The sequence below is a fragment of the Salmo salar genome, chromosome 11 (assembly GCF_965601325.2).
Source record: "Salmo salar chromosome 11, fSalSal1, whole genome shotgun sequence".
Lineage (NCBI taxonomy): Eukaryota > Metazoa > Chordata > Actinopteri > Salmoniformes > Salmonidae > Salmo > Salmo salar.
The window spans coordinates 32993460-33137052 of record NC_138301.1 but is presented as its reverse complement, the minus strand read 5'-3'; the positions used below and the strand labels follow the sequence as shown (position 1 = coordinate 33137052).

The window sequence follows — 143593 nt, the reverse complement described above, 5'->3', positions numbered from 1 at the left end:
TGCACAGGATCGGTACAGCCGAACATCACACCTCATGTGGTTGACATGACCCTCCAGCATGACAATGCCACCAGCCATACTGCTCGTTCTGTGCAGGATTTCCTGCAAGACAGGAATGTCAGTGTTCTGCCATGGTCAGCGAAGAGCCCGGATCTCAATCCCATTGAGCAAGTCTGGGACCTGTTGGATCGGAGGGTGAGGGCTAGGGCCATTCCCCCCAGAAATGTCTGGGAACTTGCAGGTGCCTTGGTGGAAGAGTGGGGTAACATCTCACAGCAAGAACTGGCAAATCTGATGCAGTCCATGAGGAGGAGATGCACTGCAGTCCTTAATGCAGCTGGTGGCCACAGAAGATACTGACTGTTACTTTTGATTTTGACCCCCCCCCCCCCCCCCCTCTTTGTTCAGGGAAACATTATTCATTATAACATTGTTTCTATTTTTGCTGAGTTTATATGATTAGTACACAGTATGCAGTTTAAGTAAGTAGTAGGCAAACCAGATTTCAGACAAAGCCATTGGCAGAGCATACTAATCTGAATCACTAACATATGACACTAGTAGAGGACTGTTGGCTTGTAGTGAAAACACTGAATAAGGGTCTTCATAGACAGCAGAGCATGTTTTACTGGATCTGGTTTTAAGGAAATCATTTGTAACTGTATTCCAGGAGTCTGCAAGAGCCAGTTTAAACCATTTCTTTTGGCCCACCCAAAGTTTTTAGTACATTTTAAATTTGTTTAATTTAGGAAATCTGTTCCCAACTATTCCCACAAATGTAAAAAAGAGATGTATGTGATCTTGTCTCAATGTATTCAACGTATGAAAGTATTATTATTTTCAAATACAATCTCTTTTTGGACTTAATTGTGGTCAATTTGTAGTGTACAAATTATTAAAGTTATGTTCTGGCCCACTGACCATCCGCTCCGATAAAAATCGGCCTGCGGCTGAATGTAGTTGCCTAACCCTGCTGTAGGCTATTCAAAAACATATGGGAACACTCTTAAACCCGCCAGACAGTTTGCTGGTGAGTGTATTGTGTCTGTTGCCCCAGTACAACAGATAGACTATATAATAGCATTGTTTCCCTGTTATAATCCAGTACAACAGATAGACTATATAATAGCATTGTTTCCCTGTTTTAATCCAGTACAACAGATATACTACATAATAGTATTGTTACCCTGTTATAATCCAGTACAACAGATATACTACATAATAGTATTGTTACCCTGGTAAAATCAAGTACAACAGATATACTACATAATAGTATTGTTACCCTGTTATAATCCAGTACAACAGATATACTACATAATAGTATTGTTACCCTGGTAAAATCAAGTACAACAGATATACTACATAATAGTATTGTTACCCTGTTATAATCCAGTACAACAGATATACTACATAATAGTATTGTTTCCCTGTTATAATCCAGTACAACAGATATACTACATAATAGTATTGTTTCCCTGTTATAATCCAGTACAACAGATATACTACATAATAGTATTGTTACCCTGGTATAATCAAGTACAACAGATATACTACATAATAGTATTGTTACCCTGTTATAATCCAGTACAACAGATATACTACATAATAGTATTGTTACCCTGGTAAAATCAAGTACAACAGATATACTACATAATAGTATTGTTACCCTGTTATAATCCAGTACAACAGATATACTACATAATAGTATTGTTACCCTGGTAAAATCAAGTACAACAGATATACTACATAATAGTATTGTTACCCTGTTATAATCCAGTACAACAGATATACTACATAATAGTATTGTTTCCCTGTTATAATCCAGTACAACAGATATACTACATAATAGTATTGTTTCCCTGTTATAATCCAGTACAACAGATATACTACATAATAGTATTGTTACCCTGGTATAATCAAGTACAACAGATATACTACATAATAGTATTGTTACCCTGTTATAATCCAGTACAACAGATATACTACATAATAGTATTGTTACCCTGGTAAAATCAAGTACAACAGATATACTACATAATAGTATTGTTACCCTGTTATAATCCAGTACAACAGATATACTACATAATAGTATTGTTTCCCTGTTATAATCCAGTACAACAGATATACTACATAATAGTATTGTTTCCCTGTTATAATCCAGTACAACAGATATACTACATAATAGTATTGTTACCCTGGTATAATCAAGTACAACAGATATACTACATAATAGTATTGTTACCCTGTTATAATACAGTACAACAGACTATATAATAGTACCGTTACCCTGTTCTAATCCAGTACAACAGATAGACTATATAATAGTATTGTTACCCTGGTATAATCAAGTACAACAGATATACTACATAATAGTATTGTTACCCTGTTATAATACAGTACAACAGACTGTATAATAGTACCGTTACCCTGTTCTAATCCAGTACAACAGATAGACTATATAATAGTATTGTTACCCTGTTATAATCAAGTACAACAGATAGACTATATAATAGTATTGTTATCCTGTTATAATACAGTACAACAGACTATATACTAGTATCGTTACCCAGTTATAACACAGTATAACCAATATACAACAATATCATTGATTTGTTACCATGTTATAACACAGTATAACCAATATACAACAGTATCGTTGATTTGTTACCATGTTATAACACAGTATAACCAATATACAACAGTATCGTTGATTTGTTACCATGTTATAACACAGTATAACCAATATACAACAGTATCGTTGATTTGTTACCATGTTATAACACAGTATAACCAATATACAACAATATCGTTGATTTGTTACCATGTTATAACACAGTATAACCAATATACAACAGTATTATTGATTTGTTACCCTGTTATAACACAGTATAACCAATATACAACAGTATTATTGATTTGTTACCATGTTATAACACAGTATAACCAATATACAACAGTATCATTGATTTGTTACCATGTTATATCACAGTATAACCAATATACAACAGTATCGTTGATTTGTTACCATGTTATAACACAGTATAACCAATATACAACAGTATCATTGATTTGTTACCATGTTATAACACAGTATAACCAATATACAACAGTATCATTGATTTGTTACCATGTTATAACACAGTATAACCAATATACAACAGTATCATTGATTTGTTACCATGTTATAACACATAACCAACATACAACAGTATTATTGATTTGTTGCCATGTTATATCACAGTATAACCAATATACAACAGTATCGTTGATTTGTTACCATGTTATAACACAGTATAACCAATATACAACAGAATCGTTGATTTGTTACCCAGTTATAACACAGTATAACCAATATACAACAGTATCATTGATTTGTTACCATGTTATAACACAGTATAACCAATATACAACAGTATCATTGATTTGTTACCATGTTATAACACAGTATAACCAATATACAACAGTATCATTGATTTGTTACCATGTTATAACACAGTATAACCAATATACAACAGTATCGTTGATTTGTTACCCTGTTATAACGCAGTATAACCAATATACAACAGTATCGTTGATTTGTTACCATGTTATAACACAGTATTACAGATATACAACAGTATCGTTGATTTGTTACCCTGTTATATCAATATACCAGATAATACTATTGTTACCCTGTTATTACAATAGAATATACTGTACGGTATATGGTATTGCGACGCTGTTAGTATTACAAATATATTGTGACCCTATTATAACAGTATAACAGTATAAGAGATATGGCCCTGTTCTATCAGTCAGTGTCAGCCTCCGTGTGTCTCCCTGAATAACCTCAGCAGTCAGCTCTGACCTGAGACGCATCCTCAGCGTTACGCACCATAAACCATCAGATGCCTGTGACTGTAACAAGACACACATCGACTTACAAACCCTTAGAAAAGATTAGAAACACCAGAGTAGAGAAGAGATCCAGGTTCCTAATAAACATCCACACACTCAGCTGTGATGCAGGTAATAAATATCCACACACTCAGCTGTGATGCAGGTTCCTAATAAACATCCACACACTCAGCTGTGATGCAGGTTCCTAATAAACATCCACACACTCAGCTGTGATGCAGGTAATAAATATCCACACACTCAGCTGTGATGCAGGTAATAAACATCCACACACTCAGCTGTGATGCAGGTTCCTAATAAACATCCACACACTCAGCTGTGATGCAGGTAATAAATATCCACACACTCAGCTGTGATGCAGGTTCCTAATAAACATCCACACACTCAGCTGTGATGCAGGTTCCTAATAAACATCCACACACTCAGCTGTGATGCAGGTAATAAATATCCACACACTCAGCTGTGATGCAGGTTCCTAATAAACATCCACACACTCAGTTGTGATGCAGGTTCCTAATAAACATCCACACACTCAGCTGTGATGCAGGTAATAAATATCCACACACTCAGCTGTGATGCAGGTTCCTAATAAACATCCACACACTCAGCTGTGATGCAGGTTCCTAATAAACATCCACACACTCAGCTGTGATGCAGGTAATAAATATCCACACACTCAGCTGTGATGCAGGTTCCTAATAAACATCCACACACTCAGCTGTGATGCAGGTTCCTAATAAACATCCACACACTCAGTTGTGATGCAGGTTCCTAATAAACATCCACACACTCAGCTGTGATGCAGGTAATAAATATCCACACACTCAGCTGTGATGCAGGTTCCTAATAAACATCCACACACTCAGTTGTGATGCAGGTTCCTAATAAACATCCACACACTCAGCTGTGATGCAGGTAATAAATATCCACACACTCAGCTGTGATGCAGGTTCCTAATAAACATCCACACACTCAGCTGTGATGCAGGTTCCTAATAAACATCCACACACTCAGCTGTGATGCAGGTTCCTAATAAACATCCATACACTCAGCTGTGATGCAGGTTCCTAATAAACATCCACACACTCAGCTGTGATGCAGGTTCCTAATAAACATCCACACACTCAGCTGTGATGCAGGTAATAAATATCCACACACTCAGCTGTGATGCAGGTTCCTAATAAACATCCATACACTCAGCTGTGATGCAGGTTCCTAATAAACATCCATACACTCAAGAGTGGTACAGCCTTTATCCTACAGGCTTCTTATTCAGTGAGATGAGCTTTCAGATTTACAACCCTTAAACAGAGCAATAGGATGAAAGTTGTTCGACCAACATCTGAGCTAAATACTGTACAACCCATGTAGAAGAAATTCCTTCTTTATTTCAGGATGATACAAGTTCACAATTTTGTTGACAAATTACTAAAAAGATATGTCCCTTCCTTACATTTTTACATTTTAGTCATTTAGCAGACGCTCTTATCCAGAGCGACTACAGTAGTGAATGCATACATTTCACTTCATACACTTTTTTTTAATGTGCTGGCCCCCCGTGGGATTCGAACCCACAACCCTGGCGTTGCAAACACCATGCTCTACCAACTGAGCTACAGGGAAGGCTGTGTTTTTATTTGATTAATGTCAAACTGTGGTAGAGCTGACAATGCAACAACAGTCTGTCTCTGCTGGTTTGTCATGATGTGTATTCCTGTTGGACCAGACTCTGTTGTTCCTCAGTCAGAGCTTCATTACATCCTTAATAAGCAACGCAGTGTGGATCCAGCCTGGATCCAGGGAAGACAGAATTAGAATAGGGATCACACACAATGAGTTGACTTAGCTGGGGGCTGGCTGGGTTGAGCCAGGGAGGGAAGGAGGGAAATCTGTTCAAGTGTATGTGTGTGAGTGTGTGCACCACTTCGGTCTCGCTGCGTCCACTAAACACTGTCTGAGACAGAGCAGTAATAGAGTGGTGTATCAACTCTGTTCTGTCTCTTTGTGACCAGAGCTCTCAGCTGCTTTATAGCTCTCAGCTGCTTTATAGCTCTCAGCTGCTTTATAGCTCTCAGCTGCTTAATAGCTCTCAGCTCAGCTGCTTTATAGCTCTCAGCTCAGCTGCTTTATAGCTCTCAGCTCAGCTGCTTCATAGCTCTCAGCTCAGCTGCTTTATAGCTCTCAGCTCAGCTGCTTTATAGCTCTCAACTGCTTTATAGCTCTCAGCTGCTTTATAGCTCTCAGCTCAGCTGCTTTATAGCTCTCACCTGTTTTTATAGCTCTCAGCTGCTTTATAGCTCTCAGCTGCTTTATAGCTCTCAGCTCAGCTGCTTTATAGCTCTCAGCTCAGTTGCTTTTTAGCTCTCAGCTGCTTTATAGCTCTCAGATGCTTTATAGCTCTCAGCTCAGCTGCTTTATAGCGCTCAGCTGCTTTATAGCGCTCAGCTGCTTTATAGCTCTCAGCTGCTTTATAGCTCTCAGCTGCTTTATAGCTCTCAGCTGCTTTATAGCTCTCAGCTCAGCTGCTTTATAGCTCTCACCTGTTTTTACAGCTCTCAGCTGCTTTATAGCTCTCACCTGTTTTTATAGCTCTCAGCTGCTTTATAGCTTTCAGCTGCTTTATAGCTCTCAGCTGCTTTACAGCTTTCAGCTGCTTTATAGCTCTCAGCTGCTTTATAGCTCTCAGCTGTTTTATAGCTCTCAGCTCAGCTGCTTTATAGCTCTCAGCTGCTTTATAGCTCTCAGCTGCTTTATAGCTCCCAGCTGCTTTATAGCTCTCAGCTCAGCTGCTTTATAGCTCTCAGCTGCTTTATAGCTCTCAGCTCAGCTGTTTTATAGCTCTCAGCTCAGCTGTTTTATAGCTCTCAGCTCAGCTGCTTTATAGCTCTCAGCTGCTTTATAGCTCTCAGCTGCTTTATTGCTCTCAGCTCAGCTGCTTTATAGCTCTCAGCTGTTTTATAGCTCTCGGCTGAATCATCTCCTGCTTCCCATGGGAGATATTAACCATTGAGGGCTGAATCATCTCCTGCTTCCCATGGGAGATATTAACCAGTGAGGGCTGAATCATCTCCTGCTTCCCATGGGAGATATTAACCAGTGAGGGTTGGATCATCTACTGCTTCCCATGGGAGATATTAACCAGTGAGGGCTGAATCATCTACTGCTTCCCATGGGAGATATTAACCATTGAGGGCTGAATCATCTCCTGCTTCCCATGGGAGATATTAACCAGTGAGGGCTGAATCATCTACTGCTTCCCATGGGAGATATTAACCAGTGAGGGCTGAATCATCTCCTGCTTCCCATGGGAGATATTAACCAGTGAGGGTTGGATCATCTCCTGCTTCCCATGGGAGATATTAACCAGTGAGGGCTGAATCACTCCTGCTTCCCATGGGAGTTATTAACCAGTGAGGGCTGAATCATCTCCTGCTTCCCATGGGAGTTATTAACCAGTGAGGGCTGAATCATCTCCTGCTTCCCATGGGAGATATTAACCAGTGAGGGTTGAATCATCTACTGCTTCCCATGGGAGATATTAACCAGTGAGGGCTGAATCATCTACTGCTTCCCATGGGAGATATTAACCAGTGAGGGCTGAATCATCTACTGCTTCCCATGGGAGATATTAACCAGTGAGGGTTGGATCATCTCCTGCTTCCCATGGGAGATATTAACCAGTGAGGGTTGGATCATCTCCTGCTTCCCATGGGAGATATTAACCAGTGAGGGCTGAATCTTCTCCTGCTTCCCATGGGAGATATTAACCAGTGAGGGCTGAATCTTCTCCTGCTTCCCATGGGAGATATTAACCAGTGAGGGCTGAATCATCTCCTGCTTCCCATGGGAGTTATTAACCAGTGAGGGCTGAATCATCTACTGCTTCCCATGGGAGATATTAACCAGTGAGGGCTGAATCATCTACGGCTTCCCATGGGAGATATTAACCAGTGAGGGTTGGATCATCTACTGCTTCCCATGGGAGATATTAACCAGTGAGGGCTGAATCTTCTACTGCTTCCCATGGGAGATATTAACTAGTGAGGGCTGAATCATCTACTGCTTCCCATGGGAGATATTAACCAGTGAGGGCTGACGCATCTACTGCTTCCCATGGGAGATATTAACCAGTGAGGGTTGCATTGAGAAGAAGGGATTGAGAAACTACAACCTTCCCACAACTGTACCATTGGCTTCAATACATGATTCATCATTTACCCAAAATGTTTAGTAAAGTTTCTCACGTTAGGGTTTGGCAGTGGTCTAGCTCTCTGAGTCTGACTGTTACAGCGGTTCTCTCTCTCCCACTCCCTCCCCCTCTCCGCTCCACTGCAGTTCTATCTCCCTGACATTGAGATATTGGCATTAATTTTGATCTGACAAATAGCTGTGGCTCAAAGAGCTCAGCACTTAATCTGAGTGTCTATGTCCATGAAGCTGCTACACACACATCAAAGCATGACAACTGCCTGTCTGTTACTCTCTGTCTGTCTGTCTGTCTGTTACTCTCTGTCTGTCTGTCTGTCTGTCTGTCTGTCTGTCTGTTACTCTCTGTCTGTCTGTCTGTTACTCTCTGTCTGTCTGTTACTCTCTGTCTGTCTGTCTGTCTGTTACTCTCTGTCTGTCTGTCTGTCTGTTACTCTCTCTCTGTCTGTTACTCTCTGTCTGTCTGTTACTCTCTGTCTGTTACTCTCTGTCTGTTACTCTCTGTCTGTCTGTCACTCTCTCTGTCTGTCTGTTACTCTCTGTCTGTCTGTCTGTTACTCTCTGTCTGTCTGTCTGTTACTCTCTGTCTGTCTGTCTGTTACTCTCTGTCTGTCTGTCTGTTACTCTCTGTCTGTCTGTCTGTCTGTCTGTCTGTCTGTTACTCTCTGTCTGTCTGTTACTCTCTGTCTGTCTGTTACTCTCTGTCTGTCTGTTACTCTCTCTCTGTCTGTCTGTCACTCTCTGTCTGTCTGTCTGTCTGTCACTCTCTGTCTGTCTGTCTGTCTGTTACTCTCTGTCTGTCTGTTACTCTCTGTCTGTCTGTTACTCTCTGTCTGTCTGTTACTCTCTGTCTGTCTGTCTGTTACTCTCTGTCTGTCTGTCTGTTACTCTCTGTCTGTCTGTCTGTTACTCTCTGTCTGTCTGTCTGTCTGTCTGTCTGTCTGTCTGTCTGTCTGTCTGTTACTCTCTCTCTGTCTGTTACTCTCTGTCTGTCTATTACTCTCTGTCTGTCTGTTACTCTCTGTCTGTCTGTTTCTGTCTGTCTGTCTGTCTGTTACTCTCTGTTACTCTCTGTCTGTCTGTCTGTCACTCTCTCTGTCTGTTACTCTCTGTCTGTCTGTTACTCTCTGTCTGTCTGTTACTCTCTGTCTGTCTGTTTCTGTCTGTCTGTCTGTCTGTCTGTTACTCTCTCTCTGTCTGTTACTCTCTGTCTGTCTATTACTCTGTCTCTGTCTGTCTATTACTCTGTCTGTCTCTGTCTGTCTGTTACTCTCTCTGTCTATTACTCTGTCTGTCTCTGTCTGTCTGTTACTCTCTCTCTGTCTGTTACTCTCTGTCTGTCTGTTACTCTCTGTCTGTCTATTACTCTCTCTCTGTCTGTCTCTATCTGTTACTCTCTCTCTGTCTGTCTGTCACTCTCTGTCTGTCTGTCTGTCTGTCTGTCTGTCACTCTCGCTCTGTCTGTCACTCTCTGTCTGTCTGTCTGTCACTCTCGCTCTGTCTGTCACTCTCTGTCTGTCTGTCACTCTGTCTGTCTGTCTGTCTGTCTGTCTGTTACTCTCTGTCTGTCTGTTACTCTCTCTCTGTCTGTCTGTTACTCTCTGTCTGTCTGTCTGTTACTCTCTGTCTGTCTGTCTGTCTGTCTGTCTGTCTGTCTGTCTGTTACTCTCTCTCTGTCTGTTACTCTCTCTCTGTCTGTTACTCTCTCTCTGTCTGTTACTCTGTCTGTCTGTTACTCTCTCTCTGTCTGTTACTCTCTGTCTGTCTATTACTCTCTCTCTGTCTGTCTCTGTCTGTCTGTTACTCTCTCTCTGTCTGTTACTCTCTGTCTGTCTGTTACTCTCTGTCTGTCTGTTACTCTCTGTCTGTCTGTCACTCTCTCTCTGTCTGTCACTCTCGGTCGTCTGTCACTCTCGGTCGTCTGTCTGTCACTCTCGCTCTGTCTGTCACTCTCGCTCTGTCTGTCACTCTCTGTCTGTCTGTCTGTCTGTCTGTCACTCTCGCTCTGTCTGTCTGTCACCCTGTCTGTCTGTCTGTCTGTCACTCTCGCTCTGTCTGTCTGTCTGTCTGTCTGTCACCCTGTCTGTCTGTCTGTCACTCTCTCTCTGTCTGTCTGTCTGTTACTCTGTCTGTCTGTCTGTTACTCTCTCTCTGTCTGTCTGTCTGTTACTCTCTCTCTCTCTGTCTGTCTGTTACTCTGTCTGTCTGTCTGTCTGTCTGTCACTCTCTCTCTGTCTGTCTGTTACTCTCTCTCTGTCTGTCTGTTACTCTCTCTCTGTCTGTCACTCTGTCACTCTCTCTCTGTCTGTCACTCTGTCTGTCTGTCTGTCTGTCTGTGTCTGTCTGTCTGTCTGTCTGTCACTGTCTGTCTGTCTGTCTGTCTGTCTGTCTGTCACTCTCGCTCTGTCTGTCTGTCTGTCTGTTACTCTCTGTCTGTCTGTCTGTCTGTCTGTCTGTCTGTCTGTCTGTCTGTTACTCTCTCTCTGTCTGTTACTCTCTCTCTGTCTGTTACTCTCTCTCTGTCTGTTACTCTCTCTCTGTCTGTTACTCTGTCTGTCTGTTACTCTCTCTCTGTCTGTTACTCTCTGTCTGTCTATTACTCTCTCTCTGTCTGTCTCTGTCTGTCTGTTACTCTCTCTCTGTCTGTTACTCTCTGTCTGTCTGTTACTCTCTGTCTGTCTGTTACTCTCTGTCTGTCTGTCACTCTCTCTCTGTCTGTCACTCTCGGTCGTCTGTCACTCTCGGTCGTCTGTCTGTCACTCTCGCTCTGTCTGTCACTCTCGCTCTGTCTGTCACTCTCTGTCTGTCTGTCTGTCTGTCTGTCACTCTCGCTCTGTCTGTCTGTCACCCTGTCTGTCTGTCTGTCTGTCACTCTCGCTCTGTCTGTCTGTCTGTCTGTCTGTCACCCTGTCTGTCTGTCTGTCACTCTCTCTCTGTCTGTCTGTCTGTTACTCTGTCTGTCTGTCTGTCTGTCTGTCTGTCTGTCTGTTACTCTCTCTCTGTCTGTCTGTCTGTTACTCTCTCTCTCTCTGTCTGTCTGTTACTCTGTCTGTCTGTCTGTCTGTCTGTCACTCTCTCTCTGTCTGTCTGTTACTCTCTCTCTGTCTGTCTGTTACTCTCTCTCTGTCTGTCACTCTGTCACTCTCTCTCTGTCTGTCACTCTGTCTGTCTGTCTGTCTGTCTGTCTGTCTGTGTCTGTCTGTCTGTCTGTCTGTCACTGTCTGTCTGTCTGTCTGTCTGTCTGTCACTCTCGCTCTGTCTGTCTGTCTGTCTGTTACTCTCTCTCTGTCTGTCACTCTCTGTCTGTCTGTCACTCTCTCTCTGTCTGTCACTCTCTCTCTGTCTGTCACTCTCTCTCTGTCTGTCACTCTCTCTTTGTCTGTCTGTCTGTTACTCTCTCTCAGATGGTTATTTGGGGTCAAGTTTCAGGAGCTCCTTTAGCACCTTGGACTCAGTAACTGCCTGCAGGGAGAAACTTTGTTGTGGGGCAGGGGAAAAAAGAGGGAGAAGAATCTGGGATACTCACATTAGAAGGGGTGGGAGATTAGGAAATGTTGGACGGGCAAGGAAGCATGGCTGAGTCAAATAGGAGTGGTGATTAAAGAGCTCACCCATGTGCTTCTTGTCAGTAACAACCACATCATTAACTTTAAGGGACATGGGCAGCTGTGAGGAGGAGTGTTTATTCTCCAGGTCTTTAACCGTTTCCAAAACGTCTTGGGGTTAGACCCACAGAGAGAGAACTGCTCCTTAAAGTAACTAACTTTGGCCTTCCGGATAGCCTGAGTGCATTTATTTCTCATTTGCCTGAACGAGAGACAGTCAGTATAAGGGCACAAGGAGAGACCCAGATGCAGACAAGGGAGGCAGATGGTTTGTGTCTTTGATATTTATTAGTAATCCAAAACGGTAGGCAAGAGAATGGTAGTGGACAGGCAAAAGGTCCAAACCAGTTCAGAGTCCAGGAGGTACAGTGTGGCAGGCAGGCTCGAGGTCAGGGCAGGCAGAATGGTCAGGCATGCGGGTACAGAGTCCAGAAAATAGGCAAGGGTCAAAACCGGGAGGACTAGCAAAAGAGAATAGAAAAGGCAGGTGCACGGGAAAAACACTCTGGTTGACTTGGAACATAAGATAAACTGGCACAGACAGACAGAAAACAGGTTTATATACCTAGGGTATAATCGGGAAGATGGGTGACACCTGGAGGGGGTGGAGACAAGTACAAGGACAGGTGAAACAGATCAGAGTGTGACAGCCAGCCTGAGTATGCGTGTGCCGAGCCTTTCGCCAAATGCAATTCTTGAGATGGAGTAACTGCAAAATCACGGTCGAACCAGGGGCTGAACCTGTTTTTAATTCTCATTTTCTTTATGGAGGTGTGTTTGTTGACAATACCACTGAAAATATCAAAAAAGAAGGTCCAAGCGTCTTCGACAGAAGGGATCAAGCTGATTCTATACCATTTTACAAAGGCCAGTTCATGAAGGAAAGCTTGCTCATTAAAGTTTTTCAGCAAGTGTCTTTGACAAATCAGGACAGGTCGTTTCACTGAGCAGCCATTACGAACACAGGCTGTAAAACAGTGATCACTAAGGTCATTACAGAAAACACCAGGCAGATATTTATCAGGATTATTTGTGAGGATAACATCAAGAAGAGTAGCCTTTTCTGGGTGTTTGGAGTCATACCTTGTGGGATTGGTAATAATCTGAGAAAGATTTAGGGAGTCCCATTGCTTTAGGACTTGGTCAGGTGGTTTAAGCATGTCCCAGTTTAGGTCACCTAGCAGGACAAATTCAGGCTTAGTGTAAGGGGCCAGGAGAGAGCTTAGGGCAGGTAGGGTACAGTGTTGATTGAGGACGATAGCACCCAGCAACAGTCAACAAAGAGCTATTTGAAAGTTTAATACTTAAAACCAGCAAATCAAATTGTTTGGGGACAGACTTGGTACAGACAACCAAGCACTGAAGGTGATCCTTGGTAAAGATTGCCACTCCCCCACCTTTGGAAGATCTGTCTTGCCCAAAAAGATTACAACCAGAAAGGTTGACATCAGTATTCAAAACACTCTTCCTTAACCACATCTCAGTAATGACCAACAGATCTGGATTGGAGCTGTGAACCCACACTTTCAATTGATCCATTTTAGGTAATAAGCTTCTAGTGTTAACGTGCAGAAAACCCAGGCTTTTACGAGAGCAGAAATCAGTGAAGAAGATATCAGAGCACAAGTCAGAATTGGGGCTAGCAACTGTAGATGGGCCAGGGTGTACATGCACATTTCCAGATAACATCAACAGTAATACAATCAAGGCACGGCATAGGACAGGGAGAGCTCTGCAGTGCTGATTTATGACATCAGATGGCAACAAGATCATATTGTACAGCAATTTCATCAGCTAACATGAATACAAAGCCAGCGAGAGGTGGTTAGAATGGGATGGGAGGCCAACAGTCTGTGTAACCAATAGAGAGTCAGAGTCCCGAGTGTGGGAACAAACAGTCTGTCCCACGGTTGGGTAAAGAAAGTTTGTAGTCAACAAAGCATGCAGGAGTCATGAGGCAAATAGCGAAATAGCAAAATGCACAATAATTTTTTTAAATGTATAACAACGGGATCACGTGACCCTTGAACGAGATGGCCGCATGAACTAAGAGCTCCGCACAAGTAGTTTCCAATTCCTAATCTTACCTCCACTTCAAGTTTAAACTCCTTTAGCTTTAGTCAAAAAGTAATGGCGGCTACAAAATGCGACATTACAGGTGACATTTTTACCCGGACTCGAGCATTAGCGACGGAAAAAGCCTCCAAGAAGCAGCTATATTCAGAAAAGGCTAGTGCCATTAGCCAGGAGCAAGAGGACCCGATTTTGTACATTTGCCCACTGACAAAGAAATGATCAGTCTATAATTTTAATGGTAGGTTTATTTGAACAGTGAGAGACACAATAACAACAACAAAAATCCAGAAAAACGCATGTCAAAAATGTTATAAATTGATTTGCATTTTAATGAGGGAAATAAGTATTTGACCCCCTCTCAATCAGAAAGATTTCTGGCTCCCAGGTGTCTTTTATACAGGTAACGAGCTGAGATTAGGAGCACACTCTTAAAGGGAGTGTTCCTAATCTCAGCTTGTTACCTGTATAAAAGACACCTGTCCACAGAAGCAATCAATCAATCAGATTCCAAACTCTCCACCATGTCCAAGACCAAAGACCGCTCCAAGGATGTCAGGGACATGATTGTAGACCTAGACAAGGCTGGAATGGGCTACAAGACCATCGCCAAGCAGCTTGGTGAGAAGGTGACAACATTTGGTGCGATTATTCGCAAATGGAAAAAACACAAAAGAACTGTCAATCTCCCTCGGCCTGGGGCTCCATGCAAGATTTCACCTCGTGGAGTTGCAATGATCATGAGAATGGTGAGGAATCAATCCAGAACTACATGGGAGGATCTTGTCAATGATCTCAAGGCAGTCGGGACCATAGTCACCAAGAAAACAATTGGTAACACATTACGCCGTGAAGGACTGAAATCCTGCAGCGCCCGCAAGGTCCCCCTGCTCAAGAATACATGCCCGTCTGAAGTTTGCCAATGAACATCCGAATGACTCAGAGGACAACTGGTGAAAGTGTTGTGGACAGATGAGACCAAAATGGAGCTCTTTGACATCAACTCTACTCGCCGTGTTTGGAGGAGGAGGAATGTTGCCTATGACCCCAAGAACACCGTCTCCGCCGTCAAACATGGAGGTGGAAACATTATGCTTTCGGGGTGTTTTTCTGCTCAGGGGACAGGACAACTTCACCGCATCAAAGGGACGATGGGCGGGGCCATGTACCGTCAAATGAGTTGCCAAACGTCAGCCTCGAAACCTTAATGACTTGGAGAAGATCTGCAAAGAGGAGTGGGACAAAATCCCTCCTGAGATGTGTGCAAACCTGGTGGCCAACTACAAGAAACGTCTGACCTCTGTGATTGCCAACAAGGGTTTTGCCACCAAGTACTAAGTCATGTTTTGCAGAGGGGACAAATACTTATTTCCCTCATTAAAATGCAAATCATTTTAAACATTTTTGACATGCGTTTTTCTGGATTTTTTGTTGTTGTTCTGTCTCTCACTGTTCAAATAAACCTACTATTAAAATGATAGACTGATCATTTCTTTGTAAGTGGGCAAACGTACAAAATCAGCAGGGGATCAAATACTTTTTTCCCCCACTGTGTGTGTGTATATATATATATATATATATTTTTTTTTCATTATTATAATATATTTTTTATATATAAATATTATTATTATTATCTATTTTTTCAAGTCTGTCACATCTGTGAATGTGGAATGTGTTTTGTTGGTTGATTGAAAAACAAGAAAACTTAATAAAACTTTAAATTGAAAAAAAAAATAACAACTTTTGGCTAGCCATTGTAAGTTCAGAGTCACTCGCCCCAACAGTGCCTGTGTGCTGGGTCGAGTGAAAGCTCGGGAGAGAGGGTACCTGTACCAGACAGGGGGAGACAACATGGCAGACGGTGAACAAATCGCCAGGTGGAATCCAAGCAGCAGTTCAGCAGGCAACGGGTGTAGGTGTCACACCCACTTGGGAGAAGCTTTTATTTCTGCAGGCAGATTTATTTTCAAGGCCTCTGGGTTTGGGTGGGGTAGCCTTTCGAAGCCTTTGAACCATTTGTTTGGCTCAAAGGCTTCGACTGTCACGACTTCCGCCGAAGTCGGTTCCTCTCCTTGTTCGGGCGGCGCTCGACGGTCAACGTCGCCGGTCTTCTAGCCATCGTCGATACACTTTTAATTTTCCATTGGTTTTGAGTGGAAGACGGCGTTCAGTACCACCTCAGGGCACTATGAGTACCTCGTCATGCCGTACGGGTTGATGAATGCTCCATCAGTTTTCCAAGCCTTTGTAGACGAGATTTTCAGGGACCTGCACGGACAGGGTGTAGTGGTGTATATTGATGACATTCTGATATACTCCGCTACACGCGCCAAGCATGTGTCCCTGGTGCACAGGGTGCTTGGACGATTGTTGGAGCATGACCTGTATGTCAAGGCTGAGAAATGCCTGTTCTTCCAGCCTGTTCTTCCAGTCTCCTTCCTAGGGTACCGCATTTCCACCTCAGGGGTGACCGAGAGTGACCGCATTTCAGCCGTGCGTAATTGGCCGACTCCCACCACGGTAAAGGAGGTGCAGCAGTTTTTAGGGTTTGCCAATTACTACCGGAGGTTTATCTGGGGTTTTGGCCAGGTGGCGGCTCCCATTACCTCATTGCTGAAGGGGGGTCCTGTACTTTTGCAGTGGTCAGCTGAGGCAGACAGGGCTTTTTGTCACCTAAGGGCTCTGTTAACCTCGGCTCCCGTGCTGGCCCATCCGGATCCTTCTTTGGCGTTCATAGTGGAAGTGGAGGCGTCCGAGGCTGGGATAGGAGCCGTGCTCTCTCAGCGCTCGGGCACACAACCGAAGCTCCGCCCCTGTGCCTTCTTCTCGAAGAAGCTCAGCCCAGCGGAGCGGAACTATGATGTGGGGGACCGGGAGTTGTTGGCTGTGGTGAAAGCCTTGAAGGCGTGGAGACATTGGCTTGAGGGGGCTAAACACCCTTTTCTCATCTGGACTGACCACCGCAACCTGGAGTACATCCGGGCAGCAAGGAGACTGAACCCTCGTCAGGCAAGGTGGGCCATGTTCTTTACCCATTTTGTGTTTACCCTGTCCTACAGACCAGGTTCCCAAAATGTGAAGGCAGACGCACTGTCCTGGCTGTATGACACAGAGGAGCGGCTCATGGATCATACTCGCATACTCCCGGCCTCCTGCCTGGTAGCGCCGGTCGTGTGGGAGCTGGACGCGGACATTGAGCAGGTGTTACGTACAGAGCCCGCTCCCCTCCAGTGTCCAGCTGGGCGTCTGTACGTCTGCTGTCCGTGACCGGCTGATCTATTGGACCCACACGTCACCCTCCTCTGGTCATCCTGGTATCGGTCGGACGGTGCGCTGTCTTAGTGGGAAGTACTGGTAGCCCACTTTGGCTAAAGATGTGAGGGTTTATGTTTCCTCCTGCTCGGTGTGCGCCCAGTGCAAGGCTCCTATGCACCTGCCCAGAGGTAAGTTACAACCCTTACCCGTTCCACAACGGCCGTGGTCGCACCTGTCGGTGGATTTCCTGACCGATCTTCCTCCCTCACAGCGTAACACCACGATCCTGGTCGTTGGGGATCGTTTTTCTAAGTCCTCCCTACGGCCCTACAGACTACAGGCCTTGTTTACACACGTCTTCCGGCACTACGGGGTGCCTGAGGATATAGTGTCTGATCGGGGTCCCCAGTTCACGTCGAGGGTCTGGAGGGTGTTCATGGAATGTCTGGGGGTCTCGGTCAGCGAGAGTAACGGGCAGGTGGAGAGAGTGAACCAGGATGTGGGTAGGTTTCTGAGGTCTTATTGCCAGGACCGGCCGGGGGAGTCGGCGGCGTTCGTGCCCTGGGCAGAGATGGCCCAGAACTCACTGCGCCACTCCTCCACTAACCTCTCCCCCTTTCAGTGTGTACTGGGCTACCAGCCGGTTCTGGCGCCTTGGCATCAGAGCCAGATCGAGGCTCCTGCGGTGGACGACTGGTTCAGGTGCGCACAGGAGACATGGGACGCCGCTCATGTTCACCTTCAGTTGGCCGTGCTGCGCCAGAAATCCAGCGCAGACCGTCACCGCAGTGAGGCCCCAGTGTTCGCATCGGGGGACCTGGTCTGGCACTCGACCCAAAACCTGCCCCTCCGCCTGCCCTGCCGGAAGCTGGGTCCACAGTTTGTGGGGCCATTTAAAGTCCTGAGGAGACTGAACGAGGTATGTTACAGGTTACAGCTTCCCCCCGATTACCGTATTAACCCCTCGTTCCATGCGTCTCTCCTCAGGCCGGTGGTAGCTGGTCCGCTCCAGGAGTCTGTGAGGGAGGTTCCTCCGCCCCCTCTGGACATCGAGGGGGCCCCGGCGTATTCAGTCCGATCTATACTGCACTCCCGGCGTCGGGCAAGGGGCCTTCAGTACCTTGTGGATTGGGAGGGGTACGGTCCAGAGGAGAGATGCTGGGTTCCGGTGGAGGTCGTGTTGGACCCTTTAATGCTGTGGGAGTTCCACCATCTCTGTCCGGATCGCCCTGCGCCTCGGCCTCCGGGTCGTCCCCGAGGCCGGCGTCGGCGCGCGGCTGTCAAGGGGGGGGGGGGGTACTGTCACGACTTCCGCCGAAGTCGGTTCCTCTCCTTGTTCGGGCGGCGCTCGACGGTCAACGTCGCCGGTCTTCTAGCCATCGTCGATCCACTTTTCATTTTCCATTGGTTTTGTCTTTGTTTCCCACACACCTGGTTTTCATTTCCCAATTACTGGTCATGTATTTAACCCTCTGTTTCCCCCATGTCTTTGTGTGTGTGTAACGGTCGTCGTACGTAGTGGACCCAGGTGCAGCGGGTTGAGTGCTCATAATGACTTTTATTTAACACAAACAAAACAAGAAAACGATCGAACGAACAGGATTGCAGGCTAAAACACACAGCTATGCAAACACAACTTCCCACAAAGGGACAGGTGAAACAGGGCTACCTAAGTATGACTCTCAATCAGCAACAACGATGTACAGCTGTTCCTGATTGAGAGCCATACCAGGCCAACACAAAGAAATACACAACATAGAAAACCATACAAATACAAAACAAGAACATTACCCAAAAACCCCGGAACACATAAATCAAACACCCCTCTTACATAAATACACACCCATTAAACCCCAAACCACATAAAATAAATACCCCCTGCCACGTCCTGACCAAACTACAATAACCAATAACCCTTTATACTGGTCAGGACGTGACAGTGTGATTGTTTATTGTTAAGCTCGGTACGTTTCCGGCTGGTTTTCTCCGAGTGCTGTTATCACCCGTGTTTTGTGACAACCGTTATTGTTCGCACATTTGTATTGTTACCTTGTGCTATTAGCTTAAGTAAAGTGCGTTGTTCACTCATCTCTGCTCTCCTGCGCCTGACTTCATGCACCAGCTACACCCACCACCTGACATCGACACCTCTCGCTTCACATGTCACTGCTAATTGAAGTTGTATCTCTTTGTCCTAGCAAGCTTGGTAGCTTTCAGTCCTTATAAAGTAAAATATATCATTGTAATGTATTTGTCTTCTTGGCTTTTGAAAGTAAAAAATAGCTTCAGACTAAGAATTACTCACTCAGTTCCAGGTTGGATAGTGTTTTCAGGTTTCTGTTTGTTTCCCAGAGTATTTGCTGTATAGTTTGGGAATAATAATCCTTGGGTGTAGGAAGCATTCCAGGTCATTCCGTCCAAAATCAGGTTGTAGGGTTGGGGTTTTGATTTGCAGTGAAGGTTATGTTGTTTAGGGTAGGATCCTGTGTATGTCCCTGCCAAAAAATCTAACTTTGCCTAACTCTAAATCTATATTTTAAAAACATGCTGAAAAACGTGGGAGCTCATCTGCTCATAACCTCTCTCTCGCCCTCTCTCTCTGTGTGCTCCATAAAATAATCTAAAATGCCTTTAGCATTGAGGATGTACTTAACAACTGCAGTAAAGTCTGTTACTTTCATAAAATGTTTCTGCCTAACATGATTGATCTGAGCTGCTCACTGAACTGGTGTTAAAGAGTCTAGTTGTCCGGTTTCTCTGACACATCTCACACAGTGTGCAGCGCTGTTAGAAACACTGCCAGTTACAGACGCACGGGCTAAAACCACAGTACTGGTGTTTCTCAGCCACACACACACACACACAGCCGAATATATTGATAAAAGTCACCTTGTCCGAGAGAGATTTACATGGTTATCAAAATGTCACGCCTGGGTAAGCCTCCACGAAACACAGCCCTTATGTTAAGTGTTTCTAAAATTTCCTATGAGAAAAATGAATGGAGGAAAAATGATTGGAACCATTTCCCTGTTTGACAGCTAGGTTTTATGGGTATTATGACACCTCCACTGTGGGGCTCTATTGGTTCCTTAATGATGCTTGGTCATCTGTGATCATTAACTCTGAGGGAGGTGAACCAGAAGAGAGAGAGTTTTTGATAAACACAATGTCACTTTGAGAGTTATATTACTGTTGTCTGGGCCTGGCTGACACACACACACACACACACACACACGTTGCTCTGGAACCGCTCACTCGCTATCACAACTGTGTTTTATTAACATATTAGTCCTGGGTTGGACCTGACAGTTGTTTTGCTACGACATATACAAGACACCATCTGATGTTCTTCATGTTTAATGAACCAGTAAATTGGAAAATGAATTGTTATGTCCCCTTTTCAAAAGAAAAACACTATATTATTGTAGATTTTTACTCCTGTAATAAAACATCAAACATATGCATGTATAAAAAAATGAAGTATTGTTAAAGCTAGGCATCGATCTAGTATCTCAGGGAAATGAGCTGATTGCTGTAGCATCCAGACGAGTTCTTTGTGTAAATCCAGGCATAAAAAAAAATGATGAAGGTTTAGAAACGCGTAATTTTATGAGATTTGACAGATTGATAAATCTAGTCTACGATCCTAGTCAGTTGTTCGGTTTCACAGAGAGTGTTTTGTTTATCATATACTGTCTATAATATATTTAAATGCATATAAATGATTGTGATGTGTAAAGTTGACTTTAATAACTTATTTGAATAGTTGTAAATAAATCACATCAACTAAATCACATCAATATCTGAGTATCCCGTGAGATATCTAAATGATGTTGTTAACCTCTCAGCGGTGCTCCATGGACGTAAAGCAAACCAACAAGCTCAAGATGTTTTTTTTTGTCCTCTCCCACAGAGAGTAAGAGAGAGAGTTGAGACATAGGTCTGAAGACTGAGGCTGGGGTTGGGGCTGGGGCAGAGGTTGGGGCTGAGGATGGGGCTGGGGTGTAGCGTGCAAAGCGCAGGAGAGTAGATTGTTTTCTCAGTCCCGGGGGAGCATGCCTAATCTGCCTCCCATATGTGGCGTGGCATGAAGCTGTAATGTAATGGCCACCCAGAGAAGAGACAGGAGGGCCTGCCTGGATACATCCAGTACATCCAGAGACCAACCTAACCGCAGACTGATTAACCACTAAGACCTCCTTCCTGTTAGATTAATGAAAATGAATACTAAGAAGAGGAGAGGAACGCTTGACTGGGATTGGCTATTAGTAGGTATGAGACCATAGCGACCTATCTGTCCTGACTGGGACTCTCTGATAGGTCCACTGTGATGGTCCTCATCATGTGATTATTACATCATTATATATATTTAGATACTGTGGTAGTCTCTTATATCAGTACTGTGATTGATAGGTATATATTGTGGGTATTGATATATTTGACAGTCTTCTGTAGTATTTAGATATTTGTCCTGTGATTGTTAGGTTTATAGGTACAGTATGTCCTCTGTGATTGTTGCTCAACGGGTATATACAGTCCCTAGGGAAAGTCTACACACCATAAATCCCTTTTTAGATTTCATTTTAAGGCAGCAAAATGTGAAAACTGTGCAAGGAGTGTGTAGACTTTCACTCGGCACTGTATACTATATACAGTATCTCACAAAAGTGAGTACACCCCTAAGTGAAAATATCCAAATTGGGCCCAAAGTGTCAATATTTTGTGTGGCCACCATCATTTTCCAGCACTGCCTTAACCCTATTGGGCATGGAGTTCACCAGAGCTTCACAGGTTGTCACTGGAGTCCTCTTCCACTCCTCCATGACGACATCACGGAGCTGGTGGATGTTAGAGACCTTGCACTCCTCCACCTTCCGTTTGAGGATGCCCCACAGATGCTCAATAGGGTTTAGGTCTGGAGACATGCTTGGCCAGTCCATCACCTTTACCCTCAGCTTCTTTAGCAAGGCAGTGGTCGTCTTGGAGGTGTGTTTGGGGTCGTTATCATGTTGGAATACTGCCCTGCAGCCCAGTCTCCGAAGGGAGGGGATCATGCTCTGCTTCAGTATGTCACAGTACATGTTGGCATTCATGGTTCCCTCAATGAACTGTAGCTCCCCAGTGCCGGCAGCACTCATGCAGCCCCAGACCATGACACTCCCACCACCATGCTTGACTGTAGGCAAGACACACTTGTCTTTGTACTCCTCACCTGATTGCCGCCACACACGCTTGACACCATCTGAACCAAATAAGATTATCTTGGTCTCATCAGACCACAGTTTCTCTTCAGCAAACTGTTTGCGGGCTTTCTTGTGCATCATCTTTAGAAGAGGCTTCCTTCTGGGACGACAGCCATGCAGACCAATTTGATGCAGTGTGCGGCGTATGGTCTGAGCACTGACCCTCCACCCCTTCAACCTCTGCAGCAATGCTGGCAGCACTCATACGCCTATTTCCCAAAGTCAACCTCTGGATATGACGCTGAGCACGTGCACTCAACTTCTTTGGTCGACCATGGCGAGGCCTGTTCTGAGTGGAACCTGTCCTGTTAAACCGCTGTATGGTCTTGGCCACCGTGCTGCAGCTCAGTTTCAGGGTCTTGGCAATCTTCTTACAGCCCAGGCCATCTTTATGTAGAGCAACAATTCTTTTTTTCAGATCCTCAGAGAGTTCTTTGCCATGAGGTGCCATGTTGAACTTCCAGTGACCAGTCAGTATGAGGGAGTGTGAGAGCGATGACACCAAATTTAACACACCTGCTCCCCATTCACACCTGAGACCTTGTAACACTAACGAGTCACATGACACCGGGGAGGGAAAATGGCTAATTGGGCCCAATTTGGATATTTTCACTTAGGGGTGTATGCACTTTTGTTGCCAGCAGTTTAGACATTAATGGCTGTGTGTTGAGTTAGGGGACAGCAAATTTACACGGTTATACAAGCTGTACACTCACTATTTTACATTGTAGTAAAGTGTAATTTCTTCAGTGTTGTCACATGAAAAGATATACTCAAATATTTACAGAAATGTGAGGGGTGTACTCACTTTTGTGAGATACTGTGTGTGTGTGTGTGTGTGTGTGTGTGTGTGTGTGTGTGTGTGTGTGTGTGTGTGTGTATATATATATATATCTGCCCTCTGTCTCCTGTAGGTATCCTGGAGGTCCGTACGGTGTCTGAGGGAGGAGTGTTAGCTATCAAAGGAGTGAAGAGTCAGTACTATATCTCCATGAACAGGACTGGCCTGCTGCAAGGCAAGGTAATTAACTAAACTACCTTCTCTCTGCTGGACAGGGTTGCAATGTACTGTACAGTGCATTGTGTTTTAGGTTATTGTCCTGCTGAAAGATTAATTAATCTCCCAGTGTCTGGTGGAAAGCAGACTGAGTCAGGTTTTCTTTTAGGATTTTGCCCATTCTTAGCTCCATTCCATTTCTTTTTTATCTTGAAAAACTCCCCAGCCCTTAACAATTACAAGCATACCCATAACATGATGCATATATAAATAGGAGAAACATAAGCAAGCAAAAAAAGCATAAAATGTTTATAACCCTCCTCACGCCTAATATCGTCCCATTTTGTGTCCTTATTTACAGAAAATCTACAATGAGAACTGCAACTTCAAGGAGATTTTCCTAGAAAACTACTTCAACGCTTACTCGTCTGTTAAGTGGAGTACAAACGGCAAAGAGATGTTCATTGCTCTGTCTCAAAAGGGAAGACCGCTGAGAGGGAAGAAGACCAGGAGGGAACACGTCGCCTCCCACTTCATTCCCATGAAATGCAGAGAGGAGGAGAGGACTGGCGTCTGAGAGAAGGAGACTGAAAAAGGAAGAGGTGACTGGAGCCTGAGAGGAGGAGAGGACTGAAAGAGGAGAGGAGGAGAGGACTGAAAGAGGAGAGTAGGAGAGGACTGAAAGAGGAAATGACTGAAAGAGGAGAGGATAGAAAAAGGAGGAGAGGACTGAAAGAGGAGAGGAGGAGATGACTGAAAGAGGAGGAGAGGAGAATAGGACTGAATGAGGAGGAGAGCAGGAGAGGACAGAAAGAGGAGGTAAGAAGGATAGAAGAGAGGACTGAGAGAGCAGAGAGGACAGAAGGAGGAGGAAAGAAGGATAGAAGAGAGGACAGAGAGCAGAAAAGACTGAGAACAGAAAGGACTGAAGCTGTGACGTCTGGATGAAGAGACCCATGTTGGGATTCTTGGACGTTGTGATGGCTGAGCTGCAGATCTTTGTTGTATAATTTAATATAATCTAACTCCAGTCAGTACAGTATACCACTTCAGTCACGCCATATTAGCTGTGAAACACAGAAAATACAACTACTCATCATTATCAACAACACCACTCTCCTGGCTGGTACAATGTAAATAAGTTCTGTAGTTACTTATCCTTTCATGTGCCAAGGTTTTTAGTGTAAAACTGATGCACGGTCCTCCTCAGGAGTGCAAATGTTAAAGGTCCAATGCAGCTGTTCTGAGTAACAATTAAGTACCTTACTGTGATTGATTTCAATAAAAATTGTGAAAAAGAAACATTTGCTTCTTAGCAAAGAGCAATTTCTCAAGCAAGAATTTAGCTAGGACAGTATGTGAGTGGTCTGTGTGGGGAGGGGAAAACTGAAAACTAGCTGCTATTGGCAGAGAGATTTGAAACTCTCTTTCTTATTGGCGATGTCAACAGGCAGGCCAAAACTCCATGCCACCAAAACAGGCTGAACTGTCATGCAGTCTTCTCAAACAGCTCTTACACTAATAGGGAATTATCATGATTTTCAAAAGTTCACAGTATTATTCCAACCTCTCTGTGTGTGTAAATATATATAAAAAAAAACAGGTAGTGGTCAATAATACTAACAATATCGTTGATATGGATGAAGTCAAGCACTCTGTTTCAGCATACATAATGGTTGTTTTGGGATAAACGCAATACAGGGAAAGGAATTAGAAAAGGGATGTTTGAGAACATTTATAATAAAACTGTTCCTACTGACTGAATTCTCCAGGCAATGTCAAAACATAATGTCAAAACATAATGTCAAAACATAATGTCAAAGTAAGCTGATCAGTCACTTACTTTACTCAAGTATTATTATTGATAATAGTTTTACTATTATACTAGTTTTAGTTCCCTTATTATAATGGGTAATAGTGTAATGAATATAGGAGAAGTAATAAAATACAGTTGGTATTTACCTGGAATTTGCAAAAAAACCCAGCTTGTTATCATTTGTATTATTATGGGTGGTTAGAGCCCTGAATGCTGATTGTCTGAGAAACGTAGTATATCAGACCGTATACCACCGGTATGACAAAACATGTATTTTACTGCTCTAATTCCAATGGTAACCAGTTTATAATAACAATAAGGCACCTCAGGGGTTTGTGGTATATGGCCAATATAGTTCGGCTGAGGGCTGTATCCAGGCACTCGAATATAGTTCGACTGAGGGCTGTATCCAGGCACTTCACGTTGTGTCGTGCTTAACAGCCCTTATCCGTGGCCATATACACCACACTCCCTCGGGCCTTATTGCTTCATTATAGACTACTTAATCAATCAAGAAAATTGGAAATGATGTGATATCAAATAGCACCTATTGTAGTGCTCCATGTTTCATTTCATCCCAAACATTCTAAGAGCTAGTTACTGAGTAATAATTCTTTGTTTCCATGTTATGTTTAAGAGCTAGTAACTGAGTAATAATGATTTGTTTCCATGTTATGTTTAAGAGCTAGTAACTGAGTAATAATTATTTGTTTCCAGGTTATGTTTAAGAGCTAGTAACTGAGTAATAATTATTTGTTTCCATGTTATGTTTAAGAGCTAGTAACTGAGTAATGAATTTGTTTCCATGTAATGTAAGTAAATAGCAGGTAGAAAGCAGACTGTAAAATAAAGTGTAACTAAACGTAGTATAATAAGAAAACAATACAATATACATATTAACAGGTATGAACTGTCAGCAGAGAACAACCAAAGCAAAAACTCAGTTGGCTTGAGGTTGGATCAATGTAAAGACAGACAGCAAGCTGGACTTGTCTTTTCACTGTACAAGTGTTCAAAGCATATATATATATATATATATATATATATACACACACACACACACACATACATACATACATACAGTATATTGATAAATATATATGTACGAACTAAAATACATATGTAATTAGATGTGACAGCTGCTCATTGACTCCCAATTAATTTACTAAGGTTTGATAATGACTGTGTACCAAATGGCACTGTATTTCCTACATATATAAAATAATGTACTTTGTGGGATAAATAAAGTATTTTTAATGTAATAAAAAGTAGTGCACTATGTAGGGAATAGGGTACCATGTGGGACGCAAATTTAACAATGCAAGAATGTAACGCTGCTGATGCTGATGAAGTTAGGAATGATATCTGGATTAAAGTACAGAGAGACCAGAACACACAGCGTGTTAAATGTGTATGTTATACTGTATGCCTTGATCTTCCTCCACTATAATTAATGATTATATCAATTGTTAGCGTTGATCTCTGTTATGCACCTGACGTGTTAAATGGTATTTCTTTTAAACTTTGAGATGAGTGTTATATCCCAACTAGCACCCTGTTCTATATATATGGGCCCTGGTTAAAAGTAGTGCACTACTCAGACAATAGGGTGCCATTTGGGACATATACAGGCTTTTTTTCTGTTGAGACATTCCATGTTGTGCCAGATACCATAATGCTTTACTAAGGTATTGTTGGTCTCACTAAGGAATTGAAGTTAACTGCAGCAGCATACCAGAGGCTTCATTTAACCACTTCATTCCTTTAATCTCTTCTGTTTTGGGATGTTCCTGAAGCACATCACACATACCGTACTCGTCATCTCACTACCTACAGGAAGACCTTTTAAATAATGTTTTAACAACCTTTAAGACATTCACTCTGTCTGCATAGTTACAACTAAACTGCAAAATCTCCATACTGGCCTATAACGTTTGTGTTATTATCCATTGTTGTAAGTTATTATTTGTGTTATTTATATAAAAACCAAAGATGAGTTATTATGGGTTGTTTGGAGTGTAAATTATTTATTTTTTAAGATGTTTTGCTGCGGCATCTTTGGGGACATAAACCATGCCCTCATTCTGCCACTACCCATAATCCTCGCTGGCCAGGAGTGTGAGCAGAGGGTTCGGTTTGAACCAGAGAAACAACAACCTATCACCTGCCAACAACACATTCGAGGAACAGCAAAATACAAGACATTCAGAGAATATCTGAACGGCAAAATACAAGACATTCTAGGAATAACTCGGCAGGAATATCAAAAGGCTCCGCTGTGCTGCTGTCATATGGATAATAAACCAGCAAATATCTGACAACTTAAGTGTTATATTATTTTAAACACAGACACTGATATACAGAATGGCATAGGGTTCCACCATCATACTGTGTTCTATAACCACGATGCTAATGACACTGTTAAAATCCGGCATATGGTTCTCGGTAAAGATGGAACAGATCATGACGAGAGGTGGGGAGTGTGTTATGTACCGCCAGTGAAATTGATTTGCAAAGTTGGATCAAAATTGGTGTCATATTGCCTTAGATGTGATGGTAGGAAGATTTGATTTTAAAATTGAGCAATAATCAATGCCTCATGTACCATAAATGTTTTATACCATATATATATATAAAATATAACAGCATTATTGGATTGTGGGTTTACCGGTTAAACCCTGACAAGAGACAAGTATCCCTGCCTGGTGATCCTCTAAGATATTGTAGGATCTTACAGCATCTTCTAGGATCTCGAAAGATATTTTCAGGATGTGAGCTTGGCTGGGAGATGGTGAGTCAAGCCCCGTGGAGATCCATATATCATTCTAACAACACCTTCCATTAGTCTCTTAATACTGACGGCCTAAAATAACATCCTGCAGTTCATCACAGTTTAAAGGTCTGCTGCAGGTCTGGGTCCTTCAGACTGCTGACGTTAATAAAAACGCTTTGTCTCACTGCGGTGGAGTTCTCTCCAGAGATGTTAACCAGACTAGTTCCCATCTTATATGACTAAAGGACTAGATAATCAAATGTGCTGTCCTTTCTCCCAACAATATTAAATACACATTGGGAAGATACAAATGGGAAAAGTTTAATTTAGATAAGGGTCCAGCAGGGAGATGCACGAGACACATGAATGACATTATTCCTTGTCTGATAAGGTACATTTGAATAACAGTCCTGGATACATCTCTTAATTTGATGCAGCGGCAGATAAAAATATGTCAACACACGGACCACATGTTGTAATAACTCCCTCATAAATGTATATTGTATTGAGTGAAATCTGAGATCTGTCAGATTGAGGGGAAAGTGTATTGGCAGGCGGCCATACACACACACACCATACCCACACACCCTACACACATATACGCTGATAGATGAGAGCTTTACCTTCTGTTGGGGTTCACATCTGGCTCTGAGCAGCTCTGACAGATAAAGAGTCAAGTTGAGAGAGCAAACCCCAGAATAAGGTTGACCCAAACAAAGTCTGAGCAAGGTGAAGGCTTCTGCCAAGTCACGCAAAGTTAGTCTTAGCAGATAATTTGTAACATGTTCAAAATGTAAACACATTTCTAACTCAAGGCTGTGGATTCCCAACAGGCTGTGGAGGAGACTACAGCCAACAGGAGCTAACTGGGTTGTAGAGAAGAGAGCTGGGTCTGCTAAGAACATAGAGGAAAGAGGAGAGAGCTGGCTAGGCCTGCTAGGAACATAGAGGAGAGAGAAATAGCAAGGCTTGCTACAAACAGAGGAGAGAGATAACTGGAGGTTAGGCTTGCTGGTTAGGAAAATAGAGAGCGGAGACTATATTGTCCCTCTAATCACTCTGCCATCAATGCAAATGTATTTGAAAATCTAATCAAACATTTAATGAGAGGCCATGTGCTTATGAGAGGCTGTGTGTTTGGCCCTGTCCGGGGGTTTCATCGGATGAGGCCACAGTGTCTCCTGATCCCTCCTGTCTCAGCCTCCAGTATTTATGCTGCAGTAGTTTATGTGTCGGGGGGCTAGGGTCAGTCTGTTACATCTGGAGTATTTCTCTTGTCTTATCCGGTGTCCTGTGTGAATTTAAATATGCTCTCTCTAATTCTCTTTCTTTCTTTCGGAGGACCTGAGCCCTAGGACCATGCCTCAGGACTACCTGGCATGATGACTCCTTGCTGTCCCCAGTCCACCTGGCCGTGCTGCTGCTCCAGTTTCAACTGTTCTGCCTGCGGCTATGGAACCCTGACCTGTTCACCGGACGTGCTTGTTGCACCCTCGACAACTACTATGATTATTATTATTTGACCATGCTGGTCATTTATGAACATTTTAACATCTTGACCATGTTCTGTTATAATATCCACCCGGCACAGCCAGAAGAGGACTGGCCACCCCTCATAGCCTGGTTCCTCTCTAGGTTTCTTCCTAGATTTTTGGTCTTTTCTAGGGAGTTTTTTCCTAGCCACCGTGCTTCTTTCACATGCATTGCTTGCCGTTTGGGGTTCTAGGCTGGGTTTCTGTACAGCACTTTGAGATATCAGCTGATATACGAAGGGCTATATAAATACATTTGATTTGATTTATGTTGAGCAACATTTCTGTAGGCTATGCAATTGCATGAGAAAACAGAGTTTTGATGGCCTCTATTAGAAATCTGATCCCATCAGCTTTCTAAAGGCTAGGCCTACTATATTTATTTCTCAGCTTTCCTAATATTAAGCATATTGCTTCTCTTTACAACAGGAGTATAGCCTACCTGGCTGGCATGAAAATGACCCACAGGAACTATTTATGCACTACTATTTAAGTGCAGTGAGACTGGACCATTATCATGCACCTTTCTAAATGGAAACAAATATATTATTTAGTAAATGTAAAAACAATATTAAATTAAGAAGTGTAATGGGTGACAATGTCACTTGTGAATGATATATTATCAATAGTAAATGATGCCCAGCTTGTGCGCAGTAAGGCAAGAAACACGTCATACCTTTTTTTGTGACTTTATTAAATCATGGTTGCACACCTCATGTAGCCTAGCCCATAGGCCTATATGTTTTGATAAGGTTTGTACCACAACTAAAGTGGTCAAATAACTTCTTACAATTAAGCACATTAATCCGCTTTACAACCAGTGTAGCGCCTAACTGGCATACATAGGTGGCGCGTGAGTTTCAAGTTTGGGGAAGATGCATTTTTATGGTAAAATGTACCTTTATAATGAAGAATTACACGCATAATCGCATTTGCGGTCACTTTTGAGAATGGTGCTTTCCCGCTAATTGATTGCATTTTGGAACATTCACGCTTTTATCCTACTGCCGTGTTCGCATTGCTGCGCTTATAATGTGAAGAAATAGCCTAATAGTTTATCAACATTTTAAGCTAAATGTTACGATCTGCTGCATCATTGCAAGGTTTTTTGATGCTAGTGGTTGTATTAATTTGGGATCTATCACATCCCACAACTGTCCCAGACCATGTTTGCAATATTTATTTCTCACAAGTTGAAAAATTGAATAGGTCAACTTTTGTACTATGGGAGATAGTAGATTGACATAGGCTAGTGCTTGTTCTCTTCGTTAGGCCTATTCATCTTGTTGGCAGATGAAAAGTAAATGTGGACAGTTCTTCCAACATCTTCAATATGCGCTTAGGAATTTGATTAGGACGCGCAATTGTACCCCAGATGTGTCTGTCTTCACTTGTAGCCTATGAAAAGGACCCGATCACGTGACGTGCATTGGCTAATAAGAATTTAGTTATCTGAGAGAGCCATGTGAGTGAGAGGTGCTTCGGAGCACGCAGTTGGGAGAAGGGAATTATAATATTCAGTCCAAGGGCACAACATCCACTGGCCGCAAAAGGCATGATTTTTTTTAGGGGGCTTTACAACCACACAAATGGGATGCCACTGGGAAATTCGAGGCATGATCAAGTACTTGTCAAATTGTGAATGAGACTGATGAAGTGTGTTCAGCCTGCACAAAAAAACAAGCAGAGCTCATGCCTTTCATGCAACTTTTTTCATATCATCATTAGAGTCACATCATACAGCCTTAGAATGTATTAAAAATCTAAACATACAGCCCAACGTTTGTATCACAACTAAAGTTGCATAAATAACTCTAAATTAAGCATATAGGAGGACCTGTTTCTTTGTTAACTGGTCAACACAGAATAGCCGGATGTGCGCACTCCCTCCAATCGTTAGGAGAAAATATCATTTATATTTTATTCAGTTATGTTCAATTGCATTCTTCATACTATAAAATAATTCCACGGAATTCTAAGCAAACATGTCTGCTTAATATTTTTTTATTATAAATATATATATTTTTACCTTTATTTAAATAGGCAAGACAGTTAAGAACAAATTCTTATTTACAATGACGGCCTACACCGGCCAAACCCGGACGACGCTGGGCCAATTGTGTGCCGCCCTATGGGACTCCCAATCACGGCCGGTTGTTATACAGCCTGGATTCGAACCAGGATGTCTGTAGTGACGCCTCTAGCACTGAGATGCAGTGCCTTAGACCGCTGCGCCACTCGGGAGCCCAATGAAGTAGGGTAGCCCACAACCATATGGCGTAGACAGATCAGGGCCTAACATAAGGACTCAGATTATGCTATTCTGTTCTTCTGAAATAGACTACATTTTCATAAAATAAATAATGGAAGACAGACACATAGTGGAAATTACAAACTTCAGAAGCCTTTTCAAACCTAAAATACACTACAAGTTTTAAATGTCCTGCATTGCAGGAAAGTTCTCCTTCAACAGGGTGATCAAATTAAGATCCTACATCTGTAAGGAGTCAAACATGCATCCCAAACATTCCAAGACGATCACCTCTCCTGCCCTTTTGCTTGGCTGTATAAATAGAAACCATACAAATATTAGGGGTAGTCCAGTCTCTTTTATTCCAGTTTGTTGTATATTATGTTTGTCCTGTGGTCTGCAACCAAAAGGCCTAAAGAACATCACCAAAACAAGTTGGAACCTGAGACAGGCAGAACAGTAGCCTGACTGGTCTCAACACTATGTATGGTCCTCTATTATTCAACAATACTGTGTATGTGGATAATGAAAAGGATAACCCTCAGTCAAGCTGAAACAACAGGTCAGTAGGCTTAGCCTAAACCCTCAGTCAGTCTGAAACAACAGATCAGTAGGTTTAGTCTAAAACCAAATGGCACCAAATTCCCTATATAGTGCACTACTTTTGACCAGGGAGAATAGGATGCCATTTGGGATGCAGACCGAGTCAGAGTGGCATGAACGCTGGTCATGAGTGGAATCAGCTACAATAACATCAGCAACATCAGTGTTGCACAGCAGCAAACTCTCCACTTGTTAAAGTAATGTGAGGAACGATCTACTACGATCCAGAGACACTTTAAGCACAGCGGACGGCAGTAGGCCCTGCATGCATTTGTGGTGAAGCAGGAACAAATGAGACAACATGTGTGGTTAATGCCAACAGCATGTGTGGAGGGAAGGGTAGGGGTGAGAGGGGAAACGAGGAGGGTGTAGGGGGTTCCAGGGGGAGGTAGAGGAGGGGGAGACCCAAGAAGGCCCTAGCAGCAGCTGAACTTGATACATTTGAACCTTGTTTCCCCCGGAGAGTCTGGAAGCTTAGCACGGAACCCCCAGAACACCACAACACTTTCAAACAGCACACACTCCTGTCTAGTGACAAATCTAAACCACAGAGAGAGATAATCAGTCACACACACACAATAAATCCATGGCTGAGAGTTATGAGCAAGAGCTACAAACCAAAATCAACAGAATATAGTGAGAATATAAGTGAATGAATTTCATATCCTACTTCTGGTAAGTATTCAGTTATGCCCCTCTAAAGCCATCCACAGTGCAGTGATGGTTTGTTGTGTGTCAACACTCAGCAAGGCCACGGCACCACAGTCAGGATGACTGGACAGTTTAACATCTAACTAATCAAGTCATGCCTTCAATATATCACAGCGTTATGTGACAGAATAGATTTAGCCTAAACCCTCAGTCAGTCTGAAACAGCTCAGTAAGCTTAGCCTAAACCCTCAGTCACTCTAAAACAACAGCTCAGTAGGCTTAGCCTAAACCCTGAGGTCACTCTAAAACAACAGGTCAGTAGATGTAAACCCTCAGTAAATCTAAAACAACAGGTCAGTAGATGTAAACCCTCAGGTCACTCTAAAACAGGTCAGTAGATGTAAACCCTCAGTCAATCTGAAACAGGTCAGTAGATGTAAACCCTCAGTCAATCTGAAACAGGTCAGTAGATGTAAACCCTCAGTCAATCTGAAACAGGTCAGTAGATGTAAACCCTCAGTCAATCTGAAACAGGTCAGTAGATGTAAACCCTCAGTCAATCTGAAACAAGTCAGTAAATGTAAACCCTCAGTGAATCTGAAACAGGTCAGTAGATGTTAACCCTCAGTGAATCTGAAACAGGTCAGTAGATGTTAACCCTCAGTGAATCTGAAACAGGTCAGTAGATGTTAACCCTCAGTGAATCTGAAACAGGTCAGTAGATGTTAACCCTCAGTGAATCTGAAACAGGTCAGTAGATGTTAACCATCAGTAAACCTAAAACAACAGGTCAGTAGGCTTAGCCTAAACACTCAGTCAATCTAAAAAAAACAGTCAGTAGATGTGAATCTGAAACAGGTCAGTAGATGGTAAACCCTCAGTGAATCTGAAACAGCAGGTCAGTAGGCTTAGCCTAAACCCTGAGCAAATCTGAAACAGCAGGTCAGTAGGCTTAGCCTAAACCCTGAGCAAATCTGAAACAGCAGGTCAGTAGGCTTAGCCTAAACCCTGAGCAAATCTGAAACAACAGGTCAGTAGATGTTAACCCTCAGTAAACCTAAAACGACAGGTCAGTAGATGTAACCCCTCAGTGAACCTGAAACGACAGGTCAGTAGATGTAACCCCTCAGTGAACCTGAAACGACAGGTCAGTAGATGTAACCCCTCAGTGAACCTGAAACGACAGGTCAGTAGATGTAACCCCTCAGTGAACCTGAAACGACAGGTCAGTAGATGTAACCCCTCAGTGAACCTGAAACGACAGGTCAGTAGATGTAACCCCTCAGTGAACCTGAAACGACAGGTCAGTAGATGTAACCCCTCAGTGAACCTAAAACGACAGGTCAGTAGATGTAACCCCTCAGTGAACCTGAAACGACAGGTCAGTAGATGTAACCCCTCAGTGAACCTGAAACGACAGGTCAGTAGATGTAACCCCCTCAGTGAACCTGAAACGACAGGTCAGTAGATGTAAACTCTCAGTCAATCTGAAACAACAGGTCAGTAGATGTAACCCCTCAGTGAATCTGAAACAACGGGTCAGTAGGCTTAGCCTAAACACTCAGTCAATCTAAAACAACAGGTTAGTAGATGTAAACCCTCAGTAAATCTAAAACAACAGGTCAGTAGATCAGGTCTTACCACATGCTGACTCTCCATGGCTCTTCCTGGACGTGTCTACAGGATCCAGCCAGCCCAGGTTCCAGCTCTGCCATGACAACAGGGTGGGCTTCACACCTAACAGAGACACACAGGAGACAGACAAACTATTTTTAAACACTAGCTGTATGTTGTTCTTATCAAAGGACGACCCAAAATCTGTCAGACTCCAGCCACCGAATGGCAAGCGATACCAGTGTTGTTGGTCTGGAAACAACAACACCCTGAACAGCTTCTACCCCCAAGCCATTAGACTGCTAAATAGTTAATGTAACGGCTGTCGTCGCAAGAAAACCAAGATGCAGCGGAGGTTGTGGATTCATTATGACTATTTAATAAAATGAACCACTGTAAACAAACCAGCAACGATAACAAACAGTCCTGTCACCCACAAAACCCAAAGGAAAAATAGGCTACTTATGTGTGACTCCCAATCAGCAACAACGAACTTCAGCTGTGCCTGATTGGGAGCCCCACACGGCCCAAAACAAAGAAATACAAAAACATAGAAAAATGAACATAGAACGCCCACCCAATGTAACACCCTGGCCTAACCAAAAATAAAGAACAAGAACCCCTCTCTATGGCCAGGGCGTTACAGTTAACAACATAGCTACCCGGACTATCTGCATTGACCCTTTTTGCACTAACTCTTTTGACTCATCACATACGCTGCTGCTACTGTTTATTATCTATCCTGTTGCGTAGTCACTTTACCACTACCTGTATGTACATATCTACCTAAATTATATCATACCCCTGCACACCGACTCAGTACTGGTACCCCGTGTATATAGCCAAGTTATCATTACTCATTGTGTATTTATTCCTCGTGTTACAATTTTTTCTAAAATGTTTCTATTGTTCCCTCTGCATTGTTGAGAAGGGCCCGTAAGTAAGAATTTCACTGTTAGTCTACACCTGTTGTTTACCAAGCATGTGACAAATACATTTTGATTTGATCTTTGTCATTTACAGTGTCATTTTGTTGTTTAGAAAGTCTGTAATGCATTGAGATGTTAAACCGCTCTCTAAACACAGCGTGATGTGGTTGCACGCCATGATCACCAGACCCAAACAATAACACTAACCTGACACCCAGAGGGAGATGAGGTCAGTCAGGTCTGTCTTGAAGTCATGGCCTAGACGTTCCATGGACTCAGGGAACGCTCCGTAGAACGCTGCGTAGACCGCCTGGGCCAGGCAGTCTGCATACACCTGGAACACACACACAGTCTTTACTGTAACTGGTGCACCTTTCTTGTCTTGCACAAACACTCACACTTGTCTTTTCTTCAAGTAAGTTACAAGCAGTGATTTTTGCAGACAGCAGCTGTTTTTGAAGAAGGTTCTACTTGCAATGACTGTGATAGCAGAATGCTCTGAATGTAAGTTTCTCTGGATAACAGTGTTTGTTAAATATACATAAGTACCTTAAAGAGCTTGTCCTTCAGGTCCATCTGAACGGTCATCAGCAGAGAGACAAAGGCTCCAGAGATCCGATCAAACAACTGGCTCTCCTCCTCCACATTAGGCTGGGAGGATGTTGACACACAATTCCACACTGTAAGGTACTGCAGGCTACCTAACCTGACAGCATCCAACAACTGTCAGAACATATTCTAAAATAAATGTAGGCACAGAGCCATGCATTTCATCATTTACTCAACTCTATCAGGAACTATTACGTACAATATTTTGATATTTCAATAGTTCTATTGCGCATACGCTTTCTATCGTGCATACGCTTTCTATTGTGCATACGCTTTCTATTGTGCATACGCTTTCAATTGTGCATACGCTTTCTATTGTGCATACGCTTTCTATTGTGCATACGCTTTCTATTGTGCATAAGTGTAAGACTGCCTCTGCTTAATACTTAGTATATCATAATTGAGGTTGTGAAATCTGGCAGAAACCTTCAGATAAGATCATTTTCACTGTACGCATTTCCTCTAAATCACATTCATCTATAAATACTATATTACCAGTGATGGATGTACTGTACAGGCTGGAGTAAAAGACTAGTCTACCCCATCATCTGCCTCATATTAATATATGTATCAAAGTTACATGTCTTGGTTGCATTGTGCGTTGATACAGCGCATCACAAAGGTTGGAGTGAAGTCACCTTAAATCTGTGGAGGAAGAACCACCAGAATGTGTCTTTGAGAACAGCCAAGGACAGATCACACAGAAAGAACGGCCTCCAGATCTTCAGGAAGCCCGGCTGCAGTAAAGAATCATACACACACACAGCAGGATTAATGATGATTAGCCTAACCCCAATGAGACGGAATTGTCCTGTTATGTACACAGCAATTAAATGGTAACTGCAAAGTGGTAATTACATAATAATTGCTCAATAATTATTCTTTAGTATTTTGATAACTCAGTGAAACAGCCACCATGACCTTACTGTTGGTAGGTAGTTACCAATTGTGTCGGTAAATACCAGCTGACACAGGAGTGTTAAATAAAGCATTACAGATAACTAGCTAATCTCTAATCTACTTTTCAATGAATACCAATCCACCCTGCCATTAAAGACTGCCACACAGCAGCATAGCTACAGTACATATGTGAGAGATTAATCATGTGTGTTTGGAATGCAGTCGAATCCGATCGCATGCACCGAGAGCGGGAGAGGGCCACATTCAATACACATGTGCTTGACGTGCATGCGAAGTTTGCATGCGATCCCTTTCTCTTATTCCTAAAAGCTGTGACAGCTCAGGTATCTGTGAGACCTGACATAACAAGTCTGCTCTCCATCACCCGGACCGGCCACATCTGGCTTTCAGCGCGATGGATATTAGTGTTTGTGGTCATAAATAAGCCCTAGCTCAGCGCTGGTTTACTCTGCCTTTCATTTGTCTCTCCGTTTCTGTATTCTGTATAGTGCACTACTTTTGACCATGGGAAACTCTACGGGCCCTGGTTAAAAGTAGTGCACTATATAGGGAATAGGGTACCACTTAGGATGCAGCCTGGGACTGTTAATACTACAGGACTTTAATAGGAGCCTGGCTGCTCCTTAGATTCACATGAGTGGTTGCAGAGCTGCCACAGTATTCCCCTGTGATGAGGGAGAGCAGAACTCTGGTCTGGCACACACGCGCACACACACACACACACACACACACACACACACACACACACACACACACACACACACACACACACACACACACACACACACACACACACACACACACACACACACACTAGATATGAGATTGCAGGTACGCACATTAAAGCCTTGGGCCTCTGAGACGCTGTCCAAATGCTGTAAGGCATCAGGATGTCCTGGGATGTCAGTGTCCTCGACTGCATCAAACCCTGGGTAGTCATAGTCCTGGAGAAACACAACTCATTAGTTTTACTAAGTAAACACCAGAGAGATTTGTCCCTCATGGTGTAAAGAGCCGTAAACAGACAAGACAACAGACTCACCTTGATGTCCAAGCTCCGTGACACTGCCTCACTCTGGAATTAAACAGTCAACGTTGTTGTAAATCAGAATCATCCTATATAAATGATCAAATCTAATACAAATAATTATAACTGCAACTCTGCAATTTCACTGTCTGAAAATCATTACCTGCTCTTTCATGATTCGATGTGCTCTTTGCACATACATTTTATCTGAGAAAGAAACATTGAGATAATGGCAACGGTATCACCACTTCACAGCAGCCCTATGTTTCAATGACCTGGGTTAGAAATACACAATTTGGTCTGATGGTGAATTTGAGAGCTGTGGGTAGTGTAGCTACTTACATTTATTCATGTCATCAAACACTGACTCCGCATTCTTGTTTTTGCTCTGTTCTTGTGACATTATGGATGCATGTAGTTTTATCTTGGAATATAGCTCCTCTATGCTCTTGGAGAAGGACATGGTGACCTCCACTGGGAACGGCACGTTTACTTTAAAGTAGTCATATATCTGTCTGGGATGACTGTAATGTTTGAAGTGGGATGATATCTCTATATTCTCCTCAAACGCCACGGGCCAGTCAACCTACAGAAAATATTGAGAGACCGTTTCAGTATCATGATGTAGGACTATTTGTTACATGTGAGTATTTATGTTGATTATTATCATGTTGTTATCCATCTCAAAAACCTACACTACCAGTCAAAGGTTTTAGAACACCTATACTCATTCAAGGGTTTTTCTTTATTTTTACTATTTTCTACATGTTAGAATATTAGTGAAGACATACAAACTATGAAATAACACATATGGAATCATGTAGTAACCCAAAAAGTGTAAAACAAATCAAAATATATTTTATATTTGAGATTCTTCAAATAGCCACCCTCTGCCTTGATGCAGCTTTGCACACTCTTGGCATTCTTTAAAACATCTTCATGAGGTACTCACCTGGAATGCATTTCTTAAAAGTTAATTTGTGGAATTTCTTTCCTTCTTAATGTGTTTGAGCCAATCAGTTGTGTTGTGACAAGGTAGGGGTGGTATACAGAAGATAGCCCTATTTTGGTAATTGACCAAACCATATTATGAACTGCTCAAATAAGCAAAGAGAAATGACAGTCCATCATTACTTTAAGACATGAAAGTCAGTCAATACGGAAAATGTCAAGAACTTTGAAAGTTTCTTCAAGCGCAGTCGCAAAAACCATCAAGCGCTATGATGAAACTGGCTCTCATGAGGACCACCACAGGGAATGGAAGACACAGAGTTACCTCTGCTGCAGAGGATAAGTTCATTAGATTTACCAGCCTCAGAAATTGCAGCCCAAATAAATGCTTCACAGAGTTCAAGTAACAGACACATCTCAACATCAACTGTTCAGAGGAGACTGTGTGAATCAGGCCTTCAGGGTCGAATTGCTGCAAAGAAACCACTACTAAAGGACACCAATAAGAAGAAGAGACTTGCTTGGGCCAAGAAACATGAGCAATGGACATTAGACCAGTGGAAATGTGGCCTTTGGTCTGGAGTCCAAATTGGAGATTTTTGGTTCCAACCGCCATATCTTTGTGAGACGTGATGTGGGTGAACGGATGATCTCCGCATGTGTATTTCCCACCGTAAAGCATGGAGGAGGTGTTATGGTGTGGGGGTGCTTTGCTGGTGACACTGTCTGTGATTTATTTAGAATTCAAGGCACACTTAACCAGCATGGCTACCACAGCATTCTGCAGCGGTTTGCCATCCCATTGGTTTGGGCTTAGTGGGACTATCATTTGTTTTTCAACAGGACAATGACCCAACACACCTCCAGGCTGTGTAAGGGCTATTTTACCAAGAAGGCGAGTGATGGAGTGCTGCATCAGATGACCTGGCCTCCACAATCACCCAACCTCAACCCAATTGAGATGGTTTGGGATGAGTCGGACCGCAGAGTGAAGGAAAAGCAGCCAACAAGTGCTCAGCATATGTGGGAACTCCTTCAAATAGGGTGGCTATTTGAAGAATCTCAAATATAAAATATATTTTGATTTGTTTAACACTTTTTGGGTTAGTACATGATTCCATATGTGTTATTTCATAGTGTTGATGTCTTCACTATTATTCTACAATGTAGAAAATAGTAAAAATTAAGAAAAATCCTTGAATGAGTAGGTGTTCTAAAACTTTTGACCGGTAGTGTATACAATTAGCAAGTGAATTCTTACAGCTTAACACATGGTAGAAAACAAAATTGCCTAAACTATGTAATCTTGCCTGGACTGTGCTAGGAACTAACGTACTTCTTAACGTTAGCTAACGTCAAATTAACACATTGGCAACAGTATCTAATAAATAACCATTGTTTATAAGGCTTTTCTTACCAGTCCCTGATTCCGAACAAACTTTTCAAACGTGCTCAGGATTTCTTCATCGTCCTCTGGGTCTTGTTGTTTAGCCATGTTTTGTCTCTGACCCTCCAAAGATGCTCAGCCCTGACTGTCAAAATATTACGCATGTGTTCCGTTGCTAGGTAACAGCTGTCATTAACATTCGCGCCGCTAACTTCTTCCGGTTGACACTTCCGGCGTAGAAAGAGTCCATGCTTGCTCCGCTTCAGAGTACATCGACAATTGCTCTAAATCAATTAGATCAGGTCTCATTTTAAACCGGTAACGTTAATGAATTGTGAAATGGGATTTATGTCTTCCACTGTTAGATAAAAACATTCCTTGTATCGCTATATGAACATGTTTATAGCCTCAAGCTAGTTTAGCTAGCTATCATTATCTGCAACAAGATTCTAGCTAACTAAGTTAGCAAAATGGGTTAGTTATACAACTCTTTCCTTGCACACTGCAGAGCTGACATTGCCGTTCTCCTAGCAACAGGATATTATGCCCGGCATTCCCCCTGCAAAGACATGCTAAACTTTGGTAATATACATTTTTTTTAGCACTCTAGTGCAGTACAACCAAATACTTTTATAACTAAACCAAGATAGACCACAGCCTGTCGTTTCCAATCGGAACAAATTAGTCATAGTGGGCAGAGCCAAGCACTAGCTAGCGAGATTATATTAGTCCGTTCTAGCAATAATATGCATATTTCCGTTAGGAACTCCTACTCTGAAGTGTGCAATAACTCAATTCACCTTTGCGCTCCTTCTAAACTACGCAATTTTTTACAACTTTGATAAAGGTTAAAGTCTACAAAACGCAGTCCACTCTGTTCATAACATATTCTAGTTTTGGGAACAGAAAACTGTACTGAGATCGAATGTTTCGTCAATGAGAACACAGGGGGGTGCCTGTGCCTGTCGATGGCTATATGGATCCACTAATTCAGCACTATTAAAGGCCCAGTGCACTATTTTTGTGGTGATGATTAACATTAAGAATATTTTAATTAACCACGAGACAATGATTGAGAAACAAAAATGTTATTGTTGAAATTAAACTATTCCATAAAAATGTGCATATGAAAATCATAACTGGCACGCAGATCGGTAGAAGAAATGATATGCTCCCCAAACTTGAAACTCGTGTGACGCCTATGAAGTCTTTATAAAATAATTGCCTTCATGTTTCTATGGTTGGATTTTCAAGCAATGTAAGACATGCCTCACAATGTGGTCAAACATTCGGGTTTCAAACAATTAAGTATGTTTTAAAAATGCATTCTGCCTCCAGCTCACATTGTAAAGTGGTGGGTGATGCACTGATAGCCTGTCTACCATTGTTTTTTCTCCTGGTCAATTTGGCCGGCAACAATTTTATCTGCATAAAAAAAAGAACGGCCAAAAGCAGGCCATTACCAGCTAATGGAAACCCTGGTAGAGGCCCTACTGAGTATTTCCCACCCCACTTTAGCTGAGATGGGTAGAAAAGTTCTCTCTATAGACCAATATTCTCAACATACCTGTGTCAACATTGTATATTTTCATTATTGGTATTCATGTATTTAAAACCATATATTTTTTATTAGAAATTATTCATTGCATTTTCTTGTGACAATAGAAGTGACCATTGATTTAAAATGCTATATCTTTTGAGTTATCCACATTGCAATGTTTTGAAATGCAGGCTTTTGACTTATTTGGTGTGACTTGCTTAGTAGCGAGCCAACTACCTAGCTAACTGGTATAACTACGTCCCAGGCTGTGCACCTAATTCTCCAGTTTGATGTTTTGTTTGTTGTCAGCCACCTCCAGTCAGTCAGCAGGATGTCCAGTTTGGACGTGCTAGCCAGTCCCGGCGGCGTGGACGTGTCCTCCTCTCCCAAATCACCACTGGCTAAAACCCAACATCCTGACAAGGACTCCAAACCAGTAACCAAACAGAACCCTGCCTCCCCTCCCCGGTCTGAAGCTGGCTCCCCACAGGGAGCTGGAGCAGGCACAGCAGAGAGGCAGGCTGAAGTGTTCTAGCTGCGGAGGCTCCTGGATGTTCTTCTGCTACACCTGCTGCTCTTTAGTGGGCGTCAGCCAGCAGGAAATCCCCTCCGTCAAGGTCAGGGAAAGATCTGGGGCGCTGTTCTCCTTATTGGCCCTATTAAACATAACACACACAGGCTTGTAGTGGCCAGTCTGATTGGTTTTATTAAAGCACACAGGCTTGTAGTGGCCCGTCTGATTGGTTTTATTAAAGCACACAGGCTTGTAGTGGCCAGTCTGATTGATTTTATTAAAGCACACAGGCTTGTAGTGGCCAGTCTGATTGGTTTTATTAAAGCACACAGGCTTGTAGTGGCCAGTCTGATTGGTTTTATTAAAGCACACAGGCTTGTAGTGGCCAGTCTGATTGGTTTTATTAAAGCACACAGGCTTGTAGTGACCAGTCTGATTGGTTTTATTAAAGCACACAGGCTTGTAGTGGCCAGTCTGATTGGTTTTATTAAAGCACACAGGCTTGTAGTGGCCAGTCTGATTGGTTTTATTAAAGCACACAGGCTTGTAGTGGCCAGTCTGATTGGTTTTATTAAAGCACACAGGCTTGTAGTGGCCAGTCTGATTGGTTTTATTAAAGCACACAGGCTTGTAGTGGCCAGTCTGATTGGTTTTATTAAAGCACACAGGCTTGTAGTGGCCAGTCTGATTGGTTTTATTAAAGCACACAGGCTTGTAGTGGCCAGTCTGATTGGTTTTATTAAAGCACTAGCCTGCAGACATGGGGTGTCAGAGATAATAGTACAACTTGCGGTGCCACACACACTAGATTGAAGTGTACTTCGGTTCTGGTGCAGATGTAGGCTTTTGTTACAGCCCAGCATGAAAGAACACACCTGATTCAACTAATGATCAAGCTTATGGTGTAGGTATAGATACACATTTGAGACAATTCACAGTACATGTGGTGACTGTTTGTATTGGTAATACCTGACCTGTAATTGATGAACATGGTTGGTCACACTGTAAACTTCCTCTAACTTGTGTTTGCAGCTCCCTATAAAGATTGACATCATCAAGCATCCCAGTGAGGTTGATGGGAAGAGCACAGCCATACACGCCAAGATCCTCGCCCCTGATGATGTCACCATCTACACCTACCCCTGCATACCTGAGTATGAAGATGACACAGACAAAGTTAGTCAGCTTTTCCTCATATGAACAAATATTCAGAGAACAATGTGAGCCTGATTAACTAACAGTTTGTCTACCACATCATATACATAAAAATGTGTCATTCTAACATAACCTGATTAGATAATATTAATACCATTTGTATTATGTTGACTTGAAATGACTGTGACAAGTATTGTGTGTGTGTGTGTGTGTGTGTGTGTGTGTGTGTGTGTGTGTGTGTGTGTGTGTGTGTGTGGCGCGCATGTTTAGGTAGTGCTGGTGTTCCCTGGTCCTGGATCAGTCTCAGTGGAGGAGATGACATGGAGATTACAGAACCTGGCTGACATGAAGTCCGCTGCCTCCCCAGATGAGGAACCGTCCCCAAAGAGGCCCAGAGCCGAGGAGACACCAGAGGCCACATAGCAGGCTGAGGGATAGACATCAGAAGCCACACACACAGAAGAGAGGGGAGGGGAAGCAGGGATAGAGGGCCAGACTGAGACACCAGGGGCCTGTCCCCTCCAAAGTGGTGTTTATCGACAGCACATGGAACCAGACCACCAGAATCATCACAGATGAGACTACAGGGTAATTATGGTAGATATAGCATTGATGTAGCTTAAAGTGCTGTACATTACCTAGTTATAGCCTACAACTAGAGCCCAGAGTTTTTCCTGGTCGGGGTCACAATGTGAACAGGAAAAACTCCTGGCCCTGATAATGACTGATGGGCTGTTCTTTTCTCTGTCCCTGCAGCGTTGCTCCGTGTGGAGCTGAAGACCAGGAAGACGTGTTTCTGGCGCCATCAGAAAGGTTCTCCAGACACCTACCTGGCAACCATATAGGCTGTCTACTACTTCCTCAAGGACTACCAGGAGCTGTGTCTGAGACAGGAGTACACAGGACAGTACGACAACCTGATGTACTTCTACTGTTACCTACACACACTGATCAACAAGGCTAAGACAACCGCTGGGAGACGCTGAGGCTGCAGGGAGGAGAGAGAGGCCAAAACTACCGCTGGGAGACGCTGAGGCTGCAGGGAGGAGAGGGGCCAAAACTACCGCTGGGAGACGCTGAGACTGCAGGGAGGAGAGAGGCCAAAAATACCGCTGGGAGACGCTGAGGCTGCAGGGAGGAGAGAGGCCAAAACTACCGCTGGGAGACGCTGAGGCTGCAGGGAGGAGAGAGAGGCCAAAACTACCGCTGGGAGACGCTGAGGCTGCAGGGAGGAGAGAGAGGCCAAAACTACCGCTGGGAGACGCTGAGGCTGCAGGGAGGAGAGGGGCCAAAACTACCGCTGGGAGACGCTGAGGCTGCAGGGAGGAGAGAGAGGCCAAAACTACCGCTGGGAGACGCCGAGACTGCAGGGAGGAGAGAGGCCAAAAATACCGCTGGGAGACGCTGAGGCTGCAGAGAGGAGAGAGAGGCCAAAACTACCACTGGGAGACGCTGAGGCTGCAGGGAGGAGAGAGAGGCCAAAACTACCGCTGGGAGACGCTGAGGCTGCAGGGAGGAGAGAGAGGCCAAAACTACCGCTGGGAGACGCCGAGACTGCAGGGAGGAGAGACAGGCCAAAACTACCGCTGGGAGACGCTGAGACTGCAGGGAGGAGAGAGAGGCCAAAACTACCGCTGGGAGACGCTGAGACTGCAGGGAGGAGAGAGGCCAAAACTACCGCTGGGAGACGCTGAGACTGCAGGGAGGAGAGAGAGGCCAAAACTACCGCTGGGAGACGCTGAGGCTGCAGGGAGGAGAGAGGCCAAAACTACCGCTGGGAGACGCTGAGGCTGCAGGGAGGAGAGAGGCCAAAACTACCGCTGGGAGACGCTGAGACTGCAGGGAGGAGAGAGAGGCCAAAACTACCGCTGGGAGACGCTGAGGCTGCAGGGAGGAGAGAGGCCAAAACTACCGCTGGGAGACGCTGAGGCTGCAGGGAGGAGAGAGAGGCCAAAACTACCGCTGGGAGACGCTGAGACTGCAGGGAGGAGAGAGAGGCCAAAACTACCGCTGGGAGACGCTGAGACTGCAGGGAGGAGAGAGGCCAAAACTACCGCTGGGAGACGCTGAGGCTGCAGGGAGGAGAGAGAGGCCAAAACTACCGCTGGGAAACTACCGCTGGGAAACTACCGCTGGGAGATGCTGAGACTGCAGGGAGGAGAGAGGCCAAAACTACCGCTGGGAGACGCTGAGGCTGCAGAGAGGAGAGAGAGGCCAAAACTACCGCTGGGAAACTACCGCTGGGAGATGCTGAGACACACAATCACCACCAAGGCCTCCAAAAATAGCTGACAAACTGTCTTACTAACCAGTTTTCCATCCAGCCTTTTTATGCAAGTAAAGTACGTCACTCACCTGCCAGTCAGGTAACCTTGTCATCTTAGTTTTGCTCTTGCACTTTGAGATTTTTTGATTTTGGAATTCGTCAAAAGATTTGGCGCGCTCCCCATAGAGATAAAATATAAATGTAACTTTCCAAATGTCGACAAAACAAAATACGCTATACAAGGCAGTGGCGACCCATCATTCAGGGCAGGTGGCTTGCCGGTCTCCCCCCTTATGCCGTAGTTTGTACATCTCAATTGTCAGTAGAAACCACATTTGTTTAAGCAAGTCAGCCATATCAGCTATGTTTTTTTAAAAGGCAGTAAATGAAGCTGAAAGAAGTGTTTCCCTGCCAGACAAGGCTCCGCTGATAGCCAGGTGTAGCTTGTTATGGGACTCTGCTGTTGGGACTCTGCTGTTGGGACTCTGCTGTTGGGACTCTGCTGTTGGGACTCTGCTGTTGGGACTCTGCTGTTGGGACTCTGCTGTTGGGACTCTGCTGTTGGGACTCTGCTGTTGGGACTCTGCTGTTGGGACAGCTTTATGTAGGCCCTAACAGGTTGTGGGCACCGCTTGTCACCGTTCTAGTGCTATTAATGTATTGTTTAGTGTTGTGTCGTGACTTTGCTGGCATGCATCCCACTAGTTTTTTTTATTTATTAAATTTTTTAGCCCCACCAAGATTTACATGCTAAAATCGCCACTGAGACGAGGTAGGATCTTTTTGTGTCTAAAATGTCTAATGCAAGAAATGGCGGTGGAAACGCTTTTATGCACTAATATTGAGATAGACATCATATATTCAAGTCACACGATGACATTTTGCGTGGTCCTCCCACTACGACTTAAATATGTTAACTTTACAGGGTGGTGAAGGTACAAGGTGATGAGCTTGATGTGCCTTTCCAATAGATATCCAGCGTCTTATTCTGGTGACATGATGATCGATGCTTTGTTGCCGTTTTGACAAATAAAGAATCTCGCTCTTTGTCCATAGTAATCTCATGTCGGCTGTAGCTACACTGTATCTGCCAGTCCATAGTAATCTCATGTCGGCTGTAGCTACACTGTATCTGCCAGTCCATAGTAATCTCATGTCGGCTGTAGCTACACTGTATCTGCCAGTCCATAGTAATCTCATGTCGGCTGTAGCTACACTGTATCTGCCAGTCCATAGTAATCTCATGTCGGCTGTAGCTACACTGTATCTGCCAGTCCATAGTAATCTCATGTCGGCTGTAGCTACACTGTATCTGCCAGTCCATAGTAATCTCATGTCGGCTGTAGCTACACTGTATCTGCCAGTCCATAGTAATCTCATGTCGGCTGTAGCTACACTGTATCTGCCAGTCCATAGTAATCTCATGTCGGCTGTAGCTACACTGTATCTGCCAGTCCATAGTAATCTCATGTCGGCTGTAGCTACACTGTATCTGCCAGGCCATAGTAATCTCATGTCGGCTGTAGCTACACTGTATCTGCCAGTCCATAGTAATCTTATGTCGGCTGTAGCTACACTGTATCTGCCAGTCCATAGTAATCTCATGTCGGCTGTAGCTACACTATCTGCCAGTCCATAGTAATCTCATGTCGGCTGTAGCTACACTGTATCTGCCAGTCCATAGTAATCTTACGTCGGCTGTAGCTACACTGTATCTGCCAGTCCATAGTAATCTCATGTCGGCTGTAGCTACACTATCTGCCAGTCCATAGTAATCTCATGTCGGCTGTAGCTACACTGTATCTGCCAGTCCATAGTAATCTTATGTCGGCTGTAGCTACACTGTATCTGCCAGTCCATAGTAATCTCATGTCGGCTGTAGCTACACTGTATCTGCCAGTCCATAGTAATCTCATGTCGGCTGTAGCTACACTATCTGCCAGTCCATAGTAATCTCATGTCGGCTGTAGCTACACTGTATCTGCCAACACCAGAGTGGAACCATGTGCTATATAACGCAACAAAACCATCAGCAGAGTTAAAAATGTGATGGACCCCATTTATTTTTTAAAGTTACTTTTATGTACAATACATCAGCCTTTTATCCACAACAAGTCAATCTGATAAACATCTCTGGTGGGAAAATGCATATTGTTTTTATGCAGATTTTAGAATATTCTAATGAAACCCAGCTACTGTCTAAAACTCTGAGATTTATGTGGAGGACAAAGTACAGCTCTAATTCGATCCAAACTTAGGAGATTGAAACTCTTGGTGCTGTCTTTCAGTGATTCAGGTTCAGATGTGATGTTCTAAGGAATGGTTGTTACTGTGCAACATATGTTGAATTATGAACAGTATATCACCTGGTCTGTGTTCATGTGTTCAGTAGAAAATGTACTGAATTTACATGTGAATACAGAAATGTAAAGATTTTGATAAAGGCTGGGGTTGAATTCATTACGCTGGACATCTGTCAATGCGGTTTGTTCTTAATGTGCATGTAGGTTCCATTAGCTTTAACAGGCTAGGTCAACATGCTGCAGGGTTTTGAGCTGCTGGTATTTACTGGTTGAGAGCCAGTCTACCGTTAGCTACTGGGAGTACGTGGCTTCATCTCCAAGTGGTGCTGCTCAGTGCTTTTCAATGGCAGTGTGTGAAATTATACCTGACAAGCTCTTAAAGATACAATTGAATAGGAAACTCTAGCCGACAGATCACATTTAAAACAGATTTTTATTTACAAATCAGGGCAGGCAGCATGGGTTAATTTAAATAATTACATTTCTCCAATTTAAAAGAAGTAATCTCATAGTCGCTTCCACACCTTTGGTTCAACATCATCACTGCCCAACATCCAATCATCATCAAGCCACTAAGTGTACAAATATTCTACGTTGTTTACTAATCTTAACAGAACCATACACCTGCATCTGGATCAAATACATCCGTGAAGCCGATGGGGAGTGTGGGTGTACTGTCCATCTGTGTTCTAGTAGTAGGCCTCTCTGATCTTGGCCTGTAGTGTGTCGCAGGTCTTCTTGGCATCTCCCAGCAGCATGGATGTGTTGGGCTTGTAGAAGATGGGATTGTCTACTGCAGCATAGCCCACACCCATGGTCCTCTTCATCACAATCACCTACAGTACAGGGAGGGGAACGGGGTGAGACATGGCTCACATCACCTTTATATTCCTGTTCCCACCGGAGACTGGGGTCCACCCTCTGTTTACAACTGTCTAAATCAGGGGTACTTAAGTACCATGAGAATGTCCAGTCACACACATTTCCTAGGTGGCAAAGGTCCAGATGGATAATGTCATTTATCAGCATAGTAACAAACCCCCACCTCACAACCCATGTGACCTCAAACTGTTCACACCCCTCTTGTTGGCGGAGAGAAAACTGTGCAGCTAATTTCCTGCAATTCTACGCATTTTGTCATGTCTTATGTGTGTTCATATGATACCAGGGGTCGAGGCATGACTAACCCTCATTTATCATTTCAGTTCAGGACCCACGGCCCGTCTGCGTATGACTGGTCTAAATAAATAGTGGCAGAAATATCTTTAAAATAACTAGTCAGAGATCTCATCACAACCCCCTACAGAGGAACAGAAGACAGCACACTTCACAATCTCATTTTATGCTCTACCTGTGAGAGCCCTTGTCACCCAAAGAGTAGGAGGACTCAGCCCTCAACACCAGAGAGCAGAACAAGACAATATTGTGCATCCTTCCTTCCTTCCTTTTGTAAACCAGTGAGAGGGCCCTGTACTAATACTCTTATCCTACCTTCTTCATTCCCTACCTGTTTGGACTTCCAGACCTCCAGGACTGGCATGCCAGCAATGATGGAGTTGGGGTCCTCCTGGGCTGCTGAGTTCACTGTGTCGTTAGCACCCACCACCAGCGTCAGGTCAGTCTCTGTGGGACACACACATTCAGTAAAACCAGTACAGAGACCCTGGCCAAACTATGGATGGAACCAGCCAGGCAGCGTTACAAACACAACCAAGTGTGAGGGATGCCTGCTGGTCGTTATGATCAATCTATACTGAACAAAAATATAAAACGCAAGTTACAGTTCATAGAAGGAAATCAGTCAATTTAAATAAATAAATTAGGCCCTAATCTATGGACTTCACATGAATGGGCAGGGGCACAGCCATGGGTGGGCCTGGGAGGGCATAGGCCCAGCCAATCAGAATGAGTTTTTCCCCAAAAGGGCTTCTTTATTGCAGACATAAATACTCCTCAGACAATCTGGCAGGTGAAGAAGCTGGATGTGGAGGTCCTGGGCTGGCGTGGCTACATGAGGTTGTAAGGCTGGTTGGACGTACTGCCAAATTCTCTAAAACGACGTTGGAGGCGGCTTCTGGTAAAGATATAAACATTAAATTCTCTGGCAACAGCTCTGGTGGACAGTCCTGCGGTCAGCATGCCAATTGTCAGGTGGACGGATTATCTTGGCAAAGGATGAAATGCTCACTAACAGGGATGTAAAGACATTTGTGCACAACATTTTAGATGCAAAGCTTTTTGTGCGGGTGGAACATTTCGGGGATCTTTTACTTCAGCTCGTGAAAAATGGGACCAACAATTTATATGTTGCATTATATTTTTGTTCAGTAAATTTATCAGTGTGTGTGTGTTCTGACCTTTGAAGTCCTCATTGATCTCATCCATCTCCAGAACCACGTCGTATGGAACACCTGCCTCAGCCAGGAGCACGTTCAGCTGGCCTGGCATACGACCTGCCACAGGGTGGATACCAAACCTAGAAACACAGAAAAACACACGCACACACAATAATATTGTCTTTATGCAATTCCTCAGTCAGTCAGGGCTTCACAGCTTTGTTCTGAATTTGGAGAATAAAGATGTTTTCCACTCTAAAGCTTTTAGACCCAGATGTGTTTTGTCTTCCTTGAATTTAAGAGGTGACCTGCCAGTGTTCCTGACCAGGAAACTCAAGACGGTCAGTGGGATTGTAAAACTAACTGGAAAGAATGTTATTTTAGAACTCAGACTAATACAGGAAGATATCGTTATCTCACTGTGACAGGAGGACTGATGGTCCCCAACTAAAATAAACAGAGTGAAGAGAGGGATGATTGAGGAGAGAGGGAGAAACAGAGAGGATTGTATTATTGTGAAGACCTACCTGACAGACTTGCCCTGCTCTACCAGCATCTTCACCATGTCAGCGATGGGGTACTGGGCCTTAGCCGCACACAGACCCCAACCTACACACACACACACACACACACACACACACACACACACACACACACACACACACACACACACGTGTTATAAGCAGACCAACCTACACAATCACAGTGTCACTGTAGGTAAAGTTAAAATGTTACTGTTAAAAGGTATGACTCAGCGATGCACGAAGTAAACAGCAGTCGTGTAAAGTACTTAAGTAAAAATACTCAAAAAAGCACTACTTAAGTAGTTTGTGGGATCTGTACTTTACTATTTATATTTTTGCCAACTTTCCCTTCACTACATTCCTAAAGCAAATATGTACTTTTTACTCCATACAGTTTCCTTGACACCCAAAAGTACTTGTTACATTTTGACAGGAAAATGGTCCAATTCACACACTGATCAAAAGAACTTCCCTGGTCATCTCTACTGCCTCTGGTCTGGCTGACTCACTAAACACAAATGCTTTGTTTGTAAATGATGTCTGAGTGTGCCCCTGGCTATCCATCAATACAAATAAATGGTGCCGTCTGCTTTGCTTAATATAAGGATATAGAAATGGTTTATACTTTTACTTGACACTTAAGTATATTTAAAACCAAATACTTTTAGGCTTTTAATCAAGTAGTATTTTACTGGGTGACTCACTTTTACTTGAGTTATTTTCTATTAAAGTATCTTTACTTTTTCCACCACTGGTAAACAGAATATTGGGCCGATTTCCACAACAACTAAGAGTGTTGAAGCGCGAGGTTGAACCTCTGCTGTTTGGTCCCGAAGCTACCATGTAGCAGCGAGGAGCGCACCCGCACACATATACCCTGTACGACTGAGAGCAAGGTCTTGCATCATGCTCATCTTAATATCTGAGGTGCTGCTCGTGGCCACGTCATAACTCTACATTGAATGCGTTTGATGGTTCAGGTTGATGTGACCAAGACATGGCAGAGAAATATCATGTCGACCAGATAAACGATAGAGGTAACTTAATGACCAGATAAACGATAGAGGTAACTTAATGACCAGATAAACGATAGAGGTAACTTAATGACCAGATAAACGATAGAGGTAACTTAATGACCAGATAAACGATAGAGGTAACTTAATGACCAGATAAACGATAGAGGTAACTTAATGACCAGATAAACGATAGAGGTAACTTAATGACCAGATAAACGATAGAGGTAACTTAATGACCAGATAAACGATAGAGGTAACTTAATGACCAGATAAACGATAGAGGTAACTTAATGACCAGATAAACGATAGAGGTAACTTAATGACCAGATAAACGATAGAGGTAACTTAATGACCAGATAAACGATAGAGGTAACTTAATGACCAGATAAACGATAGAGGTAACTTAATGACCAGATAAACGATAGAGGTAACTTAATGACCAGATAAACGATAGAGGTAACTTAATGACCAGATAAACGATAGAGGTAACTTAATGACCAGATAAACGATAGAGGTAACTTAATGACCAGATAAACGATAGAGGTAACTTAATGCAGAGGTTATTCTTGGAAGAATAAAAACAGAAGTGAAGAAGGTCTGTTTGAAACAATTTGTTCTGTTCTCCTCTCCTGACCTCTTTCCCCTCCTCTCTCCCAATACCCTTCCTTTATCTCTCTCTTACCTCTCCCCATTTTCACCTCCTCTTGCCCCATTTCGCACTCTATTCTCATTTTCCCCTCCTCTCCACCCCTTCACCCTTTCTCTTCCATCTCTCCCCTCCGCTCTCCCTTCTGTCTTAAATCATAGAATTTCTACTGTCTGGGGGTGGTGCGTGCGAGGAAACCCCTTTCCCCTGCCTGTAAGTGTTATGGGGTTGTGTGTGTGTGTGTGTGTGTTATGGGGCGGGGGTGAAGAAGAGGGCATGCGTGCGAGAGGAACCCCCGCTCCCATGTGTCTGTCTAACGCCTGCCTGTGTAACTGTCCTGGGCTATCAGCGTTCTGGATAGAGGTGAGAGGCCAGTGCTGTATGTTGATTACAACTAATCAACTTTGTTTGGAACAAATTCCCCTGACCTCTAACCCCTGGGCCACTGTAGTCTTCTATATTACCAGTTACCTCTGAGGTCTGACTGCCTGCCTGCCTGTCTATCTGCCTGGCGAACAAGCTCGCTCCGCTTCACAGGGACATAGACAAACCGCACCCTCTACTGGACATTCCCTGTCCCTGTCTGTCAGGCTCCAATCCAGATGTTATGCCAGGGTTCATTACTAAATGATCTGGTAGCAGAGTTCAGTCTGGGAGGAGAGCAGAACACACAGACAGAGACATATAGATACATGACTCTGCACACAACCCTCCTACAGTGATGAACACAGGTGTGTTACATAAGACTACCTCTGAACCCTACCCAGAACTTGCGTGTTGTGCGTATGCATGATTGCATTTGTGCTGTGTGTGTGCTTTTGTGTGTGTGTGTGAGAGAGTGTGTGTGTACCTGGGGTGATGATGATGCTGTTGGCCTCTTTAATAAGTTCGATGGACTGGTCCACATTGACCTCTGTGTGGGTGCCTGTGATCTCCATGGGTTTCCCCCCCGCCGTGGAGCTAGTACCGAACCCTCCCAGGATCACGTTGGGCAGGGAACGGTTCATTGCCTGGAAAGAGGGGTTTAACCAGGATTAAATACAACATTTATATTATATCTCTATGGGGAGCGCGCCAAATCTTTTGATGAATTCCAAAACCAAAAAATCTCAAAGTGCAAGAGCAAAACTAAGATGACAAGGTTACCTGACTGGCAGGTGAGTGTGAGTGAGAGAGGCTGAGAAAGTGTGTCTGTATGTGAATGCGAGTGTTTAGCAGTACTCACCACACACATGATGTAGGAGAGGATAGCACCAGACGAGCCAATCAGAGCTCCTACAATGGTCATGAGGTTGTTGTCCAATAGGAATCCCTCGGCACACAGCGCCCAACCAGAGTAGGAATTGAGCACAGTGATGACCACGGGCATGTCAGCGCCCCCGATGGCCATCGTCAGGGTTACACCCTACAGGAACACAATCACAGTCAGGACACGCTTCAGTCACTAGTTGGGTTGCAAAATTCCCAGGTTTTCCAGAAATACCAGTTGGAGGATTCCTGGATTTCCTGTTAATTCCCCACTGATTCCAGTAATCTTCCAACCTCGATTTCTCAAAAAGCTGTGATTCTTTGGAAAGTTACTAGAATCTTGGAACTCTACCCAGCAAACCGGGAACATTCCCAGAACATTAGCTAAGATTCCCATTAAGTTCTAGGTAGTGTTTTATCGACCATTAGGATGATAACATTATTTGAATGTTTTTGAGATGTTTTTTTTTTTCTTTTCAGAAAATGTTTTAATTGTAATATCCTTGGAATGTATTCATAACATTCACTGAAAGGTTGTGCACAACACCTGTAAAAAGCACCCCAGAACATTCCCCAAACGTTCTCAATAGGTTTCCAGGTAAGGTAATAGTGCACCAGTAATGTTTTTAGAACATACTGCCGCAACGAAATATAGGAGCAATGTTCTGGGAATGTTCTGGCAACAACAACATTTTTTTATACAAACATTGTGTAATCATGAGCCAACTGGCCAGGTTTTGTGTTATGAGAACATTTGCCGCAACCTAACGAATGTTCTAGGAACTTTTACAGAGCCAATTTTGGTTTGCTGAGTAGTCAATAGATAAACCTCTCACAGTAACTTTATGATACTGTTTTATTTCCTCTAGATCAGGGGTAGGCAACTAGATTAAGCCGTGGAATGATTTTTGTTGGAGCCGAAACAAACTATACAAAAAAATGTTAAACACTCGGGCCAGTTTTGGCCAGCGAGCCGCCTGTTGCCTAACCCTGCTGTAGATTTTGTTTGTTGTTGTAGCCTTTATCAAGGTCAGTCCCACCAACATTGTTGACTGTCAAAGTTATTCTTATTCTGATTAGAGCTGAATAACACTATTGGTCATTGACAGTCTTTCTTCACCATGTCTGTATAAAACATTGCAACTTTAGCCATGTTCTCACCATGATGGTGGAGAGTCCAGACACTCCAACCAGACAGCCCATGCCAGTAGCGTAGTCAGCACTGAGCATGAAGGGAATCATACCACCAACAGACGCTGTCATGAGACCGGCGTTCATCATGTGACGCCCCGGCAACATCAGCGGGGCGGAGTTCAGAACGCCTGACAGGAGGGAATACAGAACAATATTCACTTAACTGCACCCGGAACTCAAAACTCTGAACTCAGAATTGATCATTCTGAACTGGAAATTTGGAACAGAGAGGAGTGGAACGGGGCAGGGAATCCTGGAAGGAGAGATGGTGTAGGGTTGTATTGATATATCACATTGATTAGAGCGAGAGGTGGAGGTCAGGTGGAGCCTTCTATTATATTGATAACAGACCACAGATCTGGCAGGGACTCCCGCCTTCGGTCTGCCTCTCATTACCAGTGATCACAGAGGGAACAGAGAACTGACGGTTTCTAAACGCAATAGACAACCGTTTCTCACGTGGGCCAGAAAAATAACTCCCCTCCATAGAGAAGCAGCCCCCCCCCCCCCCCCCACACACTTAAAGAGAAGATTCACCCATTTTGAATGTTATATTGTTTTTGTGTATCTCTGAGTGATGTTCTATCGATTTCCTGGGTCATTTAATATTTTCATGTGTATCTGAGTTACTGGTGTTCAAGCAGGCAGAAATCCATCCAGTTTGACGTAGCACTGTGATAAAGTCTCTCTCACTACCCTGGAAGTTAACAGGAATAGGACTTTTACATGGTGAAAATGTCTCTCATACATGGCAGATTTTAATACTGGCCGATATCATAACACGGGAGGTTGTCTTCTCTCAAATGACTCAACGATCATATTTTTTTAGATATTCCTACCTTCGAGAAATTTAAAATTTAACAGAGGGTCTAGCACATTTCTCCTATTTGTCTGCCTCTTCAGTCCTGGGTGCATCGCATGGTGCAGTTGTGAATGTCAGACTCCACTCCGAGGCACATCGATCGGCAGGTTGAACAGGTGAGATTGTAGACTCCTAAAATTGATAGTGCAGTTTGTTTAGGCAATTTTACAGCTAACTAGCTACTTCATATACTGATATTGTCTTTGGTATTATTGTGTGTAGCTAAATTTGCTAGCTAGCTAGCCAGCCCATAGAGAGAGCATTGCGGATTTGGTAGTCGACTTAAGCTGCAACATATTTCCACAACGATTTTTACGTTTCTACCAACCTTATTATAAACGCCAAAATGAAACATTTAATCACAAAAAATATTGCTCTCACATATGTGTTATTTAACACTACATTATAGGAAGGAGTGGATTTGGGTGGATTTTTCCTTTAACAACTGTTACCTTACCAACATAGAACTCCTACAAGCCTCTCGGCCCTTCCACTCTGTCAGGCACGCAATAATCAGACATACTCACAAACACACACACACCATCCTGGCCTGGATTTCCCATGGGATCTTGAGCTTTGGCTAGATCAAAGGAGGCAATCAGTACCACAGGACAGAGAGCTCAGAGAAAGAGAGAGAGTGTGTGTGTGTGTGTGTGTGTGTGTGTGTCTCTGTCTGTCTGTCTGCGTTCCTGCATCCACGTGTGTTAATGGCGGTCTACAGTACCTTGCAGCTTGCCATAGGCCACCAGTGACCCGCTGAAGGTGACCCCTCCGATGTATGTGCCGAGGTAGGCCACAGTCTTCACCATGTTGGCTGCAGGGTGCACGTCCAGGTGGGGGTATTCGATCATGTACTCTGCCACACAGGTCAGCACTGCGGCCAGACCCACCAGGCTGTGGAAGGCAGCTACCAGCTGGGGGAGGTCGGTGATCTCAATACGCTTAGCAATGGTCAGACCTGGGGAAGCAGAGTAGCAGAGGGTCAGAAACACGCAGTAGGGCACGGGGAAAACAGACACGCCGTCACATTAGAGACCTTCAGTTCTATACAAGTACCGATGGCTGTAGGTCCTAGCAGTTGATTTGGAATTCAGCAACAACAAAGAACAGCCCTGAATCTCTGAAGGTGGCCAAATGTATAAGACATTTTCTATGGAAGTATTTTCTCCTGGTCTCACAGTGCTTCACATGGAGTTGGACTAACTCTCAGTGCTACAACATACTGTATTTGCTGGGAAGGCAACCATCTGGACTGAATTACTTTTGTATTCATATTGGGCATTAACATCAGAAGTAACAGAATAGTCTGGACGCACGCTCTAAACAGTGTTGTCAAAAACCCTAATAAAAAAGCAACTAGTTCTCTAAAGGATAATATTACTAATATCAGACTGCGTAAACACACATGCCCTGTGTGTGTGTCTGACAGCTGCCAGGGCCTAAGAGAATAATAACATCATATCAGTATAACACACCACTACTAAAGTACACACACACACCTAAAGTACTCTGACACCATGAAGATATCAGAACAGGTATATCTGTAAATCTAGACAGCATGATGGATGGTCCATCATAGTTTCAATAATTCACACTCATTTTTCAAAGACTACAGAAATAATATGCAAAGTCGATAACATGTAAAAACCTTAATCATGGTTTTATACACTTTTAAACAAATGTGGAATGGTGTATGAGATCAGATATTTCTAGACTTTTCTGCCTGTGTTGTCCAGACCAAAATCCTCATCACCAATGGCAGAAGGAAAAGCTCAGAGGTAGAAACATGGCATCTAGCTGCAAAAGTAGACTTGGACCCGTTTCCCGGACACGGATTAAGCCTGGTCTTGGAGGAAGGGCCCAGTGTCTTCTGGTGGCCATGGACTTTTTAGTTTCCATTTGAATCATAAAGTATTTTTAGATGTTTAAACACACTTTCAATACATTTTGATTAGATTTGAGATGGTATGTATGTGTATATGGCTGTATGGTGTGGCAGGTCTACGTACCCAGGGTTCCTCCGGTGGCCATGGCAGCACTCATCTGTGCCAGCAGCTCGGGAGAGGGCTTCAGGGAGCCAAGGGTGGCAGCGATGCCCCCTGCTACCCCCATCATGCCCAGGGCATTACCCAGACGACTGGTGCCCTGTGAAGACAGCCCTGCCAATGCTCCCACACAGCACATACCAGACCCCAGGTACATCATCTGGAATACACAGTGTTACACAACATAACACACCTACACAACACAGTTGGCTTCCTAACCCCAGGTAGTTACATCATTTGTAGAACAGCACTTCAACAATCACAACGGCACATCAGTGTCACCTGCTCGATGTGGAAGCCAGCAGCCACAGAGGCCCCGTAACCTCCTATGAAGACTCCTATTGGCAGACCGTACAGGTAGTTGTACTCTGGAGGGTCTGTAGGACGCTTAAACATGTCCAGCATCCTCTGGGTGATCATGAACCCACCTGGGAGGACAGAGACAGGTAGTGACAGTGAGTGAGTGCACGCTTGTGTGCGTGCGTGTGCGCATGTGTGTGTCGTGTGTGTGCCGGACCTGCGATGTTGATGGAAGAGACGAAGGCTGCAGCCAGAGCCAGGCCCTCGGGGAAGGAGGAGGGGTGGAGACCTCCCCCCATCAGGACCAGACCACCCACAGCAGTCAGACCTGACATGTGGAGAGAAGACATGTTCACACACACCTTGTTCAAAGTCCAGGTGCTTGAAGGAGTAAAGAAATGGAATAATGTAACAGTTTCTGCAGGGGTTTCTTAAAGGGAGGGCTTTGTTACACTACACAGCTCAATACTACAGACACACCCAGTATGGAGAATAGGGTGACCATTACTTACTGACACACCCAGTATGGAGAATAGGGTGACCATTACTTACTGACACACCCAGTATGGAGAATAGGGTGACCATTACTTACTGACACACCCAGTATGGAGAATAGGGTGACCATTACTTACTGACACACCCAGTATGGAGAATAGGGTGACCATTACTTACAGACACACCCAGTATGGAGAATAGGGTGACCATTACTTACAGACACACCCAGTATGGAGAATAGGGTGACCATTACTTACAGACACACCCAGTATGGAGAATAGGGTGACCATTACTTACTGACACACCCAGTATGGAGAATAGGGTGACCATTACTTACAGACACACCCAGTATGGAGAATAGGGTGACCATTACTTACTGACACACCCAGTATGGAGAATAGGGTGACCATTACTTACTGACACACCCAGTATGGAGAATAGGGTGACCAGTACTTACTGACACACCCAGTATGGAGAATAGGGTGACCATTACTTACTGACACACCCAGTATGGAGAATAGGGTGACCATTACTTACTGACACACCCAGTATGGAGAATAGGGTGACCATTACTTACAGACACACCCAGTATGGAGAATAGGGTGACCATTACTTACTGACACACCCAGTATGGAGAATAGGGTGACCATTACTTACAGACACACCCAGTATGGAGAATAGGGTGACCATTACTTACAGACACACCCAGTATGGAGAATAGGGTGACCATTACTTACTGACACACCAGGGTCGTATTCACTAGACACCAAACAGCTGAAAACTGACTCACACAAGGAGGGACTGACAAAACCTGCCCAATAAATGCTTGTTTTTCATTGCAAAGCATTTTAATACATTTTACTAAGGTGTGCGCAAATAAATATGGCCCAGCAGTGACAATGTTTGAGCCCTGACCTCTTACCTGAGATGGCGTTGGTGACGGACATGAGGGGTGAGTGGAGGGCGGGGGTGACGCCCCACACCGTGTGGTATCCCACAATGCCGGCCAGGCCGAAAGTGGTGACCATCTGGGTGAAGGCTGCGTTGGGCGCCGCCAGGCCCAGAGCCAGACATGTAGAGAGACCTGGGGACAGGCGAGGACAGCAGAGAGGGAGGGAGTTAGGGTGTGTGTGTGCGCGTGTGTGTAAGTGTGTGTGGTGTGAGTGTCTGACCTGCGGTGTAGACACCAGCGTTGGTCAAGGTCTTCTGGAAGGGTGAGACCACAGCTGCCTTCTCTGCCGCTAGCTCTGCTACACTTTTCTGTTTGACTGGAGCGGCCGGGGGTTGTGTCTTAGGTTGGGGGGATGGGAACAGGCTCCTGCCTTCCTGGAGATGTAACAAACACAACGTGAGAGATGCACAATATGACCAACACACAAGATGAAAAATACACAACGTGAGAAATACACGTTGTTAGAAATCCACAACGTGACAAATACACATCGTTAGAGGAATACACACATTGAGAAACACGTGAGCAATTGATAAATATTCTAAATGGAGGTTATTGTTAGAAATGGAGGGATCCTGTCATGGATTTAATTGGAATCCTTGCTTTTTAAAAAGTGAGTTTCTGCGGCATGGTTGAAAATAAGAGACTGACCAATCACATGCAAGTTGATGTTCTTAACTGGAAGACAGGATTCTTCATCTGTCTACCTAAGGGACTTGAGTAACAACCACGGGGATATAACGATGGAACATAGCTAGCGAGAAAAATGACATTGAAATAGCATGAATAATTCTTTGTTTAATACGTGGTAAGGTGACACGCCTCGTGCTTTCTCTGCCTCTCTAGTCTGCCATAAACACTGTCAAAGTGTCAAAACTGTCAAATCAAGACATTCCTGTTAAAGTGCATTTAAAAAATATATTTCATAACTAGCATTCCTGTTTCTCACGTAAACTGTGCTATGTGCAGCCAGCTGGATTCCAGCTCTGAGAGACTATAGCAGGGTGGCTTATGGGTCATGGTGACGCTTCACTCACAAATCACAGCCTGCATCCCAAATGGAACCCTATTTCCTATATAGGGAGCTACTTTTGACCAGGGCCCATAGGATGCCATTTGGGAGGCAGAGAAAGTCTGAGCATGAAGGGACGTGGACTCTTCAACTCATTCAACAGAGAAGATCTGCCAAAGTTTGATTTTGGAGTGAAATATCACGTTTAAAACTCACTGCTTTCTTCAGTCTCAGTGTGACTGAGTCGCCTATTTTGGAGCCACTTTACTTATCGTGTCAATTGAAACAAAACCGAATCCAACCTTTTTTCACAGGAGAAGACAGCATTTGCACCCACAATTTGACGGGGGAAAAAATACTACCAACCTCAAGAGACATCTGAAAGAGAGTCCTCACAATATATACGCTCAGGTAATAACAGATTATTAATGCTAGTTAAGTAGTAACTAACTAACTATGACAGAACTTTGATTCCAATACGCTACAGTATGTTAAAGGTTGTGATTTATCATCTGCTGCAGAGTAATGTGTTCTTCTGCCAATCTGTCTGTTGGGAAAAGAATCTACAAGAGGATTTTATGCAGAAAAATATGTTGGTAGGACAATGCTGTGTATGTTTGTGCACATGGAAGTCAGTGATTTATGTTTACTATAGGTTAATGAGACAATGGAAATGGAACGACTAAAATGAGACTAAATCAAAAGGGCATTTAGTTGACTAAAATGGCCCATTGTTTTATTCATTTTGACAACAACTAGACTAAATCATTATTCAAATGACAAAAATGTGACTTAATGATATTTTAGTCAAAATGACCAAGACTAGACAAAACAATAAATAAAAGAGTACCAAAATGGACATATTCTACATACAGTATCAATAGAGACATATACTACACACCTGCATGACCATGGTTCCTCTGATGACATGGTCCAGTGTCCCATGATCAAACTCTTCTTTGGGCTCAAAGTGGAAGTAGTCCTTGTCTGGGCTGATGGGAATAATCCCAATTAGAATCATAAATTAATATATCACATTTATATACTGAACCACCTTCATAAAACTCCAATCCTTTTAGACCTAACCAGAAACAACTCAGGGTCTGTGGGGCTATAACAAAGGCCTGGTGTTTTTCCTGGTCAGGTAACGTGATCGCTTCTAGGGAAAACTACTGTCCCTGTCTAGTAGTATAATAAAGTGTCTATCCATCCAAAAACCTGTCCACCCACCAGTCTCTTTACCTGATGGCCTTGAGCAGTTTGAGCACGTTGTTGGAGTACAGGGTGCTGGCTTGGGTGGGCATACGGCTGGGCAGGTCCGTGAAGCCGATGTGTGTCACACCCTGAGGAGAAACACACACAGCTCTGTTACACACACACACACAAACTCCAACTATACACACTCTAGGGACAGTATTATTCTTCCAGAACTGAGCTGGTCTCCTCACCTTGTGTACATGCAGCTCTCCAGGCTTGGTGGTCTCAATGTTTCCTCCAGCCTCAGCAGCCAGATCCACCACCACAGAGCCATCCTTCATAGACTCCACCATCTCGGTCTTGATCAGGATGGGAGCTCGCTTACCTACAGAGGGCATGGTCACGGATCATATAGAAAGGGAAATTATTAGGATAGAAAGAATGGAATGATATTGATGGTGATAGAGAAAGGAGGGAGAGACGTCGGAGAGAAACAAAGAGAGGAGAACAAGCAGACAGAGTATGAATGAATGAAATACTGAATTAATGAATGTTCACCTGGGATGAGAGCAGTAGTTATGAGGATGTCCACGTCTTTACACTGCTTGGCAAACAACTCCATCTCAGCTGCAATGAACTCTGGGGACATCTCCTTGGCGTAACCTCCAACACCGTCCCCGGACTCCTTAATGTGCACCTCCAAAGGCTCCGCCCCGAACGACTTAAACTGTTCCAGAGCTGCTGGTCTGAGGGTGGATACAGAACATCACCATCATCAATACTGTACCTGGTATCGAAGACTAACTACAACTCATCTGGTACTGCAACTCACCTGGTATTAAAGCTTCTGACTGCAGCTCACCTGGTATTAAAGCTTCTGACTGCAGCTCACCTGGTATTAAAGCTTCTGACTGCAGCTCACCCGGTATTAAAGCTTCTGACTGCAGCTCACCCGGTATTAAAGCTTCTGACTGCAGCTCACCCGGTATTAAAGCTTCTGACTGCAGCTCACCCGGTATTAAAGCTTCTGACTGCAGCTCACCCGGTATTAAAGCTTCTGACTGCAGCTCACCTGGTATTAAAGCTTCTGACTGCAGCTCACCTGGTATTAAAGCTTCTGACTGCAGCTCACCTGGTATTAAAGCTTCTGACTGCAACTCACCTGGTATTAAAGCTTCTGACTGCAACTCACCTGGTATTAAAGCTTCTGACTGCAACTCACCTGGTATTAAAGCTTCTGACTGCAACTCACCTGGTATCGAAGCCTCTGACAATAGCTCCCATAGACTTGGCGGCTCCAGCTGCAGCCAAACCAGCCACTCCACCTCCGATGACCAGGACCTGGAAGGGTTAACGAGATGGCAGTCAAAGATACAGCGACGTCATATTGATCCCACGGACTCTGCAGTACAGTCCAGATGACAGGTTAGTCAAAACACTATAATATAGTTAATGCTCTGAGATGTCACAGTTGTTCAGCTTTGACAGGTACAGTGATATAACTGCTATAGAAGGACTTACCTTGGCTGGGGGGACTTTCCCTGCTGCTGTGATCTGACCAGTGAAGAATCTGCCGAAGTGGTTAGCAGCCAGAACAACAGCTTTGTACCTGCAGGACACACACAGTTCTATGAACACATTGAACAAGTTTCAGAGCTGGAGGCTAAGACATATGCGTTACTGTGTGTGTATGTATGCGTGTGTGCATGCGTGGATGTCTGCATGTCTGGGTCTCTGTGCATGTCTCCCCTTACCCTGCAATGTTAGCCATGGAGCTGAGTGCGTCGTAGCCCTGTGCGATGGTGACGCGCGGGACCTGATCCATGGCCAGCACGGTGGTCTGACTCTGGACCAGCTTCTCCATGAGATCAGGATTCTGGGCTGGGTAGATGAAGCTCACCAGGGTGGATTTAGGCTTCAGCAGCTCTGACTCATGTTTGCCAGTAGCCTCGTTCAACACTGGAGCTCTCACCTGGAGAGAAAGTTCAAGAGAGAAGATGGGTCAGAGGTTACCAGGGGCAAACAATGTCTAAGAGATTGAAATGTTTATTTAGTTTCCTCTACTAACTCAAACAACCAGCAACAATGATTTACTCAGACTTTACCTGGTTTCACCAGTGTTATCCCATACCTAATACATTGGAAGGGCAAAACTCATTCCTCACTCAATTTGTTGTGTAAAACTCCCATTGACATACTATAAGTGTGAAGTATGGTTTACAATAAAGTTCCATTTCAACATGTATCTATCTGAAGTTAGGATCTGGCCCTCAATAGTTCATAACACATGTTGTTGCCGAACAGCACGTTCGAGGGGATCTGGCTGAGCGAGGAACTGTGTGGGACAACTAATCTTGATCTCATGATGAGTAGTTCATGGAATGCAAGATGATCTGTAGATCCATGATTCTGCACAGAGCCTTGATCAGGCCGATCCTCTCAGATGTAACCCTGCAGCCCTGGGTTCAAGTTAACTCCCGGCCCAGTATTGCCCACACTGAGTTTGAGTTTAGTTTGAGTTCCATAGCCCAGTACTGACCTTGAGGACCAGGTCAGATCCGAAGGCCCCGTTAGTGTCTGTGATGGAGGCTCCAGCGTTTATGTACATTTGGTCAGAGAACTTAGCGTGGTCTCCTGCTCCAGACTCCACCTGGACGTTGAAACCCTGTTTGACGAGCAGCTCCACCCCCGCAGGGGACACAGCCACACGACGCTCATTCTTAAAGATCTCCTTAGGAACTCCTACCACCAGGTCCTTATACAGCCGTCCTGTATGAACACACACAAGCTCATTTTAACAAACACTTGAGGACAACCACATAAGATACAACACACCTCGGGGAAAAACAATGGGTGTGATTTACACACACTGAATCAGTGCGCACACACAAACACACCTATACAGATACATGAGTGGGAGACATGAGTATAGCATTACAATTAAGAGCATGAAGAGTAAACCAAGTCTGAGTTCAGAAAACAGTGCTGTTTGCCGTTATCAAGACTAGGTGAGAATCTGGGAGAGACTGACAGGTTCAGGGTAAAAGAGGCTGCAGATGAGACTGTGGAAGAGGCAGGGAAGGGAGTAAGGAAGTATGGAAGTGAGGCAGGGAGTGAGGCAGGTTGTGGTGTACTAGGCCGTAGTGACTACTACTGTAGTGTGTGTAAGTTAGACTAAAAGACAGTGTAGTTCTGCAGCGGAAAGTGAGTTGGGCCGGAGAGGCCGGTGGAGAGTCGGGTTTCACATATCAGTCCTTACACGGTGTGGTGACCTCCCCAGCACAGAAACATTATTAGCAGCTGGTTGGCTGCGAGCCAGTACCCACACCACGACGAGGCCTGCTCTGTCTCTCACACACAGACCCAAACCCTGCTCTGCTAAACGCCCCAGTAACACACAAAACTTCCACAAACACACAACATACACTCCAGCACAGCTACCTCAGTCAGTGACAACACAGGGTAGTGTTTATAAAAAGTAGATCTGCCACAGAACAGCAGAATACACATTTCACCTTTAACTGACCTCTCTTAAAATGTTCTCTTTGCAGGTTAGCAACAGAGAGTGGAGTTAGCCACGGTCAGGTTAACACCCCATAGAAGCATTAGCTAAGTTGATTCACGGTCCTATTGTTTCCTATTTCAACAAATTCTCTAACAACCCCTATTCCAAACAACCGCCACTGCTCTGTGGGAGTTTTTCCACTCCTCCAGCCAGGGGAGAAAATGTCCTTAACTGAACTGCTGTTTAGTTTCCCAATGCCTTTATTAGGACAGAGAGGAGAAGCTATAAAACAACAAGCAGCCAGGCCTAGACTGCCTATTGTGGCAAAAATACAGACAAGACAATTACCAGAAGATAGTGTTAAAGGAGTTTGTGTGTTTGTTAAGGAGTTCTAGTTGTGTGTGTACTACCTTTAGCAGGCTCACAGTTCCAGAGCTGTGGGAAGGTCCTGAAGGCCCGTCGGCCAGGTGTGTGGTGGCGAACACCTTGCTGGAGCAAGGTGACAGTGGAGCCGCAGCAAGAGACACAGCGCAGTAGAGAGGACATGGCTAGTGCTGCTGAGGGACAGGCCTGTAGCTGTACCTCTGGTCAACAACACCTAGAGACACAAACAGGTATGTGTGTGTTACAGGTGTGAACGTCTTCTAACACTACGTCTGCTTGCTGCTTCCTCAGCCAGCCTTGCTTATCTTAACTGCCCCTGGAAAGTCCTGAACACACACACACACTTTCTCTTCAGCTACTGGGCCTAGCGACGGCAGTGTGACATTTCAGCTGTGCAGGACAGGACGCAGGGCTGTATACACACTACACAAAGCTACGCGAGATCTGGAAATATGACAGTGTGGTTGTGACAAGAACACTCCTGACTGCTGGGTGAGAGCATAGGACAGAGGAGGGGGTTGGGTAGGAGTAGGGACAGGAACAGAAAGGGTTGGGCTGGGGTAGAGGCTGGAGACAGGCAGTAGATCTACATGCAGAAACTGGGGCAGAGAGAAAGAGGGATTATATCCACATGCCATGTTGTGGGTTAGCAGAGCACAAGGCAGCAGCAGCTCAAACGACACACACAGCCTCTCTCTAATTCATTCATACACTCACTCCCTCTTGCTACACCATTGGAGTACAACTCAGACAGGGTGGAAAACTGGGACACAAGTCTCTATTACAACCTGTAGCTGTACATTTTGTCCGTGTATGACTGTTGCTTCCATATATGACATGACTGTTGCTTCCATTCATTCCTGCAGGAATAAACAGAAAAGTTCGAGAAAAGTTTTTTTATTAGGGTAGCTACAAAAAGATTTCTGAACGAACCTTCTGGTAGTTTTCGTCTCAGCCGGAAACCAGTTCCTGTTTGATCAGTTATAAAATACGGCAGGGCAATTTGTTTGGTCGGAACGACCTTCACTTTTTCATTTTTCGAGTACACGGAACGAAGTTTCGGTATCGCAGGTTTATTGCCGCGTTCATATGAAAGTCGGAACTAGGAAACTCGAACATGTCCGACTTGCTAATTGGTTGAGCGCGGCACGTGTACAACTACAGCCGGTTAGCAAGTCAGACATGTACTTATTTATTATTTATTTGTTTTAATTCAAAATACAACAATTTACATTCTTACATCAAAATATTACATCAAAACAGAACGCAGGTATTGATGAGAAAATACTGGAACAAACAAAAAAAAATAAAAAAAATAAACAATTCTAGTGCAATTGTAAAAAATCTTATTGTAATGATTTAGGAATATGTTATTCTTGTTATTGTTCACTAGGGTTAATGTTTTAATAAAATACTTAAATTCAATAAAAAAAATGTCATTTTGGTATAGAATTTTGGAATTTTTGTTTGTGTATGAAGTATTTGGCAACTAGAATAAAATAATTCCCAATCATTTCAGTGGTCTTGTTATCATTGCAATAGTAACATATATATTTCATGTCAAAAACATAGGTAGTGTTCATAATGGTAAATAAGTATTTTGCAAGGTTTTCCCAAGATTCTGACACAAATTTACATTCAAAGAACAAATGAGACAGATTCTCACCTTATTTTTCACAGAAAAAGCAGATATCATCAATAGCCACAAATTTGGATATCATAGAATTACATGGATATATCTTATGTAAAATGTTGAAGTGCACTTCCTTAACTTTGTTTGGTATACAATATTTGTAAGGACTTAACCATGCATTTTTCCAAACAATGTATGGTTAAGGCAAGTCAGACATTTCCGAGTTTCCTAGTTCTGACTATAACGTCAACAATGCATATATCATCTCTCATAACCATATTAATACCGCTGCAGGCTGACATTCATCGAGATTTGGTGACATTAATGTACTTTCTGTAATTAAAATCACTCCCATGTTTTTTTCACAAGCTATATCGCCATCAATAATGTAATGTTGCACAGAAGTTGTTTGCATATTGTTGTACACAAGATGACGCCAGTGAGACATGTTTTGAATGATAGCTTTATGTAGCTGGGCGACTGTGATAAAACCGGGGTTTTAAAGAGTCGGAAACTTCCGCGCATCTGCTTCCAAGATGTTTCATCACTTCAAAGTTATTTATCAACAACTCTCGAGCAAATATTCTAGTCTTACCATTCTAAGCAAACTACAATGTAAAATAATATCTTAATTATAATCCCTTAGCAGCTAATCCCCACAAATCCTTCGAGGGAATGCTTATTGCTGGCCATCTCATTTTCGACACACATGGCTGCTGTAAACATAGAAATACAGCATGATCGCGTCTAGCTATCTGTCAAACTATTCGTCTAGTGAAATAAGAGTGAAACAAACGTGGTTGAAGATCGTTTAGTACTCATATTGGTAAGTGGCTATAGCTAACTAGCTACTGTGTCTTTATATGTGTGGCCTTTATGGTGTTGTTAGCTAGAGAAGTCCGCCAGCTAGCCACTGTGACCAGACAGTATATGTAGATATCAGGCTGGGATAGGGTTGCTAAACTGTTTTGGTGATGGTGAAGGTGATTTCACAATTTATAATGGAACAAATGTTCCATCATGGCTCCCAATTTTGGGAGCTCTGCAGTCCGAGCTTAGCAACTCTGGATCAGGCTGCGCTTCGTTGGGGAACGAGAGGTGCCTAGTACTAGAGAGTATGTGGCTGAAACCGAGGAAAAAAACAGTTTGAGGTTGGATATTCGCCTGTAGTTTTCCTTACGTCCACCAACAGCAGTTAGGGACCGTAAACATAGTGACAAATCTACAGTTTCTAATTTCAATAGCTCTTTAACCATTACTCCTAAAACTTTCCAAACTAGTTCTAGGTAACCCGATGGCATAGACACACATTGCACACACTTTTTTTTGTCGATTTACATCTGGCAGTATTTTAAATTATTTATTTACATTTTTGAATTTCAATAGCGCATTGGTCATATGACTTTGTGACCTAGTGACTTCAAACAAGGTTCAGAATGTCCACTGACTACCCTTCTATATTGCACAACCTTTAGTTTGTCCATTTTCGTTTCACAAGATTTTACATGAATTTTTCAAAATGTAAAATTTCAATAGCCCCTTGGTCATGTGACCTGGTGACTTCAAACAAGGTTCAGAATGTCCAGTCAGTGGGCCTACATATTGCACACCCTTTAGTTTGTCCATTTTCATCTCACATGATTTTACATGAATGTTTCAAAATGTAACATTTCAATAGCTCCTTGGTCATGTCAATTACACACCTAAGAAGCTTGCAGTGGATATAAACCCATATTACATAACCTCTAGTTATGCATCTTTACATTGTTGTACATTTAATATTAGTTTGTCAATTAGGGGGTTCAGTCCAGTGTTGTGTTTACCCTTGTCTTTAATATTTATCTATAATAATTGTTAGTTCTAAGTACTTATTTTCTGTTTTTATTTTTCCACAGTATTTAACAGTGGTACACAATAGGAGAGAGACAGATAATATCTCCTTTCATCGTTAATATCAACCATAAAGGAAAATGGCAAAGTACAAGAGGCATGTTATTCATTGTCCAAATCAGGGATAGAGAGTGAGCTAGTGAGGTAGGCTGCAGTGGGTTTGCTGGTGTAACCGATGTGAAATGGCTAGTTAGTTAGCGGTGGTGCGCGCTAATAGCGTTTCAATCGGTGACATCACCCGCTCTGAGACTTGAAGTAGGGTTGCCCCTTGCGTTGCAAGTGGCGCGATGGGTAACGATGCTGCGGTGGGTGTCAGTTGTTGATGCGTGCAAGGGTCCCTGGTTCGAGCCCGGGTTGGGGCGAAGAGAGGGACGGAACCTACACTGTTACACTGGTCAATACATATACTGAACATGTAACCACAGTAATGGTGGCCAGTAAATCAATGAATAAACATTTTAATATTGACAAATTAAACAGAAATTGTACACCTTTAATATTTTCCAACATGTCAGACACTTTACTTCAAATAAGTACGAAACATTTCAGTGTTAACTTTCTCTTTATCCCTGGTTGATGTACATTTCAGAGCCTCTTCAGTGTGGATGAGGTATAGCAGACAGTTTCAACAACAGACTGCACTTCAAGTTTGTGTTCTTTACTCTGTTGAACTCTTTTGTCTTCATTCCTAGGCACAGCACATGGAACCACCGTTGACATGCAAAACATTCAATCCAAAACAAAGCGTAACACGTTATAAATAATATCAATACAGTATGACGGATTAGCCATCCATTGTGTTGTATCATAAATTCTTACATGCCGTCACTGTTGTCAAAAGATTCTGAACATGTTAAATAAAGTTACTAACCCAGTCAGTCTTTGGGCCACAACCAGGTTCTTTATCAGTGGCACATATGAAGCAGTTGTTGGCTTTGTTGAACTCTGAAATCATAGGCATGAACTGAACATATGGCTGTCCCACACAACTACATAAAAATAAAGAATTTACATTTACTTTGAATTAAATGTCATTACATACCAGACATTTTTAGTATATCCTCAGCCATTTCTTTTTGCAGTTGCTCCATGTGTTTTTGTGAAGGTTCTGAAGGTTCTATATCAATTTTGGAGGGGATGTCGGGGAAGTTCTGTGCAACTTTCTTGGCCATCTACACCAAAAAATAAAATAGAGTTTTTGACCTAATTGTCACATAACAGCTAACCATTCATTATAGAATATATAACTATCAAACCTGCATTACAAAGACCCCGTAGCTGAAGGTGTCCTGCTGCATGATGTGAGTTATTTCCCAACCTTTCCACTTTATGTCCACCCAGTCATCTTGTCCATGGCAGGATCTTCTCATTTTGAAGTATTCTCTTTTTTTATGTAAAAATAATGGATTTCTGATTAGTTACAGGCAAATGAATACACAGGCCAAAATTGTATGCTGTTTTTCTTATCACTATAATCTAGTAGAGGTTATTTCCTTCATGCCCCATTCTACACACAGCCAAAATTATAGGCACTGAACCATTTACAGCACAATAATAAAAGTAGCATATAGGATCCAACCCTATCACAGAGTGAATAAATGTAGAGCGTTTGTAGACTTGAAGAAAAAATATGAAGTGACAGTTTCATCAGTACGTGCTTAAAGAAAGCCACATCTGACAGATGACAGTGCCCATCAAGTCTATGACAATAGAGAATGAATTGTAAGCACCAAAGTGTGTTAAAGTGTGTTTGTCAAAATAATATCTGAAAATATCAGTTGTCGAACATAATACTTCTATTTGCAATAGCAATTTATGATCTATGCAGTTGAGGAATATTCCATGTACCAACACTACATGTAGGACGGACAAAAGACATTCCCACATACAGTATACACATACATAGGCATTTTACCACTCAGAATCCAGAATGGATATGACAATGGGGCCAGCACAGGATGTAATACACCCTTACAACAATACTTTTTGATCTTCTTGACTTCTTATCTGGTAAACTGCTACTATGTGTCAAGAAAAGAGCCCCAATTAGGGGTTTGTGTACTCCAGTAAAAAAGGTCTGGTTTAGATTAAAAACTATTGCCCTGTGTCTCCGTTCATAGGGGCATGAGAGACTAGTCAGTGGTAGAATTGAGTGGGTGTCAACTGTACAGCAATGTCCACACCTACTGGGTCTCAAGCTTACAGATTTAAGTCTAATAGCATGAGATGAAAGTAGACAAACATGAGAGTGTGCGATATGAAGGCATAGTCAGTGGACATTCTGAACCTTGTTTGAAGTCAGCAGGTCACATGACCAAGGAGCTATTGAAATTTTACATTTTGAAAAATTCATGTAAAAACTTGTGAGATGAAAATGGGCAAACTAAAGGGTGTGCAATGTGTAGGCCAACTGAGTGGACCTTGTTTGAGTCAAGTAGGTCACATGACCAATGAGCTATTGAAATTAAAATGTAAAAAAAGTTTGTACTTTGTTTACACTCCCTAACTAATTCAACTAGGAATACAAAATGCTGCTCACATTTCCACATGTTTATTGGCTTTGGAAAGCAAATTAATGTCCATATTGTGAAAATAAGACCTGTGCAATGTTGTGCGCAATTTTTCCAACATCATGACACTTATTTGGAGTCTGTGGCTCAAGTGGTTTGAAAGCTATTGAGGTTTGACAGCGCGAATATCCGTTGAATATCCAACATGAAACTGTCTACCTCGATGTGGCAGAAAACCTATAGTTCGATCACTGCTGCAGACGACTATTCCTACATAACCCTCCCAAATCGGCGCAACGAAAATGCACATGAGCAGAATTGGAGTGATTGGGAGCGGAGTCCCCATTTAACGTGGATGAGAAGGCTATACCTTTGAAGTAGAGGAAGAGTTTCTGACCATGACAGAGTTGTATCTGCAACGCTATTGCACTCTCCTTCAGCCTGCCATGAAACCAGTAGACAACAATGGGATATGGGTATGGCCTAAGGGGGTACAAGGTCCGGACCAATAGAGGAACTGATGGTGAAGCTGTCATGATCCCCAACAACATCCTACTGTGGCCACACAGCAGCAGAATATTCTACCCAGGACAGACCACCCACAGCTATATCTGTAATGCCATGGACCACCAGGTGAAGGATTGCAGGACAAGGGAACAGAGAGGTCAAGAGGAGAAACATCACAAACCCGAGAGCAACAGCCACAAGGAGAACGATGACAGCTTCGAGTCTGCCAGGGAAGAGCCATCACAAGACACTTCCCTCCCTGATGACACAGGTCCTGCAGCAGACTGGTCCACTCAAATGGAGGCTCATGATGACGATCCACCAAACCTTGCCAGTACTCCGGCTGCCTCCCACCTCCCTAGTGGCTACCCTCCTCTGCCCCCAGACACTTCCAGCTCCAACGAAGGTACCCATCCATCAAACAGTGGTAAGAAATAGCCTGTCTCTTCCCCTCAGGAAAAGGGGATCACAAAAAAGACTTTGAAAGAGATATTAAAAACAGCCCTCAATGAGTATCATTAAATAAAAAGGTCATTAACAACTGTATACAAGCAAAATTACAAGCATAACTTTTTTTATCAGTAGTGGTCTGCCATCTAATATTTCTTACTGTATGAAAGTTCAGGTGATTATCTCTGTCCAAGAAATGTCAGTATTTATCTTTGAAATGTCTGCCTTCTATTATGCAATGTGTATTTATACAAATATTGTCACGTCATGAATGTTAATTATTGAAAGTTTATACTAAAACAAACTACAACAAAAACAATAATATATGATGAAAATAACTTGAAAATAATCTTTATCTCATAAACAAGAAAAGTAAATGTGATTGTGTGTGTCTGTCAGTTAGTGTCTGTATTTCAGTGAGAGAGTCCTTGATGAATAAACCCATATCCCTGTCTCTCAATCTCTGCCTCCCACAGACAAGCCTGTGTCTTCTCTCCAGCTGTGACAGCGATGGAGGAGGTGTCTCTGAGAGTGCTGCCAATGGACCCAGCGGACCGGGGAACCCAGAGGGTCAGACTGGGCCCAGGGCTGATGTCCTCCCTGGGGTTGGGGCTGGGCTCTCCTGTTCTGATGGCTCTGTCTGGAGGGTCCTGTCTCTGTACTGCCTGGCCCAGGCCTGACCTGGCTGACGGATTCATACAGATAGACATGAAATGTTGTTCTTCAAATCTTATCTTAAACAAAGCGGCACCCACACACCTCAGCTCTAGCCCACTTCCCCCCAGCCCATGCCTAAGTCCTAGCCTCACCCCAGTCTCCTGCCCCAAGCTGAAAGGCATCAGAATAACAGTGGTGGTTCAGAGTGTGGAGTTCCGGAAAACCACTCCTCCCAGTTTCATCCATGAACTAGTGAAGGACATGCTGAAAGGGACATATGTCCACCAGAAGCACGTGATAGATGTGGGTGACTATGACACGGACGTTAAACTGATCGTCATCGAGAGCCTGAACCCAGAGTCCACCGTGACTGGTTTGGTTACATCTAAGACAGGGGTGGAAATAATGGGGACGAGGACCCTCCGGTACTACAGAGGACAGCTCCAGGAGCAGCCCCAGGTCCTGCTGGGAGGACTGGAGGAGGTGAGGACCCAGGAAGAGGCTGCTTCTCAATAATCTACAGTGACGTCTTCTCCTGTCCTCCTTCTCAGTAATCTACAGTGACGTCTTCTCCTGTCCTCCTTCTCAATAATCTACAGTGACGTCTTCTCCTGTCCTCCTCCTCAATAATCTACAGTGACGTCTTCTCCTGTCCTCCTCCTCAATAATCTACAGTGACGTCTTCTCCTGTCCTCCTCCTCAGTAATCTACAGTGATGTCTTCTCCTGTCCTCCTTCTCAGTAATCTACAGTGATGTCTTCTCCTGTCCTCCTCCTCAGTAATCTACAGTGACGTCTTCTCCTGTCCTCCTTCTCAGTAATCTACAGTGATGTCTTCTCCTGTCCTCCTCCTCAATAATCTACAGTGATGTCTTCTCCTGTCCTCCTTCTCAGTAATCTACAGTGACGTCTTCTCATGTCCTCCTTCTCAATAGTCCATTTCAATTGTCACATCGTTTACTCTGTGACTCAGTAGGTGAAAGCAATATGGACTCTAGGATGCCTCTTGAATCTCTTTTCTCCGGAAGTCTTCAGTTAGTCAGAGCAGTTGGAGGAGAGGAGACGAGTGGAGGAAGCCACTGTAGACTATTGAGGTGAAGGAGAGAAAGACCCTTCAGTGTCTGTCTAATCATGTCTTTATTGTCTGCGATTCCAGGTGTCAGCGTGTCTGAGAGAGATGTTGCACCTGCCTCTGCAGTACCCTGCTACCCTGGGCTCCCTGGGTCTGTCCTGCCCCAGAGGAGTGCTCCTTGCTGGGCCGCCGGGGGTCGGAAAGACCCTGCTGGTCCGCTGCCTGGTGGGGGAGGTGGGGGCCAGCCTCATCACAGTCAGAGGACCAGAGGTAAGAGTACATATATATACATATAAACATGAACACACACAGTCACATAAATATGCATGCACATACACACAGAGTATTACACAAAACACTTGAATACTTGCTTACATGAAGCAAGATTTACCCAGCCTTCTTACATATGTTGTTTAGCTTGTGGGCTCGATGTTACACAATACACACACATACTGGCTGAATGTAATTGGACTTTACCTTGCCTCCTCCACGCCCCAGGTAGTAGGGTCTCGGCCAGGGGAGAGTGAGGAGAGGTTGCGGGCGGTGTTTGGTCGGGCGCGGGCAGCGGCAGAGGAAGGGCCTTGTGTGTTGTTCCTGGATGAGCTGGACTCTCTCTGTCCCAGACGGACTGGATCCTCCGCACCCGAGAACCGGCTGGTCGCTCAACTGCTCACGCTCATGGACGGCATGGACCAATCAGATCGCTTCCTCATCATAGGAGCTACTAATCAGCCGGACAGCTTGGACCCGGCGCTACGGAGGCCCGGGAGGTTCGACAGAGAGGTGACTTAATGTTGTTATTCAAACTTAATTCAAAGAAGAAAGTTCCACAGAGAGGTACAGTAACATACTATCCTGTGCCTGTTGCCTCCAGGTAGTCATTGGTGCATCAGTAGTTATTCATCCTGTCTGTAATGTAATGTACTGTTTCCTCTCTCTCTCTGTTGTCCAGGTGGTTATCGGTGCCCCCACAGCACAGCAGCGGTTATCCATCCTGTCAGTGCTGTGCCGGGCCATGCCAGTGTGTGTCAGTGTGGACTGGGCAGAGCTGGCCCAGAGGACTACAGGGTATGTGGGTGCTGACCTCAGTGCTCTCTGCCGTGAGGCTGCCATTCTGGCTATACGACACAACACACAGGTAAGCATAGACACACATGAAAATAAGGGAGAGCCGCACATTCTAGGAGCTCAGATGCAAAAATGTAATATCCAACGTTTGGACAGCCAAGCTGTCTTCATCAGGGTATGATCACAAACACTGCAGGGTGACTCATTTATATAGTGTCAGAAGACACACAGGTGTCTGTAATCATGGCCAAGTGTGGCCTGATATCATTGGTTAATTGATATAAAAATGGCATACAAAGAACAGCATACCAAAAACAAAGGGATATCATACAATCATAGATTAATTTTAGACTACACAAGCTTACAAACAATTACAATGGCAAAGTCACAATAATCACAAGAGTGGCTTCAGATCAAAGTCTACGTTGAGACCGAAGGGTGCAAGGGTCTTTAAATTAAAGATCCAGGCAGCCTCTCGTTTTAACAATATATTATCAAGGTCACCCCCTCTCCTAGGGAGGGTGACATGTTCGATGCCAATATAATGCAGAGACGAAATCAAGTGGTTTGCTTCCAAAAAGTGGGCCGCAACTGGGTAAGTCAAGTTTTTGCACCTAATGGTGCTACGATGCTCTGAGATATGTACTTTTAATTCACGCTTTGTTTTTCCCACATCATTTTTACCACAAGGACAAGTTATAAGATAAATAACTGCCTTAGTGGAACACGTAATAAGACCTCTGATTGGGATCGATTTCCCTGTTTGTGGGTGTTTGAAGGATCTACATTTATAAGTGCCATTGCATTGAGCACAGCCATTACACTTGTAATTTCCATCCAGTAGGGGTGCAAATAGACATTGTTCAGGAATATCTTGGGGTGGTAAATCAGAGTGTACCAATTGGTCTCTGAGATGTCTGCCCCGCGAGAATATGACCAAGGGAAGGTCCGAAAACACAATACCGAGACTATCATCGGATTTTAGAATGTGCCAATGTTTGTGAACGATTCCTTTAATTTGTTCAGAGCACTTTGAATAGCGGGTAGTGAGAACGCAAGAATGCGTCTTTTTGCGAGACTGACCTTGAAAAAGGTCATGTTTTGTTTAGAATTTTTTCAATGGCAATATTAATCTGATCATTTTTGTAACCCCTCTCCTTGAACTTTCTTTGTGTCTCAGCCATATTTCTGTTCGAAATCTGATTGTTTTTTGCAAATTCTTTTGATTCGACAGAATTGGCTGTAGGGCAAACAATTTTTCAGGGGAAGTGGGTGACAACGGTCAGCCCTCAAACTGTTATGATCAGTAGGTTTCCTGTAAAGATCAGTGTATAGAACATTATTTTCACACAAGATCGGCAGATCAAGAAAACTGATTTGACGTGTATCAGATTACATAGTAAATCTCAAATGTTCAGAACAAGAGTTAAGAAAAGCATGGAATGCCTGGAGCTGTTTTGCATCACCCCTCCATAGAACAAAAATATCATCAATATACCGTTTCCAAATAATGATGTAAGGCAAGATTTTTTTGTTGAGAGGCTTGAAAATAGACTGTTTCTCCATGTAACCCACATACAAATGAGCATAGTTAGGAGCCATGGGGGATCCCATAGCAGTACCCTTCGTCTGAATAAAGAAATCATTTAGAAACATGAAATAGTTATGTGTGAGTACTATTTCAGCCAATGTTATAATGCAGGCACTGGAAGGTAGTTCATTAGGGTCACGTTGCGGAAGAAAATGTTCCATAGCTTCAATATCGCCCTCGTGTGGAATATTTGTGTATAACGACTCAACATCAAAACTAACTAACAAGATATTCTCAGGCAGAGGATCGAGAGATTCAATGATAGAGATCATACTGCTGGTGTCCTTTACAAAGGAGGGGAGCTGTTCTGAGATCATACTGCTGGTGTCCTTTACAAAGGAGGGGAGCTGTTCTGAGATCATACTGCTGGTGTCCTTTACAAAGGAGGGGAGCTGTTCTGAGATCATACTGCTGGTGTCCTTTACAAAGGAGGGGAGCTGTTCTGAGATCATACTGCTGGTGTCCTTTACAAAGGAGGGGAGCTGTTCTGAGATCATACTGCTGGTGTCCTTTACAAAGGAGGGGAGCTGTTCTGCGAGTGGTCTAATAAAAAAGTCAACAAAAGTAGAGAGGGGCCGTTACTGCATCAATGCCCGCTACAATAGGGGCCGTTACTGCATCAATGCCCGCTACAATAGGGGCCGTTACTGCATCAATGCCCGCTACAATAGGGGCCGTTACTGCATCAATGCCCGCTACAATAGGGGCCGTTACTGCATCAATGCCCGCTACAATAGGGGCCGTTACTGCATCAATGCCCGCTACAATAGGGGCCGTTACTGCATCAATGCCCGCTACAATAGGGGCCGTTACTGCATCAATGCCCGCTACAATAGGGCGCCCTGGAGGTTTTGTAACATTCTTGTGTAATTTCGGCAAAGTATAGAAAGTGGCAATTTTAGGGTGTTGAATAGCCAAAAAGTCATATTCTTTTTTGGTTATCTGACCAGAATTTAAATAACCATCTAGGACAGTAAAGATAGTATTCTGAAATTTGGAAGTAGGGTCACTTCTGAGTTTCTTGTAAAAGGTGTTGTCAAGCAGCTGTCTATGACACTCATTTACATAAGCTGTCCTATCCATGAGTACCACCGACCCACCCTTATCAGCAGGACGAATGAGGACTGACGTATCAGATTGTACCAGCGACCCACCCTTATCAGCAGGACGAATGAGGACTGACGTATCAGATTGTACCACCGACCCACCCTTATCAGCAGGACGAATGAGGACTGACGTATCAGATTGTACCACCGACCCACCCTTATCAGCAGGATGAATGAGGACTGACGTATCAGATTGTACCACCGACCCACCCTTATCAGCAGGATGAATGAGGACTGACGTATCAGATTGTACCACCGACCCACCCTTATCAGCAGGACGAATGAGGACTGACGTATCAGATTGTACCAGCGACCCACCCTTATCAGCAGGACGAATGAGGACTGACGTATCAGATTGTACCACCGACCCACCCTTATCAGCAGGACAAATGAGGACTGACGTATCAGATTGTACCACCGACCCACCCTTATCAGCAGGATGAATGAGGACTGACGTATCAGATTGTACCAGCGACCCACCCTTATCAGCAGGACGAATAAGGACTGACTGACGTATCAGATTGTACCAGCGACCCACCCTTATCAGCAGGACGAATGAGGACTGACGTATCAGATTGTACCACCGACCCACCCTTATCAGCAGGACGAATGAGGACTGACTGACGTATCAGATTGTACCAGCGACCCACCCTTATCAGCAGGACGAATAAGGACTGACGTATCAGATTGTTAACCAAGCAAAGCTTGTTTTTCATCCTGAGGTATATTATGGAAAGATTTGGACTCCTGTTTGTTAAGGAGATGAACAACATCTTTTTCAACAAGTCTGCAATACGTCTCAATAGAGTGATTGCGATTGGCTGGAGGTACAAAATAACTGTTACCTCTAAAAGGAGTTGGAGTATGTGCAGGTGAGTAACCTACTGGTTCAATAGAAGTGTCAGGATTGGGGGAGCTAAAGTATTCCCTTAAACGGATGTTTCTAAAAAACTTAAACATGTCTACCTTAACATCAAAATCGTTACACTGTGTTGTAGGCACAAAGATAACCCTTTATTAAGCAAAGAGACATGGGCAGGACTCTATCTTGCTTGATAAATTCAGACACTCAGTCCCGTGGGTTCTGGGACCGTGTGAACGGTCTCCTCTGCCTCTGATAGTTGTTTCTTCTTACCCCGTCGGGTGCGGCATCTCGTCGGTGCGCGTGTCCACGGCCACCTCCGCACTTCCGTCGGCCCAGTCTCTCGTTGAGTAAAAAACTACCACTGGAAGCCGATGAGGCGCTGGTTGTAGAGTGTTGGTCAGACGGCGGTGGATGGAAGTAATCATCATCCCTCCTGCGTCTGTCATGGAGAGGAAGAGCAGGACCTCCTCTGTCAGGGTTTCTCCAGAAGTAGACTTTATCCTCGGCCTTGTCTTTTTTTGTCTTGGTTGAATTTCTTGATTTTAAATTCCTTTATTTCTGTAAACAACTTGTCCTGGAGCGCTTGGTTAGTTTTCATCAGTTCGTTGAATATGCCATCATCATTAACAGCTATTTGTACAGCTGAGCGTTTGTCTGTGATCGTATTATCCATTTCACTAAAATCCTTTTTCAACTGGTCAACAATTAAGGTCATAGACACACACACACACTGTAAAGTCGGCTCATATTGGTCCTTTTGAGCCGGATCATCCACACACACGACACACACTTGTTCTAACTTCTATCCAGGTTATTGTCATTGAGATAAAGTCTTAACATTATTGTCACCATCTCCTGCTGTGTGTTGTCAGGGTTCAGGGGAGCAGGCTATCACCATGGAACACTTCCTGTCTGCCCTGAAGACTGTCCGTCCATCCTGTCTGAGGGGCAGTCTGGGACGGACAGATCTCCCAGCCGTCTCCTGGGAACAGATAGGAGGCCTGGAGGAAGTCAAAGTCAAACTACAACAGGTACTGGTGGAACTATACCGGGAACCAGCAGCATTCCTTTATTCATTCATTCATTCATTTGACCAAGCACTGAAGAGCAGCAGGCAATAACAGATACAACAGACACAGCTCTGCTCCAGAGTAGTGCACTAGAGAGTAAGGTGAATAGGGTGTCATTTGAGACTTGTCATGACTTCCTGTCCTCTGTTTCTGCTCCCTCCTTGTAGAGTATAGAGTGGCCGATGCGTTACCCGGAGGCGTTTGTGCGTCTGGGTCTGTCCCGTCCCAGGGGGGTGTTGCTGTACGGTCCCCCAGGCTGTGCTAAGACCACCCTGGTCAGGGCTGCAGCCACCTCCTCCCACTGCTCCTTCCTGTCAGTCAGCGGGGCTGACCTCTACTCTCCATATGTAGGAGACTCGGAGAAGGCCCTGGCTCAGGTAGGGGTTTGGAGAGCCCCTTGTCTTAACCGAAATGTTCCTGTTTTTCTTGTACTAGCATGCAGTGTTAGACATTTTTTGAAGCAGTTCAACTTTGTTATTTGGAGGAATGTTGCTGTCATGCTTTAATCAATATAATCACTTTGGTAGATGTTATTGTGTGTACGTGTATAACCTTGAGGTGTGTTCCTGTATGTAGCTCTTTCGTCAGGCACGGGCCTGCACTCCCTCCATCCTGTTCCTGGATGAGGTGGACTCTCTGATTGGCTCCCGGTCAGAAGGCCATGTCCCTCAGAGTGCCCAGACCCGCCTCCTGTCTGTGCTGCTGAATGAGCTGGACGGGGTAGGCTTTAGGACCCTGGAGAGGAGAGGAGCAGGGAAGACCCTACAGGCTGAGGGAGTGGAGGAGCGCCACCAACAGGAACATGTCAGACATTACATCCTACTACTAGAGCACCAATCAGAACTGGACGTTTAAGGAAACATACACCGCGGCCTCCCGGGTGGCGCAGTGGTCTAAGGCACTGCATCGCAGTGCTAGCTGTGCCACCAGAGATTCTGGGTTCGAGCCCAGGCTCTGTCGCTGCCGGCCGCGACCGGGATGCCAATGGGGCGGCGCACAATTGGCCCAGCGTCGTCCGGGTTAGGGAGTGTTTGGCCGGCAGGGATATCCTTGTCTAATCGCTCACTAGCGACTCCTGTGGCGGGCCGGGCGCAGTGCACGCTGACCAGGTCTCCAGGTGTACGGTGTTTCCTCTGACACATTGGTGCGGCTGGCTTCCGGGTTGGATGTGCGTTGTGTCAACAAGCAGTGCCGCTAGGTTGGGTTGTGTTTCGAAGGACGCATGGCTCTCGACCTTCGCCTCTCCCGAGTCCGTACGGGAGTTGCAGCGATGAGACAAGACTAACTACTACCAATTGGATACCACGAAATTGGGGAGAAAGAAAAGAAACACCATATAATCACACAAAAAACATACACTTTTTATATCGATTCTGCTCAGAATCACTGAATTACAAATCACTTAGAGTAGCGATTCTGAGCTTCACATTGCTCAAACTGATCGCCTCAAACGCCCTGACAATCGCTTCTGTCGTTGTTAACATGATGTCCTGTCTGTCTGCCCTCCCTGTCAGTTGGAGTACCAGGAGGTGTGTAACAAGGAAGTGATGATCGTAGCGGCCACTAACAGACCAGACTCTCTGGACAGTGCCCTCCTAAGGCCTGGAAGACTGGACCAGATCATCTACGTACCCCCACCTGACCTACAGGTAACTATTACCACCCCCACCTGACCTACAGGTAACTATTACCACCTGACCTACAGGTAACTATTACCACCTGACCTACAGGTAACTATTACCACCTGACCTACAGGTAACTATTACCACCTGACCTACAGGTAACTATTACCACCTGAACTGATCATCCCTCTGATCTCACACCCTCCTCTCTCTCCTCTCCCCCTCCAGGCGCGTGTGTCCATCCTGCAGGTGTGTACAGAGAAGATGCCTCTGGATGATGATGTGTGTCTGGAGGAGCTGGCTAGACACACTGACCTCTACTCTGGAGCAGACCTGGAGAACCTGTGCAGAGAGGTACAGAGTACCAAAACACACCTCCCCTGTAAATACAACATACTGTACCTGTCCCTTTAATCCTTCACAATGAGGTACAGAGTACACCAATACACCTGTCCCTAAAATATAGACACAATGCTTTCTTCACCAGTCACTTTTAGAAAATTGCATGTTTTAACCATAGGAGAGAAGAGATTCAGCAACGGGTTTGTTTATACCATAGAATGAGAGCTGCGGGGGTTTAACTGTAATGTTGTCTGCAGGCGGCTCTGTTGACCCTCCAGGATGAAAGTATGGAAGCTTCTAGTATCAAACACCGATACTTCCTCCAGTCTTTACAGAGGATGACTCCCTCTCTCTCGACCCAGCAACTACAGACATACAAAAACCTCTTCAGATGAAACTATAGACCCACCCCATCAGATGACGCGGCAGACTTGGAAAATAAAAATTACATTTAGTTTTCTTTTTTGTGGGTCTGTTGGCTGTTATGGTGGTGAGTTGACGGTATGTAGGCCTAATTACATTAAGATGATTGTTCCTTCTGTTATGACACCCTCCTACTGATTAATACATCAGCACAAACAGGATATCCAGTCCTCCAACAGCACACACTTGTTGTAGCCCGTACAAAAACACCTGGTTAAACTTTAAGGGCTTGATGATTAGAATCAGGTGTGCTTGTCCAGGACCACAAAAATATTTACTGTTGGTGTAACTAGAGGACCTGAGGTCAGAAACGGCTAGTTCATGGTCTGGCCCAGCGAGTCAAGGTCAGGAACCCCCAACCCGGGAAAACCGGTGCCCCAGGGACCCACTCCCTGATTTTCACTCAAATTCTGTCTTATTGGGTAAAGGATAATGGCCTGGCAAAGTCATGAAATGTTTTGACCGCCCCACAGTTAATGGAATATACTAGTGTAAACTTTAAGTCTATTTTAGCTAGAAAAGGTAAAAGTATTTTGGCGAACAGCCGATTTAAAAAGTTGGACTTAGCCAACACATGGCTAAGTCAAGGAAGCTTCCCAGCAGCATCCTGGGTTGAATACCTCTGCTCTAGTCCCCTTTAGAAGCAGAACAAACCACAACTCTTTAGGTCAGTGTTCAAAATAAATTTATTTCTAAATGTAACAGGTTCTTCATTCACATGTTTCCAGTCAATGAATCTGCCAGTTGATTAAAGGGAAGTGAGAGTGACAGACTCAGACAGGTCTCAGTCTAGTGATAAATTAACTCAAAGATTGATAACCATGAATCATTTAAACAAACAGCTGATCATTTGATCAACAACCAGGCAATACTGCATCCTGATGTTAAGGGAATAGAAGTCTCGGTTCTAATGCCCATATTAGTTTACCACTTAAAGTATGCCATTTGGGACGTATCCATACTTCATTCTACGTAGTAGTACACAAGTGTGGATATTGGAGCAGAGCCTTAAGAAGTGTTCAGGTTGAAGGAATGAATGTGCAAATCACTGAAACACTGAGTGCTGCTGTAGAGAGCCAACCCTGACAACATGATAAACAAAATACCTTTTAAAATAAATCAAAACAAGAGCAGCACAAGGCAGGTAATGCATATACTGAACTGATTTGCAGTTAAAGAAAAATGTCATTTTAGTCTGTTCCAACCAACATGTTAAGCTTGGACAGGAAGACTGACAGTGGTTTAAGGAACCCAGACCTGAAGACAATGCCAAATATATTTATATACGCACACAATAATGCATATGATAAATATTGGCATCTCACATCACTCCATGCTTATGGAACAATACTGCATTTCTGAAATGTTGACAATCTGATTAGCAAATAAAACTGGCTGATATTAACTAGAAGCAGTAGTCATGTATTACCCTACTACAGTATTAAACATGATTCAAAGTCACTTTCATTGTCAGTTTCCTGATTTCAGCTAGAATAAGTTAACTGTTAAAGAAAACAAAGTGCGTGTGGTCAGTACTCTAAATTCAGAACCCTTTTAACATAAAAACATCCTTTCTGTCTACTGGTTCAACACGGTCAGTAAAGGAGAAGCCATTTTCAAATATTAGCAAAGGAAACATGGACACGATCATCAGATTAATAATACGATCAGATGTATGGATTCAATTACAATTACAGTTCAATTACAGAAGTAGCAAAAAAAAGGAATAATGTTAAACATTTACAGGCTTTAATGGTGATTATAGATCTTTTGTTTTTGTTGAAAAGTTAAGATTCGCTCAACCCCTCTTCAGAAAGCTTTGCAAGCAGGTCAACAGCCCAGGAGGAATCAGCTGTCCTTTAAAAATAAAATGTGCATCTGATTGTCCAAATATCCTGGCGATTGCATAGACCAGATCAGTACGCTTTGGCACCAGTCTGGTTTACGGTCCTCAGACTGTGCATTTTTAATTCAGGCTATGTGGTGGACTCTCGGCAGTGTGTACAGGTGCGTGTAGCCCTGTTTCTGTGTGTCTGGACCTGCACCGTGCACCTGGTCAGGCCGTAGGTGTGGATCAACAGGTGTCTGGCCTTGGCCTGCACGTCCTCCCACGCACTGGCACTAGAGGGCGCTAGAAGCACAATGCACAGAAATAGGTTAGGACACTGGCTCTTCATTTATCATTTATCTTTCATCGACTCCTCACATCCTCTCTAGACGCCTCCTTGTTAAAATCCATTGGAAAAGTAGGTCCGAGGGTGAAGGACCTTGGAACTTCTCCAATACAGTTGAGAAGGGTCGAGGACATAGGATGTGCACCCCTTTAGTCCCCCAGGGCTCCCGAGTGGCGCAGCAGTCTAAGATACAGCATCTCAGGGCTAGAGGCATCACTACAGACCCTGGTTCGATTCTAGGCTGAATCACAACCGGCCGTGATTGGGAGTCCCATTGGGCGGCGCACAATTGGCACAGCATCATTGTAAATAAGAATTTATTCTTAACTGACTTGCCTAGTTAAATAAAAATCACAGGAAGACTATTTGAGATACAAGCAGAGTGTAGAGTTCCTAAACCCATCAACAGAATACACTCCACATGCCATGTGTACAACTAACAAAGGAGAGGAAGTCAAAGGTCACTCACAGAGCCGCAGGTGTGCGAGGGCCGAGGTCTTGTCACCAGTTAATGCCCACACGTTGAGCTCGTCAACTGATTGGACGTCCTCCAACTTCAGAAGGTCTTCTCTGATTCGCTGAACGTCCACATGCCTGGGCGCCCCTAACAGCAACACACACTTTCAGTTTCATGAAACTCAGAACGTTAACATTGTTTCTCTCTAGCGAGTCTTGTTGCCATGTTCACTAAGTTGTTTACAAAAGACTTGTGCCTTTCATAGCGTGAGAACAATCTACTATTATTTCAACACTATGGGCCATTTTTACAGCTCCAGATTAGGCAATTGAAAGTGTGTTTTAGTGCAGGACTAAGTATATTAAAGCAGCTCTATATAATCATGGTTAGAGTTCATGGCAGTGTCAGACAGGAAGTGAATAGAATAAGCATTTGTTCTGATGACAGTAGATCCGTCTGGTTAACAATGAGCAGAAATATGATGATGTAGTTACCTCCGTCTCTCCAGGACATTATGGTATGATCTAGATCAGCAGTTCCTATTACTGGTCCTGGGGACCCAAAGGGGTGCACGTTTTTGCTTTTGCCCTAGCAAATCAAAGGCTTGATGAGTTGAATCAAGTGTGAGTGCTAGGGCGAAAACTAAAATGTGCACCCCTTTATGCCCCCAAGACCGAGAACGAACCACTGATCTAAATCACATACAGTACACATAGGCTAATACACTGGTTCCCAACTCCAGTCCCCCCAACAGCACACAGTTTTGTTGTAGCACCAGACAAACACCTGATTCAACTAATCATCATCATCATCATCATCTCCTCAATGAATTGAATCAGGTGAGTTTGTCCGGGCTACAACAACGTGTACTGTTGGGGGTACTGGAGGACTGGAGTTGGGAAACACGGGCTAATATGAACTGTAATACATGTAGCCGTTGTCTCACCCTCGAGGACGATGACTCCTGTGTCTCGTATGATGCGTATCGTTGTGAACAGCACCAGGATAGAGAAGATGTAGGTACAGATGGGGTCCGCCAGCTTGTACTCTGGCTAGGGGGGCAAAGGTCAGGTCAATGTAACAGCTTGGTCGTTAGGCACAAACTGAAGGAAACAGACAAATAGTTCCTTTCTATGTGGACTTAATAAGGCAGGGTTTCCCAAACTCGGTCCTGGAGCTCCCCCTGGGTACAGGTTTTGGATTTTGCCATAGCACTACACAGCTGATTCAAATAATTGACTCCTCATCAAGCATTGATGATTTGAATCAGTTGTGTAGTGCTAGGGCAAAACCAAAACGTGCTGCCAGGGGGGGCCCCAGGACCGTAGGTACAAAACCAAAACGTGCTGCCAGGGGGGACCCCAGGACCATAGGTACAAAACCAAAACGTGCTGCCAGGGGGGGCCCCAGGACCGTAGGTACAAAACCAAAACGTGCTGCCAGGGGGGGCCCCAGGACCATAGGTACAAAACCAAAACGTGCTCCCGAGGGGGACCCCAGGACAGAGTTTGGGAAACCCTGCAATAAGAAACGGTAATTTGCGTTTGCCATTGCAAAAACTTTTTCTGTTGCATGGACTAATGAACACAACCCTGGCCCGACCAAGAAAGCCCTTAAACCATCCCATTCATCCCTTCAACATTAAACAGTTCCAAAATAAATGGATCTTTAACCCCTCTTCCTGCTCCCAGGTCAGACGTTCCAGCCTACCTTGAAGCGAACGATGTAGGCAGCTATGAGGACCCCTATACTCTGGACCAGGTCTCCCAGTGCATGGATGAAGGCTGCCCTGACCGCCAGGCTTCCCTGGGGCCCCTGGGCTGGGGGGCCACCGTGGCTGTGGCCATGGCCGTTTGAGGGTGGAGGGGGAACCCCGTGTGAGTGACCATGACCCCCGTGGGTGTGGAGGTGACCGTTACCGGTCTGGTTCAGGAGGAAACCCATACTATAGAAATAAAGAGAGAGAGGAGAGAGATTTGTCAGTTTGCTTTAACTTCTGGTGGCCGTTTAATTATGTACTACTATGTTTAATCATTACTATACATGATTTGAGGCTACACTATCAACACGCCCCCCCCCGCTCGTCAACACACTACACACGCCCCCCCGCTCGTCAACACTACACACGCCCCCCCGCTCGTCAACACTACACACGCCCCCCAGCTCGTCAACACACTACACACGCCCCCCCGCTCGTCAACACACTACACACGCCCCCCCGCTCGTCAACACACTACACACGCCCCCCCGCTCGTCAACACACTACACACGCCCCCCCGCTCGTCAACACACTACACACGCCCCCCCGCTCGTCAACACACTACACACGCCCCCCCGCTCGTCAACACACTACACACGCCCCCCCGCTCGTCAACACACTACACACGCCCCCCCGCTCGTCAACACACTAACGGTTTTGACTTGAGGTTATCATTTATAGGGGTGCCAGGTAGGTTGTGCCTACCAGAGAAAATATTGGTTTCTCCTTTTAGTTTGGGAGGAAATGAGTCCCATCTGGTCCGTCAAGTCTACACCAATACAAAGGACTCATGTAAAAGTCAGGATGGACATACACTTTCCATAAACTCTTAAAACATTGGAAATAACTTCAAAACAAAGGTATTCTTTTGCGTGGGTTGTATTACCAACATAAATGATCACACAAACATAATAATATAACAAATAATGAGTTCTGGTTCCTCCAGAAAAGTCCTGTACCTCGGACCTAAAAGAGCCCAGGCCGGTAAAGAAGTTCAGGGAACTCAAGTGACCTTAGTCACGCAATGTTTGTCCGTTCATCCCAGTGTAGCGTAAACCCAGTACCAATCATACACTCAAAATAACTATTTTACCACAACCATAAAGCGTATCAAATCTTAATAAGTCCTCAACTACATAAATCACGGTATACATCACACCAAAACTAATGAAATACCGTATACAAACAGTTTGTAGTCAGTTGGTCAGTCAGACAATCCAATCCGCTAACAGATCTCCAGCGGAGAAAGGCCACGAAATTCAGGGCCGTCACAACACGCCACGCTCACCTGCATGCGCCACGCTCACCTGCACGCCCCACGCTCACCTGCCACGCTCACCTGCCACGCGCCACTTTTTTGTGTGTTTTTTTTTACTTTATTTATACAGGTTTTCCTCATTGAGATAACATCTCTTTTCCTAGAGACCTGGTCCAATAGCAGCAGGGAGAACAACGTTTCAGACAACCTACATGCACTAACACAACATTAAACAAAACTAGACAATTACATATTACGTTAAAAAAATTATAATACAAATTAAAAAAAAGCTGTCCTAAAGAAAATTACTGATATTTACATGGACCAGGAGTTAAAACTCCAGCTACATGACTAGATCATCAAATGTTTAAATGTTCAGGAGAGAATTCCAGGACCACGGAGCTGAGTAACTAAAACTATTTCTACCATGACCTGTTCTAATTCTTGGTACTGTTAGAAGCCAATGGGACCGTAATTGATATTTATTTACCGACATGATTAAAAAAAAAGAACAGTGGCATTTTACCCAGTATGGCCTTATAAATCAGTGTATACCAGTGTTTAAGCCTACGCAAGGTCAATGACGACCAGCCAACAGCGCTGTAGAGATCACAATGATGTGCTAGACGTTTTTGATTGGTAATGAACCTGAGGACCACATGATACACTGAATCAAGTGCTCTCAGGGTAGTGGTTGAGGCCTGCATATATAGAACATCACTCAAATCTAAAACCGACAGTAATGTACATCGTACCAGCTCCTTCCTGGTCTCCAGAGAAAAACAAGCCTTATTCCGGTAATAAAAACCTACTCAGCTTGAGCTTCCTTATCAAGTTCTCTACATGAACAGTGAAGCTCAGCTGGACATCATCCCACACGCCCTGATATTTGTACACTTTGACTTGCTCTATAGTATGTCCAGCCAATGTAGCAATGACATGGTTGGTAACATGCCTGGCATTTGAAAATACCATGCATTTTGTTTTACCCGGATTCAGAACCAGCTTTAAATCATACAGATTCTGTTGATTGATGCTACATGCTGTTTCAATATGATCCCCAATGTTGTTGATATACAAAATGAACAGTGGGCCGAAAAATAGAACCTTGTGAAACACCTGAGCACAACTCTACGGATTTACAACCATCCGCCATTACACATTGGTTTATAAATGACCTATCAAATCGTACACAATCTAGAGCAAGACCAGTAATTCCACAACAGCATGGTCCACGGTGTCAAGCCTCTTGAGGATTGACCACAAGTTCTCAATGGTATTAAGGTCTGGGGAGTTTCCTGGCCATGGACCCAAAATATTGATGTTTTGTTCCCCGAGCCACTTAGTTATCACTTTTGCCTTATGGCAAGGTGCTCCATCATGCTGGAAAATTGTGAGTGAGCCCACTCCCTTGGCTGAGAAGCAACCCCACACATGAATGGTCTCAGGATGCTTTACTGTTGGCATGACACAGGACTGATGGTAGCGCTCACCTTCTCTTCTCCAGACAAGCTTTTTTTCCCAGATTGCCCAAACAATCAAAGGGGATTCATCAGAGAAAATGGCTTTACCCCAGTCCTCAGCAGTCCAATCCCTGTACCTTTTGCAGAATATCAGTCTGTCCCTGATGTTTTTCCTGGAGAGAAGTGGCTTCTTTGCTGCCCTTCTTGACACCAGGCCATCCTCCAGAAGTCTTCGCCTCACTGTGTGTGCAGATGCACTCACACCTGCCTGCTGCCATTCCTGAGCAAGCTCGGTACTGGTGGTGCCCCGATCCCGCAGCTGAATCAACTTTAGGAGACGGTCCTGGCGCTTGCCGGACTTTCTTGGGCGCTTTGAAGCCTTCCTCAAAACAATTGAACCGCTCTCCTTGAAGTTCTTGATGATCCGATAAATGGTTGATTTAGGTGCAATCTTACTGGCAGCAATATCCTTGCCTGCGAAGCCCTTTTTGTGCAAAGCAATGATGACGGCACGTGTTTCCTTGCAGGTAACCATGGTTGACAGAGGAAGAACAATGATTCCAAGCACCACCCTCCTTTTGATGCTTCCAGTCTGTTATTCGAACTCAATCAGCATGACAGAGTGATCTCCAGCCTTGTCCTCGTCAACACTCACACCTGTGTTAATGAGAGAATCACTGATATGTCAGCTGGTCCTTTTGTGGCAGGGCTGAAATGCAGTGGAAATGTTTTTTGGGGGATTTAGGTCATTTGCATGGCAAAGAGGAACTTTGCAATTAATTGCAATTCATCTGATCACTCTTCATAACATTCTGGAGTATATGCAAATTGTCATCATACAAACTGTCATTCTCAAAACTTTTGGCCACGCTCATCATCAACACCCTACACGCGCCACGCTCATCATCAACACCCTACACGCGCCACGCTCATCATCAACACCCTACACGCGCCACGCTCATCATCAACACCCTACACGCGCCACGCTCATCATCAACACCCTACACACGCCACGCTCATCATCAACACCCTACACACGCCACGCTCATCATCAACACCCTACACACGCCACGCTCATCATCAACACCCTACACACGCCACGCTCATCATCAACACCCTACACACGCCACGCTCATCATCAACACCCTACACACGCCACGCTCATCATCAACACCCTACACACGCCACGCTCATCATCAACACCCTACACACGCCACGCTCATCATCAACACCCTACACACGCCACGCTCATCATCAACACCCTACACACGCCACGCTCATTATCAACACTCTACACACGCCACGCTCATCATCAACACCCTACACACGCCACCCCCTAACAAAGTGAGTCACACAATTGAAAAGTAATTTAGCTCCAGTAGTGTGGAGTGGAGACGAAAAGACCTTTGTACTGCAGTAGTTTATGACATGTCATCATACACTGACTGTGGGTCTTTTACAGCCAGACACACTGCTGTCCTTGGCTGGAGACAAGGAAGCTTCATCATTCATTCACTCTAACTGGAATCAGGAATCCCTCCCTCCTCCCCACTGTCAGGTCAGGGCTGGTGAGTGTTCTGGTGCATAATGACTTCTGTCTGTGTGTGTGTGTGTGTGTGTGTGTGTGTGTGCATGCAGGTGTGTACTCAGCTACTCACACTAGGTTGACAGCGACCCCCACAGCTGCAGTGATGAGCATGGCATCTCCGTTGATTTCAAAGTCCTGACTGACAGTTCTCTGCACCGCCTCGTTCAACAACACCCCCGTTAGGATGTAGATGAGTAACACACTGATACCGGCTGAGACCACCTCTATGGGGGGTAGAGACACAGAGATGAGTAACTCACTGATACCGGCTGAGACCACCTCTATGGGGGGTAGAGACACAGATGAGTAACACACTGATACCGGCTGAGACCACCTCTATGGGGGGTAGAGACAGAGATGAGTAACACACTGATACCGGCTGAGACCACCTCTATGGGGGGTAGAGACACAGAGATGAGTAACACACTGATACCGGCTGAGACCACCTCTATGGGGGGTAGAGACACAGAGATGAGTAACACACTGATACCGGCTGAGACCACCTCTATGGGGGGTAGAGACACAGAGATGAGTAACACACTGATACCGGCTGAGACCACCTCTATGGGGGGTAGAGACACAGAGATGAGTAACACACTGATACCGGCTGAGACCACCTCTATGGGGGGTAGAGACACAGAGATGAGTAACACACTGATACCGGCTGAGACCACCTCTATGGGGGGTAGAGACACAGAGATGAGATGATACCGGCTGAGACCACCTCTATGGGGGTAGAGACACAGAGATGAGATGATACCGGCTGAGACCACCTCTATGGGGGGTAGAGACACAGAGATGAGATGATACCGGCTGAGACCACCTCTATGGGGGTAGAGACACAGAGATGAGATGGACCAAATATGGTTCTCTTTATGGAACAAGAGGAGAGGGGTAACAGTAACGTACCTAGGCGATGCAGTCCGAAGGTGAATCTGTTGGTGGGTGGTTTAGCAGACAGCCACAGTGCCAGCAGAGACACCACTATCCCAATCAGGTCAGTTAACATGTGGAGAGCATCAGTCATTATGGCCAGACTGTTAGCTACATAACCACCTAGAGACACAGAGACAATAAACACATCATAATACATTACAGAGACAATAAACACATAATACATTACTGGCAACAACATTTCACTTAGGGCCCACAGAAGGCTAGGGCCGGCTATGACTGCACATGTGGGTATGGATGGAACTGGGTACGCAGACCTGAGAGCCACTGCTGCCCCTCATGATGAGTTCAGATTTTGTGGCCCCACCCCATCAAAGTTGCCTATCCATGACCTACATTATAACCTACTAATACATCTCCACCTACAGGCAGCTGTTAGCTACATCTCCACCTACAGGCAGCTGTTAGCTACATCTCCACCTACAGGCAGCTGTTAGCTACATCTCCACCTACAGGCAGCTGTTAGCTACATCTCCACCTACAGGCAGCTGTTAGCTACATCTCCACCTACAGGCAGCTGTTAGCTACATCTCCACCTACAGGCAGCTGTTAGCTACATCTCCACCTACAGGCAGCTGTTAGCTACATCTCCACCTACAGGCAGCTGTTAGCTACATCTCCACCTACAGGCAGCTGTTAGCTACATCTCCACCTACAGGCAGCTGTTAGCTACATCTCCACCTACAGGCAGCTGTTAGCTACATCTCCACCTACAGGCAGCTGTTAGCTACATCTCCACCTACAGGCAGCTGTTAGCTACATCTCCACCTACAGGCAGCTGTTAGCTACATCTCCACCTACAGGCAGCTGTTAGCTACATCTCCACCTACAGGCAGCTGTTAGCTACATCTCCACCTACAGGCAGCTGTTAGCTACATCTCCACCTACAGGCAGCTGTTAGCTACATCTCCACCTACAGGCAGCTGTTAGCTACATCTCCACCTACAGGCAGCTGTTAGCTACATCTCCACCTACAGGCAGCTGTTAGCTACATCTCCACCTACAGGCAGCTGTTAGCTACATCTCCACCTACAGGCAGCTGTTAGCTACATCTCCACCTACAGGCAGCTGTTAGCTACATCTCCACCTACAGGCAGCTGTTAGCTACATCTCCACCTACAGGCAGCTGTTAGCTACATCTCCACCTACAGGCAGCTGTTAGCTACATCTCCACCTACAGGCAGCTGTTAGCTACATCTCCACCTACAGGCAGCTGTTAGCTACATTTCCACCTACAGGCAGCTGTTAGTTCATTCAAAACTGGTCTTTCTCAGAACATAATCAAACACACATACATTTGTCATCTTAGGTGTATGTGTGTATTGTTATGGCAGCAGGTGATTGTACAGGTACACTAATACCACTGTGTTGAACATTCCTCCACTCTTCACCTGGGGCCAGGTATGAGGAGGGACGGGTATGACCGACTAAGATTACAGATCCAATCACAATGTTGATGTGGGAGATGTAGGATCTGAAAAGAAACTAACTGAGTACAGTCTACAGCTGTCCCCAGCCCTGGTCCTGGAGAACTACAGGGCCTACACTGTGCAGACAGTTTCTGCCCTTCACTAACACTCTTCATTCACCTAATAAAAGGTGTTGATGATTAGTTAGTTAGTGGAATCAGGTGTGCTCTAGCGCTGGGCTTGCAGTGCAACCGCAGTACCTCTCCAGGCCCAGCGCTAGTGAGTAGGTCCACTCAGGCTACTTCAGTTTGGAACTTGGAAGTCAATGCTCCAAACATCATACCAAGTTGATTTGATTGGAACTTGAAGGCCACAGCTTTAAAACCTGTCAGAATGCACTCCCAGGACTTCTACTTCAATAACAAATGTTGGTTTGGTTCCAAATAATCCATAGTTATATCCAAATAGCGGCGTTCGTGCGTTCAAGACACTATCCGAAGGGTAAAGAAGGGTGACTCGCCCGACGCGTTTCGTGACAAAAAATTTCAAAATATTCCATTACCGTACAACGAAGCATGTCAAACGCTGTATTTGCGTTTGACATGCAGTATTTGCACGGCCGGATAAAAAACGTACCCGATTTAATCTGGTTACTACTCCTGCCCAGTAACGAGAATATGCATATAATTGTTTGATTTGGATAGAAAACACCCTAAAGTTTCTAAAACTGTTTGAATGGTGTCTGTGAGTATAACAGAACTCATTTGGCAGGCCAAAACCTGAGAAGATTCCAAACAGGAAGCGCTCTCTCTGACTATTTCCTGGCCTTCTTGATCATCTCTATCCAAAACAGGGGATCTCTGGCATAACGTGACATTTTCTAACGCTCCCATAGGCTCTCAGAAGGCGCCAGAACGTTGAATGGTGACTTTGCAGGCCATGGCTGAAAAACAGTAGCGCATTTGGATAGTGGTCGATCTGAGAACAATGAGACTGGGGCGCGTGCACGAGCCGACACCATGTTTTTATTTTTTCGTCTTTGAACGAAAACAGGGTTTCCCGGTCGGAATATTATCGCTTTTTTACGAGAAAAATCGCATAAAAATTGATTTTAAACAGCGTTTGACATGCTTCGTTGTACGGTAATGGAATATTTTGAAATTTTTTGTCACGAAACGCGTCGGGCGAGTCACCCTTCTTTACCCTTCGGATAGTGTCTTGAACGCACGAACGCCGCTATTTGGATATAACTATGGATTATTTGGAACCAAACCAACATTTGTTATTGAAGTAGAAGTCCTGGGAGTGCATTCTGACGAAGAACAGCAAAGGTAATCCAATTTTTCTAATAGTAAATCTGAGTTTGGTGAGTACCACACTTGGTGGGTGTCAAAATAGCTAGCCCGTGATGGCCGGGCTATCTACTCAGAATATTGCAAAATGTGCTTTCACCGAAAAGCTATTTTAAAATCGGACACCGCGATTGCATAAAGGAGTTCTGTATCTATAATTCTTAAAATAATTGTTATGCTTTTTGTGAACGTTTATCGTGAGTAATTTAGTAAATTCACCGGAAGTGTTCGGTGGGAATGCTAGTCACATGCTAGTCACATGCTTATGTAAAAAGCTGGTTTTTGATATAAATATGAACTTGATTGAACAAAACATGCATGTATTATATAACATAATGTCCTAGGAGTGTCATCTGATGAAGATCATCAAAGGTTAGTGCTGCATTTAGCTGTGGTTTGGGTTTATGTGACATTATATGCTAGCTTGAAAAATGGGTGTCTGATTATTTCTGGCTGGGTACTCTGCTGACATAATCTAATGTTTTGCTTTCGTTGTAAAGCCTTTTTGAAATCGGACAGTGTGGTTAGATTAACGAGAGTCTTGTCTTTAAAATGGTGTAAAATAGTCATATGTTTGAGAAATTGAAGTAATAGCATTTCTAAGGTATTTGAATATCGCGCCACGGGATTCCACTGGCTGTTGAGTAGGTGGGACGCAAGCGTCCCACTGGCCCAGAGAGGTTAACCTCACAGTACTAAGTGTATAATGAGAGTCTGTAGTCAGCACTGTAACAGACTAGTGTAGTGTTTTGTCTGCTCACCTATCAGTTCTCCAATCATGAAGAGGAAATACAACACAGAGGCGCACGCCAACTTCTTCATCACTCTCCTCCGTTTAACCCCCTCTCTCTTCCTCGTGCAGCTCTCACACTGCGACCGGTCCATGTTGACACCGGGGCTCCCCAAACTCCCCGAGGACGAGTCGAGCAGCGAATCGTCATCACCCACCACCACTGTGTTCACCGCGACGCCGTTCGACGGTGCCCCTGCTGCGTAGTCCTCCATCTCACCGGAAACCACCACTTTGAGTTTGTTGAACTTGGGCGCCTCATCCTCCGCGAGCTCGTCCCCGGAGAGGTCAAAGGGTGCCGTGTCGCTCAGGTCCCAGTCCTCAGGCTCCTTCCTAAAGGCGGACCGCACCTTGCTCATGAAGCTCGCACCACCTGACATCGTTAACAGGTCAGGAGCTGTTAACTTTCAATTACACCGGTCTGAGCTTGGTGTGCTTCTCTCCAATGTCACCATGCGGCCGTCTTAGAACGTACTGAATCAGTGGTTGTGGCTGTAACGTTACATCTGTGTTGACACACCTGAAACATGGAAATAATTCATCATTAGCAGAAAGAAATTAAACGTCCTATCGTTACTTAGAACACACCCAATGTCTGTTAAAACGGCACAGTATAATAAAGATAATTTATTTTTAATGTAATAGCTAACTGCACACCAGGTTGACATTTGTAAGTATGTTTCGATCGTCTACCCTTGTAACAGAATACTCCGAGGTGGACATGGATTTAAGGAAGCCTACATATTCAATATTTCATGCACTGAAAACGATAACCATTCCATTTCAGAGAATTCTGATGATTCGAGGGAACTTCAATGGGGGATAACAGCACCTCCAACAGAAAAGCACACAAACAATGCATCCACACTCGGCTGAATCAAAACAGCTTGCTAGTTGTCTGCATGGAAATTCCTCGTTGTCATTAAAGAAATTAACGTTGAAAACAACATCTTGTTGACTACACACAATGTCTGGCAACAACTCATCCGTCCAACAAATCGATTCACCATTGACAGAAGAGGGGAGGCTTGATTGGTTAGCCAAGCTAGCTCGGAGACTCGAGTTTTTAACTGAGCTGAAAACGTCACATTCCTCTTACAACATTAGCGTTAAAATTACCGATCGTCAGCCTTTCCTAGGGGAGACCACTTCCTCACTGTGATTCTGTTCAAAACCATTTCTCTAACATCAACATCGCACCGTTAGTTTGAGAAACAAGTAATCAAGCTAGATTCGTTCAAACAGGAAGTCCAAACAGTCACATGAGTGACGCCCTGTCTCATGATGTTTTCCAGACGTTGCCGTTGTTGATGGAGAGCTAATTTCAAAGGTAAAGTGTTCAAAATCATCTGTATATTTTACAATATAACATGATTGCCTCCATTTGGAATGACTTGCATGTGTTTTGCTGCCTTAGCTAACTGTAGAGAGGACAGCATTTCTAGATTTATTCAGAATGGCATAACTAGCTAGCATAGCCAGGCACCATAACACTCTCCTAGACGTGCTGATATCAAACTAGCTAGTTAGTTGATCTATTTTATTGATACCTGGTTGTGTTGTCTGACTCAGGCATTCACTTACAAAGGACATTCAGCCAGAGCTTGCCAATCCTCCCCTGAATAGCTACTGGCTTTTCAGGCATTTGCACCAGCCCTACTGTAACACACCTGATTCTACTAATCACCTTTGATCAGCTGAATCAGGCGTTTTGGAGCAGGGCTGGAATAAAAGTCTGCACACTTCTCCAAGAGGAAGTGGGTTTGCAACCCCTCAGTAGGTTCAAGGGTCCAAGTGGCTAACATCTCCAGTGTTTCCCCTATATTAATTTAGCAGTGGTGGGGCACCATTTAAAAAAAAGTTAACTTTTAACAGTTCATATTGTGTTAACTCATACCCAAATAATGTTGTTGACTCATCCTATACTTGTATTTGCATAAAATAAAACCCACCTCAAACTTAAAAAAAAAAATGCTTGCCATTTTGTCATATAGTGTGATGTAATACTCCTCAGAAGGATGAGCTGGCCAATCAGCAGTCCACTTGCGTTAATATTTGTAATAACCGGTATACGCCCACACCATTCCAACACAGAAAAGCTTTGTTGACATACTTCATTACCATTTTTTGTAAGGAAAACTATTTCACTGATATTGTAAGTAATTATAGGTCATATTTCATAGAAATCTGGAAACACCAGGCACACTGCCAAACATCACTAATTTTGCCGCTGCTGCTTGCTTGCTTTCTTTAGGCTGTAGAATCAGACAGTGACGTCCAACATGGAGACAGAGGGGAGGGCAGATGAGGGTTCCTCGTCTCAGCGTGACCCTCCTCAGAACACTGGCAGCTACGGTAACTAGTTATGAGTTGCACATGCTTATCTCAACTCTGAATCAGACCCTTATGCCTGATTTGGACTACAGAACCGAACTGAACCAAGTTGAGTTGTACTGGGCTGGCCTGGTTACATATTCACAATAGTTTCTGGAACCATGCTGGACAAGACATTGTGAAAATTAAATATTGGAGCCAGGACAGTACGGTTCATGTCTACCCTAGAGTGTGAATCAGTCACTTTTCAGTGCTTTTCCACTGGCAGGCTTTGCACCAGTTTTTGGTCCAAAGATGTTTATTATAATAATAAAATAATTTGGTGTGTGCTTACAGTATATTTTGTCTTATTTGAATTGGAAATGTGTTGTTTGTATATCCCCTCTCCCTGAGATACTCTGAGTGTGGGATCACGGTCAGGGTCTGCCATTATCAACGGCGGCCCTGGAGCAATTAGGGGTTTTCACCTTGTCGGCACGTTGATTCGAACTAGAGACCTTTTGGTTACTGGCCCAACACTCTTAACCGCTAGGCTACCTGCCACCTCCGAGACCTGTCCCAAAAATGCCCCAAAATGTCTAGGGCCATGGACCTACCCAGACATGAGGTCAGACTGAAGGGAGTGGGACTGGTCTTTCTACATATGACCGGTTAGAATTGACAAAGTGTTTGTTATTGCCCCTCAGGTTTCAGCCTGACTCCCCAGGACTCTCGGCCTACAGAGGACTCCCAGCCTGCAGAGAAATCAGTCCCTATTGAAGAGCCCATTGTAGTGGACAGAAAGGCCATAGAGAAACTGACAGAAGGCCTGCTCTCTCACTACCTGCCTGACCTCTACAGCTCCAAACAGGCTCTGTTGGAACTCAAGTTAGTATTCAAATCACATCAGACATTAAAACAAACCCTTGGGTTGCATCCCAAATGGAACTCTATTTCCTCTAAGGTGCACTACTTTTGACCAGGGCCCATAGGGTAGTGCAATATGAAGGGAATAGGGTGCCATTTGGGATGCACTTGTTGTTTCCTCTAGTCCAGTTTCATCTTTCAGTTTATTAGGAGGATAATGATAATTCACAGATCATGTTGTAATTAGATTCTACTTTACAAGATAGTTAGTATTCTCTGTCCATGTTACAGATGTTGTGGTGTGTGACTGTCTTGTGTTTGTGGCTCTTATGTTCCTCTCCTTTCCTCTTGACCAGTCAAAACCAAGTCATCCTGCTGGACACACTGGACCAAGAAGTCACCAAATTCAGAGAGTGCAACTCCCTACTGGATCTAAACTCACTGGTACATTTGTCTGTCTGGCTGGCTGGCTGTCTGTCTGCCTGTTGTTTCAAACATACACAGCATCTGAAGAGAATACTTTCATTGTCCACCCCTCCTGTTCCCTGTAGGACTGATGGATGTTTGTAACCAGTTTGTTTCAGTTCACAGAGGCCAAGTTTTATCACGGTAAACTGGTGAACGTACGTAAAGACATGATCATGCTGCACGAGAAGACAACTAAACTAAAGGTGGGTGAATGTTTATTTCCCCCAGAATGGACTATTGTTGCTTAGCTATTGCTCACCACATAGTTTCTCCTCTACCTCCTCCATGCATTCTCTCCTTTTCTATGGTAGCAGTTGATAAGAAATTGTTGTTTTTAATGTAAACTTAAATGTGAAATCACTGACATTGAATTGAATGGGAAACTGGGGGAAATATTTTTTCAACAATTTGTCTCTCTGTCTACAGAAAAGAGCATTGAAGCTCCAGCAGCAGAGACAGAAGGAGGCTATGGAGAAAGAACAACAGAGAGACAGGGAGCTGGAGAGAGAGAGGCAGCTGATTGCCAAACCTGCCAAGAGAACATAGAACCATCCATGAACTCTGTCCTAACTCTGTCACTGCCAACTATACTATACAGCCAAAGACGAGGGATGCGTCACACATGTCGAGTGCTCTGATCCTGATCCCCTCTCTGGTTGTTGAACAGTAGACCAACTCTATTCCTCAAGATGACACAGTTCATCCATGGTTGTTGTCAGACATGATTTGGTCTCTTGTATTCAGAGGTGTTAGGACAAGTACTGTTTGGAGGCAGTTTTATATTCAGAGGTGTCAAGACGATTACTACTCCTTGTTAGTTTTTGTGGCCAATCAGGCTGTTTAGATCAGAAACAGCACACGCCAGCAGTGATTATTCCTCACTTCATCCTAAATGGCTGTAATAATAGAGATTTCCGAGGTGAATAAAAGAGAAGAGCCGATGCAGTCAATTGAAATCAATCTGGTTTAATACAAGTTGCAACAGAGAGACTCCTCCAGCACAGAAGCAGAGAAAACATCTCTAACCCGTTTCTCTAAGTGTGTTTTGAGTAAGTTTGAGGGGTGAATGCAGCATATGGGGATGTGTGAAACTTCCTCTTCAGCATCAAGTGTCCCCACTAAGACGCTTCAGAACAGTGGTCACCTGTGCTAGCGAAGCAGAGGTCCTGGGGTTCCAGCTGAATTAGGAGGAAGCAGTACTTGTACTCAATTACAGGCTGGGTTGACTCCTACCTCCCTCCCGGCATTCAACCAAGCATCTCTTCAATTCTTATTATGTTAGTTTGCAGTTCAGAACTTACAACAGCACAAATGAAATGTATGGGTGTCAGAGTGGCCCTTATGTTCTCCCGATATCAATGTCCAGGGGAAGTCTGATTTCCCTACCCGGACAACCTGAGCTTCCACAACCATCCTTTGCTCTCCATTCTGCCTCGTCCGTTTTTACCAAGGCACCAGCAGCATGAGAGAAGTTTAGATTAGATGCCTGCTCCATGTGCAAAGTCTCAGGACACTTGCAGTACTCCTGCAAGAAGGGCAGTCAATAGCTCAGATGCTGTATCCAGGTTGCTGGGTGCAGGCTCAGGAAAGCAGCTGTGAGGGACAGGGCTGTAGTGGATATCTTCAGCCGGTTAGAGGGGGTGGGGTCTCACACTGATCTGGTCTAATTCATCTGATGCATGGAAGGTACAATCTGGGGTTCTTATCACAATGAAAGACCTGAACACAGTTTAGGACATTGCTGATGCCGCAATCAAAGACTAATTCATCACTGTATGACTAATATTTACCAATATTTTCCATACAAATGTTTAACACAAATGTCAAAGAAAATAACAACACTTGTGATGGAGACACTTTTTAAGTTGACATACAGTTCTTAATTACAAGTTGAAAATCCCACAGTGCAGTTACAGTGCCGGACCTCAAAGAGAGAACTGGAAAATACAGCAGAACGAACCTAGTGAGATGTGTATAAAAACTTCAACAACCCACTTCTTTAGAGATATCAACATCACATTATTACATTTAAACATCACCCATTGCCAACAGACCCACCATTGCCGACAGACCCACCAATGCAGAGGTAAACTTCCTGTTTTCCGGTGTGGTGCTGGTGGTGAGATGCTCTGCTGGTGAAGATGATCAATCCCCACCATAAGGAAGCTGTTTCCATACTCATTATTTTGTGTTAAAACGGGTTAGAACCTACGGGGAATTAAAAACGCATTGGTCCTTCTGTGAATATATTAGAAGTTAGGTGCTTAGTGTCTCAAACCCCCTCTGTACGAGGTCATGAAATTGATTTCTCAGAACATTTATCATTCTCTCCCCTCCAGCAGAGTGTTGTTATGGCTACCAAGCATTCAGCTATGCTGAGCTCGAAAGCCAGAGAACTTACCCGTGTGAAAACACATTTCTGATATTTAGATACTCCAAATGTTATTTAAGTTCCTTTAAAAGTGAAACATACCTCACTGTGTAAAAAACAAAAAACCTACATGGACCAAAAGGAATGTCGGCCTAATGTATGCACAATGTAGCACAATATTCTGTTAGGCCTCTGTTAGCTTACTGTATGTCCCTAGCACAATATTCTGTTAGGCCTCTGTTAGCTTACTGTATGTCCCTAGCACAATATTCTGTTAGGCCTCTGTTAGCTTACTGTATGTCCCTAACACAATATCCTGTTAGGCCTCTGTTAGCTTACTGTATGTCCCTAGCACAATATTATGTTAGGCCTCTATTAGCTTACTGTATGTCCCTAACACAATATTATGTTAGGCCTCTGTTAGCTTACTGTATGTCCCTAACACAATATTCTGTTAGGCCTCTGTTAGCTTACTGTATGTCCCTAGCACAATATTCTGTTAGGCCTCTGTTAGCTTACTGTATGTCCCTAAGACAATATCCTGTTAGGCCTCTGTTAGCTTACTGTATGTCCCTAGCACAATATCCTGTTAGGCCTCTGTTAGCTTACTGTATGTCCCTAGCACAATATTATGTTAGGCCTCTATTAGCTTACTGTATGTCCCTAACACAATATTATGTTAGGCCTCTATTAGCTTACTGTATGTCCCTAACACAATATTATGTTAGGCCTCTGTTAGCTTACTGTATGTCCCTAGCACAATATTATGTTAGGCCTCTATTAGCTTACTGTATGTCCCTAGCACAATATTCTGTTAGGCCTCTATTAGCTTACTGTATGTCCCTAACACAATATTATGTTAGGCCTCTATTAGCTTACTGTATGTCCCTAGCACAATATTATGTTAGGCCTCTATTAGCTTACTGTATGTCCCTAACACAATATTATGTTAGGCCTCTGTTAGCTTACTGTATGTCCCTAACACAATATTATGTTAGGCCTCTATTAGCTTACTGTATGTCCCTAGCACAATATTATGTTAGGCCTCTATTAGCTTACTGTATGTCCCTAACACAATATTATGTTAGGCCTCTGTTAGCTTACTGTATGTCCCTAGCACAATATTATGTTAGGCCTCTATTAGCTTACTGTATGTCCCTAGCACAATATTATGTTAGGCCTCTATTAGCTTACTGTATGTCCCTAACACAATATTATGTTAGGCCTCTATTAGCTTACTGTATGTCCCTAGCACAATATTATGTTAGGCCTCTATTAGCTTACTGTATGTCCCTAACACAATATTATGTTAGGCCTCTGTTAGCTTACTGTATGTCCCCAGCACAATATTATGTTAGGCCTCTATTAGCTTACTGTATGTCCCTAACACAATATTATGTTAGGCCTCTGTTAGCTTACTGTATGTCCCTAGCACAATATTATGTTAGGCCTCTATTAGCTTACTGTATGTCCCTAGCACAATATTCTGTTAGGCCTCTGTTAGCTTACTGTATGTCCCTAGCACAATATTCTGTTAGGCCTCTGTTAGCTTACTGTATGTCCCTAGCACAATATTATGTTAGGCCTCTATTAGCTTACTGTATGTCCCTAGGACAATATTCTGTTAGGCCTCTGTTAGCTTACTGTATGTCCCTAGGACAATATCCTGTTAGGCCTCTGTTAGCTTACTGTATGTCCCTAGCACAATATTCTGTTAGGCCTCTGTTAGCTTACTGTATCTCCCTAGCACAATATTCTGTTAGGCCTCTATTAGCTTACTGTATGGCCCTAGGACAATATTCTGTTAGGCCTCTGTTAGCTTACTGTATGTCCCTAGCACAATATCCTGTTAGGCCTCTGTTAGGTTACTGTATGTCCCTAGGACAATATTCTGTTAGGCCTCTGTTAGCTTACTGTATGTCCCTAGCACAATATTCTGTTAGGCCTCTATTAGCTTACTGTATGTCCCTAGCACAATATCCTGTTAGGCCTCTGTTAGCTTACTGTATGTCCCTAGCACAATATCCTGTTAGGCCTCTGTTAGCTTACTGTATGTCCCTAGCACAATATTATGTTAGGCCTCTGTTAGCTTACTGTATGTCCCTAGCACAATATTCTGTTAGGCCTCTGTTAGCTTACTGTATGTCCCTAGCACAATATTCTGTTAGGCCTCTGTTAGCTTACTGTATGTCCCTAGCACAATATTATGTTAGGCCTCTGTTAGCTTACTGTATGTCCCTAGCACAATATCCTGTTAGGCCTCTGTTAGCTTACTGTATGTCCCTAGCACAATATTATGTTAGGCCTCTATTAGCTTACTGTATCTCCCTAGCACAATATTCTGTTAGGCCTCTGTTAGCTTACTGTATGTCCCTAGGACAATATCCTGTTAGGCCTCTGTTAGCCTACTCAACAAGCATCACAGACGAATATACATAAGTACAGACAGGTGGGTTGTGACCAACAAAACCGATGGGTGTGCAACTTTGGATTTCAATCAAAGGATTATTGACTAATAAGTAAATTACATTTTGTTGCCAAATGTTTACTGAAAACACAAATTAATTCGAACAATATGCACTTGTCCCCATTACAATGGCATCCTATTATCTATGTACTGTACAACAGGGCCCACTGGGCTCTGGTCAAAAGTAGTGCACTATATAGGGAATAGGATGCTATTTGGGACACATCCTCTCTCCATCTATGACTTGTTTGTAACTGGACATTTTCAACAGCTATGAATATATGCGCCATTTGAAAGCACTTGAGGGCTTGGATGTTTTTGTGAATACAGCTGACATACGCTGAGTGTACAAAGCATTAGGAACATCTTCCTAATATTGATTTGCACCATCCCCTTTTGCCCTAAGAACAGCCTCAATTTGTCTGGGCTTTGACTCTAAAAAAAAAATCATTCCGTAGGGATGCTGGCCCATATTGACTTCAATGCTTCCCACAGTTGTGTCAAGTTCCGTAGGGATGCTGGCCCATATTGACTTCAATGCTTCCCACAGTTGTGTCAAGTTCCGTAGGGATGCTGGCCCATATTGACTTCAATGCTTCCCACAGTTGTGTCAAGTTCCGTAGGGATGCTGGCCCATATTGACTTCAATGCTTCCCACAGTTGTGTCAAGTTGGCTGGATATCCTTTGGGTGGTAGAACATTCTTGATACATACGGGAAACTGTTTAGCATGAAAATCCCAGTAGCGTTGCAGTTCTTGACACAAACCGGTACGCCTGGCACCTACTACCATACCCCGTTCAAAAGCACTTAAATATTTTGTCTTGCCCATTCACCCTCTGAATGCCACACACACAATCCATGTCTCAATTGTCACAAGGCTTTAAAATCATTTTTTATCCTGTGTCCTCCCCTTCATCTACACTGATTGAAGTGGATTTAACAGGTGACATCAATAAGGGATCATAGCTTTCACCTGGATTCACCTGATCAGTCTATGTCATGGAAAGAGCAGGTGTCCTTAATGTTTTGTACACTCAGTGTATCTGTGTTAGTGTCATGTCCCACTTGGTGTCACCCCAACATAGCATCAGGCACAGCCAGGTTAGTGAATGTAACCTATCATCACATTCTGGTTAACTAAAATTAACATGTTTGTTATACTTATTAACCCCACTCTATCTCTATATCTCTCCCTCTCTCTCTCTCTGCCCGGTCTATCTCTCTTTCTCTCTCTCTCATTTCCCTCTCTCTCTCTGTCTCCCTCTCTCTCTCTCTGTCTCTCTCTCTGCTCTCTCTCTGTCTCTCTCTCTGTCTCTCTTTCTGTCTCTCTTTCTGTCTCTCTCTTTCTGTCTGTCTCCCTCTCTCTCTCTCTCTTTCTCTCTCGCTCTCCCTCTCTCTCTGATAAACTTTGTAATGAAGATAATTGATGCATTGTCACTTGGAGCTTCATGATGCAGTCCCTGATGATGCAGTCCCCGATGATGCAGTCCCCGATGATGCAGTCCCCGATGATGCAGCACCCGATGATGCAGTCCCCGATGATGCAGTCCCTGATGATGCAGTCCCTGATGTAAAATTTCAATTCTTAGGAAATCATTTGGAATGAAAAATAAAATCTCTGAAACAAAGATTGAGAGAGAGAGAGAGTGTGTGTGTGTGGTGTGTATGAGTGTGTGAACGTGTATTGTAAAAGGTGTGATACAGACTAGTATGCTGTTGGTTTTTACAGCTGTTATCTGAACACAGTCCACTAGATGGCAGCAGACACCTCTTAGTATGAAGGCATTCAGCTCTGACAACATCTGCCTAGTCACAGTTCTAGGACCAGTTATCTCTCATTCTGTCCTTTTCCCATGTCATTTTCCCTTTAGGGTTAAAACACAAAACAGACCCTAGGTCAGTGTATGGGGTGACTTCCAACTTCAAGTTGGAGGCTCTGTAGTTGTCTTTGACAGTAAGTTGTAGTTACCCCAGTCCCATTGATTGATATAAGCTATTTTCTTTTTTTATTGCCATTTTAGTAGCCAACAGCAGTCTGCCCCTCCTGCAGTTCCTCTGCTAACAGTAGATGATTCCTCAGCTTCGTATGGAGCTGAAAATTCAACGTGTATATCACTTCTTCATGATGTACAGAGATGTATCTAACTTTGGGGCAAATCCTAACTTCCATTGAAGTCGAATTTTCACTTGATGGCCCATTGACATCATTGCATGACTAAGTAAAAAATCGACTTAAAAGTTATTATTCACCTCTATGTATCTAGTATCTATTACCGTGATCTGGGTTTTTCCAGGCATTACCTATGACACTGAAATGACCTGGGAACAGTTTGTATTATACCATTTGTTACTTCCTGACAGAGGAGCTAATATTAGAGACTGGCGACTTGAGAAAACTGGTAGAGTTTGTTGACAAAAACAAGGTTTAATTCCTGGCCACCTCAAGACACCCTCGTGTCGACCGCACCTCCTGCAGCCGCAGACATAAAAAGCTATTTTTACGCCTCACTTTTATTACGTCTTATTTTTACGTCTATGACAGGAAACGCCTACAAAACCGGCCCTGCTCCTCCTCCCCACCGCCCCCTCTGTCTGGGGCAGGAACTACACTGAGTGAGATCACACTTTGGGCACTATTCAATCCAAATGGGTATCCAGTTTTCCGTGGTAAGACAACAACAACAACATTATTCCTAAACTAAGATAACGAGAGTTTGTATGTGGTAGTAAATTTAAACTGTTTACTTACAACTTTCAACAGTTGAGTTTCTGTCTGTTCCACATGCTTTAGATGCTGTTGTTTATTGCATAATAAACTAAACTGCATATTGCAATTTAGAGTCTGCTACACAAGAAGGATGTTGTTTTTGTCTTATTAACCAGGACACTTGGTCTGTATGTTTGGTTGAACAGTTGGGGTGGGGAGTGTTGAGGGACCAGACAGCCCCTGGTTGGGGTGGGGAGTGTTGAGGGACCAGACAGACCCTGGTTGGGGTGGGGAGTGTTGAGGGACCAGACAGCCCCTGGTTGGGGTGTGTTGAGGGACCAGACAGCCCCTGGTTGGGGTGGGGAGTGTTGAGGGACCAGACAGCCCCTGGTTGGGGTGTGTTGAGGGACCAGACAGCCCCTGGTTGGGGTGTATTGAGGGACCAGACAGCCCCAGGTTGGGGTGTGTTGAGGGACCAGACAGCCCCTGGTTGGGGTGTGTTGAGGGACCAGACAGCCCCTGGTTGGGGTGTGTTGAGGGACCAGACAGCCCCTGGTTGGGGTGTGTTGAGGGACCAGACAGCCCCTGGTTGGGGTGGGGAGTGTTGAGGGACCAGACAGACCCTGGTTGGGGTGTGTTGAGGGACCAGACAGCCCCTGGTTGGGGTGTATTGAGGGACCAGACAGACCCTGGTTGGGGTGGGGAGTGTTCTTTCCTCCTTTTCTCCTGTCCCCCTCATCTCATTCTCTCCTGCCATGGTTCTTGTCTCTGTATTTAGAATTGTGTCCGTTGGGAGGAAAAACAAACCTCTCCTCTGTAGCCGCAGCTGCAGCCGACTCCACAGACACACAGCTGTGGATTGTGGTGTACTGTATCCATCTGTGTGTGTGTGTGTGTGTGTCTGAGTAAACCGTGATTCAGGATGGTGAGGAGTGGGAGGCTGCGTCTCGGTCCGACTCAGCACCGGGCCTCACATCACACACCACCTGACCCCACACCACACTGGACGGACCACCTAAACAGGATATGGCTGCCAGAGGCCAGAGTAACAGGACTAATAGATACTGCATCATGTTCTTATTCCTCTCATACGTAATGTTACCATTTGGTTGGCATGGTAGTATTCCACACTGCCTGTCTCTAGCCATAATATGACGTTCTGCTTGGTATAGTGGGTAGTGGTGTGGTGGAGCTGGAAAACTTTTCTCCTGGTGTTTTGACCAGAGCGGAGTGAGGAGAGTTTTCCTTCCATCCCAGGCTTGTGTGTCTTCACCAGAGTAGACCAGGGCTGAGAGAGGGAGGCTAGCTTTCCTCCCAGGCTGGTGTGTCTTCACCAGAGCAGAGCAGGGCTGAGAGAGGGAGGCTAGCTTTCCTCCCAGGCTGGTGTGTCTTCACCAGAGCAGAGCAGGGCTGAGAGAGGGAGGCTAGCTTTCCTCCCAGGCTGGTGTGTTTTGACCAGAGCAGAGCAGTGCTGAGAGAGGGAGGCTAGCTTTCCTCCCAGGCTGGTGTGTTTTGACCAGAACAGAGCAGGGCTGAGAGAGGGAGGCTAGCTTTCCTCCCAGGCTGGTGTGTCTTCACCAGGACAGACCAGGGCTGAGATAGGGAGGCTAGCTTTCCTCCCAGGCTGGTGTGTCTTCACCAGGACAGACCAGGGCTGAGATAGGGAGGCTAGCTTTCCTCCCAGGCTGGTGTGTTTTGACCAGGACAGAGATGAGACAATGCCTGGGATATTGGGTATAGTGGTGTGGTGGATCTGGAAAACATGTCTGGTTCTGCTGGTGTTTTGACGAGAGAGCAGAGCAGGGCATGACAGAGTCAGTCTGCATCCCAAATGGCACCCTATTTCTTCTTTGGTGGGTGTTTATTTTTGTCCTATTTCACACATGTACTAGTGTGTATTATATGCATGTGTGAATTAGAAATGTGTTTTTGTATATCCCATCACCCTCGGAGACACCCTGGGTGAGTGGGGTCACGGACAGGTTCTTTGTGCACTACTCCATGGGCCCTGGTTAAAAGTAATGCACTATTTAGGGAATAGTGAGGCTAGTTTTCCTCCCATCCAATGCCTGCATGGTCTTATATAACCATGACCAGGCCAGACGGGCACAAGGGGAATGTGGGTAGTTGAGTTGCCCAGGCTGACCCAACAGATGGAGTAATATCTTTTTTAAATGTTAAAAAGATGTTTCAGTCAATGTACCCGTAGAAAGCTCATACACAATACTATATATCTCTTCACTGTAAGAGGAGAAGTCAGATTGCATTTAATTTGAGTCAATTTAGGAAGTAAACTGAAACTGTCATTCAAATTTTCCTCAATGAAAAGTGAATGAGATGTGTTGTTATAGAGGTGAAGGGTTGTCTGCATCTCAAAATGGCAAGCTATTCCCTACATAGTTGTTGTCTTCTCTAGGCTAAAGGCCTTCTCTTCTCAGTGATAAACAATCTTGTTGTTGTTGTCCCTGTCTGTGTAATTACTGCCCTGGTATGTTTCACATCTCAGCAGCAACACACAAACACAGACTATGGTGAACCCCAGGAGGTATAGACTTTTACCACCAACCCAGACTCTGGGTTAACCCTTTACTATATCAGCCCTGGGTTGGCTAGCCAAGTGCTGGGTTTACCCTCGACTTGGCCTTTGGTTGCAGTTAGTGTTTGGTTAGCTGGATTAGTTAGTACTGCGTTAACTCTCTCTAGCTCTCATGCTGTACCGGCCTTCATTTTAAGCTCTTTTTTTTTGTTTCCCACAAAAATAACGTCTGTGAGTCCTCAAAACAAGGCTTCAGTAAAAAGCCCATTAGAAACAGCAGATTTTATAAATCACCCTGGTTTCAGTGGGATGGGATCTACTGCTGTTAAATTGGTAGATATAGCAATGTGCCCTACGCACAGAGAGAGACGCATTGAAGAGCTGGGTTACTGTGGTGGAGGGAAAGGATGATTTGATTAAACCAATGTGCCCTGCCCTTGTTATTGCCCTACGCTGGGTAACAGAGAAGGAGAGAGAGAGGGAGAAAAAGAGAGGAGAGAGGGAGAATGTTGTGTACTGTGGGAGAATCAGAGAGTTTATTTTTTCAGACAGATGGATGTCTTTCTGTTGTGTCTGCAGATACACAGTCACCTCAGAAGCCAAGGAGAGATGCTGATGGGTTCTGGTCTAGTGGCTGGCCTTAAGAGGTGTGTGTGTGTGTGTGTGTGTGTGTGTGTGTGTGTGTGTGTGTGTGTGTGTGTGTGTGTGTGTGTGTGTGTGTGTGTGTGTGTGTGTGTGTGGACATATAAGTATATGATATACATGCACGTGAATATATGGGTAGATACTCTCCAGTCTAAGCCAAACCTTAAACAGTAGAGCAGAGTTAGCCACCAGTCTCCACTAGAATTTATACTGTTGTTTATTCTCTTTCTGAGATGACCACAGACTGACTACTGCTTATCCTGCTGCTTCCCTCAGAACAGACAGGGGAGAGGGGGGGAGTGAAGAGAGAGGGGAGGCAGAGGAGAGAGAGTGTGTGAGGTAGAGACAGAGAGACATAGAGAGGAGAGAAAGAGAGACAGAGAAAGTGGAGAGGTGGTGAAGGAGAGACAGGAGAGAGAGTGACATCCACTATGTCTACCTCTTGGGCCGTTAGTGGTCAGTGTGGTTGAGATAACTCCAGGTCTCCACAGCCAGCCCAGCCCAGGGGTTTTGGTTGATCTGTATAGAGTAGACTAGAACCCTTTGAAGAACCCTTTTTTGTTCCACATAGAACTCTTTTGGGTTCCATGTAGAACCCTCTGTGGAAAAGGTTTTACAAGGAACCCAAAATTGTTGTACCTGGAGCCTAAAAGGGTTCTTCAAAGGGTTGTACTATGGGGACAGCTGAAGAACCCTTTAAGGTTCTAGATAGCACTTTATTTTCTATGATTGTAGAGGTAAGTAGACAGAGTGGCAGAGAGAGAAAAAGAAAGAAAGGGAATGAGAGAGAGGTGCAGAGCAGTTTGTAGTCAGGGGGCGTTCTGGGGCAGCCAGCCCCGCAGCGCTGCAATTATAGACATTTACATTTTTTCCCAAAGAGGAGCACCACTTCTTCCATAACTGCTTATCTGACGCTCTCACCCAGCGTATTCTATCTCATATACACAGAGAGCCTTATTCTAATGTATCTCTAGAAGATTGTGCGGTAACAGGAAAGGCCTCTTTATCTGTGACGTCTTCTCGTTGACCTAGAACGTTTCCACCTCGTTTTAAAGTTACATCATGCTGGGGTACGAGTAGGGGGTTGTGGGAGTGTACCGGATACTGTATGAGTGGTGGGTTGTGTGAGTGTGTGGGTACGTGTGGTGGGTTGTGTGAGTGTGTGGGTACGTGTGGTGGGTTGTGTGAGTGTGTGGTGGGTTGTGTGAGTGTGTGGGTATGTGTGGTGGGTTGTGTGAGTGTGTGGGTACGTGTGGTGGGTTGTGTGAGTGTGTGGGTACGTGTGGTGGGTTGTGTGAGTGTGTGGGTACGTGTGGTGGGTTGTGTGAGTGTGTGGTGGGTTGTGTGACTGTGTGGGTACGTGTGGTGGGTTGTGTGAGTGTGTGGGTACGTGTGGTGGGTTGTGTGAGTGTGTGGGTACGTGTGGTGGGTTGTGTGAGTGTGTGGGTACGTGTGGTGGGTTGTGTGTGTGAATGTATGCGTTAGGGATTTAAAGTGTGGTGTTATCTGAAGTGTGTTTTACTGAGCCCAGCAGTGTAGATTGCGGTGGAAAGGCTTGGCATTGACAGATACATTCATTTCAGTGTGCAGGATACAGGGAGATGTACTGCTAAATTACAACTGTGCCAACAGTTGATATGGCCTATTCAGTTATTATGACATTCTGTAACGTCTTCTTCAAGACCTTTACTGTAACACCATTTAATACACATACTGGATATTGCATCATAAATGATACACATTACTTTTATTTATTTAATCATTTATCTCAATCATTAAATCACAGATTCACACGTTCCCCATTTGATCTTGTGAGATCTTATAATGACACAGGATCCACTTGATCCAGCTTGTTGGTAGCCATGTTCATTCTCTCCCCTGCCGGGTCGGTTTTCTGGTAGCATGTTCATTCTCTCCCCTGCAGGGTCGGTTTGGAAAGCGTAATCATGTGGCTCCGGTGAGCTGCTAAAATAGCATCTAGGAAATTCCTGGAGTGGTTAGGATTGCAAAAAGATCGACTGTTTACCGCTACACTGCTCACACACACGCGCGTACGCACACACACACACACACACACACACACATACAGTACAATGCACATGTAGGCTACTTCCACAGCTTTACATTACAATGAGAGAAAACCAAGACTGACAAAGTGTGGATGTTTCCATGTGCTAGTGGCTCCCTCACAGCAGCTGCTGCAGGACAGTATGTTTCTCTCTCTGTCCTAGTGGGACTGAGCACGCTCTCTGTCCATCCATTACACACAAACACACACTGAAGCTGTTTGTCTGAATGTCATCAGACAGACATTGCCTGTTCAGACACGCTCTGTCTGGTCGCCAGGAGACACAGTGTCTGTTAGGTTACACTGTCCTTACCTTAGTTCACCGTTTCAGCTGGTAACTCCTGGTATTTACTGAGAAATGATGTGCCTTTTGGTACTTACATGCTTTCTGGTATTTCAAATAGTTCAACACAATTGATGATGATTGGTTAGAGATTAATTTCAAAGAAACTAAAGCATGTTTAATTATTATATAATAACCACTTTCTCCTGATATGAGCAAGTTTTGTTTTCAGAGGTTGCAACTTCAATTAAATTGCAGTTTGAGGTGAATGTAATGGCATAATTGATACAATGGTGTGAATGTGGCAGAATGCACCTGGAACAGAGACAGAGTTATGATTGTGTGTGTTTGTGCCCACCTGGGTTATTGTATTGTGGTGTCGTGGGGAGTGTATGAGGGGAGTTATGTTATTGTGGTGTGTGTTGTTGGATGAGCTCAGGGTGACATCCAACATACACTCACACACATAGCAAGTTCAAATGTGTTAAAGGAGGCCGTGTGTGTGGATCTTGTCACTGCGCTGTGTCACCTTGTGTGCGGAGCATATACATGTGTTTGTATGTGTGTGTACATGTAATTTCCTTACTTCCTCAGTGCATATAGAGACAAAGCATGCTCATAATGTATGGGCACATTCAATGGGAGAGACAAACAAACAGCTGAACTGTATTAATTTGAAAAGTGGGCAAGAGGCCAATGCTTGTCCTCATATTGGGCTGTGTCCTATTTTCTCAGCACGTGTTACTTAACACGCCTCTACAACCACAGAGAAAAAAAACTTCCCTGGAAAATTACCCACCCCCTCGCCTCAACTCGCCTAGCGATCCGCCCTGCATGTTGACTCACGCCCCCATGGCCCAAGACGTTCTGTCTGGTTCAGGGTTCTGATGTGGGTTGGTGGTGAGGGCCTTTTCCTTCCGCTGTAACATGACTTATACTTCTGACATCTTATTCTCATTACAGGGAAAACATGCTTTACATTGAGTGCATATGAAGGACATGTTTAAGACATATATGTGGACATAGTCCTATTTAGCAGAGAGCTAGGAAAGTGATGTGTATCTGGACGTGATCTGCAAAATGCCCCTTATATAAAGTATGTGTACAGTAAGCAACTTCTAATGCATCATTTGAATAATTTAAGGTAGCACCTCTACTATACCCCTATCATAGGTGTCCTATGGGGAAATCTTTATGGCATTACTAAGTTCTTATATTTCAAGTTCAACGTTTTCATTTATCAAATAGCAGACAGCACATTGTCTAAAATATTTGATTTAAAAGATTTCAGTTTATAGGCCTATTATTCACTTATTCACTGTTTCCTTGAAATGTGTTTTGACAGGGCCATAGGGCTCTGGTCAAAAGTACTGCACTATATAGGGAAGTCTGCCATTTTGGATGCAAACATGGTCTCTATGGAAGAGACAACTACAGTTATTTGACCTCTCCCAGTTGTAGGTCAGTTTGCCCTCTTTCCATAGGGCCTGGTGGAATACAAACCGAGCTGCCCCATTTCATTAGTGAAGCAGAGTAATTCAGTGTGGATTCCAGCCTATTGTTTCTCCCTAAACTGACTAGACTGAAGGTGTGGCATTTATACTGCATGTCGTTGTACATGTAGCCTTGAATCCCAGGCTTCTCCACCAGATTCAATTCAGTAAGCAGAGTGACCGAGAGTACCATGGTGTCAAAACACAATGTAGTCTTCACTGAACAGTTGCACATGGAAATCTGGCCAAAATCGAATATTTTACTGTCATTATCTGTTGAACAAAACAACGTTCGTCCATAGTTTTGGTTGGTTGTAACACTGTCATCCAAGAGTTGCTGAAGTTCCTTCAGTAACAAAACAACCTTGACATATAGGCTATCCTGGGACAGCAGTGTTTTAGTCTAGAATCTGCTAAATGTAATGAGCTACTTGTTGCCAATGAGACAGCAATGTCAACAAACAAATCCAGCGTGACTAGCCAATAGCAACAGAGCATGAGCTGGTGGTGTAGCAGTCTTTACCTGGAGTTCAGTTTGTTACATGGAAGTTCTAGAATCTACCATCTATGAAGTCAAAACTCTGTAGAAATAAGCATACTGTACAGCATGGCTAAATTCAGAGAAAAAAGAAGCAACATGTCATGAACTTAGAGTTGATTTTCCAGTGAAGCAGATCTTAGTGGTTGTCAAGGTCACAGGGTAGTCTCGTGATCACACCCTGCTATCACCCGTGCCAACTGTTGCCGGGGGGATAGATAGCGAGCGTTACCGCGGGGACCTATGTTTAGTGGTGTCCTGCCTCAGGCTGCAGTGTTTAAGAAAAAGACAAAGTGTTGAAAAGGGAAAACCACAACGAGCAGTTAGCTGTGCCCTGGCTGGCTGGGGATGTGTCTGAGACAGATGTACACACACTGCCAATGGAAGGGTGGAAGCAGAACTAGAAGTCATACAACAGTAAATAAAGTGAACATATGTCTTGTTGGAGCAATAGTCATGGGATTAAACTCCATTATGTCCAGTAGAACTGGAGGAAACCTTCATATCCTGGTCCACTTCAACGGTATGCAGATGTACTTCATGCCAACAGGTTGACTAATACAGTAGAAACCAACAGTTATAGAAGACAACAGAGTTTTAGCAGGAGGATTGTTTATTGGTGTTGTGCTTTGAGCTGCAACCCTCCTCTGTTCTATTGTCATCTCTGTGACTGACTGGTGGCTCGTAACAAAGCAATAAATATGGAGGATATAAAACCATGCCTGCATATAATGCCAGGGAATAATTTACACTAGAAAAGAGTAATGACACGGTGGCAGCAGCTGGTAGAAAGAGTGTTGCTAGCTGCAGGACAGAATGACGTAGAAATGTTTAAGGCAAGGCACACCTCTCCTTCTCCTCTTGCAGGCAGATATATCCTTCTCTTAGCCGATAGACTGACCTGGAAGAACACAGAACACAAACCTATTAGTTGTGATTTATACAACACACACCTAGTATATTTAGACGCACAAGTATTAGTTGTTTTACACAAGAAAACTCAGACGTTTATTTACACAACAAAATTCTCTCACACAAAGATATGTTTAGTTACATACAAACAACTATTTGTTAGTATCTACAGGTAGTGATGTTTTCAAGGTTGAGGCTGACATGAGGGGGACAATAATGAGTGTGGGACAGCAAGGAAACGTACCTTTGTTGCTTACAGACACTTCTGGATGTTGTTCAGGACGTCTTCGTAGACAGCGTTGTACAGCTGTTCCTTTGACTTAGTTCCATCTAGCTGCACTGTAAACACCACACAAATAATTAGTAACATGAAAACAGATACTACACAAGTAGGAGAACCGATATGCCGTGTACACACACACACCGACAGAAGCATTACACATTTATCACAAACACATGATTTAATGGGAGCATGGATATACTGTGCACATACACTTACCAATATCAACTCCTAATGTTTCCATGATGAGCTTGTGTTTGGTGTACATGGGCCAGACGTGACCATCAAACAGACCCGGGGGATCTGGTACCTTGTAGTTCCTTGAGCTGCACACAGGACACACACACACACACACGACACACACACACAGGACACACACACACACAGGACACACACACACAGGACACACACACACAGGACACACACACACAGGACACACACACACAGGACACACACACACAGGACACACACACACAGGATTAGCTGAAAGGTTACTTCACAACAGTAAAGCAGCAAAAGCTGGATGTTCAGGTAGATATGTCCGTGTTTAACTTACCACCTCCTCTTTTTGCATACTTCGTATGGAATGGAAATAAAATAGCGTTGGTTCAGTACGTCGATCAAAGGTCTGCAGGAACACACAAACAGAATTGGAAATATTATACGTTTTATAAGTTGACAGAATGAGATGAAAGTACATCTCACTCCTGTGTGGAATGTACCAGCACCTCACCCAGAGTTTTAGGGAGAGAACAGACACTCCAGACAGGCTTTTCACTCATAGCTGTGAAAGCATTTCATTTTCAATTTACATGCTTGTTACTTAGTTAAACAGGAGGAAATAGTCAAAGTATTGACCAAGTGTACTGGTGTTACTACTACTATATTACTGTGGTATTATACTTTACATATAACTACAAAGCTGCTAGATGAACCAGATCTAGAACTAATGGTGTTCTACTAGGAGAGACACAGAAACACATTCTGTCCTCCTCACCCAGAGTTGAGGAGCAGGAAGAGAGGAAGAAGGAGAGAGAGAGACAAGAGTTCTCACCCGTAGGTGTAAAGCAGGAATCCTTCCACGATGAGGATGTGAGTTCCCTCATCCCTGTGGTCAGACTCCGGGAGAATCTCGGTATCCAAAGTGTTGTTGACGCCGTGCGACCTTTCAAACTTCACCGGGTCGTCAAGCCAGGCGTAGATGGTACTCATCATGGCGTCCATGTCGAGGGCAGTGATGACTGGAGGGATGATGGAAAGGAAAAAGGCATATAAAAGGAGAGACAGTGAGAAACGAAGCGATGTACAGCTAAAATCCGCCTTCTAGGTTTAGAAGCATGATGATTGTATTAAGTAGTAGTGTGTTACACACCCACAGACTCACCCCCCCCAACCCTTCCAGAAAGAACCCGTCTTACCATCATACTGCTTAAAGCCATCTTCACCAACTTCAATCTGATCTTGTGGCTGAAACATACATGAATGAGATGTACCCAGGTACATTCTAACATTCTGCCATATGAACACCTCTCAGGGTCTGCCAACCCTCCCTCACGCCTCTCTCCCAACACACACTGAAGGAAATACTAGTTCTTCTATCCAAGCAATGACATCAATATAGATTCAAAGCTCTAGCCCATGTGCAATGTGGGTTTACTCTATCACTAGCATAACGACCAACATAATAACGACAGTAATAGCTATAGTAATACACACATAAGAGACTCACCTTGAAAAAGTCATCCTGATGAACCACACAACTGTTGGGAAGGTTCTTCATCAGTTTGTTGGTGAGGGTGGTCTTTCCCCCGTTGGTTACGCTGTAAAAACATACACAATCACATATGGTAAGAAACACCACGAGTGAGGGCGCTGTATTGTACAACGTCGCTGGCATTACATATGAATGGCAACTAGTGGGCAGAGGGACAGATAACGATTACACACGTTTGTATTCTTTTAGCGCCACAGGTAACATTGTAACGTTAAATCGCCCGACGCTGGCAACATTATTGTAGTGAATTAACGTTTCAATGACGGCTGCACACGTATTACATATCACAACCGGAAACTAACCTCTTCGCCACAGACAGAAGGGGTTATAAATATATTGGTATTCGCTCCCGGGCGATGAGGCTATGTCAGAAGCATATTTAGGGTATTTATTAGACAATGGAAATATACTGCTGGAAAGGGAAGGGCTGTAAAGTCGCCACGATGACAGAAAGAGAACGGACAAGCGGTATTCCTATGGAACGCGCCCAGCCCCACGTGCTGCGGCCTAGTAGGCTATATTACCGGTATTTCAAGACACTCACCCGCCGATGCCGATAATGTACTTCATCTTGTCAGACAGTGAAAGTTCAGGAAACTTGCAAAAAACGTCAAAAAAACAGGACCGGTCAGCCCTCTAGGAACTCAGTGATCAGACGGAAGAAAGCTTCAAAAGAGAAGGTTCAGTAAACGTCAACTACTTGATTCTTCCATGTTTCAGAATATGGTGAAAGGTTGGACGATGTCACTTCGCTGTGTGCTTCCACCAAGAGAGAAATGAACTGCTAGGCTCACTACTACGCTTACTGCCAGTTCAACGGTGATTGGCTATATAAACACTTCAGTCCCAGCGGAAACAAAAACCCACAGCCAATCAGGAAGCGTTGAAATCTTCACCCCCCGCTTTCCCCGCCCACCTTTTTTTCTAGAACCAATTAAAATAAATCTTGATTGCAAAAAAAAAATAGATTTTGTTGTTGTCTGTAAAAGGAAAAAAATAAAACACTTGTTCGTTCTTTGTCACCTCCCAATTGCCCCATCGTCTGTATTGGTTTGCTATGTATTTGTCATTAGCTTTATCCGATAAATTGTTCTGCTGATATAAGTCGGTTTTATAGACAGTCTGTACTGAGGAGTGACATAAAAGTAGGTGTCCATTGTACACAGTGTACATTTCCTGAGAGACTGTTATGCAATGTACGAGCTGCATATATTCTATACAGTACCAGTCAAAAGTCTGGACACACCTACTCATTGAAGGGGGTTTCTTTAATTTGACTTTTCTATATTGTAGAATAATAGTTAAGACATCAAAACTGTGAACTAACACATATGGAATCGCGTAGTAACACAAAAAAAAAGTGTTAAACAAATCGAAATATATTTTATATTTGAGATTCTTCAAAGTAGCCACCCTTTGCCTTGATGACAGCTTTGCACACTATTGGCATTCTCTCAACCAGCTTCACCTGGAATGCTTTTCCAACAGTCTTGATGGAGTTCCCACATATGCTGAGCACTTGTTGGCTGCTTTTCCTTTACTCTGTGGTCCAACTCATCCCAAACCATCTCAATTGGGTTGAGGTCAGGTGATTGTGGAGGCCAGGTCATCTGATGCAGCACTCCATAACTCTCCTTCTTGGTCAAATAGCCTTTACACAGCCGGGACGTGTGTTGGGTCATTGTGGTCATTGTTAGAGATCAACCGATTAATCGAAATGGCCGATTAATTAGGCCGATTTCAAGTTTTCATAACAATCGGTAATCGGTATTTTTGGCCACCAATTAAAAAAATTATTATAATAATAATAAAAAATGTTACACCTTTATTTAACTAGGCAAGTCAAATTAAGAACACATTCTTATTTTCAATGACGGCCTAGGAACGGGGGTTAACTGCCTTGTTCAGGGGCAGAACAACAGATTTTTACCTTGTCACCTCGGGGATTTGTTTTTGCAACCTTCCGGTTTCTAGTCCAACGCTCTATCCACCTGCCTTACATTGCACTCCACGAGGAGCCTGCATGGCAGGCTGACTACCTGTTACACGAGGGCAGCAAGAAGCCAAGGTAAGTTGCTAGCTAGTATTAAACTAAAATGTACCTAACCATAAACATCAATGCCTTTCTTTAAAATCAATACACAAGTATATATTTTTAAACCTGCATATTTAGTTAATATTGCCTGCTAACATGAATTTGTGTCACTTCTCTTGCGTTCCGTGCAAGCAGTCAGGGTATATACAGCAGTTAACATGAATTTGTGTCACTTCTCTTGCGTTCTGTGCAAGCAGTCAGGGTATATACAGCAGTTTGGGCCGCCTGGCTCATTGCGAACTGTGTGAAGTCCATTTGGAGTAGTTGTTCCCCTTGCTCTACATGGGTAACGCTGCTTCGAGGGTGCCTGTTGTCGATGTGTTTCTGGTTCGAGCCCAGGTAGGAGCGAGGAGAGGGACGGAATCTATACTGTTACACTGGCAATACTGAAGTGCCTATAAGAACATCCAATAGTCAAAGGTATATGAAATACAAATCGTATAGAGAGAAATAGTCCTATAATTCCTATAATAACTACAACCTAAAACTTCTTACCTGGGAATATTGAAGACTCATGTTAAAAGGAACCACCAGCTTTCATATGTTCTCATGTTCTGAGCAAGGAATTTAAATGTTAGCTTTTTTACATGGCACATATTGCACTTTTACTTTCTTCTCCAACACTTTGTTTTTGCGTTATTTAAACCAAATTGAACATGTTTCATTATTTATTTGAGGCTAAATTGATAGTATTTATGTATTATATTAAGTTAAAATAAGTGTTCATTCAGTATTGTTGTAATTGTCATTATTACAAATAAATAAATAAATAAATAATAAATAAAATAAGATTATTTCGTTTTTTTATTATTTTAAATCGGCCGACGGTGCGGTTTTTTGGGGGGTCCTCCAATAATCGGTATCGGCGCTGAAAAATCATAATCAGTCGACCTCTAGTCATTGTGTGGTGGCTAATTTCTGCATTACCAAATGAGGAGAGTTACAAACTTCACACACCAGTCACAGTTATACTTAAACTACATCTTTAATAATTAAGAGCTTTTGCAAAAGCACTTTGACTTTCAATGATGCGCTATCTCTAATGAACCATTGAAAAGTGATTACACAGAAGTATAAAGATCTTTTATAGCCAAGATACACCCCTCTCAACGTACATGACGAACCACAGATACATGGAATGGGTCACAAGGTTAAGTTTTGTATGAAAGATATCTATAAAACATAGCAGACAGCAACTGCTGTGTCAACAGTTTTCATTGTATAGACCCAGTGTCTGGTCCTCCTTTCCAAACTGGAACCGTCTCTCCCTGGTACGGTATAGAACAGAAACACCATATCATCCAATGGCCTAAATCAATTGACAACTCTAGATACTCCCATCTCAAGTAATCCCCCTCTTGACTCCACTCCTGGACAAACTCACTGAGGGGAGTGAGCCTCTAGGTCATACACTATCCCAAGATAAGTGCAACATCAGAGGGGACATACAATGGTCCAGACACTGCCATACACTTTCCCCCAATGCCAAAGGAGGGAGTGACTTGCGCACAGACATTGTGGAGACAAGTAATTGTTTCCCCATTAATCACGCCATCCCTTCACATGGTTTAACAGATACATTCACATATGACAAGTATCTCACATAAGCATATTATGCAAATAAAACATCTTAATTATCTATGTTACCCAACTAATTCTGATTCATCCGCCACAATTGTCCTGTTGAAAAATAAATGATAGTGGGACTAAGGGCAAACCATATGGGATGGCATATTGCTGTGGAAGCCATGCTGGTAAAGTGTGCTCTGAATTCAAAGCACCCCCACACCTCCTCCTCCTGCTTCACGGTGGGAACCACACATGCGGAGATAATCCGTTCACCTACTCTGCTTCTCACAAAGACACGGCGGTTGGAACCAAAAATCTCACATTTGGACTCATCATACCAAAAGGACAGATTTCCACCGGTCTAATGTCCATTGCTCGTGTTTCTTGGCCCAAGCAAGTCTCTTCATATTATTGGTGTCCTTTAGTAGTGGTTTCTTTGCAGCAATTCGACCATGAAGGCCTGATTCACGCAGTCTCCTCTGAACAGTTGATGTTGAGATGTGTCTTACTTGAACTCTGTGAAACATTTATTTGGGCAGCAATTTCTGAGGCTGGTAACTAATGAACTTATCCTCTGAAGCTGAGGTAACTCTGGGTCTTCCTTTCCTGTGGCGGTCCTCATGAGAGCCAGTTTCATCATAGCGCTTGATGGTTTTTGCGACTGCACTTGAAGAAACTTTCAAAGTTCTTGAAATGTTCCCTATTGACTGACCTTCATGTCTTAAAGCAAATATGGACTGTCGTTTCTCTTTGCTTATTTGAGTTGTTCTTGCCATAATATGGACTCAGTCTTTTACCAAATAGGGCAATCTTCTGTATACCACCCCTATCTTGTCACAACACAACTGATTGACTCAAATGCATTAAGAAGGAAAGAAATTCCAATTTAACAAGGCACACCTGTTAATTGAAATGCATTCCAGGTGACTACCTCATGAAGCTGGTTGAGAGAATGCCAAGAGTGTGCAAAGGCTGTCCTCAATGGCTACTTTGAAGAATCTCAAATATATTTTGATATATTAAAAAAAAAAAAACGGTTACTACATGATTCCATGTGTTATTTCATAGTTTTTATGTCTTCACTATTATTCTACAATGTAGAAGATAGTACAAATACAGAAAAACCCTTGAATGAGTAAGTGAATACCTATGCAAACTTTTGACTGGTACTGTACTTATGGTCTTAGAACCCCCCCAAGATAATAAGATAAAGGTAATTGTTTTTAATTACATCATGTTTTTGCTCTCTTCACTTTCTCCTGCTGACCTCGTCGCTTTGTTTACTAGTATCCACCCTCTCAGCAATGTGACACAGTTTTCTGAGGTTTGAAACTAAAATATCTCCTACAGATGGTTTTCTGCCCCCTCAGAACCTCAGCTATGAGTAGTTGGCTGCCAACAGTATGTTTCCTTCCCAAATGGCACCCTATTCCCTACAAAGTGAAATACTTTTGATCAGGGCCCAAAGAGCTCTGGTCAAAAGAAGTGCACTATATAAGAGATAGGGTAGCATTTGGGATGCAAAATGAATAAAATCCGGTTCAGACTTGTGTTGTGAGGCGGCTGTGGCCATTCATGGCTACAGGGACTTAATTGTCTTATATCAATTGAGAGACATACTTTGTTTTAAAAAACATTTTCCTTGTTAAAGTTGACATTGACCATCAAAAGCAAGCCATTAACAACTAAAATACTAAGATTGGCTATAAATGTTTACACATCCTCTCTTTTCCTTTTCTATTCTGTGACAAAACAGAATATACCAATTAACAATTCTGGTCAGAGTGCCTTGGTCTTTAGGGTTAGCTCCTCAAACATTTAGCCTTTCCTTTCCCAACACTGCATTCCTCTAGAAAAATAGGATTCCGACACCCACCGTCTCAGATTGTTTCCCCAAATAGTTTATGTTGTTAGAAACAGATAAGATTAGCATTCCTGCAACATTATTTTGTTGAAATATAATTTGATCTTTGAGAAATTAAGATAATTGATTGCACCCAAATTGGCCATTTTAATTTATAGAATTCATATAATATTCAATAATTATATACTTAACTTCCGATTTGGACCAAACTTTTTTCCAACTATGAGTAAGACATGGCGAATCCAAAGAAGTGATCAAAAGCCATCCACGGACCCCCCACTCTAATCCCACCCCAAAAATGAGTATATAGTACTGTAGTATCAGTTCTCTATGTTTGACTAGTAGTATGGAATATTATTTATTCATCCAATGTAATGTATTCTCAGTGAAATTGTTAAAGGGATAGGTCACCCAAATTACAAAAGTATATACATATTGGTTTTCTTAACGTGTAAGCAGTTTATGGACCAGGTATAACAGCAACCAATGCTTTGGTTTTGTTTACCTGGCCACTGTTTCAACTGCTAACTGAGCGCGGAAATGCTAATATAGGTATCATTGACTTGCATTGGATTTGTGCCACAAATGTTAAAAAGTTAGCATTTGAAACAGTGGCCAAGTAAACAAAATCAAAGCATGGGTTGCTGTTATACCTGGTCATTTGACTGCTTACAGGGTAAGAAAATCCATATGTAATTTGGGTGAACTATTCCTTTAACAATGTGGGGTGGACAGCACCAGGTAGTGGTCAGAACCTGGAAATATCAGGATGTAGGATGGGACATAAACTCAACAACTTCAATGATTAAAACATCACCAAATTCACTGAGAATACATAACAGGATGAATAAACAATACTCCGAGCCGCAGCTCCGTACTACTAGTCAAACATAGAGAACTAATACTATGTACACACATTTGGGGTGTCATTGGCGTGGGATGTGTATGGCTTTTGACAACTTCTTTGGATTCCTCATGTCTTACTCATGGTTAGAAAAAGGTTTGGTCCAAATCGGATGTTAGGTACTATATTTATTGAATATTATATGAATCCTATAAATTAAAAATGGCCAATTTTCTTAATTTCTCAGAGATCAAATTATATTTCAACAAAATAATGTTGCAGGAATGCTTATCTTATCTCTTTCTAACTACAACAACGATTTAAGAAAAATCTAACATGGTGGGTGCTGAATGGCTTGCTGAAATGACATGGAACGACCAATGAGAGTGAGCGTTTCCAGGAGCATATGCAGTAAGTGTGTAGTATGTAGTGTATGACTTATTCACAGTACACACATGACCGTCAGCTACAGTTTCGGTTGATTGATTTTACTGTTAAATAACATGCACACACAGAATGTTACTCAGGTCTGGAGAGATAGAGGAGACTGTAGTGTGTGTGTGTGTGTGTGTGTGTTCAACATGGGAATGTCCTGACATCAAAGGTGACAACATGAATCCACTCAAAGCAGGTTCAATTACACACAGCAGCTCTATTCTGTGTCCCAAATGGCACCCTATTGCCTACACAGTGCAGTTATTTTGACTAGGGCCCATTTGGGGAATAGGGTGTAGGGAATAGGGTGCCATTTCAGATGTATCCCTAGACACCCCAGGTCCCTGTTTCAATACACAACTACGCCTGACTGACTGGGAGGAAAGAGTTCTCTGAAACTGAATGCCTCTGCTTTGTGTTCCATATTTACACAAAATATGGGATTGCTTCCACAGTGTTATAAAGACTCTCTCTCTAAGATAATGATTTACTGATATCCATATTACATTCCCAATTCTTTGTTCACGGATAAACAAGTGCGTCAGATGCTAACAAGAATGAATGTAGCATGTGATATAGTTAGTTCACTGACCCACTGTGTGTTTTTCTACAAAAATTGGGCCAGCCAACAGCCCTGTGGTCAAGCAGCAGCAAAACTACCAGCAGCAGCATATGGTCACTGTTTACGCCAGGGATCCAAATGGTACCACATTCCCTCTATATAGTGCACTACTTTTGACCAGGGACCATAATGCTCTGGTCAAAAGTAGTGCACTATATAGGGAATAGGGTGCCATTTGGCATGTACTGTAGACATCTGGCAGCAGGACAGATACCATGACCATGCTGCTATATAGAGACATGTGGAGCTGATTCGGCTGACTGCCATCCATATTCATTGTTACCAGTGTGATAGTTGTAACATGAATTTGTTATATAGTTGTGGAGCCCGACGAGTGAAGGAGTGATGACAGTACAGCTTGTCCCTCTCTGTTCCCCCACAATGCCTCCCACCCTCCTAGACCGACCTATCAGGTCTTTGTGTTCCTCTTCTGAGCCAAGCCACACAGAACACACACACACACACACACACACACACACACACACACACACACACACACACACACACACACACACACACACACACACACACACAGCTCTCTTAAAACACATTGACACAAAACACAGCTCTTGCTGTCCCAGAAGTCTACAATGAAATGAAGCCTTGCTCTGCTGAATAATCAGATTTATGTCATTCTACATTCTTAAAAGGGCAATTCCACCACTTTTCAACCTAATTTTCAATATCTCCAGTACAATACCAGTGTTTACATATGTTAAAACGGTGCATTTCTACATTTTGTAGAATAAATTCAAATAAACAAGTTCTACTCAATGACATCATCAAAATTGAAAACAATTTAAAAACAGTGATTTTCAAACACTATAAGATTCGGGGTGATGTGGGGAGCAAGAAAATACCCTCCCACTGAGCACACCAGGTAATTCCAACGTGGATAATTGGGTAATATTTGGTTGTGACAAATGAGATTGCAATTTATATTCACCCACTCAAAAAGAAAGCCAAAAGTTGAGTTTCCAATGTGTTATCACTATGCTAGGAACCATCTAATAGCAGAACCAAATGACCTGGATTACAAGTTGAGATTACATTCAAAGTACATGGTGCAGCAGCAGCATATGGTCACTGTTTACGCCAGATTATTACAGCAATTGTGAAGATCTCCACAGACCTGTGAATACCTATGCATGCTATCTTGAACATGCATGCTTTATATGATTGAATAAGAAGAAGTGTATAGTTACAGTAACCTCAAAATGTGGCCATGGATGTGCTACTCTCTTTAAGGTTGAACGTTAGGTTAGTTTGTAAGATAGCCTTACATTTACGCTATTTACTGCAGTGGTTCCAAACTGTGGGGCACATTTCTTTTTTTAATGAACTCAGTCCAGCTTTCAATTTACTCTAGAAGGTTGTAATAGTAGAATGCACAAGGTGCAATTTCGAAATTGTAGTGCATCATCAGTTATCCTCCCTCTTGTCATGTCAGTCATTGGGCTCCCGAGTGGCTCAGCGGTCTAAGGCACTACATTTCAGTGCTAGAGACGTCACTACAGACACTGGTTCGATTCCAGGCTGTATCACAACCGGCCGTGATTGGGAGTCCCATATGGTGTTCCCTAACGCTGGAATCTTTTACTGTATTACAAAAGTAATATTGAATTGTGTTTGGTTGACAATGCAACCAAATATCCACATTTAAAAGAGATGTATCTACTAATGGATCTGTGGCACTGACTTAGTCTGGCATTAATTCCAGTTTGTCTACAAATTAATTATATGTTGGATTCACGTCTCCATCTCAACCAAAAATCTAAGTGAAAGAATAAGACTAAATCAAACTTTAAATTCACTTTAAATAAACTTTAATTTGATGTAGTCCTATTCTTTAACTTTGGTTTTTGGTTGAGATGGAGACATGAATCCAACATATCAATTATTAATTTGAAAACAAACTGGAATTGTGTGCCACTGACTAAGCAGAAGATACATCTCCTTCAAATGTTGATATTTGGTTGCGTTTATAACCAAACACAATTCAATATCACTAAATATAATTTGGTTTGAAATAATAAACCCAAGGCCTATTGAATTGTCTATTTTTAGTTGAACTGAAACAATAGCTGTTGATGACTGTGCTAATGCTACATAGTCCTAAATATAATCATTGATGATATATTATTGATACATTATGGTCACATTTAATTTCCTCTGTTAAACCTACCCTTTAGAATGGGTTCAATAGCAACAGTGAATCTATTTCGTTTTTAGTTGGAGAGCTTTCAACAATCCTTCTCACGATAGCACATTGGTAATAGTCAGTGACAAATATCATAACTAACCAGTGCTGGGCCTGGTTAAAAGCCTGGATGGGAGACCAAATGGTAGCTGTAGATAGATACATTCTCCAGTAAGGAGGTGCTGCCCAGCCCATTGTTTTTTCTCTGCTAGTGGATATAACGTTGAAGATCTGACGTTGTTTTAAAGTTACAAATTCAACATATTTTACACAAGGTTTATCTATGTTGAAATTTGGTTACCATGACATAATCCTGTGGATGAAATTTCACCATCAAAACAATGGTTGATAATTATTTTCAAATCCAATCCAGTATTTTCCACATCACAATACGTTGACAAATTACGTTGAAACCACCTTGATTCAACCAGTTTGTGCCCAGTGGGTTCTCTCTGGCTATAAACTCGTTGCAGGTTTTGAAAATCACTGTTTGTCTTACTTTTAATCATTCCCTGTGATGAAGAAGCATTTTTAAGAGCTTTATTCTAATCTTTTTAACAACAGATCATAGAAATGTGACATTTTCACATATGTAGACACTGGAATGGTGCTGGAGATAATGAATATGAAGTTGAAAAGTGGCAGAATTGTCCTTTAACATTTGATGAAATGTTAGTATTTCCCCTGTGATACTAATGTTGATGACTCCTCTCCACTCTGCCATGGCTATCTGTTTATGTTACATAATGTCCCAAATGGCTAGTACACTATAAACATAATAGGGGGCCATTTGAGACACACGCATCCTTGCTACAAAACCGCTCAGCACATTCAAATGACCTAATCACTCTAGTAGCTACACAACTCACTGCAAATCCAAACATTTCAGGCAAAGGAGATGTATTCCCTATGCAAACATGTAATCCTTATGCAAAGAATCCTCAAATTTATCGGATGTTTCATGATTTCTTCCCTGTACTATCTCATCTGGTGTGATGAAATAATCCTTGTTCTGTGCATCAGTTTACACATCTAAATGTATCTAGCTATATTTAATGTATAGCTATCACATGATAGGAGGAGTAAAGCAGCTTGTGATGGCATACACTTAAACACTCCATGCGTGGTGTAACTGTTCCAGAGTCAAGTTATGCCAAGTTGGAGTCATTGTGTACAGTGAGTGAGAGATTGCAATACACCTTGTTCTGTTTGGCTACAAACGTTTTTTAATTATGTGAGTAGATCTGCCCTCTGCTGGGCAATATTGAGACACCACTAGTGACATGAACTTGATGAGGCTTGCCTTACTGTCACCCGCTTTAAAGGTACAATATGCAGAAATCACTTCACCATTTCCTAATAGCTAAAATTCTAATATTTTTCCTAATTTCAGTTTGTGAATCATTGTACCATCTAAACAGTTGTGAAATATATACTGCTCAAAAAAATAAAGGGAACACTTAAACAACACATCCTAGATCTGAATGAAATAAATAATCTTATTAAATACTTTTTTCTTTACATAGTTGAATGTGATGACAACAAAAATCACAGAAAAATAATCAATGGAAATCCAATTTATCAACCCATGGAGGTCTGGATTTGGAGTCACACTCAAAATTAAAGTGGAAAACCACACTACAGGCTGATCCAACTTTGATGTAATGTCCTTAAAACAAGTCAAAATGAGGCTCAGTAGTGTGTGTGGCCTCCACGTGCCTGTATGACCTCCCTACAACGCCTGGGCATGCTCCTGATGAGGTGGCGGATGGTCACCTGAGGGATCTCCTCCTAGACCTGGACGAAAGCATCCGCCAACTCCTGGACAGTCTGTGGTGCAACGTGGCGTTGGTGGATGGAGCGAGACATGATGTCCCAGATGTGCTCAATTGGATTCAGGTCTGGGGAACGGGCGGGCCAGTCCATAGCATCAATGCCTTACTCTTGCAGGAACTGCTGACACACTCCAGCCACATGAGGTCTAGCATTGTCTTGCATTAGGAGGAACCCAGGGCCAACCGCACCAGCATATGGTCTCACAAGGGGTCTGAGGATCTCATCTCGGTACCTAATGGCAGTCAGGCTACCTCTGGCGAGCACATGGAGGGCTGTGCAGCCCCCCAAAGAAATGCCACCCCACACCATGACTGACCCACCGCCAAACCGGTCATGCTGGAGGATGTTGCAGGCAGCAGAACGTTCTTCACGGCGTCTCCAGACTCTGTCACGTCTGTCACGTGCTTAGTGTGAACCTGCTTTCATCTGTGAAGAGCACAGGGCGCCAGTGGCGAATTTGCCAATCTTGGTGTTCTCTGGCAAATGCCAAACGTCCTGCACGGTGTTGGGCTGTAAGCACAACCCCCACCTGTGGACGTCGGGCCCTCATACCACCCTCATGGAGTCTGTTTCTGACCGTTTGAGCACACACATGCACATTTGTGGCCTGCTGGAGGTCATTTTGCAGGGCTCTGGCAGTGCTTCTCCTGCTCCTCCTTGCACAAAGGCGGAGGTAGCGGTCCTGCTGCTGGGTTGTTGCCCTCCTACGGCCTCCTCCACGTCTCCTGATGTACTGGCCTGTCTCCTGGTAGCGCCTCCATGCTCTGGACACTACGCTGACAGACACAGCAAACCTTCTTGTCACAGCTCACATTGATGTGCCATCCTGGATGAGCTGCACTACCTGAGCCACTTGTGTGGGTTGTAGACTCCGTCTCATGCTACCACTAGAGTGAAAGCACTGCCAGCATTCAAAAGTGACCAAAACATCAGCCAGGAAGCATAGGAACTGAGAAGTGGTCTGTGGTCCCCACCTGCAGAACCACTCCTTTATTGGGGGTGTCTTGCTAATTGCCTATAATTTCCACCTGTTGTCTATTCCATTTGCACAACAGCATGTGAAATTTATTGTCAATCAGTGTTGCTTCCTAAGTGGACAGTTTGATTTCACAGAAGTGTGATTGACTTGGAGTTACATTGTGTTGTTTAAGTGTTCCCTTTATTTTTTTGAGCAGTGTATTTTCAATAACCAAAAATATTGTATGTTCAGCTGTTTGAAGCTGGTGTACAAAACCAAAAGTAAAAGATGCAAAAATGAAACTTAAGAACGGGAAGCATAGAAATGGCATACATAGAACATATCTACTGCTTGTTAGAATTGCTTTCAATGATGACAAATCTATAACTCATATTTCTATGTGAATTTCGTTGGCAGCACAAAAAGTTACATATGCATCTTTAATAGACCTCACCTTGTCTTTCTTTTTCCCCAACTCAGTTAAGCCAAAACCACGCCTGTTATCAGAGAGGCGTTCTACAACGCTTTGAGCGCTCTCCATGTCCGGAAGTGAATATCACGTAGCGCGAAATTACAGTCACTAATTAATAACATTTGCCCTTGTATTTCAAGATTGAAAAATATAATAATGTAGTGGACAGAGCTAGCCATTAACGTCAGATTCAATGGCTGTAGCATAGCGTATTCGACTGAATGATTAGCTCATAAATATTTGAGAAATTATGAATAATAAGCATATGCTTTTACCTGATAATAGACTACGAATGATAATATAACGTCAAATACCGAGCTAGTAACGTTAAGTAGCCTAGGTAAACTTAGCTGACCTTCAAATGAGGGAATTCAACAGAGTTCCGAGACATTTTTATAACTCATTGAAACTCTGAAAATGAAAACATGGGCAAATGTTACCAAACATGATAATAATAGGCCTGCATTATGGTAGGCAGCTAATTGTTAAGTTACATTTTCCATCCTTATCTTGGAAGGCCACTGTCTCTGCACTGATCGCCTGCGAGTGAGACAACGCTAACTAGCCAATGGGAGCGTAGCAGGATCCCTCTGAATAACGGGGCGTGGTTTTGGCTTAACTGCATTGGGATAAAGAAAGACGCGAGCTCACCTGCTTGTAGACCTAAAACCCGGAAATTAGTTACCATTCATATGGCGAAAATGAATGAGGAAAGAATAGGCTTTTGGTGTAAACGCGAAAATAAGGTCTGAGGTCAATACAGGCTTAGGATATCTTATACGTTTTGTTCTACGATATACTATTAGTCAGTTAACATTACCTTTATTAATTATGAAGTATTTACGTGCTTTTTCAAATTACACAAATGCTTCCAAATTCACAGAAAATGACGTTTGCTGATATTATCTCATAGAAGAAAACATATGTTTACCACAAGACCTTAATACAAAACTATTTGTCCATGGAACCATGTCAGAGTTAGTTCCTACAAAAAGACGCCATTAGGCTAGAAAACAAAAACTGTATCAAGAAATTAGCTCGACATTAGAAAAATTGCCAATTTGTATTAGTAAGAAAAAAAAGAAGCACGAGAGTTTCGCAGGAATAGTCTGCTTTTTATTGAATAAGTCTGCTTTTATGTAATATTGTTTCATTGAACACCATATCCCAGAAAGCATTGCGCCAAGGCAAAGCAGGAAGATATTTTTTCGTCTGCAACTTCGGGAAGTTAGCCAGCAGGTATGTCTCTTTTTTACCTTCTTTTTTTTTTACCCCCACAAATCTATCTAATTAACTTAAAGCTCATTTGAAATTTGTCCCAACCTTCAAAGTTCACAGCTACGTGTAGATGTATTTCCAAAATTGGTCCTCTTTTCAAGTTTCAGAGTACAGTTTACAGATTTAGCAACCGGTAGTTAGCGGTTAGCTAGCTAACTTACTTAGCTGTCAGTTTGAAAACCACAACCTCGCTCTTTCTTGCTTGTGTCTTCAGGCCGTTCTGCGCTAGAGAAACCCTGAAATAAGTTGAATCTTCTTGGCCTATTTCAATTAAACGACTTTGGCAATGAAATAGCTATTGAGATTAAGTACCTACTACTGTTAGAGATTATCGAACTAGTGGCAGTACTACAAATATGGTCCCTCCCTAGTTAGTGAATTGTTTGTAATCAATACAACCCACAGTTCAGTCTCATTTGGTTAATATCTGAGATCAATGGTTCTAAATCTGTTTGGGCTTCAATGTCATTAACACCTTAGATCATTGACGACCATACAAGTATTTTTAGCTACTCAACAACACCTATCCTGGTCTTTAATTAAACATGTAAATAGTTAGTGGATTTGTAGACTTCTCTAGTTTGTAGTAGAGATTGTAAAAACGCTATAGTAGAGAAGATGGTATCGAGTAATGACATCGTCTCAGTCTCAACTGTTCCAGGGTGAAATTAATAGCCTTGGTCCCTGAGTAAACACAAGTATTTTATTCTAACTCTTATCACCACCATCTGTGGAGGGCGAGGCAGAGGCATCTGAGCTCACACCGCTCTGGGTATTTTTATAAAGTGGTCATGTGAAACTCCAGACAACAAATGAGAGATGTCTACTGTCTTGTCTTCCTGGGCCACAAGATGAAGGGCTGGTCTGTCTGTCGTGTCATGGTTTATCCTCCACTATGGGTAGCAGTATTATAGAGTGGTATTTATTAGACTGTTTTACAACTGAGAAGACTGGGTGTCAGCATGTTATTAAATATAGAAGTTTTGAATGTTGAAAACTGACCATCTGGACCAGTTAAACTTGCAATGAAATCTATCTATGCCAGAGTTTTTTTCCCAGCGGTGGTGGTAAGGGTAGCATGGGGCGGGGGGGCACTGCTGCTAAATTAATATATGTGAAATACTGTATACTATTGTACCGTCCATCGCTGTACTTTCACTGGGTCCCCCTTAAGTCTCCTAGTCAATGGACTATTCTGTAGTGTGATATTGAAGGGGAGTTTTGCTAGATGACATTTCAGGGGAAATATACAGTTTCTCTAGTAGGCAGGTACAGTAATGTGTTACTGGTGCTTGGCGCATGTTGCTCGAGCTCCTTCCTTTTATGACTTGGTTAGTCTCTCTCTTTTCCAGACCCACCTCTGTCCTTTTTTTATCTTTACCACAACTACCAATGCAACACTGTCTAGTTAGCATACCATGCTACTACTAGGACTACATAGCCAGGTCCCAGAATCTTCTGTCCATCACCAAATATCACTTGATATTTAACATAACTAATGCAAAGATATGCCAACTGTCCTCTGATTCTGTGTGTCCACAGAGGTGTGTTACTCAGGCCCTGGGGAGAGTGGTGTGTGTTACAGAAACACCAGCAGTGAGTGTATGTCTGTCTGTAATCTGCTTCCGCCGGCTGTTTGTGGCATCGGCTGTGAAGTGAACAGGAAGACAGAGGGCTGAAGAGAGAGAAAAAGAAAGAAAGAGAACAGAGAGGAAGCTGCTGTCAGCATGACTGAGTTCTGGGTGTGTTTCAGCTGCTGCATTGGAGAGCAGCCCCAGCCTGTGAGTATACGCACACACACACACACACACACACACAATAAATCACTGTTTTGTTTACTCCTGACCTTTGAGTATATTTTTACATTTACATTTACGTCATTTAGCAGACGCTCTTATCCAGAGCGACTTACAAATTGGTGCATTCACCTTATCATATCCAGTCTATGAAGTGTGCACACTAAAGGTGAAGGTGCTAGACACTGAAATAGAACCAGGCCTTCTCATCTTCTGTACTTCTTATCAGCCTGTGTGAGTGTCTGTTCATTAAACAGTTGACTGTTGTTGCCTTTAGTAATACTACGATTTCTTTAATGCTTTACAGAAGAGGCGGCGGAGGATAGACCGTTCAATGATCGGAGAACCAACCAACTTTGTTCACACAACACACGTAGGCTCAGGAGACATGGGCGTTGGGCTCTCATCAGTACGTACTGACCACCTACCCTCACACAGAAAACAGAGCCTTATGTCATATCTACTAGGTAAAGATTCCAAGCAGTTACAAATCGTCATCCAAATCTTCTGTTCATTATGACGGTGTGTGTGTATAGGTGAACTCTGTTCAGGCCCAGATGAAATCTAAAGGAGGTTATCAAGGAGGGTCTGAGAGCAATCAGGAATAATGAGGTGAGACACTTGCTGTTACAATGCGTTACTATTGTGTTAATACTATGATATCAACGTGTTATCAGTACTGTATTACTACTGTGATATTGACATGTTATCAGTATTGTTACTACTGTAATATCAACGTATTATCAGTACTGTGTTAATACTATGATATCAACGTGTTATCAGTACTGTGTTGCTACTGTGACATCAACGTGTTATCAGTACTTTGTCAGCCCCCCCCCGCTTCTCCAAATCAGCTGGGCTAGACAATCTGGACCCTCTCTTTCTAAAATTTTCCCGCCGCCGTTGTCGCAACCCCTATTGCTAGTCTGTTCAACCTCTCTTTTGTATCGTCTGAGATTCCTAAAGATTGGAAAGCGGCCGCGGTCATCCCCCACCTCAAAGGTGGAGAGACATTCTAGACCCAAACTGTTACAGACCTATATCCATCCTGCCCTGCCTTTTTAAAGTCTTTGAAAGCCAAGTGAACAAACAGATCACCGACCATTTCGAATCCCACCGTACCTTCTCCGCTGTGCAATCTGGTTTCTGAGCTGGTCATGGGTGCACCTCAGCCACGCTCAAGGTCCTAAACGATATCATAAACACCATCGATAAAAGACAGTACTGTGCAGCCAACTTCATCGACCTGGCCAAGGCTTTCGACTCTGTCAATCACCGAATTCTGCCAGGTCGCAGTTGCAAATGAGAACTTTTTCTCAACTAGCCTGCCTGGTTAAAAAAAAATAATAATCTTATCGGCAGACTCAACAGCCTTGGCTTCTCAAATGACTGCCTCGCCTGGTTCACTAACTACTTCTCGGATAGAGTTCAGTGTGTCAAATCGGAGGGCCTGTTGTCCGGACCTCTGGCAGTCTCTATGGGGGTGCCACAGGGTTCAATTCTCAGGCCGACTCTTTTCCCTGTATTTATCAATGATGTTGCTCTTGCTGCTGGTGATTCTTTGATCCACCTCTATGCAGACGACACCATTCTGTATACATCTGGCCCTTCTTTGGACACTGTGTTAATAAACCTCCAAACGAGCTTCAACGCCATACAACACTCCTTCTGTGGCCTCCAACTGCTCTTAAACGCTAGTAAAGCTAAATACATGCTCTTCAACCGATCGCTGCCCACTCCCGCCTGCTTAGCATCACTACTCTGGATAGTTCTGACTTAGAATATGTGGACAACTATAAATACCTAGGTGTCTGGCTAGACTGTAAACTCTCCTTCCAGACTCATATTAAGCATCTCCAATCCAAAATTAAATCTAAAATCGGATTCTTATTTCGCAACAAAGCCTCCTTCACTCATGCTGCCAAACATACCCTCGTAAAACGGACTATCCTGCCGATCCTTGACTTCGGCGATGTCATTTACAAAATTAGCCTCCAACACTCTACTCAGACTGCATCCAATTTGCTATCACAGTGCCATCCATTTTGTCACCAAAGCCCCATATACCACCCACCACTGTGACCTGTATGCTCTCGTTGGCTGGTCCTTGCTACATATTCGTTGCCAAACCCACTGGCTCCAGGTCATCTATAAGTCTTTGCTAGGTAACACTCCGCCTTATCTCAGCTCACTGGTACCATAGCAACACCCACCCGTAGCACGTGCTCCAGCAGGTATATTTCACTGGTCATCCCCAAAGCCAACACCCCCTTTGGCTGCCTTTCCTTCCAGTTCTCTGCTGCCAATGACTGGAACAAATTGCAAATATCACTGAAGTTGGAGACTTATATCTCCCTCACTAACTTCAATCATCGGCTGTCAGAGCAGCTTACCGATCGCTGCAGCTGTACACAGCCCATCTAACCAACTACCTACCTCATCTCCATATTTGTTTTTTTTCTGCTCTTTTGCACACCAGTATTTCTACTTGCACATCCTCATCTGCACATCTCACTCCAGTCTTAATTGCTAAATTGTAATTATTTCGCCACTATGGCCTATTTATTGCCTTACCTCCTTACTTCATTTGCACACACTGTATACAGATGTTTCTATTGTGTTATTGACTCTACGTTTGTTTATCCCATGTTTAACTCTGTTGTTTTTGTCACACTGTTTTGCTTTATCTTGGCCAGGTCGCAGTTGTAAATGAGAACTTGTTCTCAACTGGCCTACCTGGTTAAATAAAGGTGAAATAAAGACAAAAATAAAAATACTTAGATAACATGTTTTCAGTACTATTACTACTGTGATATCTATGACTTATCAGTACTGTGACGTCAACGTGTTATCAGTACCGCGTTGCTACTGTGATGTCAACGTGTTATCAGTACTGTGTTAACGCGCTCCTTGTGTCTACGAAAGCTTCATTCAACGTTTGTGTAATTAGTTTAAACTTTACATTAATGTAAATTTGCCAGCTGCATATACACTGCTTTACATGAATGTGATGTGTGTATGTATTATTTGTCCACAGACAGATAAGAAGCCTGTGCTAACTACTGCTGTAGATCTGAAGAGGAGGCATTGTAAAGACACTCTTATTAGAACCAGACAAAGGACCAAACGATGAAACCACCCAGGAACGTGTATATAATTCATTTATATTAAATCACTGCTATCTGTTTGTCTGCCATGCTGTTGCACTGTAAGAGTAGAAAACGGATCACAATCGTGTGTGTGTGTGCGCCTGTGTGAACAAATGTTTTACCCAAATGTTCAGGAGTGTGTGTGGTTGTGTTTTTAGGCCTTGCCTGTATTTATAGTCGGATTTGTGAAAAAATGACCTTTAATGTGGTGGCTGGGCCACTGTGTAGATATGAGGCACATGATTAGTAGTATCTGCTTCATTATCAAATCATAAACTACAGACTTGAAATTCGGTGTCCCAAATGGAACCCTAGTCCTTATATAGTGTGCTACTTTTGACCAGAGACACATGGGCCCTGGTAAAACATTATGCACTATATAGGGCATAGGTTGAAATTGGGGACAGAGACCATGTTAAGCGCTTTATTCTGTTAAACATCCCATGTTCTTTGAGTTGCCTTCAGGAGTAAGTAAAGAATGCTTTTTTTTCCAATAAACTTGAAATGTGTAGGTAGGGCACACTGGACCATTTTGTTTCTTGTACACACTTGTTCAAAAGCTTTTAAGCTTTTGTATTGATTTCAGCCAATGTGTTTTTATACATGTAGTATTTTTCTCATTCATTAGCTAGAATCTTAATAAAAAAATGTTCTATGCCATCTTAGAGAAGTCTGTCTTTGTCAGGTTTGACTAGCTATATCTGATCGTCCTCTCCTGGCGCACTCAAATGGCACCCTATTCCCTATATAGTGCACTACTACCATATGGGCCCTGACCAAAAGTAGTGCACTATAAAGGAAATGGTGCAATTTGGGAAACATACTCAGTTTAATGACCCATCACTATGATAAGTAGATGTTATTAACACTTACCCCCTTACATGGTCAATATGTGGACAAGGTTGAAAATCTCATGTCGTTTCAACCCGCCTCCTCATTGGAGGAGAAGGTCAGAGAGGAGGGACCCCGGGCTTTCTCTTCCAATGGATTTTGAGGAGTCGAGGAGAGGACGCAAGGAGTATGCAATTAGATTCTACCACTGTCATCTGGCATGACTTTGACATTTGTCTCACAAACCAGAGACAGGCTGTGGGTTGAAATGCCGCATTCAAAACAACTGGGAACTCAGGAATCTCTCACTTCTGAAATCAGTGCGTTCAAGACAACTGGGAACTCTGGGGGGGGGGGGGGAGGGGGGGGGGAACTAGCTCCGACTGGGAAAAATCATTTGAATGGTTAACTAACTTGGAATTCCAAGTCGGAAACTAGGCCATCTTTCTAGAGCTCCTTCTTCTGACCTGAAGATCACGGACGTCATAATTTGACCGCGTTTCTTTTACCCAGTTGTCTTGAAAGCACAATAATCATAGTCATTGGTTGTAATGGATGCCTTAGTTTCCACGTACACTCACAAACAGAAGGTGTACTGTCTTTGGTTAGTTATAATTATCTTTGGTACACTTGAAGACAGTTACATAATCAACCTTTCCCATGATATTTATACTGAGAAGAAATATTGACATCTAATGATATGGAAACAGTGAATGCATTGATAAAATGTAGTGCATGTCAGCGTTTGCCAAGATGTTGTCAGCTGTCACGAGATCCATCAGCATGAGGAACAGGAAGGGAATGGTTAACTCTAAAAAACGATGATGCGAGTACAATAAAAGGGACGATATTGAAACTAGTGGTGTGCCCAATTACAGATGATAGTTTTTTTTCTAGAGAATCCGATTTTTACTCAATTCTGTATGTTACCGACATGGCAAAAACTCCGTGGATTATTATTTTATCAGTCATTCTCCGGTCATCTCAGGTAAACTAGTCAGTTAGCTGTTATGCTAGCTAAAGCTGGCTAGTTAGCTCACGGTATTTATAACAGTACAGAGATAGATGTAGCTAGCTAGCAAGCAAGCCACGTCCAACTATGTCGACAACTACGTGATATTTATTTGACAAATACTATCGACAAATGGTTAATGTCACCTTTACAATTGTAATTTCGAGTGTCTATCCTGTTAGGCAAGTTTGCCATGTTCATGTAGCTAGTTAGCCAATTAGCCACCAGCTTAGTTTGCCAGCTGAGCTCTTTTATGGCTTGGCTATGGGGAAGTACCCAAATTTCCAGGCAAGCTTCAGAGTGGAACAGATACTGACAGTGTAATGAAAAAGTGTTACACTGCTAACACTGATCAGTCTCTGAACAAACGATCTGTTGTTTCTTATACTTTGTTTACTTTGAAATACATGTTGGTTGTATGTATTTCACTTAGTTACTGTTTTTATTCCATACAGGTGATCTGTCAAGAGGCAATCTTGCACATCTCAAATGGAGCCACAGATAAAGAATACTGCCTGGTCTACAACTCCTTATGGACCAACCTGTCACTCTCACTCAGCGCTGCTGTAAGTCCAGTCCAGCAACATCGCCATTCTGATATTGAGCTGCCCTATGCCCCCATTTGCTCCAGCCTCGACTGTGTTAGACTTTACTATCTGTTGGTGAACCCACAGAACTTCGTGAACCTCACCTGACATCCAGCCTGCTGTTAGGTGGCTCTGGGATTCAGCCTTGCTACAGTGACAATACATCATACCTATTAATATATTGATTGTCTAACTGTACCTGTTGTCCTGTGTTAGACTGCGTATCCCCTGGTGAACCTGTCGTCCAGGAAACTGTGTAGCTCTGCAGGGGTGAGCCCAGCCATAGTGAGAGGCAAGGTGGTGGTGGTCATGAGAGGGGAGTGTAACTTAAGCCAGAAGGCTGTGGTTGCCCAAGACCTGGGGGCTGCCGCTCTGATCGTTGCCAGCACTAAATCTATGGTAATACTTTGATAATGGATCTACAATGTATCAATGGTGTAGCTACAATGTATTTACAATGTATCAATAGTGTTACCTCCAATGTGTTTATGATGCAACACTTAATTTACATCTATGGTATAACATGATAGGCCTACATCTTTGTGTGTGCTTTTTAAGACATGTGTTTTGTTTTATCTCTCATTTGATTGCTTCTAAAGAGTCCCCCGGGAGCCAATGTGACAGAGTATGAGAAAGTCCAGATTCCGCTGGCTCTGATGAGATACATGGACTTCCTGGACGCACAGAGTGTGAGTTCTCTGATACTGTAGGTCCTCTGGTATAGAGGTCACTACAACTCACTATAAGATATGGTATAGTGCTTATTCACGCCTTCTAATTGACTTCTCATCTACAGTATTTCTTTCAATCAATAAGAATAGACATGAGACAGTAGTGTGTGTGTCTCAGGTGTGTTAGTGTTTGATCTCTGTGTGTTTCTCCAGGTGTTTGGTGAGGAGATGCAGGTTAGGCTGTATGCCCCGGCGGTGCCTGTGTTTGATGTCAGCATTGTGGTCATGCTTCTCATAGGAGTGGTGACTGTTGCTCTGGGAGGCTACTGGAGCGGAGCCTGTGAGAGGTGAGACTGCACACACACGTTTCTTTATGTCCTTCGGAAAAGGACAGCCATGCATGCTGTCCACTCTTCAGCCACTCTACACTCTGTGTAACAGTCTGTGTGTTGTGTGTGTCTGTGTGTCAGAGAGAGGCTGAGTGCGTCTCGAGGAGGAGGAGGAGGAGGAGGAGGAGAGAAGAGTGACAGTGGGGACTTGGCTCTGTACTCTCCCCTAAAGGTGGTCATTTTTGTAGGTCTGATGTGTCTGATGCTGGTACTCATGTACTTCTTCTACAAGTACCTGGGTGAGTCTTTCACTCTGCCCAAACACTGCTTAATATATTTTGTATTACATTTTCATAATGTATTACGTTTATTAACAGTTTTATATGCAAAGCAAACATACCACACCAGAAGCTGTTAGACACTCAGTGATCGTATCAAAATGAGTTAGTTCAGGAGTGTTTTGACACTTTGTGTGTGTGTTTTCCAGTGTATGTGATCATCGCCATATTCTGCCTAGCGTCAGCCACCGCCCTCTTCAGCTGTCTGGACGCCCTGTTGGACCTGGCCAAGTGTAGCCCCATGAGGTACACACACACACACACACACACACACACACACACACACACACACACACACACAGAGAGTGTCACAATTTTCCTGGGGTTTTCATCCCAATTCAAACTTTTTTCCCATAACAACATAACATAGCCCCCCCCAAACAAGGAAAACAAAGTATTGTCTGACAAATGTCACAGCTCATTAAAATCATGGTATTTACAGAGTCAAGGTTTTCTATAGTAACAACGTAAAGTATGATTTCCCTGTTCCACAGACATCTGTCCTCCCTGTCAGTTTCTCTGTCTGTTCCATAGACATCTGTCCTCCCTGTCTGTTCCTTAGACATCTGTCCTCCCTGTCTGTTCCATAGACATCTGTCCTCCCTGTCAGTTTCTCTGTCTGTTCCATAGACATCTGTCCTCCCTGTCTGTTCCATAGACATCTGTCCTCTCTGTCTGTTCCATAGACATCTGTCCTCTCTGTCTGTTTCTCTGTCTGTTCCATAGACATCTGTCCTCTCTGTCTGTTCCATAGACATCTGTCCTCTCTGTCTGTTTCTCTGTCTGTTCCATAGACATCTGTCCTCTCTGTCTGTTCCATAGACATCTGTCCTCTCTGTCTGTTCCACAGACATCTGTCCTCCCTGTCAGTTTCTCTGTCTGTTCCATAGACATCTGTCCTCCCTGTCAGTTTCTCTGTCTGTTCCATAGACATCTGTCCTCCCTGTCTGTTTCTCTGTCTGTTCCATAGACATCTGTCCTCTCTGTCTGTTCCATAGACATCTGTCCTCTCTGTCTGTTCCACAGACATCTGTCCTCCCTGTCAGTTTCTCTGTCTGTTCCATAGACATCTGTCCTCCCTGTCTGTTCCATAGACATCTGTCCTCCCTGTCTGTTCCATAGACATCTGTCCTCCCTGTCTGTTCCATAGACATCTGTCCTCCCTGTCTGTTCCATAGACATCTGTCCTCCCTGTCTGTTCCATAGACATCTGTCCTCCCTGTCTGTTCCATAGACATCTGTCCTCCCTGTCTGTTCTCTGTCTGTTCCATAGACATCTGTCCTCCCTGTCAGTTTCTCTGTCTGTTCCATAGACATCTGTCCTCCCTGTCGTCCGTCTGCCATAGACATCTGTCCTCCCTGTCTGTTCCATAGACATCTGTCCTCCCTGTCTGTTTCTCTGTCTGTTCCATAGACATCTGTCCTCCCTGTCTGTTCCATAGACATCTGTCCTCCCTGTCTGTTTCTCTGTCTGTTCCATAGACATCTGTCCTCCCTGTCTGTTCCATAGACATCTGTCCTCCCTGTCTGTTCCATAGACATCTGTCCTCCCTGTCAGTTTCTCTGTCTGTTCCATAGACATCTGTCCTCCCTGTCTGTTCCATAGACATCTGTCCTCCCTGTCTGTTCCATAGACATCTGTCCTCCCTGTCTGTTCCATAGACATCTGTCCTCCCTGTCTGTTTCTCTGTCTGTTCCATAGACATCTGTCCTCCCTGTCTGTTCCTCTGTCTGACATAAACAACTCATAGGCCATAGTTTCATATGGAAGTTCTGAGAAGTAAAAAAAAAAAAGAAAAGTGAATCAGACACATACCAGTCTCCTTGAACATCTCTCTCTCTCTCTCTCTCTCTCTCTCTCTCTCTCTCTCTCTCTGTCTCTCTCTCTCTGTCTCTCTCTCTGTGTCTCTTTGTGTCTCTCTCTCTCTCTCTCTCCCCCTCTCTCTCTCTCTCTCTCTCTCTCTCTCTCTCTCTCTCTCTCTCTCTCTCTCTGTCTCTGTCTCTGTCTCTCTGTCTCACACACGTGTTTTTGTGAGTCATACGAACCTTTCTGTGGTTGCTTGCGGTCTTTCTCTCTTCTCTCATGTGTGTTGTGTTCCTCCAGTGTGACGGTCCTGGGTGGGAGTGTATCTGTGAGGTCGGTGCTGCTGTCTGCTGTGTGTGTCACCGTAGCTGTGGTCTGGGGAGTCTACAGGAACGAGGACAGGTACTGTCTATCTCACACACACACTGACACACACACACACTGACACACACACAGACACACCCCTTGGGAATTCTGTGGGTGGGACAGGAAGCAGGAAGTGGTGTTTGGGGTGAGGGAGTGTGGAGGACTTGGACGTCATCAGCAGAGTAGAGGTGTGTTGTTGCTGTTAGTTTGTAGTTCAGCATCACTCACTGCCTCATTGACTCTGACTACTGTCTCTGAATGTGTCTCAAATGGTTCTCTATTCCCTATATAGTGCTACTTATGCTGGTCAAAAGTAGTGCACTTATAGGGAGTAGGGTGCAATTTGAGACGCACTTTCTGACAGACAGAAACTCTTAGTCTCTCTAATTTCCAATAACAGAATAACATCATGGTGGGTAATGTTTGTGTGTGTATTCATACAGGCTAGTGACTGTCCTTAGACCTTAGCACAGTAGAAGTATTAGTGGACAGGATAATTAAATGTCCCCAGTCTACAACAGCAACACACGGTCCACAGCTAATCTCCTATGAAACTTTTCCATGAGCGAAAGCATGGTGGATAATTATAATGTTCTAGAGAATGTGGTTTCACTTCCCTTTCCACCCCCACACATTGTAACTCACTCAGATTATACATTTACTCATTCACTGGATCATTACTTGGAAAATGCTCTCATTTTTGCATTTATAAAACTCTAACTAAAACTAAACTAACAATGAATTCCTGGGCCATTTCAGGGTAAAGCACAGGAACCATTGTCAATGGTTGTCCTCATGTTTGTGAGGAAGCTTGACATGCACTTTATAACCTATTTCTTTATTACCTTTATTTAATCAGTTTGGTTATATTTAATAGTTAGTTGACAGGCTGAAGTGTGTTGTTGAAGAAAATATACCTTGTACTCTACTTTATTGCCAGATGGATCTGGATCCTGCAGGACCTCCTGGG

General features: G+C 43.7%; 8 protein-coding genes and 1 long non-coding RNA gene across 22 annotated transcripts in view; 6 read left to right on the top strand and 3 right to left on the bottom strand.

The window, feature by feature from the left end:
* Positions 1 to 27095, top strand: part of fgf7 (fibroblast growth factor 7) — a 39702-nt gene extending 12607 nt beyond the window's left edge. Inside the window, exons 3-4 of the mRNA XM_045711121.2 lie at positions 23194 to 23300; positions 23638 to 27095. Of these exons, the coding sequence (XP_045567077.1) occupies positions 23194 to 23300; positions 23638 to 23853 (323 nt within the window). The 3' untranslated portion in view covers positions 23854 to 27095. The remainder of the gene's footprint in view (positions 1 to 23193; positions 23301 to 23637) is intronic.
* A 13472-nt stretch (positions 27096 to 40567) lies between these two features.
* On the top strand, positions 40568 to 48278 carry LOC106562503 (tRNA-uridine aminocarboxypropyltransferase 1). Of its 2 annotated transcripts, XM_082957866.1 has the most exons (6): positions 40568 to 40658; positions 40849 to 40922; positions 42190 to 42497; positions 43427 to 43570; positions 43820 to 44137; positions 44306 to 48278. In XM_082957866.1, the coding sequence occupies exons 3-5, from the start codon at positions 42432 to 42434 to the stop codon at positions 43970 to 43972; spliced, it is 363 nt and encodes a 120-aa protein (XP_082813992.1). In that variant the 5' UTR covers positions 40568 to 40658; positions 40849 to 40922; positions 42190 to 42431; the 3' UTR covers positions 43973 to 44137; positions 44306 to 48278. The 2 variants fall into 2 exon arrangements, with proteins under 2 accessions (XP_082813992.1, XP_045546349.2); XM_045690393.2 differs by having other exon boundaries at positions 40604 to 40922.
* Positions 48279 to 48532: 254 nt separating this feature from the next.
* Positions 48533 to 66934, bottom strand: LOC106562460 (NAD(P) transhydrogenase, mitochondrial). Its single transcript, XM_045689369.2, has 23 exons — positions 66768 to 66934; positions 65861 to 66048; positions 64485 to 64714; positions 63700 to 63917; positions 63467 to 63554; positions 63198 to 63286; positions 62504 to 62691; positions 62197 to 62330; positions 61991 to 62091; positions 61650 to 61740; positions 59957 to 60110; positions 59707 to 59868; positions 58507 to 58617; positions 58272 to 58417; positions 57954 to 58149; positions 56669 to 56902; positions 55050 to 55210; positions 53866 to 54045; positions 53491 to 53650; positions 50982 to 51063; positions 50476 to 50594; positions 49626 to 49741; positions 48533 to 48954 (listed from the first exon to the last, which is right to left on the bottom strand). Exons 2-23 carry the CDS (start codon positions 65994 to 65996, stop codon positions 48808 to 48810), a joined length of 3243 nt encoding a protein of 1080 aa, XP_045545325.1. The 5' UTR covers positions 65997 to 66048; positions 66768 to 66934; the 3' UTR covers positions 48533 to 48807.
* Positions 66935 to 68140: 1206 nt separating this feature from the next.
* afg2b (AAA ATPase AFG2B) lies at positions 68141 to 84100 on the top strand. Of its 2 annotated transcripts, none has more exons than XM_045689367.2 (11): positions 68141 to 68293; positions 73301 to 73964; positions 74637 to 74822; positions 75051 to 75335; positions 75505 to 75690; positions 80055 to 80213; positions 80420 to 80629; positions 80829 to 81056; positions 81767 to 81901; positions 82103 to 82228; positions 82474 to 84100. In XM_045689367.2, exons 2-11 carry the CDS (start codon positions 73335 to 73337, stop codon positions 82609 to 82611), a joined length of 2283 nt encoding a protein of 760 aa, XP_045545323.1. In that variant the 5' UTR covers positions 68141 to 68293; positions 73301 to 73334; the 3' UTR covers positions 82612 to 84100. The 2 variants fall into 2 exon arrangements, with proteins under 2 accessions (XP_045545323.1, XP_013982892.2); XM_014127417.3 differs by having other exon boundaries at positions 68141 to 72801.
* On the bottom strand, positions 83308 to 97529 carry znt4 (Zinc transporter 4). 9 transcript variants are annotated; one of them, XR_001319044.2, is made up of 8 exons: positions 96963 to 97147; positions 95815 to 96363; positions 92248 to 92394; positions 91409 to 91562; positions 86981 to 87215; positions 86217 to 86322; positions 85283 to 85407; positions 83308 to 84770 (listed from the first exon to the last, which is right to left on the bottom strand). XR_001319044.2 is itself a non-coding variant. In XM_014127413.2 (8 exons), exons 2-8 carry the CDS (start codon positions 96221 to 96223, stop codon positions 84616 to 84618), a joined length of 1341 nt encoding a protein of 446 aa, XP_013982888.1. In that variant the 5' UTR covers positions 96224 to 96363; positions 97428 to 97529; the 3' UTR covers positions 83308 to 84615. The 9 variants fall into 9 exon arrangements, 8 of the variants coding, with proteins under 8 accessions (XP_013982888.1, XP_013982887.1, XP_013982885.1 ...); XM_014127413.2 differs by lacking the exon at positions 96963 to 97147 and adding an exon at positions 97428 to 97529 and having other exon boundaries at positions 85283 to 85417; XM_014127412.2 differs by lacking the exon at positions 96963 to 97147 and adding an exon at positions 97394 to 97479 and having other exon boundaries at positions 85283 to 85417.
* Positions 96988 to 100441, top strand: bloc1s6 (biogenesis of lysosomal organelles complex 1 subunit 6). The gene is made up of 6 exons (XM_014127418.3): positions 96988 to 97173; positions 98098 to 98198; positions 98864 to 99044; positions 99380 to 99467; positions 99608 to 99694; positions 99918 to 100441. Exons 2-6 carry the CDS (start codon positions 98126 to 98128, stop codon positions 100035 to 100037), a joined length of 549 nt encoding a protein of 182 aa, XP_013982893.1. The 5' UTR covers positions 96988 to 97173; positions 98098 to 98125; the 3' UTR covers positions 100038 to 100441.
* A 14755-nt stretch (positions 100442 to 115196) lies between these two features.
* mibp2 (muscle-specific beta 1 integrin binding protein 2) lies at positions 115197 to 118383 on the bottom strand. 2 transcript variants are annotated; one of them, XM_014127317.3, is made up of 8 exons: positions 118112 to 118383; positions 117523 to 117613; positions 117212 to 117260; positions 116848 to 117034; positions 116350 to 116421; positions 116013 to 116119; positions 115758 to 115852; positions 115197 to 115502 (listed from the first exon to the last, which is right to left on the bottom strand). In XM_014127317.3, the coding sequence occupies exons 1-7, from the start codon at positions 118135 to 118137 to the stop codon at positions 115767 to 115769; spliced, it is 618 nt and encodes a 205-aa protein (XP_013982792.1). In that variant the 5' UTR covers positions 118138 to 118383; the 3' UTR covers positions 115197 to 115502; positions 115758 to 115766. The 2 variants fall into 2 exon arrangements, with proteins under 2 accessions (XP_013982792.1, XP_045545322.1); XM_045689366.2 differs by lacking the exon at positions 117212 to 117260 and having other exon boundaries at positions 118112 to 118357.
* Positions 118384 to 131153: 12770 nt separating this feature from the next.
* Positions 131154 to 137345, top strand: LOC145859109 (uncharacterized). The gene is made up of 5 exons (XR_014379368.1): positions 131154 to 131701; positions 133283 to 133521; positions 133844 to 133945; positions 134073 to 134148; positions 136574 to 137345. It is a non-coding gene; the product is annotated as an uncharacterized LOC145859109 (long non-coding RNA).
* Positions 137346 to 138254: 909 nt separating this feature from the next.
* LOC106594228 (signal peptide peptidase-like 2A) overlaps positions 138255 to 143593 on the top strand; it is an 11939-nt gene continuing 6600 nt past the window's right edge. For all 3 annotated transcript variants that reach the window (XM_082957865.1, XM_082957864.1, XM_045689365.2), the window contains exons 1-9: positions 138255 to 138504; positions 138984 to 139094; positions 139332 to 139514; positions 139715 to 139804; positions 140000 to 140133; positions 140257 to 140414; positions 140603 to 140699; positions 142558 to 142659; positions 143564 to 143593. The exon at positions 143564 to 143593 is cut by the window's right edge and continues 52 nt beyond it. In XM_082957865.1, the coding sequence (XP_082813991.1) occupies positions 138451 to 138504; positions 138984 to 139094; positions 139332 to 139514; positions 139715 to 139804; positions 140000 to 140133; positions 140257 to 140414; positions 140603 to 140699; positions 142558 to 142659; positions 143564 to 143593 (959 nt within the window). In that variant the 5' untranslated portion in view covers positions 138255 to 138450. The remainder of the gene's footprint in view (positions 138505 to 138983; positions 139095 to 139331; positions 139515 to 139714; positions 139805 to 139999; positions 140134 to 140256; positions 140415 to 140602; positions 140700 to 142557; positions 142660 to 143563) is intronic.

Bases quoted from the DNA above. Each gene is read 5' to 3' on its own strand.
- LOC106562460 (XM_045689369.2), bottom strand. From the start codon at position 65,996: ATGTCCTCTCTACTGCGCTGTGTCTCTTGCTGCGGCTCCACTGTCACC. The intron at 64,715-65,860 runs GTAGTACACACA...GTGTTCATACAG, and splicing joins GAACTGTGAGCCTGCTAAAG to GACGGCTGTATAAGGACCTG. The intron at 63,287-63,466 runs GTAAGTCCTTCT...TAACCCTTCCAG, and splicing joins GGAAAGTCCCCCCAGCCAAG to GTCCTGGTCATCGGAGGTGG.
- mibp2 (XM_014127317.3), bottom strand. From the start codon at position 118,137: ATGAAGTACATTATCGGCATCGGCGG. The intron at 117,614-118,111 runs GTGAGTGTCTTG...ATGTTTTTACAG, and splicing joins TACATTATCGGCATCGGCGG to CGTAACCAACGGGGGAAAGA. The intron at 115,853-116,012 runs GTAAGTGTATGT...TGGTGTTTACAG, and splicing joins AACATTAGGAGTTGATATTG to TGCAGCTAGATGGAACTAAG.
- bloc1s6 (XM_014127418.3), top strand. From the start codon at position 98,126: ATGGAGACAGAGGGGAGGGCAGATGAGGGTTCCTCGTCTCAGCGTGAC. The intron at 98,199-98,863 runs GTAACTAGTTAT...ATTGCCCCTCAG, and splicing joins TCAGAACACTGGCAGCTACG to GTTTCAGCCTGACTCCCCAG. The intron at 99,468-99,607 runs GTACATTTGTCT...AGTTTGTTTCAG, and splicing joins TACTGGATCTAAACTCACTG to TTCACAGAGGCCAAGTTTTA.
- afg2b (XM_045689367.2), top strand. From the start codon at position 73,335: ATGGAGGAGGTGTCTCTGAGAGTGCTGCCAATGGACCCAGCGGACCGG. The intron at 75,691-80,054 runs GTAAGCATAGAC...GTGTGTTGTCAG, and splicing joins CTATACGACACAACACACAG to GGTTCAGGGGAGCAGGCTAT. The intron at 80,214-80,419 runs GTACTGGTGGAA...CCCTCCTTGTAG, and splicing joins TCAAAGTCAAACTACAACAG to AGTATAGAGTGGCCGATGCG.
- LOC106562503 (XM_082957866.1), top strand. From the start codon at position 42,432: ATGTTCTTCTGCTACACCTGCTGCTCTTTAGTGGGCGTCAGCCAGCAG. The intron at 42,498-43,426 runs GTCAGGGAAAGA...TTGTGTTTGCAG, and splicing joins AGGAAATCCCCTCCGTCAAG to CTCCCTATAAAGATTGACAT. The intron at 43,571-43,819 runs GTTAGTCAGCTT...GCGCATGTTTAG, and splicing joins ATGAAGATGACACAGACAAA to GTAGTGCTGGTGTTCCCTGG.
- znt4 (XM_014127413.2), bottom strand. From the start codon at position 96,223: ATGTCAGGTGGTGCGAGCTTCATGAGCAAGGTGCGGTCCGCCTTTAGG. The intron at 87,216-91,408 runs GTGAGTAGCTGA...TTATTTCTATAG, and splicing joins GGGGTCGCTGTCAACCTAGT to TATGGGTTTCCTCCTGAACC. The intron at 85,418-86,216 runs GTGAGACAACGG...TGTTGCTGTTAG, and splicing joins AGGAGTCATCGTCCTCGAGG to GGGCGCCCAGGCATGTGGAC.